Source organism: Eublepharis macularius, chromosome 2 (assembly GCF_028583425.1).
Source record: "Eublepharis macularius isolate TG4126 chromosome 2, MPM_Emac_v1.0, whole genome shotgun sequence".
Taxonomy (NCBI): domain Eukaryota; kingdom Metazoa; phylum Chordata; class Lepidosauria; order Squamata; family Eublepharidae; genus Eublepharis; species Eublepharis macularius.
Genome location: NC_072791.1, coordinates 169,942,045 through 170,086,223, shown reverse-complemented (window position 1 = coordinate 170,086,223; position 144,179 = coordinate 169,942,045). Strand labels below are relative to the sequence as shown.

Sequence of the window (144,179 nt, the reverse complement as noted above, 5' to 3'; positions counted from 1 at the left end):
ACTGCCATCTTTCAGAATGTGTCAGCAATCAGAGATAGTGGGAAAGGCCAGAGGAAGTGTTTTGAAACAGTTTTCTGTCTGAATTTAAACAGAATCAGAGAGACAGAGAGTTTTGGAGCTAGCAGCTGGCAAAATGAGGCATCTGATGTGAGAATGGTGGGGAGGGTCTGCAAATCTGATGCAAGTTTGGCAGATTTTGTAGGAGTGTAAGCTGGCATCCAATATGCTGTGCCTATGCCTTTGCAAATGAAGTGAATGTTACAAAGGCACCATAAGTCTCCAATACTCTCTCATTCAAGTGAAACTAAACTCTGTTTGCTTCCACACATCCTTAATTAGATGGCCTGCCAATGGAACTTTGGTGGGTTATCTCACTCACTAAGGTCATCGTTTCCCATGTGCGGGTCATGATGATTCTGGTTTTTAAGTGTTTTTTGTGAGACCAGTTTTATTCTGTTTTCATTTTTGATGCCGCTTTTTCCACATGATTATTCCTGTATCAATGCATGTGGAGGCTTTTTTGCGCTTTTGAAGTGCCCTCCCACAAATCTCCAACCCTTCCTCTCACCATTACCCCTCCCATACATGCATCTGGCTTGCATGCACATTCGTATAATCCCACCCCTTTTTAACTTTTTTTAATGGCCCTTACGATATCTAGGTATACAAAGGGAATCATACTGCAGTGCTTGCTACATTGGCTCACTCAGCAATCAGAGTATCAGTCTCGTATCAACACTGAGAACAGAATTTGATTTTATTTCAAACTATCGATAAGGCCCATTGTTTGGGCAAATACAATGGGCCCTAGCAGCGGTTTCCCCCGCCTCTCCCCGTGGCATCAGTCAAGGGGTGGGATCGGGAAGAGAGCAAGGGCTCCCACCTCCTTCAACCCCCCAGCCACTGCTTGGCTTGTGCATGGCCCTCCCAAGGCCCCGCGGAGGAAGTGGGGATCCCCACTCCCGCTGCTGTGGGACCTTGGGAGGGCTTCACTGCCATGACTTGCTTCTTTTCCCTGCGTACTGCACCTCTCTGGGGATAAGGAGTGGTGGGGAACACAGTTTGCCTTTTATATTGTAGGATATGGAATCCTACAATTGTGCTAGTCTACTGTTCGCATATTTATTAAACACTTTTGCATTTAAAACTTTGAGCGGGAAATCAACAGTCGAGAAGATGTGCTATGCATGCCCAGTTTCTAGAGAAGCTGAAAGACAGGACAAGACTATAGCGCAATCCCGCATGCGATCAATAAAAAAAAGGAAAGTTGGGTGGGAATACACCAACATCATTTGTGATGAGACACAAATAAAGAACATATTTTCTGTTTTGGGACCTTTTTTCCCCACGACAAACACCCACAAAACACAATGCATGTAGAAGGTGAGTTCCCAAAGCAGATCAGGAAGACACGGCTTTGGGACAGGGAAAACCCCCCAAAATTGGAGCGTGTAGAAGCGACCTCTGTAGCCCTGTCCCTGAAACTATTCAACAAAAGCCCTTTTCAGATGTTGTATTCATGTATACTAGGAAGCCAAAAACCATACATACCTGAGATACTTGTAATCCTATCGATACAGTTGGTGACTGTTGGGAGAAACTTTTATTACCTCTGATAAAAAGAGGCTCTGGCCCCCAGATAGGTCAAGATGGAGATGACCATGTGACAGATGACTATGTGTTTTCCCCAGTCTCTGAGATAGAGCTACTTGGGGTAAATGGTGGTAGTACTACCACCTCTGTTTTCTGAAGCGTTCTGTTAGGATTGGGACTTTAACCTCAATTCTACTGGTTCTCCTGGACAAGTGGTTTAATTTTCTTTATAATCACTGTTTTGGGAATCCTGAGGGGGCAGCCTTGCCAAGGCACTGCTGAGTAGAGACAGGCACGAACAGCAATACGAACTAAAAAAACCCCATGAACAGCCCAATCAGCTGTTTGTGAACAAGCTGTTCGTGAGGCCCCATTCTAAATGAACAGGTGGTCATTGCAAGTGTTGGTCGTTGCTGTTTGTCGCGGTTTGTCAAGCCAGACAGTCTGGCACCTGCGATCAATTCCCATGGCAACTCAGTCAGGGATTGTCTGAACTCTCTCTGAACTCCTGCTGTTGCCCTGGAAACCCCAATCTAAGCCCAATTTAGCCTGATAGGCAAGTCTTCCTTCCAAATGTGGAGCTCCAAATTTGTTACAAGGACGCAAAGAGCAGGGGGGAGGGGGGACTCCCAGCTCTGGTTTTGCAGACAGTGAGAGAGAGAGACAGTTGCTGCTAGCATTTTGAGAGAGAGACAGGGAGAGTGCATTGGAGCTTCATTTTTCTTTGTGTGTAGTGGGATAGAGATCTACCTCTTCAAGTTCCAGGACTGCTGCCAGGCTTTGGGCCAAGCTATTATTTATTACTGGTACCTTTCCTGCTACCTGCTCAGGTAAGGTTTCTGGGAGTGATGTGGTAGGGATCTACCCCTTCAGGTTCCAGGGCTGCTGCCAGGCTCTGGGACCAAGCTATTATTCATTATTGGTACATTTCCTGCTGCCTGCTCAGGTAGGGGTTCTGGGAGTGGTGTGGTAGGGATCTTGATGGTTGGAGGAGAGCCTGCTGGCCCCCATGAACAATGAACAACAAACATGTTCGTGAACAGGTCATGTTCATCAATGTTCCTTGTTCGTGGATGGCAAGGAACAACGAACACCATGCTTGTTTTTTTCTGTTCGTGCCCATATCTACTGCTGAGTCAGGCAACTAGAACAAAGCCACACCCAGATTTCCCTAGCAGCAGACTCAGAGACTTACAGGCCCAGCACATATCTCAGAAAGATTCAGGCACAGATGGCACCTAGGAACAGGACAGATGAAGAGGCCAGAAGCAGCTTGGGCAGGCAGGTGGAGCACCCTCTCAAAACCTCTGAGGAGGGTGGGCAGGAGAAGGGAGGGCCCAGCCAGGGAAGCCATTAGCCCAGATTCCCTTTACTGACCTTGGGCCTGCCTCTAAAGAGAGGACATTAGAGGAGTCCAAGGTCAGCCTAACAGACAATACTTTATTAGGCTAGCTAAAGAGGGGCAAGAAGGAAGAGCCAGTTCATTCCCAAGGGTCTTTGGGAGTGGCAGCTGGCAAAGGGGACTGGGAGCAGGAGGAGTAATCTCTACTTCCAGATTCTGAGGTTCATCCATGGCTGGACTAAGAAAAGGAGATGCTGGAGACTTCCACAGCCCCAGACTCCAGTGTGCCTGGCTACTTGCCTATGCATAAATCAAAACTTCTTGGTAGGGCTAAAGTCAGTTAGCAGAGAGAGGAAGAGGGGCTGCGCAGCAACTCACCTGTGTATATATATAGTCTCTATGTGTACCTCAAACCAAGGATAGTGAAGGAAAGGGTAGAGTTTGAATGGTGGCAGCTACCCAAATATTACAGGGGCAATTACTGCTTCTTGGGTACTCTTAGGCAAGGAGAGCAGGGAGGGGGGAGAGGATCATCCTGTGTGAATAGGGCATGTACATATAGCTTTGGTACACATGAATTAAAACCCTTAAAAATAAGGTTTGAGGGTAGTAGCTACTGAACCTGAATATACAGACAACACAACAACCAAGCATATTGGAAAGATTTATGTGAAATAATGGCCTTCAGGTTCTTGTGGATTTAAAAGGGCTATAATGGGAACAGCTTTACCCTGGTGATCTGAGAGATATTGTTTCTTTGTGGAGAAACTGGACTGAAACTGAGAAACTAAGTCAAGCTAAAGCAAATAGTAGCAGTACTGTCTAGAGGTATGTGCAAGGAACTTAAACAAGGGAGTTTATGGATTAGGGTTCCCAATCCCCCAGTGGGAGCAGGGGAGCCCCCACTTCCAGCTTCTATCCCCCACCACCTCTCACCTGGCTGGTGGGATAAAAAGGCACAGGAACAGGGTTGGAAACTCTGGAGCATGCAGGATGCTCCAAAGTCACACTGGGAATGATGTCAGTCCCAAACACTAAATTTTGGGAAGTTTTTACTGAATCAGCACTGATGCAACTCATCGCTTCTGCATCACACTTGAAATAAGATCATTCCCAGCATAATGTGGGAGCATTCAGGAGAGTGCACATGCATGAAGTAAGGCCCTGCTGGCACACCCACCCCCCAATATGTTAGCAGACAGCCCCCCTCTTCATACTAAGAGGGCTTATTGATAGAATGTCATAAAACCTTTCCTCATATGCCATAAGTCCAAGGCACTGTCTGGCCCAGAGTGGATACCAGCTGAGCAGGAGCTTGGAAAAGTGCTAGAACATGAGTCAGAGGTGGTTGACTGACTGACAGCTCTCTACACCCCAGAGAAACACAGAGATAATGAGGTTTCCTAAGACCTGTCTAATATCATCAATGCCTTCCTTTACCTCCCCTCACCCATTTACCCTAATCAAAGCTATTCAGCAAACCTGAGAGCTTTTCCTATCTGGTGCTCACCAGGTCATCAAGCAATATTTTCACCTATCAACCATCTCAGATAGTCTCTTAAGGACTCTCCCAACTTACTGTTCTACCTCCAGTCAAACCATTAAGTTATTGTTTTGGGAAGCAAGACATCAGCTTGCCCCAGGGAATGTCTTGCCCTATAATTGGGCTTTCCAAGCCATGTGCTTTGTGTGTGTGTTCTGGATCTGTCCACATCCTCCCAAATCCATTTGAGCCTCTTCTCTTCATTGGAACATGCTGGTTGTTTTGCTGCTGCCTCTGTGGACCCCTCTGCTCTTCGAGACTGGTAACTATCGCCCTCTCTGAAACTGTTTTCTCCCATTTTCCTTCCTACTTTTCTTAGTTAGCCTTGCATGCGTGCTGTGTGTGATTTCTGTACATTTGCCCTTTTATTTCTCTTTAATTAAAAAAAACCTTTCCGGTTGAACATCTGCTTGATTTATTTGAGAGTTCTCTAAGAGAATAATCACCGTAAAACATAGATGGAGAATCCCAGTTACTCCCTCTCACTTGCCTCCTTAAAGTAAATTCCTCCGACTAATTAAGGATACCTCCTATTTGAGTAACAAATAAGTCCCCATCCCCTGCTTTTAGCCCTGGGGGACCTGGCAACCCTAGTATGGAGGCACTGCATTATGGAAAGACAGCAAAGTTTGATCTGCATCCTTGACAAAGGGTCAAGGATTACTTAAAACATCCGTGGAATTAAGACCAGAGTAACACTGCATAGGACTGGACTGTCAGCTGTAGAGTACCAAATGGGAGGTGACTGATGAAACCACAAAGGGAATGAGCAGCTGACAGGCTTGGACTGTGTAGTATTGCAGTCAGTCACTGACAATCAAAAAGCTTTGTCTACCCAGAGACCTGTTCAGTAGTAATGAGAGTAAAAAGGAGCTGGAAGAAGAAGAAAATTGGTGGGAAGTAATAGTAGAGGAGGAAAAATCACGTGGATCACTTATTTCAGCAAAAGGATTGCACGTTTAACCCTCTTACTGAAATCTATGAGACTTAAGGTGCTTGGCCTGCATCGACTTTTCATGTCATTTACTACATGATTATAAATGCAACTTGATTGAAACTGGAAGATGGAATATACTATATGCATTCTATAGGTGGTATAATCCCATGAGAGCATTACCATGTACCTCCTATCCCATTTTAATTAGCACAAAAAAAAATGACTTCCCCAACATAAGGTACACTTCGAGCAAAAGTGCATTACTGTGACAGAGTCAAGTTGAGTTGCACTTCTAAAGTAGCCTCCTCAAGGCTCAGAGGATGTTTAGTAGTTCAAGAAACATCATTGTTAGAAGTGCTGCAAGCTATATAAGTCTTTAAAAGAGAAATACCTGCCAGGACAAGATGCTGCTCTGACCCTGAGGAGCCCAATAACAGTTTTCCTCTCTGACAGCTGAAGACAATCTGGGAGGAGGTGTGTGTTTGTGCTGAGGTGACTTCTTGGGTGGTTCAGAGGAACTAAGGCTCAAGTGCCTTGCTGGCTTTTAGCCAAAAGCTGGAACTTTGTCTGTTGACCCCCATTGTAAACCTTTCTGGTCCCTTACTATTTTCCACTGAAATTACAACACCAATAAATGCACTTGGGACAGAAAAAGAAGTATGTTTAAATTATCTCAGAGCAATGTGAATCATGTCTAGGGCACCATAAGTTTGTTGCAACATGACAGTAAATAGGTATTTATATGAATCATGTAGTTCTGCAAGTTGTCCTACTTATGTATTTACTTCTCATATTTCAGCAACTTCTTTTCACAAACCCCAATAAAGAAAAATGCCCACTAAAGCAATTAAAAAAAAAGGATTTTAAACAAAAATACAATTTCATATTCCTACCTTAATCCCAGCTTCTTACCTTAATACATGTGAGGGCACACCTACGCAACAAATTTACATTAGTTTAGAACCCATTCCCTTTTCCAGAGAGCTCTGAAACCTGTTATTCTATGAGAGAATTTAAGGCTCTCACCTGGCAATTGGTGGGCAGAAAGGCAAACCGCTGGGAATTTGCCCACCACCTTGGGAATCCTACTGGAATTCCAAGTGGGAAATTAAGAAGACTGAATAAGGGTTCAAGAGGATAGAATCCAAACATGGATTGTTAACTGAGAGCCAAGCTACAAGTGACGCCTGACACAAGTTGGACACTTGTCAGTTTCCCTCAAGTTTTGATGGGAAATGTAGGCGTCCTGGTCTTACAGCTTGGTAATTTAATTAAAGTTTACAGAACACCCCCCCACACACACACACACAGCAAAGGGGAAAGGGGGCGCCTGGCAAGAGCCCGACGCCTGCACTCCCCTCCCGACCACATGTTCTCCCTCCCATAGACTGCCGCTCTGTAAACTTCTGAAAGCTGCATAACCAGGATGCCTACATTTCCCATCAAAACTTGAGGGAAGCTGACAAGTGTTCAACCTGTGTCAGGCGTCACTTGTAGCTTGGCTCTGAGGTAAAACTGACAGGCACAAGACAAAGAAGATGGTTTGCTTTTGAAAGGGAACAAAACAAAGTTTATTTCAGAATAAATACACAACTTGAGGTAAATATTAACAGTTAAGCAGAGTTATGGGATGTTACGTTTACACAATACATGCCTCAGGAAAACACTGTGGCAAGTTTATAATGTATCACCACAGCACTCTGCTGCAACTAAGTTACACACAATGGCCAGCAAAACCCAGCTGGCCTACTTTAATACTTCAGTACACTCAGTTCCCTCTACAAGAAAACTTAACCAAAGATCTGATATCCTGTCAGATCTTTACTTCACACTCCTGTGAGACTATCCTAACTCCTGACTGTCAGTCTTCAAAACCTAACTTCTTCTAAGAACCTCCAGTCAATTCTTAAACTTTTTCCAGTACAACTCCTACGGGCTCATTCAGAACATTACCCTTATTGGCTCCTGTGTCTCTGGGGTACCTTTTCATACTCTACATGTCACAGTTGAGTTACCCATTGTCTGTCTTACCTGTAATACAAGTCTCAGATATTGTAACACAATATAAGCCATTTCCTGAGAGATGTGGAAAAGCTTAACAGACTCTAGTGCCTTCTGTTCTGAGATAAAAGATCATGCCTCCTCAACACATGAAGACAGGACTCCAGTAAGAAAGCTATTAACAGACTGAGATGATCCCAAGACAAAAACAATGTTCAACTCCATCCTAGCTAGAAGTTATCCAAAGTAGGAGACAAATTAAAATATCTTGGCTTCCTTTACTTTGTGATTGGTTTGGTACTGTTGCTGGGAGGAAGGTCCAGAGAGTTGGTGATCCTACTACTTCAGAAGTCATGACTATGGGTGTTTGACTAGTAAGTGTGGTATTCTTAGATACAGTAGTGGCTATAAACAACTGAGCACACTGCCTGCTGGAATATGTAGCACATGAGGACAGGTAACAGGAGGTAGAATGGGGTTGAATGAAAAGTTATTTGTCACATGTATACTTCCTATGGCATTCTGCGCCTCTCTTCTTAAATGTCATGTATTATCTTTCAAAAATGTCCCTCAGTCTCTGACCAATATGTTGAAAACACTGTCTTGAAAGACAAATCTTTAAACTAGGGCCATTAGCCAAGCTAAGGAGGCTCTCTTCATGCAGCACATTTCTGGAATACTGTTTAAAGGGCAGCAAAATGGGTTACTGTTAGAGTCATGCAATTTTTGAGGCCTGTAGTTTCAAAACTATATAAGTGTTAAATCATTGGTAGGGAACAATTTAATACATAAGTACAATAATAGCTTTTAATAAGCACTTTGATGACTCACTACATTTTACTTTAGTTAAATGAAGATAAATACTGCTTGGCCAATAATTTATAAATATGATTTTACTATGATTTATTTTCTTTCTCTTCTGTCTCCTTACATACATATTTGATAATTTTATATTGTATTTGGTTGTTGTTTTTCTGAAACATGCGTATGATTTCTGGAAAAGCCTTGGCTGTATTTTAGGGATTGTTAGTCTGATTTTTTAAACAGGTAGTTTTATTGATGGTTTAACTTTTAGGGTTGCCATCTCCAGGTTGGGAAGTACCTGAAGATTTTGGGGTGGAGTCTGGAGACAGCAGGGTTTGGGGAGGGGGCTGAAGCTCAGCAAGTTATAATGTCATAGTGTCCATGCTCCAAAGCAGCTATTTTTTCTGGGGAAGCTGATCTTTGTCATCGGGAGATCAATTGTAATTCTGGGAGAGCTCCAGGCCCTAGCTGGAGGTTGGCAACCATGCTTAGCTTTAGTTTGAATTTTAAATATATATGTATATACCCTGTTTAAATATATAGAACCTGTGTAATCACAGTTGTTTCTACAACTGTGGTAACTAAAAAAAGGGCTATTATAAATGTGTGGATCACTGTGTTTGCCAGCAAGCATCCATTATTTGGCCTCTTGCCATCTTTTTAAAAATCACACATCCTGTCAGGAACTATGGCACAGACTAGACCATTAGTGTATTCACATTTTTTCAGCCTCTATTTATGTATATACCTGGCTTTTCCATCTTGATGCTGAGACACATGAAAGAAACCCCAAAAGCTAGATTTGGGCCATCTCCAAGGCTAATGCTGAGGCTAGTAGAAAAAGGACAGGATCTGATCCACCTAGTCTCCTCAAACTCTTTAGGAAACAAAGGCAAATCCAGAGAGAAACCGACACCTTCCCTCTGCCTGTCCTCAGATGGTGAATCAGAATTTCTCAGAAGTAATTCATCCTAAATGTATGGACCATTCCCTCCCTCCTCTACATTTTCAGTAGAGGAAACATTGTAGATTTGCCAACTCTAGCTTGGAAAATTCCTCAAGATTTGGGGTTGGAGCCTGGGAAGGACAGAGTTTGGGGAAGGAGCTTAGTTGGGGTGTGATTCCATAAAAACTGCCCTACAAAACTCCCATTTCCTCCAGAGGAACTGATCTCTGTAATCTGGAGATCAGTTGTAATTCCAGAAGAATTCCAGAACCTGGAGCAGGGGTCCCAATGTGGTGACTGTAGGCACCATTGCACCTACCAACACCTTTCCTGGTGCCCAGCAAGTGTTTTTTGAAAGTGGGTTTGGCCGGGTGGGTCTTTTGCCAAGCATGACTTCTGACTGGAGAATTGGTTGGCTGTGCAGATTTTTAAAAACAGTGGGCAGTTAAACTTCTCCAACCAAACATGCTTGATTCAGATCCTAATAGTACTCCCCCCTTCCCAGCTGCTTTTTAGAACCTAATAAAACTTCTTGATTGCTAATCGCAAAAATCCAAAATCCTGCATACTGTTACCCAAAATGACCCATAGAATTAGGGAAGTCAGACATGGAAGCACAATGAGAGGTATATACATAAATAGAGGCTGAAAAATGTGAATACACTAATGGTCTAGTCTGTGCCACAGTTTCTGACAGGATGTGTGATTTTTAAAAAGAAAAAAAAGGCATTGTGTAGCCCACCTAGGGTCTAGCTTTTATTATATCATTATAAAAAGCTTTTGTAGATATATACTATAAATTAGCAAAAGTAGCACAAAGTGTTGGAACAAAGAATGGTAATTCTTTCATTAAGAGGTTTGATCATTAGTACAGGCAATGCACTCTAGGAAAGCCTTTTACCCCCAAAGCAGGGATGCCAGACCCTGGGTGGGGGCGGGGGATCCCCTGCCCACGCTCCCCACACCCCGCCTCCACTTACCTAACCAGCGGGGGGGCGCACCTTCTGTGCGCTCTCCCTTGCAGCACTGCACGCTCCTGTGCGCAGCAGCTTCCGGGATCGGGCCCGTTTTGGCCCAGATTTGGGCTGCTGAGGAGTGTGGGAGTGCACCTGCGTTCCGCAGCACCTCAAATGGACCCATTTTGGCCATAATCAGGCTCGTTTGGGGCCTGTTTTGCCATGGATTGGGCCTGTTTTGAGGTGCTGCGGAGCTCAGGAGTGCTCCTGCGCTCTGCAGTGCCTCAAAACGGGCCCTATCTGCAGCAAAACAGGCCCATTTTCAGACACTGAGGAGCACAGGTGTGCTCCTGTGCTCCACAGCGCCTCAAAACAGGCCCAATCCGTGGCAAGATAGGCCCATTTTCAGGCGCTGCGAAGCACAGGAGTACTCCTGCACTCCACAGCGCCTCAAAATGGGCCCGATCTGCGGCAAAAAAGGCCTGTTTTGGGGCGCTGCGGAGAGCGCAGGAGCATCCTGTGCTCTGCAGCACCTCAAAACTGGCCCATTTTGGCATGGATCGGGCCCCTTTTGAGCCCTTGTGGAGCCTGGGTGCGCTCCAAGGGGGCGCACTATGAGATCATTCCCGAAGTGACATTGCGCTTGTGGGGGGGGCACATGTGCGCTTTGCGTGCACGCGCACCCCCCTCTCCCCCAAGGTAAATGCCAGGCTCCTATCCCCCACTGGGAGGTTGAGGGGGCCTGGCAACCCTACCCCAAAGACTATTATAATATTAAAAACTATGTACCTACCAAAGCTGTAAATTATGAGTGGGCTGCTGATTTTGCAGATTTTCATTAATCCATTCATTATTCAATTGACTCAAACTGCAGCACAGTTTGCAAAGGTTCCACTGGAATGTCATCCAAAAACACCCCTGAAAATATTCAGCATTTCAAAGTCCTTTGCAAGGATACTATTCATATAAAATAAGATTTGCGTATAAATTGCATGTGTAACCTCATTACATTTAAAATGCCAAGTTAGTAATCATTGTAGAGTTCTCAGGTATTTGCTGAACTCTCGTTCACAAACTCCAGAAAGGTCTAGGGAGCCACTTTTCTTCACAACAGCAGTAGAAGACCCATAAACACTGTGAATCAAAGGCCTACACCAGAAGATGACTTTTCTTCTGCCTAAATTTGCCAGTTGTCTGGTCATAGTAGGCAATCTCCCAACCTCATACTTCTATCCCCAGCACTCACTTAATGGTGCAGCAAGCGAAAAATGAGGGAGAACAACAGTGCAGCCAACTGTAATGTCACTTCCAGTCAAGCACCCAGAGGTGATATCATGGCGTCTGCACCATTGTCCCCCCCCCAAGCTGTATCCTCCAAGTGTTCTCAGGGGTTGGCAGCAGAGGGTTGGCAGCAACCCTACTTCTACCAGCAGTCCTTGCTGCTCCACAGGCTTTTCCTCTCTGGAACTTCTTCCATAGAAATTCTCCACTCCCCCCCCCCCAAAAAAACCTCAGGTTCTTTCCTCTTGAAAACTCCCTCACTGGACCTGTCACCATGCAGCCTCTAGAAGTCACCTCCTTCTAGGGACAAGGGCCTACTAGGAGACAGGTAATACAATTTTAATAATAAATAAATATTTTTACAAAGCTTAAATATATAACATCTGCTTGGATGAATGCCTGCCTTAGTGGCTGTCATAGATCAGAAGAATTTTGTGTCAAAGCTGAGATTCTAGCTCCATAGACTCCTGCTGGAACATGCCTTCAAAGTCACATGTCGTGATGTATAGTTGACAACAACACCAGGAGGCCTTTCTGCAGTGCTACACGCATGTTGATAGGAGAATAGGACAGATCCAATTATTTCTTTTAATAGAATATCATTAAAGAGTACAGTGCTGAGAGAGTACAGTGCGGACCACAAAAGGCAGAGATTCAGGCTGGGCAATGGTATGTTGTTCAGTATGTGTTTTGATTCTTTTTAGTTTTTAACTTTTTAAATTCTTCATCATGCCATTATTATACCTGTTCAGATTCATTATTATATTTAGTTTCTATTGCTTTCCATGGGAAACATATTTCTACCTGTATTCCCCCCCCCACACCCCCATACAATCAGGATGAAATTCCTCTGATACAAGGATACAAGGATACAAGATGTGAAAACATTGGCATATGAGCAAGTTTTCCTTGCTTTCTCAGGACTCTCGAGTGGAAGTTTCGAGTGTGTGTATTATATATGTGTGCATGTGTGCACACCTAGGAAAGCTAAAGCCTACCCTGTCCAGAACTTTATTTTGGTGGCTGAAGCATTTTTCTCCCGGTCTGCTCCAATACCAGATGTGAACTTGAATGGAAAAAAATACTTCAATTATTGAAGTAAGTCACAGGAGAGGATTGGTTTTACTTCCATCAGCCAATGATCTCCAGCTTTGTTTTAGGCTATCTGCTTTTGTATGAAATTAAAGACACGCTATGCAATGCTAAGCAGAATTACACACTTCTAAGCCCATCAACTTCAATGTACTTAGAAAGGTGTAATTGGTTAGGACTGCATTGGAAGATATTTAATCCTCACTGATGTCTCAAACGAAGAGATCTCAGATCTTTGTTCTTCATTATTCTCTCCTGTCTCCTCTACTTTGGTCTTGCCTTTCTTTGGGAGGTATTATTTGCCTCTATGTCCTTTCTGGTCTGCTCTTTGGCAGCCAAAATACCTTCTAAAGAATACAAACAAAAACTTCGCTTCCCTTTCTTGCATTAAGCTGCCTATTGCACGGTGGAGAGGATGTAGTTTAGCGGGACATCTCTTTCTATTCTTGTCCCAACAGCAGAGATCATGGCCGTCGTCACATGGCCATAAATTTTGCGCCAAACTAGCGACATCTCCCGCTGAATGCCCACCTTATTCCATTCCAGTTACGAGATTGTCATTCTCCTTCCCAAATGGGTCGTTATTCATTTTCTCGATATCATCTGCTTCCATGTGAATGCTCAGGATTGTCTCTGAACACTTCGCAACGCCAAAGTGATCACTTCCCCGCTCATCCTTCCTACGTTTTCAATTGATTTTCCCACCCCTCACTCCCAGAAGCCCTTTTCATGATCGGCAATTGTGCACCTAATTAATTTTTTAAAAAATAAGCCTTATTGCCCTACTGCGATCTTCTGTAATGCTAGAATAAATGCCCGAAGGCACTTTTCCCATCCTAATTCAAAATGCAAAGTAAACATATATTCTCTTTTTGTATGAAACAGACGTGTAGAGTTCAACTTGTGTTTCCTTACAGAGCGGCAGGGAGGGAAGTGCAGGCGTGGGGCGCCTTTCCTCCCGCTCTCTAGGTGCATCGCTGTATTTCCCCTTCCCCCGCTCATGCAGCAAGAGCTACATAGCCCACTTGCATGGAGCATCGCCGCACACACCCCCTCGCCCAGCCCCCGCAGAGCGATGCTAGGCTATGCAGCTCTGGGCTGCGTGGCTTCGGGCAGGGGCCAGGCAAGCGAGGGGGGGAGATGCAGCGATGTTCTGGGCACCTTTCCTCCCACTCTCCTGGTGCAGCCTAGCATCGCTCTGTGGGGCCAGGCCGGGTGAGGGGGGGGAGATGAAACAATGCTCTATGTGAGCAGGCTATGTAGTTCCAGGCCACACGAGTGGGGGAAGGGGAAAACCCGGCTGCCTATCACGCTCGAGTTTGGGGTTGGACTAGCACAATCTTGCTATTGCAAAATTGCGACATAGCGAAAATATATGGATTTTTTTAAAGGGGGGGATTCCCCCCCCCCATGTCCGGAGACACTTCGAATTGACATCAGAGAGCGCTTCTGCCTGAACAACTGGAGACGCAAGCATACGTGATGTGATGGGTGAATCCGTTCTGATGCCGATAGCAATGAAGACGTTATTTGGTGCAAAACTGATGGGATAAATGGCCGTGTGACGATGGCCTAGTTCTGCTGGAGAAACTGCTGCTTTGGAGGGTGGACTCTGTGGCATTATACTATACTCCCCCATCCCTAAACCCCCACTGTCTCCCAGCTGCTCCTCCAAATTTCAAAGAATTTCCCAACCCTGAACAGGCAACCTTAGTAGGAGTGAACCCATTATTTTTAGTAATCATAATTTGGTATTAAGTAATAGAATGGATTTGGTTTATATTTCTAAGTGCATATCCCCAGTAGCAGGAATTAAAAATGAAGAACTGTTGAATACAGAATGCTGCATTCAGCTATGAGTGCTGGACTTTCTTTTGGTTTCATTTTGGGGCTTTAGTGCTTAATGGTAAGTGTGGAAAGCATATGCATTATAGATTATAGTTGTATTAAATGGGTGTTTTCAACCTAATCTTTAACAACTTTGCCTTGGTTTCAGGACTTTCAATTGATCCTGTAAAAACAGAAATTTATCCAATACAGGTCAATTTTTCCACTTGTGAATCTATATCAGAATTATTCCCTTACAAATGGTTAGACAAGCCATGGAAATATCTGGGCATTTTTATCCCAGAAAACCTAGATGATCTCTATAAACATAACTATGTGTCATGTGCTACCAAAATCAGAGTGCTTCTTAAGGCCTGGTCCAAACAACATTTTTCATGGACAGAAAAAATGGACCTTATCAAAGCTATAATATTGCCCCAATTTCTCTTTCTTTTTCAGAATCTACCTACCTATGTTCCAAAGCAAACTCTCAGATTATGGCAATCAACCTTGAATATGTTCATTTGGGACTACAAGAAACCCAGAATTAGCTTTCCTATACTGACCAGCCCATCTCAATCAGGTGGATATGGTCTTTCCTACCTCACATCATATTACGAGGCAGCACAATTGAAAAATATTATAATCTATCTTAAATCTAAACACCTTCAGGATTGGACTGCCATTGAACAGCATGAAATTGGCCCCATACGAATTGAGGACTTGATTTGGATATCTCCTAAAAATAGACCAAAATCAATTGAAACATTTTTATTTTTACACCCAGCGCTAACAACTTGGGATTCACATAGAGCAATATTGGCACCTAAAATATCCCGTCTCCTCTTTTCTTAACCAAGAATGGTTCACCCCAGGTAATTCCCCCAATGCTTTTCCTATATGGAGACATCTTAAGCTTACTAGACTGTGATATCACAACTAAAGGCTCTTTAATTCCCAAATCTAAACTAGAAGCAAATGCCACCTACAAATTACCATGGTTTGAATATATGCTATTGAATCATCTAGTGAATAGTCCACTACTACAGACTCTCATAAAAAGAAAATACACTGATTTCAAGAGACTTTTAGTCTTGCAAACTAATACAGAAAAGGGACTTATCTCTTTTCTTTATAAATTTTTATGCTCCTGGTTTTGGACAAATAAATCTAGATACCAGACTACATGGCAACTAGAATGTGCTTCTGCAATTTCTGATTCACAATGGGCCAAGATCTGGTCCTCCAAAATCTGCACAACCAAAGCAATTAATATTCAAACCTCATTCCGCAAAATTCTATACAGATGGTATTTCACTCCCCTTAAATTGCATCATATTAATTCATCGTATGATCCCCATTGTTGGCGAGGCTGTAATCAGATAGGTTCCTACTTCCACTGTTGGTGGACATGCCCTATAATATCCCAATTTTGGTTGAAAATACTAATGATGATATATAAAATCACGAACTATAATGTTCCTCAATGCCCCAAAATTGTCCTCCTCAATTTATGGGAAGTTCCCAGTATCCCAAAGAACTCATTGCAATCATGCTTGTTGCAGCTAAAGCAATCTTTACAAAATCTTGGAAGTCAAAAACCTTACCATCTATCCAATCCTGGTTTAATAAACTATGGGACTATCTAACAATGGATAAGATAACAGAACACATTTCTCTGATAGAAAGTCCCGATTTCAGTTCAGATTTTTTTCAAAAATGGCAACCTTTCCTAGTATTTATGCAACAAAAAATATAAAATACTACAGTCACTGCCTGATAACCTTAAAGTCATAGCAATTTATTAGTAACCATTTATTACAGTACAATTGTTGTAGAAATTGTTTTAGCTTTTGTACAATTCACACAGTAAATGTCTTAAACTTCCTGCAATTGTTATAGTCGTTGTGTTATATTTGTTGTTTGTTAACTGTTGAAAAAACTCAAAAATATATATTTTTTAAAAAAATGGGTTTTCAAGAATCATAATAAATTCTGTGCATACATGCCCGAAGTATGGTAGCATTTTTTTTATCAGCATTGAGTATTATGCCCTCATTGCCACTGGAGAGTACTCAGAATAGATCAGTAAATCTCTAATGCTTCTGATCCCACTATTTTCTATAGCTTTTGTTGACAGCTGCTGGTTACCTGTAAATTATATATTCCTTTTTCTACAATTATCAAAATTAGATATTTTATACAATCATAATGAAATATTTGTGTCTAGAGATAGCTGACTTTCAAAAAAGCTGAAAAATAAGAATACCCAAAAACCACAGTTTATGTAATGATGATTCTAGAAATGTCAAAAAATTCCATACAAGCAAAATGAAATTAAGACTAAATATGCTGATCTTGTCCAGCGTATTAGAAAAAACCCTGGTGTGTGTGTGTGTGGAATCTCTGCTACAGAGAAATGAAAGGGAGAATCCTTACAGCAGTGGGGTTTCTGTTTCCTTTATCTCTTGTTACATTCTAAGCTGCTGTTTAAACTTCCCAGACATTAAAACGCAGCTTGTGCAGCTGATGTTCAATAAAAGGAAATAACAGTCCATTGCATGCGCACATCCCTTGTGTGCATATCAAAGGGCTCAAGTGGATTGGGATGTCTATTGATTTTCATATTTGCTGTCTGAAAAAAGTCTGCCTATACCTTGTTAGTGTCAAAAAGTTCCCTCCCTCTTATAAATTCCTACATTTTAAACAGTGTCTGGAATGCAAATCAGCAATGCACATCCCTAAATATCATTACACATTTATCTCTGAGTTACAAAAGTCTTCGCACATCAACATGTAGATGTCTGATAACCTTATATCTGAATTTCAAACATCTTTAAATATGTTGTTACCCCATTAGTTTAGTGGTGACTGACCGCTCTATGTTACTGCCTTATATAATTTCTAAGATTAATTGTTGAACATGGCTGTGGAACAGAAAGTATCTTTCTGGAAAGATCTAAGTGACAGGCCCATGAATTCTAATTCAGGAGGAGTAGAGATTTCATCAATTGCTCTTGATTTGGTTCTTTATTTATTAACTAGGTCTCTTCATATGAACTAAAAGAACCTTCAGGCTGCGTAAGCAAAGTAAGACAAGGAGACATTGCAGATGTCAAAAATATGATTTGCAAATCAAGGGCCATCCTTGGAATGTATACTCACACCTCCTTTCCTGAAATGAATTTTCCCTCACTTTCCTTAATTATAGTTTAACATTGCATTTATACTAATACAAACTGTGGTTACCACTAACGAAGACTGTCCTGTAACCATGGTTTGAAATGGATTGTCATTTTCATGAGAGTAAGCTCCATTGACTAGACCTGAATAGGAGCAGAACTGCTTAGTATGGCACTGATAATTACTCACATTTTCTCTACATCAACAGTGGCCCTGCATTTTCACTGGCCCTGTACATTCCATATATAAATTGTGTCTTCTGCTATAATGCCACATATACTCTCCTATATAGACATCTGTATATACTCTCCGAACTTAGGTATCTATTTTTTTAATCTGCAGTTATGATGACTCAATATAGTCCTAAAAACATACTTTAAAAATTTCTCTATGCTAATTCTACTTTGTTAAAATACAAAATTTTGTAATGACAGAAGGGAGAATCCTATTTGATACTTTACAAACCTGCCCTTATCTCTCAAAGTACTACTCAACTTTGGAGTTATCAGAACTTGAGTTTCATATGTGGCATTACTTTCAGACAGTCTCTCTACATGTTGAGAATTACCTGGGGATGCTCAAGTGCAGAATTTTATGTGTGGTCCTCAATTCACATGCAGGCTATTCTTGCATGGTGCACGCGCAGCGCATGCTGCTTTCACAAGGGCTCCCTTTGTGTGATTGCATCTTAGAGTGTAGAGTGCAAATTCAGCTCTGTTTTTGCTTTGAGAAACAGTACTGTGGGCTCCTTTGATTTGCCAATTTGCATTTCTTTAAGGTGTGAGAAACTGTCAAGATCTGCATTTCAATGACTGAATGTTGGGAGGTGGGGGAAACTGAGATACTTTTAGCAGTTGAGGAGGAACAGATATTTAAGGTGAATGCACTCATCAGGAGCAAATTGAAGTGTGACTGTGGAGCGAGTGCATGGGAAGTTGGAAGGGGCACACATGAAATGAGGTTCACTTGAGTGTCCTTATGTACTTTGTAATGTGTAGAGAGACTGAGAGATTCCCAGTGTTCAGATGCATCTACCTGGGAGAAAATGTTTAAATGTCAAGGTTAAGAAGTCTATGACATAAAGATGATTGGATAGCTTGGACAGCTTTGAACATGTCTAGTCTGAAGCAAGGTTTTCTATTAAGGTACTCTGAGCCCTAAATTTGAGACATTTGGACAACAGCTCAATAACTATTTGTGAAAACCCTACTGTTAGTAATGATTGCTGAATATTATATAAGCAATTAAGAATGAATCAGTGGAACAGAAATGAGACATAAAATGTGTCTGAACAGCTTGTCTCTGACACCTAACAAATGCTCCAATTTCTAAGAGAAAAAGCCCCTGTTAGTAATGTTTGAATAGTTATTTAAACTTCTGGCACATGGCATCAAGGATGCTTGCTGAGTCTCCAGCTGTATGTTTACATATAGGTATTTGCAACCCCCCCCCCCCGCCAAAATCCAAACCCTACATAAAAAGACTTAACAAATTTTACAAGGTCTCTTCCAAGTAATAGTTTCCTAGATCAAAGATGACCAACTGGATGCAAGCTTATCTTGTCTCTGACAGCTCTGCCCATTTTTTCAACAAGGCATGATTTAAAAGATTGCCCACATTTTCCCCACTTGGTTATTACACACGGTACAGTTTCATATTTCTTTTGACTGTTTGTAGATAACATGCCATAGATGTAATTTGTAAGCCTATTTAACAGTAAGTTGTCAGGGCTTGTCACTGCCACCACTGGGTGGGGCGCTGGCTGGGCCAGCCCTGACATCAGAGGGGCACCAGGGATGTTGCAGGACCCTGTTCTGTGGAAGGAGGGGCAGTATACATCACCCTGACTCCCTCTCAATCCACTCACTGGCCTGCTCAACCTGGCCTACTCACCCCTTGCATCCTCCATCATCTCCTCCTCCCAGAACTCTCCTCCAAACCTCCACTCTTGCACTGCTCTGCTCTCACTCCACACCATCACTCCCTACTCACACCCACCACCTCAGAGCTCTTCCCAGCCACCCTTTATAGGGTTTCCTTTCTCCACCCCGCCCTCCTTCCAGGCTTGTTCCCTCTCCTGACTTGGCCCAGCTGTGCCTTCCATCAGGTGTTTCCCTCCTATCACTAATCCCTTCTAGGCTTCCTTGCCTAGCTGGCAGGGTGGGGTTGAGTGTGAGCCATCCCCAGCTGAGGTCTCCTCGGCCTTGCTCACAAGGAGCTGCCCCAGCCAGCTTCTGTGCTGCTGAGCATGCCTGGCCTTGCTCGCGAGGAATTGCCCTGGCCAGCTTCTGGGCTGCCTGCTCATTGATGCTGGGCGGGGCTATCCATCTCCTCCCCCAGAATGCTTGTGGCAGCTCCACCTGGAGGGGTTTGGCTCCTAGCAACTCCTGAGCCAGGCTGCTGTCCTCTAGCCGGGGTGTGGCTCTGGGCTGTAGTGGTTGCTTCTCCTCCTTGGCTGGTAAGGGCTCTGTTTGGGCTGCTGCTGGGTCCCTATTCCCCCTGCCTTGGCCCTTTTCCTCTGGCCTGCTTAGCCCCCTCTCTTCCCCCTGGAGGGTGGGACTGGCTGGTCTCTCCCTGCTCCCTCCAGCCATCTGAGGCTTTGGCCTTTCGCCCCTTCCCTCTGGAGTGTACAGGTTCTGGACCTGGTTGCTGGCTGGGGTGGTAGGGCTGCTGCCTCCCGGTTGCCTCCCACTGCTCCCTCCTGGCAAGTCTGGGGGCTGGGACTCAGACCCCGGACATAAGTAACATTATGCCTGAGTGCACATGCACGTGCTCTGTATCTATGGACCTTCCAAGTGCTAGATGAATCTAAAGGACCACCCATGAGGGAGGGAGTCTGTCAGGCAAAATACATTTCCATCTCCTGAGCCACAGTCTAGTGAATTCAGCAGTGTAAGAATACAGAAATTAATCATTCCTATTCCAGAGACATAAAAAGGGCACTGTGAACAGACTGGAATTCTTTTCTTGCTGGAGTTACCAGTCCCCCGGTGGTAGTGAGGGATTTCCCATTTTCACCCTTCACCCTCCGCCACCACTTAACTGGTTGGGGGGCAGGCATGGGAGCAGGCCTCCCAGGCACACTCCTGGGACATCATGATGTCACTTCCCAGGAGTGATATCATCACACACCCCTGAGAGTGCTCCCACACTTCACAGTTGGAATTGGACTGCTGTGAATTGTGCATGCTCTCCTGCACCTGCGCTATGATGTCACTCAGATATGTCATCACTAGAAGTGACATCATCATGCAGGTGCAGGGTGGCACGTGTGGGAGAGGCATGATAGGAACACCAAGAAGGTAAGCCCTGGTTCCCCCCTCCCTCTGGGAGGATAGGGGGACCTGGTAACCTTATTTCTCACTATAGCATTATCATGGCTGCTCAATCACATCTTCTTTCTGTCTGAAATACATTACAACTAGGCATTACAAATCCTAAAAGCCAAACAGCTGGATGAGAAAGGGAATATACAATACCCTGATGAGAGCCTGCAAGAGCTGGCAGAGTATATGAGTGGGTGAATGGATGTAAAGCCAAACTCCTGGCATTCAAGAGACTAAAAATGGATCTCTTGCTTTAACATGAATGAGAAGCACAATGCATTCAAATTAAGGCTGTCCTCTTTGAATGTTACAGGGTTTCTTCACAAATAATAGAACAATGTTTAAAAAGAACAACAGAAGAGGCAGAAATTTAGCCAGTGAAACTGTTCCCACCAAGCATCTCCACATAAGGAAGTGCTGCACCTGTTACATTTCTGGCTGCAAAGTGCAGCTATTTGGCAGGATAAAGTATGGCAACCTCAGGTATTCAGTAATTATTGCCTTTGGATTTATTTAAGGAACAATTATTGCTCTCCATAGCAGGCCCAAATTCTCCCTTAGCCTTTAGCCAGGGGGCAGCTCTTAATGATAAGTAGTCCATGGTGTGAAGCAGCCAGAGAAGAAGAAAGAGGTGAATGAGGTGGGCAGCAATGAGTTTTTTTTATCGTGGATCTCTCGCTTTCATCACAGCTTGCATATCCATGTAAGAGAGCTCTCAAAGACCCTTCTGTCTTCTAACACACAGATGCACACATTGTGCTGTAATACTCTCAAGAAGCAGTTTAAGTGCTCTTCAAGCTACCTTTGAAAATGTTAGAAGACAGATTGTTGATCCGATTCCTTGTAGCAAAATATTCCCAAGATCCTGGTCATCAGACAAGAAAGGAATACAGTTTGTTTATATGTGCACAAACGTTAGATTGCGTTACTGAACAGTCTGCAAAATCTGTTGCCTCTTAGGGACCAAGAGACTAAAGTTGAACTTGGATCCGATCTGATTCCAACTTCCCATAATTATGTAATACAACCCCCCTTCCAACTGGATTTAATAATCTATTTGTTATCACTTGAACCAGGTCAGCAGAATGAGAAGGAATACAGACTGGGGAGGGGAGTTTTGCAGGTGTTTTTGATGAGTGGTCTCAGGACTAGGCATTGTAGATGGGTCAATTACTTCAAGCCATCAAGGTTTTACAGATGAGCTCACAAAACCCTCCAAAAATAGAGTCTCTGTGCTGTAAGGCAAGCAAGGTTAAATTAGTTGACATCCTCCTGTGTTCCTTGGGGAAAGGATGCTTCAGCAAACTGTCAAGATTTAGAATCACAAATTGTGACAAGTGGTGCTTGAAATGTCTCTCCAAGCCAGATAGAATGAAAAGCGCATGAAGGATTTGCACCTCCAATTAGCAACTTCTTACCTTCAGTGACAACTTGAAATGCATTCTCAAGGTTATTCTTACAAAGTTGTCATCTGGCAAGGCTTTTTATTCATCCAAGTAGTCCCAAAGTTTTCTTCAATTTTGCCAAGAGGAAACAATTCCAGTTGTTTTAAGTCATTGGCAAAAATCCAATCATACCCAAACTTTTAAACATTAATTTTTTTACATCATTTTAAGTGCATTCTGTAAAGCAAAAATCAGAAGGAGGGGGGTAAATGTGTTTGCATTTCTTTGAAACAAAGAGGAAAGGGTTTTTGCCTTGCATGCTAAAAACAGTACTTAACAGCACAGATAGGACATTATAGAAGGTCCATTTGAGATCATAAACTATTCATATTTCCAAGCAGCAGCAACTGTTGTTGGTTTGCAACTGCCAAAGCATTTCAGATAGGATAATTGTACTCTTTGCACCATCTACTGTCCAAAAAGTGTGTGAAATGCATTTGCTAGTAGATAGCTAGGAGTATGTCTTTTGAAGCACAGGAATGACATTTGATAGAAAGGTCACAATGCCCACTACTGAAACAAAAGAGTTACTTGGAAATTCAGCTCTCTGCCCAAATGAAAAGAAGCTGTCCAACTTGCATCCCAAAAAAACACAACTAAAACTTCTACATTGACAGTCCTAAATGAAACTGGAAGGTCTCATTATAAAACTTCTATCATCAAAGGAAGATAATGAAACAAAAGGCACTCTATCAGAATACTGCACTGGGGTCCCTCCCATCCAAGGCTAGGGAGTTTTGCAGTTATGGGCAAATAAAGACTAGTAGTTTTTAATGCCATATATTACTAATGTTACAAATGTTACAAATGTTACTAACCTAGATGTTTCTTGACAAGTATGACAATCACCATTTATGTGTAGTTGTTGAAATTGATGCAGAACATGGTGTCATGTTTAGCACTTTCTCTGTTTCCATGCCATTTCACTGCCTTCCCCAGTTGGGGGCAGTGGCAGTGTGGAAACACAGTGAGGTATTATCTCCATATTGCAGATACAGAGAGGGGGGTGAAGAGAGGAGGGAGCAGTTTGCCTGAGGTTACCATTAGCAAGCTGTTAGCTGAGCAGGACTTCTGATTTCATGCTTTGAATTCATGGCTGGCCTGACAATATAGGTGAATAAGGAGTGGTGCCAAATTAAACAGGGGTGAACTTAATTCCTCTGTTTAAAATATGTATTAGTACATTATCTCTAACATCCATGCACTAGCATGGATCCTGAACAAACACACCCTTGTACATTGGTTTCCAATCTTTCCAGTGCTTACATAAACTAGTACATAGTAGCACTTAGTAGTGAAATCTATGTGTAAGCAGTCGGTCCGGCCTCCACCATCTTTAATAGCCATTTTGACATGGCTGCATGTGATATTAAATGGAACCAGGCCTCTGGATTTAAAATGGCAGCTTGTATTGCAGCCAGAGGACCTCCAGCTAACAGTTGCTGAGTCCCACCCAGGAGACTCAGGCATGAATGGAATGCTGCATAGGAATGTGGAGTGATCAGTGGTGATTGGACTTGCAGGCTCCCCAGCCCCTAAGGAATCCAGCACAACAAAGGTCTCGCAGAGTCATCCCCACTTAATATATTCCTTTCCCTCCTTCCGTGATGAGATCTCCTGTCCTTGATTGAGGAGCTAATCAAATGACATTCATAAGTATTTACAGTTTGTTCCTGGGAAGGTACATTCCCCAACTAAATTAATCAACTTAGCTCCAGTGAACCTCACTAACAAACTGCCCTTTTGTCCAGCGCTAGAACAAATTTTGCATTCTCTTTCACACACCCCAGCAGCTACCAATCAAGGTAATCAAGCCTTTTGTTAACCCCAGGAACTGACTGTTGGAGTCTTTGTTCTAACAGCTAGGTGGGCTCTCCCACCTCAGGGCATGGTTTACTCTATAAGAGCAGTGCCTTGGCCCGTTCAAATTGTGCACACTTCCTGGGTGCTTCCTTAGGGTCACTTCCCTAAGCCCTCCCCCTCTCTGAACACTTGTACTGGATCCTAAACGCTGTTCCCTTGAGGTTACCCCAAGCATCTTGCTCTCCTGGCTGAGAATGCTGGCATTTGAAGCTATTCTCCCGTGGACGGGATTACTGTTCAGGATAGGTAGATATACTTGTTCCCCTCTATCCCAACTTCTGGCTGGCTTCCTAGGACTCTGTGTGTGAGATCATTTATTCTCCAAATTTCTGTGTGTATGTGCATGCATTTTTCCTTCTGATAAAAAATTATTTGAACTTAAGCATCAGCCTCGTTTGCTATTTCAGAAGGGACCTCGTAGACATTGGTTACAAGATCCCATAGTTACCAGCCTTTTGCATAGCCGTCCACCTTGCTTGCTAATTCCCCACAAATTCTCTTACTCACAAGGAGACCAATTCTGGTAACATATGGTCCCTATATCTTTGGCGAAGCATCTCCTTGATACCACCTCCTTACAGTACAGCCCTCCCATCTGAGTAAAAAAGCCCTCTTGAATCATTCAATTTTGCCTCATTTGCAGAAAGCCAGGAGAGTGGCTGCTCTCCTGACCTCCTCAGGCATGCCATTCCATAGGGTGGGTGCTGCCACAGAAAATGCATGTATATGGGCAGCTGTTGATTTTGCCCATCTGCAGAATGGCACCTGTAGGAGATCCTGTTCAGATGAGCAAAGCTGCCATGGTGGGACATAGGGAGCAAGGCAGTCCTGTAAATATATGGACCAAGGCCATGAAGAGCTTTGTATGTGATAGACAATGTCTTGAATTAAGCCCAGTTACTGATAGGTAGCCAATGGAATGGGACTAATATTCATGCTCCAGCTCACTCCCAATAACAATCAAGCTGCAGTGTTTTGCACTTAGACTTAAGTGGGAGATCTATGCACAGTGTATTACAATAGTCAAGTCTTCTGGTTACCAGGTGATCCAGGTGGCCAGATCAGCCGTGTTGAGGTAGGAAGTCATATGCCAGGCTAGAGAGAAGTTGTAGAAAGCAATTTTTTTGCAGCTGCCTTCACTTGTTTTTCTAGCAGTAGTGCTGGTTCCAGTACAACCCCTAGATTCTTAACTGAGTCTGCAAGGGTCAGATGAATTCCATCAAAAGTAGGGACTGCAATATCTTTCAAGATCTCTGCTTTCTCAACAAGCATGACTTCCATGTTCCCCTGTGAAATGCATCACATTAAAGGAACATTACATTACACACAAGTTTTTGGGATACAAATATCAGTTCTTATGTCAAGAACATCAAGACTGCTTTGAGAGTCATAAACAACAAAACAAAATCAGTAATGTTGAGCATAATTATGGCAGTCTTTAATGACACTTGATGAGACTTTTCCTGATTAGATGTTTCACTCTGTGTTTGTTTTTCAGAGACCACCTAAGTTTTGTCCCTCTGTTGGTATTCTGAGACATCTATGGTACACATGGGAGGTGCTAATAGCTTCAAAGAGGTCTGAACAAACCATTTCCTGTTCCTAGGATTTTATCATGCCATTTGAAGTTAGCTCTTCAGAGGATGCAAACTTGTTCATCAAAGGAAAAGGCTACTTTGATTTCATGAACAATGTGTTAAACATGCTGAACTACATTCATTTTGAGGACCTGGAGCAAAACTCGCTGTCAAGAGCAAATATGTTGGGTCCAGTGCACCAATCCAGACTAACCATTGTGCAGCTTGATTTTGAGCATGTTACTACAGACAAAAAGCCAATGTGATATACTAATAAAGTGTCAGACTATGATCTTGTGATACCTGGGTTGAAATTCCCACTCCGCTGTGAAGCTCAACGGGTGATGTTAGGACAGTCACTTATTCTCAGTCTACCCTAACTCATAGTGTTGCTTGCAAGGAAGGAATAATCATGTACGCCACTCTGAACTCCCTGGGGTAAATGCAGAATAAAAATACACTAGAGAGACAGAATATTATTCATCCATACACAGAATTTCAGTCTTAAAACATCACCAGTCCTGAACTTTACACCCTTTTATATCCTCACACACACAAAACCCGTATAGCACCACTCTCATAACTCTATTTATAAGCCTTGGCCTGGACAGCCTAGGCTAGTCCAATCTGGTTAGATCTTAGAAGCTAAGTAGGGTCGGCCCTTGTTAGTGCTTGGATGGGAGTCCTCCAGGGGAGTGTTGGGGTGCTACGTAGAGGTGGCCAATGGCAAGCTGCCTCTGAAGGTATCTTGCCTTGAAAACCCTACAGAATTGCTGCAACATGATGAAAAAAGCACAAATGCTGGGACTGGATGAGGGGAAAACAGTTTCTAGAACCAACTTCTTTTTAAAATTCTTAATGCTAGAACTAAGTTTTGAAGTCAGCAACTGAGTTGCATCCAAATTCTGTTAAAAGTAGGGAAATTCACCAGCAAAACTGTATTTATCTTCTCTCTAACATTAATGCAAATTAATAGCATGCCTATGCAGATAAGAGACAAGTGCAGAAGGCACTTAAGGGCTAGCAGCATCTGTCTCAAGCCAGAGAAGTAATTTGGCCCAGATCCTGCCACGATTTATTCATCTCTCTTGGCCCTTCCTCAGCAGGGGGAGGACTCAGGCCACCGGGAACACTCTTGTGCTCCACGAGGGGGCCAAATTGGCCTGGAATGGGCTGCTGTAGAGTGTGGGTGCTCCTGTGCTCTGCAGCGGCCCGATCTGGCCCGAATCAGGCCCACTGGAGCGCACCATGCCCCCCCCCCCGGGGAGGCCCATGCCTCTCCTGCCAGCCAGGTAAGTAGGGGCAGGGGTGGAAGGTGGGAACGGGAGATCCCTCCTCCCAGGGAGGGAATGGCAACCCTAGGCAGCAGGCAGATCTTCGCTGGGTCCGGGCCCAGCTGGTCAGGGCCCAGCTGGCTAAGAGTGCAATGACGGTGCTGGCTCAGGATCCCTTTGGGAGGGCCCTGAGGAACCTGCCTCACAGGAGGGGTCTGCCAAGGTGGGGCTTAGGGCCAGATTATCCTACTCCTCTGATGAGGACTCATCTTTCCATGAAATGCCAGGACAGTATGCTTCACCCATTCTTGCTACTTGAACAGTAAATCACATCAGAGCATTGGCTTATGAAGGCCATAATAATTTGATAGGGAGAGTACTGAATTGTTGAATGTCTGCTGATGTTATAAGCGAACACAACATATGGAACCTTTAAATCCAAAATTCTTCTGATCTTTGCTCACCAGGACTCGCATGGAATCAGTTGCATAGTTCACCCTTTCATCTACCCCCATTACTAGCAAGGTGGGCAACACTTGTCTTTATCTCGGTTATCGGTAGGTGTTTGCACAGTTTATGAAGTAACTGTGGTTCAGGTGATCACTGCAAATACAGTTTGGTGTGCCAATCTGCAACACAATTTGCTTCAGGAGCTCATCTGTCACGGTCTCAGTTCTTTTAATTTTAAGTGGTTGTGCCGCCACTTTGATACTTTGAAAAAGTATTTTACATTAGCAGCAAATGCTGATTCCCCAATTGGTGTTTTCTGGTAGTGGGCCTTTCAGGTTACCTTGAATGAATTCCAGTGTTTTTGCAAGTTGTGGAATGTTCCTTAATGGGGTTGTCACTTGTCTTGGTGGTGCTTTCTTTTGTTGACAGATGAGGTAAGACTTCACCTATTCTACAACATCCTTTGCTGGATCAGTAAAAAAAAAAACTCTCTGAAACCCGATGAAGTGTCTTTTTATACCACAAGTGGCCTGCTGTTTCATTATCATGTAAGCATTCTAGTACTATTCTCTGTAAGGATGGTGGTATAACATCCTTATGACCCTCATAAACAAGTAAGTTTGAAACAGTATCACTGGATAATTTTTCCTGAATTGGTTCAAATCTTTACATTCTATGTTTCTTTCGATATATGGGATGTACAAAACTTCGTTCAGGGTCCTCACACTGCTCTTAAACACTGTCCTCCCAATATCAGGTGGAATCTATTTTCACTGCTGCTGCTCATATGTAGCTTTGAGCAGTGCTCTCCAACTATCTGATGTGGTGTGCCACCCATTTTTTCCCAGTATGCCAAGCCCTAATACCATATTTGTGCCATATTTTTATTGGATTTGCATAGAAATGTAGCACATCAAATCAGAAAAATGAATCTTCTTCGCTGTAATAATAATTGAAATAGAAGTATGCATTCCAAGTGTAGCATAGCCACAGAGATGTTTTCATTGAAGATTGACCGAAAGGCTGTGCGTCTGTGCAGGTAGTATGAAATGACTATTTTTTAATGATCCAAGAAAGTATAATTTCAATTATTTTATACCACAATGAATAAAGATGGCAACAAAAATATTTAATTGATAACATTATTGGTTCTCTGATATGTGGGTTTGAATGGAGTCCCAAATGCATATAGATTTGTAAAAGTGAGTTTGTACACTATGGAGACAGTTGTCCCACAAAATGTTGCACACTGTGCAACATTGTCTCCACAGCTGTTTCCACATTTGTCCCAGTCCCCCTTCCCTGTTATTGTTTCCCCTCCCAGGCAAAAATTGCTGTTTCTCTTGTTACTGCCAAAAGACTCTTACCCTTTACGCCCTCCCTTACAAAGACATTTACCCTTCACCCCCCCTCAAAGACCATTGACCTTTATTCTTGCCATCCCAGATGTCCTCTTTTCTATCCTTAACCTCCCTTCCTCTGAAATACCCATCCCCTTACATTTTCCCAAAGTGGTCCTATTGTGTCTTGCACTCACTGCAGTATGGTGAGCCCCCCCCCCCGGGCCTCACTGCAGTATGGTGAGGGAATTCCTGGGTGAATCTTGGCACTCATAGAAAGGGAACTTAAGCTCCCCCCTCGTCTTCCCATTGGTTCCAATGGTGGCTACAGAATTACCTAAACAAGGCAGCTGCTTGGGGCCATTTTAGCTTGGGAGGGAAAGGGGGGGGGGAGATTTAAGTCCCGTCTCATCATGATATGCCATAATGCCACATCGCTGAAAAGAACCAAGTTCCTGCATACCTGGACCAAGGAACAGACCTGAGAATAATGTCACACAAGACATGAAGAGACAGAGAAGCACCCCTCCTTTATACAATTTAACTCCAGTTCTGCGACCTGCTACATCAGTGGGGATCGAGATATCCTGTGACAGTCCCATGACTGTTATGGTAATCTGAATGCCCTGTTCAGCAGGCCATATTGCAAACCAAATGCCCTGGTGAGGTCAACACCAGGGTGACCTCAATTAGCCCAGGGAGGAAGAGCAGGGGGCAGGATGGTAAGCAGTGCACCAAGAGAATCCCTAATCTAGCATGTATCCCCAATGCCAGGGGCATCCCTTCAAAACTGGCACCCTGACTGAGGCAACATCAGAGGAAGGCAATGGAAGCCTGACGGATGATCATGATGACACCCTCCTCCCAGGCCCAGACTGCTGCTACACCAAGGACTCTGCTGGAAGAGATCAGCTCCTCCCTGATCATCTCACCAGATCTCTGTGAGACATGGCAGGTCTAAGGCAGAACGAATGGACAGTAGCACAACAGCACCTTCGGGCTCAAGGGCATACCAAAGTGGGTCATGATGGATGAGAAAAGGGTCAACATGTGGAAGAGGCTTCAAAGTTTAGACCTCTCCTTCCCCATCTGGCCCGGCCTTCTACCACTACCATCTGTCATTCAAACAATAGCTCCCCTAGTCCCTCCCCTTCTATTCAAGTACATATAATTTATTTTTATTTTCTTTACTTATAGTCTGCCTTTCTCACTGAGATTCAAGGGGGATTACACAATGTAAGCCAATACAATGAAACGTCTAATAAACAGTGTAATAGGGGTAAGATTACAGAAATTTGAAACATCAGTTGATTGTGTCTCAGTATATTTATGAGAAATTTCATTGTTACAAAAGAATTATTGATGCTATTTATATATTACCTTTAATTTAAAAATTAATGGAAAATGTATCTAATGGAACCTCGCAGTACAATGGTTCAAATGTCAGGAACACAGTAGAAATGGTCTCCAAGCACCAATTGTCTTTTCAGGAGTAGATGGTATTAATTCTGGCTTGGGTGTCACCCTTGCTGGTTCCTGATAGCACACAGATCTTCAAATAGCTCCTGAATAGATGGGGGAAAGACTGTCCTTTTAGGGCCAAGCTACAAGAGACAAATGACACTTGAACGGGAAGTGGATTGAGTGGAGAGCAAGTGGAGGGCAAGTGAACAGGGAAGAATACACTTGTCATTCAAGTGTCATTTGTCACTTGTAGTTTGGCCCTTAGACACTTGGTAGTTCCTCCAGGAGCTGGTCACATGAACTCCCTATCCTGAGCTTCTTCTCCTGTAGGAGTGCTATGGGCCTTTAAGGTGCTGCTGGACTCAAACCTTGCTCATCTACGGCAGACCAACACAGCGACCCTCGTGAAACTGTCTCTGAGTTACCTAGGCTAGCAGATGGACCTCTCCTCGATTATTTTTTCTAACCACCTTTTAAAGCAATCTGTGCCTGCAGTAATCACTATAACCTCTAGCACTGAATTCTCAGTTTAATCACTCATTGAGTAAAGGACAATTCCTTTGTCTGTAATGAATCTACTGCCCATGAACTTCATTGGTTGCCCCCAACTTCTAGTACTATGGTAGAGAGAAAACAACCTGTCTCTCTCAGATCCTAGTCCAGCAGTCTAAACACTCCACCACACTGGGTCTAGTATGGGATTATAGAGTGAACTAGCTTGATACCCATGCTTTGCTACGGTATTTAACTACTTTAAATCCAGTTATAATACTTATGGGTATGTAACATTTATTGAAGAGGTTTTAAAAGTAAAAGATTGTAGTACAATAAATAAGGTAAAAAATATGTACAACTGGGTTTTTTTTCTACTGAAGGACCTCTTTGTAGACCACATTGGTGGTTTTCCCCTCAGGTGCTAGGATCACCAGGCTGCTGGGTGAGCTCACTCTGGAGCAGGCCACATGTGAGAAGCAGTCCTCCCTCAAGTCAATTCCTGTCACCTTCAGTGTCTGACCCTGGGACTTGATGATCGTCATAGTAAAGCAGACCTTGAGAGGGAACTGCAGTCCCTTGAACTCACAGAGGTTCTCTGATGGTGAGTGGTATGAACACCAACTCCCCCCAAGCACTACTGGTGAACAATGTGGCCTTGATGACGTTCCTGTGGACGGCCTTCACTCGCAGTCTGGTGCCATTGCAGAGTTTGGGTGGGCTGAGGTTCCGGAGCAGCATCATTGGAGCCCCCACTTTAAGGAGCAACTGTGGGCTGGGAAGCCAGGAAGATTGAGTGCGTTGAGGAACTTCACGGGGTAGTGGACTGCTTCATCCATTTGCACCACCAAGTCCAAAGATCTGTACTTCGTTTGTGCCCCTTCGAGGCAGTTAAGTAGTGTTTCATTAATGATGGCAGCCTTGCACAATGTCTGCGAGGAGGCTTCTTAGAGCCAGTAAGAGGTGATGGCTGTGAGAGGTGTGAGGTGGAGTTGGACTAAGGGAGGGGTGGTGTGGTGGGCACTTTGGCAGGTTCATGTGATAGGCTCGCATCGAAATGGCTCCTAGAAAGGTTGTGCACCATCTCCCCATGAACATTTAAAAATTCAGCTGCCATACTGACTTTTATACAAAATCCTTATTCAGGAGTCTTGTACCATCTTTCTTCAACTGTCTGCAGTTTGCATTAACTGATTTTTAACTCAGAACACAGAGTTCCACAGCTGACCAATCAGAGAGAGGAGGGTGCAAGCAGGCAGGAACCAGCCAGCCACACAGAAAAGACAGGCTCCACAGGGAGATTGGCAACCCAAGTGAACTTTTAGGGGAAGACTGGGAGGTGCATTTTACCTGAGGACACAGTCAACAACTCCCAATAGCAACTGCATACTGTTTAGAATGTGGGGAGGGTGAGGATCTATCAGGCCACATATGCAAATAACCTCTGTGTTCCAACGGTCTTGGGGGAGATGAGGTGTGGAATGTTGTGAGTCCCAATCAGCCCGCATATGCAAATAACCTTGAAAGGCTGGGCCAGTCACGGAAGAGTGGCCAAGCTGGAGGTGGGCAGGTGTGCAAGCAGGCAGCAGCCTGCCAGACACGCAGGGAAGCTGTATCCCTTTGGGAAAACACATTTTACCCCTTTTTACCCCTGTAGGGGGCGAATTTCTTAAAATCTATTCTTAGTGGACGTTTACATCATGAAAGGAATATTCTCCCCAAATTTCATATTTCTAGGTCCAGGGGCTTGGGCTGGGCATTGATGAGTCTGTCAGGACACTTGTCTTTATATAGATAGATGGGCAAGCATGCTTTCTATTATTCCCTATGGGCAATCAGTGTCCTTAGTTTTAGTATGTCACTTGAACTACTGTGTCTTTAATGCTTCCCACTCTTTTTTGTGGTATTAGCATTTAGTTATTACCCCTTCCAGTCCATGGCGTTCTGGGAGCATTTTGGCAGGGAAAGGGTTAATGAAAGCCTGATATTCCCAATTTTTCATTTATAGAATATTGTTCTTTTGTGTCTTTAATGCTTCCCACTGATTTTCTGGTAATAACATTTCTTCTGTGCCTGTTCCAGCATGTTTTGTTCTGTTCCAGGAATATTTTGGTAGGGAAAGGGGTTGATAAAATAGTATTTCCATGTTTTCATTTCTAAAATCATATTCTGCAGCGTCTTTAATAGTTCCCACTGTTCTTTCTAGTACCACTCTTTGTTTAATGCCTGTTCTGCCTGTTACGGCTTTCACCCCATCCATGATTTTTACCCACTCCTGCCTTACCTGTACGCTTGGCTCTCCATTACAGCTGCAAGACCAGGAAGCCTACATTTCCCCTCAAAACTTGAGGGACGCTGACAAGTGTCCAACCTGAGTCAGGCGTCACTTGTAGCTTGGCTCTACTTACAACAAAGTGTGGTGCTAGCAGAGGGGTGTAATGTTTATGCTAAAATAACCCTTCTGGTTATTTTTTTTAAGCTAAAAATAACCCTTCTGGTTATTTTTACAGCCACATACAAAGATGACGACTTTGCTGGAATTATTGCCGAGGGCGGTCTGAATCCTAGGGTACCGAGTCCTACGCCACGACTCTAAACCGCGCACCACATTGCCTCCCTGTATGTCTGTGTGGGAGAACCTGGAGTCACGTAAGCCAGCATTCCTCTTCCCACACCCCTTTTCCTTTCGCTGAGGGAGAAGGGCGAGATACGGAAGAGCCGCTTCCTCCAGGCCGGCCGGACGTCGAAGCAAAAACAGCCGTTTCCTCCCAGCCTCTAGAGGCCGCTGCAAGGGAGCCGTCGCTCGCTAGCGGAGGAGATGAAGAGGCGAACGAGAGCTGGAAGTTGTACTGGAAAGACCGCTTCCGTTTCCGCTCGGTCTGCCTCCGGCCCTGCAGTCTTGCTTCTTTTGCGCACGTGTGATTGTCTGGTTGTGTTGGGTTCTTGCTAGGAAAAGGGAGATGGCGGCGAGCGGCGGGAATCTTCCGATGCGGTTGCTGCGCAAGAAGATCCACAAGCGCAACCTCAAGCTACGTAGGCGCAATTTGGCTCTGCAAGCAGCGGCCGGTGTAGAGGCCGCCGAGGAAACCGGTACGGTGGCGGGGAGGGGTTCCCGGGCTGGGCTGGCAGCCGGTGTAGTGAAGCGGATGCTGGGGCTCGAGGCTCCCTCAGTCGCGGTCCGCGTTGCTGTTGGAAAGTGGGCAACAGCAGAAAATGCCCTTGAGTATGTACCGATGTCAGCCTTGAGCTGTAAAAGCTCTTCGCCAACATAACACAGATTCAAGGAAGGGGCATCCCGGTCAGAAGATGTACTGCCGCTCCATACGGTCGGCAGAACGTGCAGTGTTGTTAGAACAGATCGGAATTAAAACCCCACACTTTGTGTGCGGAGATAACAGCCGGCAATGAGCTGCAGCCCCCTGGAAACATTCCTGGTGGTAGATGCCTATTCCTCTTCGTACTTTTAAAGGATTCTTTCAGCCTTGACTTGTCACGGTCGTTCATTCCTTTTCTAATTCCTCGTCCTTGTTCTGTGGTACATGGTATACCTTATGGAAGAAAGGAAGAAAATGCCAATACGAAGCCAAAATTCTGTGGCAAAGAAATAGCTTTGGAAGTGGTTCCTTTTTGCTTGTATTCTATTTTCACTTATAGAAGAGCAGGCACACATTATGAAAACTATGACATTTGAAAGTAGATGCGTTAAGTTGTAGAAACTTGGGGGAGGATTAAGAAAACTCTTAAGAGGTTAGAGTGGGGTGAGCTAAATGTACTGAACGAGCGATTATTGAAAGGTGGCTTGGCATTGATGAAAAGGAGGCAGTGGGACTGAGCCTGAGTAAGTAGAAAGGGGTTGTTCCCAGGAGGCAGTGCTTTGTTGATCCCAAAGGTATGTCACACTGGCAGTCGCTTTAGACACAATAAAGGTTCCATGAAAAGGCAGTGTAAGAGAATACAGGTGCTATGTTATATGTATTGAACAGTGTTCCGTTTGTATATTCAGCTTGAAGGTGATCTTGTATGCTTGGCTGGCACACCTTGTGCCTTAGGAGTGAGTGTGTAGTGGTTAGAGTGCTGGACTTGGATCTGGGAGACCCAGGTTCAGATCCTTGCTCTGCCATGGAAACCTTCTTGGACACCTTGGGCCAGTCATATTCTCTCAGCCTACCCTACTTAACGGTTGTTGTGAGGATAAAATGGAGTAGAGGAGAATGATGTAAGCTGCTTTGGGTCCCCATTGGGGAGAAATATGGGGTATAAATTAAATAAGTAACTAAATAGTGCATATATAGTTTAATGTGGGTAGCTATGTTGGTCTGTAGTAGAAGAACAGGATTTGGATCCAGTAGCACTTTAAATACAAACTAGATTTCCAGCTCTTACTTGGAAACAGGGTGGATAAAAATCAATGATTTTTTTAAAAAAATCAAAAAATTCGGATTTTTTTGATTTAAATCGGATTTTTTTAAATAAAATGCTTTTTGAGGAAAATATATTACCATCCAAAGGTTATTCCATCATGAAATAAAGATTAGTTTTTAATTATGTAGAATAAGGCTGTATATGTTTAATTTTTTTGGTAAATAAATTCCATTAATCCATTCACAATGGCATGCTCTTCCAGAGGTTTTTGTAAGATTATTGGGCAGTTTCTCTGCCTACAAGATATTATCACAGATGCTTGGTTTTGCAGTTCTCAAAACTGAATTTGTGTCAGCTCAGCAGAGATCACATGCTTCTTCACAGCAAAAATGTTATAACATGCACAGAGTTGAGAAAAAGACCTTAATCCTATTCTTCTACAAACCTATGAAGACAGAATCAACCCCTCCAGTGCTAAGTTTCAAGAAGTTCAGTGAATAGAAACAATCTTTTTCTGATTGTTTGGAGTGGAATAGATCTGCACAAGAAGAAACTAAGTGTGAGGAGGGAGGGGCAAGCAGTACAAAATGAAAGTGAAACTTTTTGAGCACAATACTGCACAAGTCTTTGGATCTTTTGTGTGTATGACCTGAGGTTTATCACATTCTTTCCTTGGAGGAAAAAACCTATAATAGCAGCAGGCCGTAAAAGAGACCCAGTTTGAGAATGCTTTAATGAAGTTCCTTTACCTATCGGTAAGGCAGGCATCTACTTGCATATTAAAGTTATACCAGCAAGAATTAGTCTTTATGTAGAAAACTATGATTTAAATCAAGCCTTAATGACTAGTGATTTAAATCGTGATTTAAATCAGTTTGATTTAAATCAAATCCACCCTGCTTGGAAATCTAGTTGGTCTTTAAGGTGCTACTGAAACCAAATCTTGCTCTAGTGCATAAATGGAAAAGTGTGTATGTGATCTCACCCTTCAAGTCTGTGATTTTTCTTCTTCATGTATTTATTATTCCCTCATTCCAGAGCCAGCAGTGAAAGCATGTAAAATGAAGGATGTAGAGCAGGCTGATGTAATACTCAATGCTGAAGAAACTGAAGACACAAAACCTTCTGGATTGAAGAAGAAGAAAAAGAAAAGGAAAATTGTGAATGATACAGAAAATGGTAATGTGCATTTTGCCAGGATTTGAATGGGTAACTTATTGCCTTGATCTAATTTGTTTAACGTCTCATGATCCTGCTTTTGCAGTGATATTGCTTGAAGAGATTATGGTATCTCTGGTAGGATGCTTGAGTTTGATCAACATCTGGATGTGTAATAAAACAACCCTGCAGTACTATAGAATATCCTGATCTGGATGTTCCAGGCTAGCCCACTATCATCAGTTCTTGGAAGCTAAGCAGGGTCAGTCCTGGTTAGTACTTGGATGGGAGACCACCACGGAAATCCAAGGTTGCTATGCAGAGACACCTTTGTTTGTCTCTTGCCTTTAAAAAAATTGTCATAAGTTGGCTGTGACTTGATGGCACCCACAATAGTATAAATAGAATAGATGAACATTTGATCCAATTTCAGCAAAACAATGTGTAGTCTATAACTGAAAGTCCTGCCATCATCCCAGGCCTCGGTTATGACTATTTTTTCCTTAGTTCCCTTACAGTTAGCTATGCAGAACTGGCTTGTTCCTCCCACTGCTTGGATGCAGAAGCTTTTGGTTACATGGGACTTTAGTTATCTACAGGTTTAAAATATTTACAGATTGGGAACCTGGTTTAAGATAGTGTTTCATTTGCATCTAGCAACAATGATGGCTAATATGCTTGCAGGTGGTTAATATGCTGATGATCTAGTGGTATGAATGGCTTTCATTGTGTATTGTATATGTAGAATCTAAAAAAGCAAAAATGGAGGAGGATGCCAAAGTAGAAGATGGGGCCTTCAGTGGTGAGCCCAAAGAAGAAAATATGGAAAGTCCAGATGAGAAGGAAGTGGCTGAGGATACTGATGGACCTGCCCTACCTCTCGGGCTAACAGGCAAACTTTTTCATATAACTTATTTTTTCCTCTTGGAACAGTTTTTTTTTTTAAAGCATGCATCTGAGTAAATACCACTGAACTTGGTGGGGATTTCATTCCAAGTAAACATGTACATGATTGAGCTGTAAGACTCACATTTCAAATTTTTAACTTGGCTTACCTTGGAGATCAACTACCTTTTGTTTATTTTGAAATTAGAAATATGTACAGGATGGTTTATAGCACAGTTTTTAACAATGATTTGATTTCTGTGATTTAGTGATCAGCGGTAGGTGCAGGATCTGTAATCCTCTGTTTTTATAGAGAATACATTTGGGGTCTAGAAAATGAAGTGGTGGACCACATAATGGAATTACGGTCAACGCATTTTTAAAGCTGGTTGAATGGCCCCTCCTGGCCACTTAGGATACATTTATCTATGACTAGGTACCATTTACCTATGAGAATGTTCAAAAAACCCGATTGGTCCAATAAGTAGAGGTATTTAAATGGTGAGCATTTGCGAGAGTGCAGATAAGTGAAAACCTTTTTAAAATGTGACATCAGCCATATGTAATGTATGTTTGCAAGTAGGAGCTTTTAAGTGTTGCTGTATGAGGCAACTGTATTTTTAAAATATATATTAATGTCTTTAGATTGGATCCTAAGCCTTGCTTTCTTTCCTGTTGCTGAGGCAGTCTTCCATAGCACATTCCTCTGACATTAGGAGCTTCTGTTCATGTAAGATCAGGTTTTTTTCAGTGAGCCAAAAAGCACCTCAGGCAAAGCCGTGCACAGTGGAGGACCACCTCCATCGTGGACAAAGGGGATTAAAAACAGCAGGAATGCAGGCTCAGGATCCAAGCCCTTGTTTAGTGGCCACATGGTGTCTCAGAGAGAGAGATGGGAAACCGAACAATGGTAAAAATGTATTGGATAAAACTCTTGTTCATATCTGATCTTAACTTTGATAATTTGTGGCACACATTGGTTGAGGTGGCTCTTCCTTTATGTGGCTGGACTAGGGAGACTTGTTCTTAAGGGATCAGAATGTCTCAATTCAAACATTTAAATTCCATTCTAATAAAGTCAAATCAGTTGAGCTATGTAGCCCCTGAATTTGTTAGATCTCTTTGGAAGGAAGCCCACTGTGATGGTTTCTCTCTTCAGGGGCTTTTGAGGACACATCATTTGCTTCTCTTGCTGGGCTTGTCAGTGAGAACACTTTGAAAGGAATAGCAGACATGGCCTTCACACACATGACAGAAATTCAACATAAAAGTATAAAACCGCTTTTGGAAGGCAGGTAAGAAATTATTTGTTTAACTTTATTTTTATCCCACCTTTCTTCCCAATGGGGACCCCCCCCCCCAAAGTGGCTTACATCATTCTCCCTTCTTCCATTTATCCTCACATCAACCCTGTAAGGTAGGTTAGGCAGAGAGTGTGCGACTCCCAAGGTCACCCAGTGAGCTTCCGTTACAGAGCAGGGAATTGAACCTGGATTGCCTAGATCCTAGCCTGACCCTCCCAACTACTACACCGCTGACCTTTCAAACAATCTGTGTCGTTTAAGCTCCTATTTTTCCTAGGACAAACTTGCTGTATGCATTTATGGTCATTATACTACATAATGGGTATCTTTTTAAAAAACATTTTGTTGCATAACATAACTAGATTGTTCTAATTCTTTTAGTATTTGTGTACACATGCATTTTTTCATTAAAATAAGGCAAAACGTATTTTCTGTGATCCCATCCTAAATGTATTTGCCACAGTCCAGCACTAGAATTAGTTAAGTCCACTGAAACTGGTGTAATAGAGTGCTATGCATACTGACTGGGAGTAAGTCCCAATGAATTCAGTGGTTCTTAGTTCTAAGTAAAAGCACATAAAATAATCTTAACTTGTGCCTTTTTAGGGGAGGCGGAATCTCATTTCTGTAACAGGGGGAAGTGTTCGTTTTATTTCCCACTAGTTGCACTATTTACAGTGAAATCCTAAGAAGATTTACTCAAGTCTAAGCCCATAGAAGTCAATGGGCTTAGACTGGAGTAACTCTTCTTAGGATTGCACTGTTAATGTATCAAGCCTATTCACAGTATTTAATATATTCTGAAGCATGAAAGAGAGGCAGCATCAAATAGGTAGTCCTGTCACATCTAGCCTATTAATGGACTTTTCTGTAACCTGGGAGTTCCTTCCTGGAGCCAGTCAGAATTGAGGGTGCAGTTTCAAAGGTTCTCTATCCACCTCCAGTTGACAGCCAGCCTCCTCTTGGCTGCCAGCTGTCGTTGCTGAGTCCCTCAGAGGGAGGAGCTCAGATACCTGCTACGCATCTCCTGCTAGGGGAGAATTTTGAGTGCTATGGGACACTTTTGGTTACTAAGTGGGATCAGTATATTCACAAAGCTGTTCTTTCTTCCTTGTAAACTGTTCCAGCTACCCTCTTCCACTCTAATTCCATTTTCCAATTACAGAGATATTCTGGCAGCTGCCAAAACTGGCAGTGGAAAAACCCTTGCATTTCTTATTCCAGCAATAGAGCTCATCTACAAGTTAAAATTCATGCCCAGAAATGGTAAGGGTTTCTTGACTTTTTGCTTGAAAGTTTGAAAAGAGGACAAAGTAATTGCTTGGTTTTGCTTTTAACGTGTATCTTTCTTCCCCTCGCCCCTCTCAGGAACGGGAGTCCTCATCCTTTCACCTACCCGTGAGCTTGCCATGCAGACCTATGGTGTTCTCAAAGAACTGATGACTTACCACGTTCATACCTATGGCTTGGTAATGGGAGGCAGTAACAGGTCAGCCGAAGCACAGAAACTTGCAAATGGTATAAACATCATTGTGGCAACTCCGGGCAGACTTCTGGACCACATGCAGGTAGGAGGAATAATACTGAGTGAAACATGTAACTTTATTTTGGGTGTTTTAGTAACTAGCAGCACTTTTCTGTGTTCCATGTCTTGCAGAATACTCCCGGGTTTATGTATAAGAACTTGCAGTGTCTGGTAATCGATGAAGCTGATAGAATTTTAGAGGTTGGGTTTGAGGAAGAAATGAAACAGATCATAAAACTTCTGCCAAGTAAGTAATCCTTTTATATTTTTATTTGATCGTACTTGAAGTGAAGATGGGAGCCAGCAGGCCCAGGGCTTTTCAGCCCTTTTAACTCTTACTCACAGTTTTCTTTAGGCGTCGTTTATGTGAAGCGCTGGATAGAACATACGTGGGTATACATTCTCAAAATGAACTGTTTTATATACAAAAAAAGACTTTACTTTGAGATGGATATGTACAGTACATGTGATTTTTTAAAAGTCCTGCCAGGATACACTGTAATCTGAAATTATTTGGCTGTTAATTACAAAAATGGAGTGTTGGACTTTTTATTTGTTTTATTTGCTTGTTTAAATATTTATATACCACTGTTGTCTCTGAAGAGACCCAAAAATATACTGAGGTACTGCACAGCTGGCAAGCTCAGCAGCCCCCCTTCCCTGCTGTAGAGCCTCCATCCATGCCTAGTCCTGCAGGCATATCATACTTCTAAAAACAGTAGTTTGTGATCTCTTGGTTTGATCCAGTGACTCAATTCCGTTAATGGTGGCATGCTCCCTTCTGTCAGTGTAAGTGCCTGTTGAGCCGGTGGAAGGTTCTTTGTTCTGGAGAAATGAACTGCTGCTTGCAGAACAAATTGTACGGTCCTGCCCCAGTTCTTGCAGTTCTCAGGTGTTCCAAAAGAATGTGTTAGCTTTTTCATACTTGTAAGCTGACACCCGTTCAGTTGAGGTTGCTTATGACTTCTTCTTCTCTCAGAACGAAGGCAGACTATGCTGTTCTCTGCTACGCAAACTCGGAAGGTTGAAGACCTGGCAAAAATTTCTCTTAAGAAGGAGCCATTGTATGTTGGAGTTGATGATAATAAAGAGATGGCCACTGTAGATGGTCTTGAGCAGGTAAATGTTGAGCAGAATGGCATCCATGTCTTGGATCTTTAGGTTCCATTTCCCTCCTCCCTCTTTTCTCACCTTTACAAGTATGCATTTTTCATTATGCTCATCTTTTTGTGACGCTGCCATTACCTTTTTGGTTTGAAGTTGTTTTCAATATTCATGAATCTTTCCCCAAAAATAACTGTAGTGGTGACTCTGACCTGATTCCACATGAAAATGTGTTGGCTAGGTCATGGCTAAAAATTGCTTTACTGTGGCAAAGGCTTAAAGTTTCTGTGTAGATGCATGAGTTGTTTAGTACCTTCTTTCACCTCCCCACACGGACTGTTCCTATGCTGGATGCAAGAACTTTTTCATGTCAAAATTACAGATTTCCATTTTAATTTAAACCACGCAAATGCTTTAAATAATCCTAGTTTGTAATGTACTGCATAGTGTACAAAATTTTAGGGACTTTGGAATAACTTAAACTGCAAATTCCAGCATTCACTAAATTCTCGTTTGACATGCCCTGAATGGAGCTGTAATGTAATGTCTTATCTGTAGGCATTTGTCTCCACTTTAAAAAAATATATTGATACCATTTTTCTTTAAATGACTTGATTAATTCAGAACCGTTTTAAAGCTCCGAATCGAATTTGTGCTATAGCCTGTATAGCCCAGGTGAGCCTGATCTCGTCAAATCCCAGAAGCTAAGCAGGGTTGGCCTTGGTTAGTAATTGGATGGGAAACTGCCATCGGAGACAAGGATTGTAGAGAAAGACAATGGAAAACCACCTCTGTTCATCTCTTGCCATGAAAAAGCTTCCAGGGGTTGCCATAAATCAACTGTGACTTGAGGGTACTCTCCACCACCAATCAAAATTGTACAGTGTTCCAAATGAAAAAGAAACTTTCATCAGCCAGTTCTTTTTCTAAATTTACTTAAGTGGTTTAGTTGACATCTAGAAATAAAAATACACAGATTTATGTAAATAACTCTTTTTAACAATGCTTAGGGTTACGTAGTGTGTCCTTCAGAAAAGAGGTTTCTCCTGCTGTTCACATTTCTCAAGAGGAATCGGAAGAAGAAGCTGATGGTTTTCTTTTCTTCATGTATGTCTGTGAAGTACCACTATGAACTTCTCAACTACATCGATCTGCCAGTCCTGGCCATCCATGTAAGTGTGTGGTTTGTGATAGCCTGCTTGAACATTGGCAAATCCAGATCCAGTTAGTTTAGCTGTGACTGTTAGCCCATTCTTGATTCAGTGAGTTTGCATATGTAGGTTCATCACCTAATGGTTGCAACATTGGTTGCATTTTGCGTAAGAACAAACATAACAGGCTTTCTGTATCACAAGACGTCACTGTTTTCAGAAAAGGCCGTTCATGTGTTTACATGACAGTCACTCGAGTAGTCGACTGAATACACATGTGAATTGGCTCAAATTAATTGCCAGGAAATGTTTGATCTTGGTCAAGAAATGCATATCATAAGCTGGGACACATTTAGGTTTTCATTGATTCCTGATTGGCAAGAAATGCACTGTGCCTAGGTCCTTCACCCATCCTAAAAATCCTAAAAAAAAAAATCTGAAGCAAGTCAATTAATTGTTTTAGTAATTATTTGAAAGTGCCTATTTATATGTTTAACATGATATTAGGTAGTAACTTGCATATTTTACTGTCGTGTGTTGCCATGATTTAGCATAGGCAGTACACTTAGGCTGTCATTCTTCAGAGTTCAGTATTTATGAGTGCAGGAATGGATGGATGTGTGTAGTACATGCCCTGGTATACTGTTGACTCATACTTTTCTTGCCATATTGAACCTGTGATTATGAGGGCAAGAACATTCATGTGGCCGTTGTACAGGTACATGTGAATCTCTGAATAATTCAAATGTAAACCTATTCTGAGGAGAAATCATTCTGTAGTCTTGTTTTTCTATCTGATGTCAAGCTTACCATTCACAGTGTGCCTCATCACTGTGTCGTAGTCCATTTAACCAGTCCATTTAGTAATTATATTTGGGTTAGCCAAATATCCAGACTTAGTTGAGGGCTAATGTCCAGCTTCTGGAATCCCAAAGCCAGTGTTAAACCCATGTGCAGAGCCCCTCTTGTTACCAAATCGTGTACGGTAGAATGACGCTCAGGAGACCAAATTTTGAAAATACAGCTGGGTCTCGAGTTGACTTTGAGGCTTGAATTATGCATACTACTTTGAAGTATATTGCAAATTGCAGGTGTCCCTTTATGGAGGTGCTGGGGGTGCATAACAAGAATGTCAGCATCTCAGCAAGATTTCAGCTGTGGAGTCATAAATTAACCTTTAAATGCCATCAGGGAAACCTTTCCCTTAAATCTTTCTTTAAAATGCTTATCTGAAGAACAGGATTCTGTCAGCAAGGTTGTTGTTAAAATGATGTTTGCTGTCAGTTAACCATTTTAACAGGATCCGGGTTGGCGCACTAAAGTTGTTTTTCCAATTTTCATGATAAACAAAAGATGGAGTATTTTTGCTTTTGCATGTATGAAACATGAAAAGCGCTATTGCTCAAAATTTGTAAGCAGACTAAAAGGAGGGGGAAACACTTCACATATTGCAAATATGGGACTTTTATTTATATTGTCTCCTGGGATTTGAACTCTCAGTAAAAGCCCGTATCCTGAATACTGTTTTGTGCACATAGCTTTACAAATACAAACCTTAGGACTGGTTCTACCAGTATCCTGGCCTTGAATCTCCTGGAACACATTATTGTAACAGTGTTTTATGGTAGCCACTTTTGGCAGGCATATTTGTAGAAACATCTGGAAAAAGGGTATTTGTAGGGTGTTAGGGTTTTGTTCTACATCTGGCAGTTTTCAGTGTTAATTGTCACAGGTGGTGTGAATAGATGCACAAGGATGAATTCCCTATGGATCCTTTGTCTGCCAGTCACTTTATGAGGAGAAGAAAATGCAAAATTAGGGCGTGATTATCGTGTGTAAGCAAACATGACAATATTGCCGGGTCATCTTTTAATTCAAATAAAATGGCCATATATAACAGAATTTGTGAGTCATGATCTGCTACCACTTGTGTTTCCTCACAAAATGTGTTGGCTTCTGGCTTCCTACTTCTAGTCTGCTAACTTGTGAAGATTACATTTGAACGTTTCTGTAGTTCCTGGAAAAAAATGAGCCAGAAAATTTCTGATCGAACTCTTGATTTAGCCATGAACCTCACCAAGAGTAATCCTAAACTGCTCTAGTCAAGTCTATTTGGGAGCTTAAACCTAGAAAGGCATTTGGAAATAATGTAGTGTATAGCCAGGTAGCATAGTAGAGATATTGGTCTCACTTGCTTTCACATACATACATCAGTTTTGTTTTGATACTGTCCTGTAAGCCATAAGCTGTGCAGATAGTTAAAATTGCACGTTATTTTGGACATTTTTGTTAGTTGTCTATTGTGTGGAAGAGGAAGTAGCTCACTGGCTGAGCGCATTTTATGCATAACAGGCCCCAGATTCAGTCCCTGGCTTCTCCAGTTGAAGGATCTTGGGTAGCAGATTCTAGGAAAGACCATTCTTTGCCCTGAAGCCCCAGAGAGTTTTTGTCAGTCAGAGCAGACAGTACTTACCTAGGTGGATTATAATGTACAACTTTGTTAGAAAGGCTGCCTCATATGATCACATATGAGGCTCCTTTAGCTTTGGAATTCGATGAACAGAATCCAGTTGTTATAACTGACCTAATCTTGAATATTTGTTTTTTCCCAGGGCAAGCAGAAACAAACCAAACGCACAACCACTTTTTTCCAGTTCTGCAATGCAGACTCTGGGATCCTGTTGTGTACAGACGTAGCTGCTCGTGGGCTGGATATACCTGAGGTTGACTGGATAGTTCAGTATGACCCACCGGATGACCCAAAGGTAGTGTTTCTAGAATACTGTGACTGTCTGTCATGGTTTTAAAGGTTTAGTTGCTGCCAAACATGATTTCACCATTAGTGTTTGATTTGTGTCCCGTCTTTTGTTCAGATAGTTCAAAGTGTTGTCCATGAGCCTTCCAGACACTGACAAGTCCCACATCTGTTTCTTTTCAGCAGAGCTCCTGCATTATGTGCATTCAGACTACACATGTATTATTTGGAGAATTTTTTATCTTCAAGTCCACAGGTTTTTATTTTCATTTATACACACAGACACTAGCACCTTTTTTTTTTTTAGAAAAACAAACACAGAGTGGGGATTTGAACTTGGATGTCCCAGATCCCAGTCTGGCAGTCTAATCGCTAAACCACACTGGCTCTCTCATATGGATCTGCATGCTTGCAGAATGGCTGCTAATAGCATAGCACCATCAGGACAAATGGAGCATGGCTGTCTTTGAAGCTACCTGACACTTGGAACTTGCATTACAGCTGGTTACCACCCACACACCATCCCATTTCAAGTACATGGCATTACATCTCTATGATGGGCTCTGTGGTGGCCGGAAGGTTTTCAGAGTGCTATGTAAGCTATAGGGAATAGAACAGTCCTTGGGTTTTGGAAGCCTTTGTGCTGCTCAGGTTTGTTTTTTCTTAACATTTTGGGTTGCCAAAGGTTAAATTCATTTTTTTCATGCAACAATTCAATTTGGGGACTAGGAGGCTTTAAATGAGTTTTTATGCATGTACATTTGTGATATATACATATTTCTTTGCTGTGCTAGCATTTTCTCTTTAAAAATAGCAGCTTTCATAGATATGTTAATTGCTCCAATTGTTTATTTTTCAAAGGAATACATTCATCGTGTTGGTAGAACTGCCCGTGGAATCAATGGGAGAGGACACGCTCTGCTTATTTTACGGCCTGAAGAACTGGGTTTTCTGCGTTACCTGAAGCAAGCTAGGGTATGCTGATGTGGAGTGCTCCAGCTAAGTTGCCAGTAGCTGTAATGATTAATCAGCTGTTTCAGTGTTCCACTTCTCTACTTGCCCTGAGAATATTTAATGAAACCAACTTAGTAGAAATGCAAAGCAGCTGGCATAAATGAAACTGTATAATTGGAATATACTTTCAACCACTTGAACGCAAGGCCTCAAGAAATGTAGTGAATGAACGCAACCTGCGCTGGTAGAAAACTTGGTGTTAATTTTGATATGCAAGTTTGAGATCCCCCATATTTATGACAGTTCTAGAACTATTCACTTCTTGCTCCCACAGTATAGGCAATATCCATAAACTATTTCTTTGTGTGTCTGTAGTTGGTAGGAAATAAAAATGGTAATAGCGAAGTGGAGATCTTTAGCTGTTCTTCTGCACATATTGAGAGGGGGGGGGTTATACAAACCATTTCCTGTCCTAACATGACTCCTGGGTCAATTGTTTATGAGAATGGTGCAAAGATGGAAAGTTCCATGACGCATTTGGAGAGAAATCCATCAAAGTAATTGTCCCATGGCAGGCTTAAAATGCAAAACGTTCTTCCATTTATGACGGTGCTTCAAAAAGCAATTGCAAAACAGTAGCCATGTTGTGTGTCAGTTTTTGCCATGCCAATCTCCCCAATGGGGGCTCAAAGCAGCTTCTCCGCCATTTTATCCTCACAACAACCCTGTGAGGGAGTGTGACTGACCCAAGGCCATGCTGTGAGCTTCGGTGGCAGTGTGGGAATCGAGGGTCTCCCGGGTCCTAGTCTGACATGCTAACCGCACCACCCTGGCTGGTAACTGTATGAAACATGGAATTCATTTAGAAGCTTTTGCTTCAGAGAAGACATGAGGCTGGGCATAGGTGTGATACTGCTCATAACTGCTTTTTTGTTTCTTTCCAACAGTACCCAAATCTCATTTAGACAAAAGACAATTACATTTTCCCAACTTTTCCTCACATTAATAATTTCCTGTAAGTAGAAAACTAGCCACTGCATGAGGAAGCTAGTTTAGAATCTCTCTCTCCCAGCAAATTAAAACAAAAAAATCAGCCTATCAGGAAGTTTTTTAGATGGGGATATTTAAAATGTGAAACAGCCCCCACCCCCCTTGCACTTGCAGCCCATTCTGCTTCATGTGTAGAGAAGACCGTAGATGGCTTTAGAGGGAAATTAGGTAAATTCATGGAGGGGAGGTTCATCAACAGCTGTTAGCCATGATGGCTAAACAAATGATCACTTTCAGAATCAGACTAGCTCTGAAAACGAGTTGATAAGGAAGCAGTGGACAGGCCCTGCTTGTGGACTTCCTGGAGGCATCTGCTGGACCGCTGTGGGAAATGGCATGTTGGGTTATGGAGGTGATTGGTCTGATGCAGTGTGTTCTGGAATTATTTTAAACAATTACTGCCTGCATATAAAGTAATACTTTCTTTCTCTTTTAAAATCAATTCTTTTAGGTACCATTAAATGAATTTGAATTTTCTTGGTCCAAAATTTCGGACATCCAGTTTCAGGTAAGAGTAGATTTCTTGCTGCTGCCATTCTTAACTGATTTTTATATGATGGTCACAACCACTTATAATCCCCTAAGACCTGGTCTCGAAGGTTTCACCATCTTCCAAAAGAGCTTTTCAGGATGCCCCCATCAGAACGAGAGTAGAAAAGCCTTCAAGACAAAATAGGAGCAGCAATGTGCTACTGTGCATCTAATCTGTGGTCTCCTACCCTATGCCCTCCACCTCAGCTTGGCTTCAGCTCCAGTGGCTTGGAAGACCTTTTTTGAAAGAAAGAGACAGAAATTATCCTTGTAAAGGAGCTTTCATATAAAGAAGTATATGAAAACTCGGCATAGAATGTCAGATCGGTGTATATCCTTCCATCCACTCCTGCCTTCTCATTAGCATCGCATAACTGCTGCCCCTATTATGTACATTCATTTTTTTTTGCATATTTTAATATAATTTCAGTGTTGGTAGAGGTGACTTCAAGTTGCCACTCTTAAGTGACTTCAAGTTGATACTCTTAAGTGATTGTAGCACCCTCTGTTCTTTATGCTGAAGCTAAACTGAGTGCTTAGCACTGTGTCTCACATGCAGCATAATTCCTTCAGTTTTACACCCAACGTGGGAGAGTCAAAGGAAGTTTACATGATCAGAACTGCCTGCAAAATGTTCAGGTCTGAGGGACAAGGAGAGGTTGGATTTGAAAAGAGATCATTTGCAGCCTATCTAGTGAATTCTCTAGAGAACTGGGAGGTAGTCATGTGCTATGTCTCAACAGAGTTTTTTTATGGCATCAGTAAGATATTTTTGCTGTCCAAAGCTAGGGGAGATGGTAGTTTTGTACATTATTGCACTAATGAAAAAGTGCCCAATAATCCATTCTTGTGTTCTTTGAACCTTTTAAAAATAAGAATAAATACATACCTTATCAAAAATATATTTTTGATATATATTAAGCGGCCATGCATTTACAGCTGAATTGCTTGATTCTTGCAAATGAATCGGTGTCAGTTAAAGTGTCCTGCCATGTCATAGCTGACTCATGGTGGCCCCACATCCTGGGGTTTTCAAGGCAAGAGTAGAGCAGAGGTGGTTTGCTGTTTCCTGTCTCTGCTTAGCAACCCTGGTCTTTCTTGGCGGTCTCCCAAGAACTGACCATGGCCAACCCTGCGTAACTTCTGAGCGTTACGATTTTAGGCTAGTTTAGACTATTTAGGCTGCTTAATGTAAGTTGCCTAAAGAAAAGATTTTGTTTATTCATTGAGTATCTTTCAGCGTGTCTCATGATTTTTTACTTTGCAGCTGGAGAAACTGATAGAGAAAAACTACTTTCTTCACAAGTCTGCTCAAGAAGCATACAAAGCCTATATCAGAGCATATGATTCCCACTCACTGAAGCAGATCTATAATGTCAATAACTTGGATTTGAACAAGGCTGCCCTATCTTTTGGCTTCAAAGTCCCACCATTTGTAGATCTCAGTATCCTTATATTGCATAGTATTAACAGCTGTCCTCTTGTGCTTGTTAATTGGTAAACTATGTGGGGGGACGGGTAGGGGCGAAGAAATACCATCTTCAAAACTCTCTGTGTACTTAAATGGAATGGTTATACTGGCCTTTTGAAGCAGCATCAGTTATGAATCAGACATACTAATGGATATACTGTGGTACCTAAATTTAACACTATAGGAAAACTAATTGATCAGAACAGTGATGACCACTAGGTAAATATCTATAGAAGTTTCTTCCATCCTTGCCAAAGTTACAGGTTTGTTCGGAGAAGTGTTTTGCATGTTGTAATTTTTTTTAGTAAGCCAGCAAACATTTACGAATCTGCATTCCTTGACACACAATTTTCAGATGTCAACAGTAGCCATGGGAGAAGACTGCAAAAAAGAGGTGGTGGTGGAGGGTTCGGCTATCAGAAGTCCAAAAATGTTCAGAAATGCAGAATCTTTAAGCAGATTAACAAGAAAAAAACAGACAGCAGACAATTCAGTCGCTGATGTGCAAACCCAGTCTTCTTCAATACGGCTTTTAGAAGAGAAACAACTTCATGAAAAATATTTAATTCAGTACAGAATTAAGTTGTGCTATCCTTCCTAAAGAGGAGGGGGGAGCATAATCTTTGTATTCGAATTGTGGTTTCACCTAAGAACTCTTAAGTAAGTGAGCTAAGATTTTTGCAGCACCTTTGGAAATTTGAGCATACTCAGTTGTATAACCATTGTACAAGATGCTGTAATTCTTTTTTAATAGAAGCTCTTGTACAAGACTCTTCTTTATGTTTTCTTTTATATTCTTGTCCTATTGCGTGTGTCTCAGAGCTTTTTTTTTTTTTTACTTTTTGAAGAATACAGGGTGTTTGAAGTAGAGAGGATCTTTGTCTAAGGTAATACCTGGAAGACTTTAAAGGATTTGAAAGGTATTGTCTTTTATGTGAAATGAGCTAAGCGGTTCAAACTCAAAATCAAAAGATCATGTTATGCTATGATAGGAGCGAGTTCCTTTACAGCAGTCATCCTCCAACATGGTGCCTGCAAATGCCACGGTACCTGCTGATGTGTTTCCTTGTGTTCATTTCTTCTCTGAAGCAAAGAACAAATCCTGGCTTCTCTCCATTTCACTTGATTCAGAAGTGCTTTGGAATAGTCCTGGGATCGCCTTTGCAAATATGTCCATCATAGGGGATGCTTGGATTGGAACCTCCTAATGTTCTGTGGAAATTTCCAAAATTCTGTGATTGGTCCCACCACTCTGGCAACTATTTTGTTGTGAATGTCGCTGCTTGTTTTCAAAATTCCCATAGTGCCCACAGGTTCAACAGAGCTTTGGAGCTGTGGCTGGTGCACTACTTCTTAATTTCCTCTGTCCTCCTCTGAGGAGCTTCAGAATCTACTGTAATTGCAGTCACTGTAGGTATGGATCGTTTGCAGCCTACATGAATTTTACTTTTGCCATTGCAGTAGCCAACCCCAAAAGCATTGGCACCAGGTGGTTGTGCTGTAGAATTTCTGCTAATGAGATACACTAATGCAAATACATGGGAACAAGCAAGGTGAGCTTGTCCCGATTGCATATTCTGTTCTCTTAATTGGCATATCATTTTGCACAAGGTCAGATAAGGGAAGGAGAAAAGGGCATGTGTCCATACAATTCTATTAGGAGGAAGGCAATTGTTTCTTTGAAGTAAATAATGCATATATAGCCAAAGGCTTGTAATTCGTAAACACTGAAGCAATTTATACATGTGCTTGCTGGATTGTTCTGTTTCAGGTTGGAGAAACAATCACAGATGTGGCTACTTTACATTTGGAACTAACCAATGCAGAGTATCTGGTAGAAAATGGAAAGCTGGGTAGAGGGCAAGTGTGAAAAATGTATTGCAGATCCTAAGGATAGGAAGAATGCTATAAATGTTACAGGCCAAGATCCAAAGAACTGCTTGGGCTCTCACAGGGCATTATGGTTAATCCAGTATGCATAACTTGGGTACATACAGACAGGAGCTTCCCTAGCAAAATGAGTATTTTTCTACCTCTTGTTTTTGCTGCAACCTACCAGGTCCTCTGACAAGCTGTTCCTGAGAGGGTGGAAACTCCACAGATCTAAGAGGATGTAGTATGAGGCAGCTGCAGTAGGAAGGAGTTGATGACAAAAATGCCCCCTTATGAGGCTGTGTGTGGAACCAATTATTTCCCCTCCTCTTATAGAACTAGTCTTAGTTTTCTTTGAATACTGCCTCCTGACACTTAGTATTAGGATAACCTTTTTATTTCAAATTAATAAGCAGATAACCATTGTTAGTCATGAATTAAAATGAGAGTAATACACGCTGAGGAGGTTGTATTGCAAGCAGAATTTCGAACTGTTCATATGGAGGCCTGAGGTGCTTTTAAGTCAAGGGAAATTAACAAGAAAAAGCAAGAGTGAATTGTGAAGTGAAAGTACAGTTTTCAAAGGACAAGATCATAGCATGAATTAGTGACTTAATGAAACAATAGAAACAAAAGCTCCTTGTATCAGTCAGTCTCTTAACCTAATATCCCTCACATGGTTGTGGTTATGAGGAAAAAATGGAGGAGGAATTATTTTGAAAGATACAATTATTTTGAATGGTCTCCTACTGGGGGGAAAAGCAAGGTATAAATTTCTTAAAAAAAATTTTTTTTTGCAGGTCTGAGAAACCAAGGATAGACTAGTGTGCTGGTGAGCTCTAAACTGTCACCTGGTAGGAGGTTTCATTTTTCAGTCCAGAAGTACAAAATATAATTCCTTATGTTGATTTCAAATGGCAGAGGAGGAAAGTAGCACAAATACCTTTTTCAAAAGAAATCCGACCCAGATGCAAATACGGGTTTGCCATCAAGTATAGTGGGTTTTTTTTAGCAGAACAGACATAGGTGAGGCCAATACTGGTGTCTTTATGACCTGGGATTGTGTATGATCAACTATTAAAAAATAAAACGTTGGTCTTAAGAGAAATTATGTTCATTGCACAGAATTCAGTTCTTCTAAATCATTAGCTCTAAGCAGCTGGAACTGGATGGAGATTTTTTGTTTGTAATTTTTGTAATTATACGTAGGTTGTTGAACTAGTGCAAGCTTGTAAATTACCTATGGTGAATGGAAATATTCTTCAGTTAAGGAAAGCTTACATACATGCAAATGTGTGCAACAACAAGGGTCTTAATAAATAAAAATGGCACGCTAGCAAGTTGGTTATCCCTATTTCAAAGCAGAAGTTGTGTAAATAACTTGCAGTATGGTATAGTCATAGTTGGGCCTCCCAGATACTAGGCCAAGTTTGAATTCCCATTCTGCTATGGAAGCTTGCTGGGTGATCTGAGGCCAGCCATACCTACTTAGCCTAAGCTACCTCACAGGGTTGTGATAAGTGGAGGAGAGGACAACAAAGTAAGCTGCGTTGGGCCCTCACAGAGGAGAAAGTCAGGGTATACCTGAAAGAAATCCATGGTGTGTTCCTTCCTGATTATAAAACAGACTCTGAAGGATTAGTGACACAAAGATTGCTGCTGCTTTGTGGAGCTGCAAAAGACAGTGCAATCTTATGCACAGTCAAGGACTGCACTGTTAACCTTTTAGTCAGGACATAAAAAACTTCGAAATTAGTTCCACGAGCACAAGGAGGGTTTAGATATTTCCACCCCACCCTTGAAAAGTATGTCTTCTAGGTTTCATCCCAAAGTGAACCTGAAACAGGAGTTGGCAAAGCAGTTTCTTTTGTCCTAGGCCTCAGTGTCTGAACAAATTACTTTGGGAGTCCAGCTATTATATACAGTAGCTTACAACTGGTATTGTGGCTTAGTCTTCCTGGCTCCTGTATTACAGGAAGCTGTAAAAATGAACTGGAAACCTAAGGTTTCCTGAGCACTTTTCCTGTGATCAATCTTTCAGATATTTAATAGACCTCAGCCATCAGACACTCCAGGCTTGTCTCATAAAGATGACTGATGGTTTAGGAACTAATACTGTATTTCTTGAGAAATTGCCTCCCACTCAGAGAACCTTGACGAGGAAATTGAACTTTGTAAACCGGTTAAAGAGAGGTGATCAAAATGATCGTGTGGGGAGATGTTAAAAAACAATCCTGATATAGACCCATAAAAGAGAACAGAGTTGCTCTGCTGCCACTCCTAACAGTTACGATGAATAAAGTGGGTGCGATCCAGTCATGTCTTTGAAGAACGTTACATTATGGCAGTAATGCAAGCTGTGTCATTCTGCTTTGTGCAAGATGAAGTAAAACAGCAAAATGCTCCTAAAAGCATTCATGATAAGGTGGTATAGCAGATAGGAAGCAGGGAAATGACTGACCGCGCAATTAAGAGGATAGATAGGCCTTCCTCTGCATTTTCATCGTAAGAACTGGGAAGATGGAGAGGGTGTGGACACCAGTTAGGATTAGCCTCGTTTCCGCACAGTAGGAATGGTGGTTTCCCAATTGACCAGAGCTCACAAAGCAGTGTCTTCATGGTGAAGGTCACACAAACCAGCTGGAACAATTTGCAAAATATGTGTAATGCTTAGCACTCTTCCACTGTCCTCTTGCTGAAAATCTAAGTTTGTTTTTGGCACAACCTGTTACTGAGAATTGTGGGAGGTGGCACTATTTTCACTATGTAATCTGTCACTTTTGCAGTACTTGCATCTTTTTTATATACTTGGATCTTATTAAAGATTAATCCTTTCTCACCTGTTGTTCCACCCATCTATTTCTTTATTAGGAACTTTTCTCTCTCTTCCTTCTAGATTTGCCCCAGGGGACTGCCATCCTTTAGCATAGATATCTTTTAATGTCTTCTAGTAGATGCTGCTTCACAATTCTAGAACTTAGCTACCTGATGATCTAGTTTCAAGATTTTCTAAGAGTGCTTCCTTTCTACCCCCCCCCCCCCCACACAACTCGGAAAATTACATCTTCCATTTTATATCTGCACAGAAAAGGCTTTCAGAAGCAAATCAGCAAGAGATGTTTATCAGGACACTTTCAATGTAATTTGTTGCACTAATTTTCACCATAGCACCAAACATCCATTCTGGAATCTCTCCTGTCCAATTGGTGGAACTGGGTATTATTTTCGGTGCACAATTTTTTTGTGTGTATATGTCATAGGTGCCACTTTCTTGGCTAGAGCTCTAGAACTTTCCAGAATTGCTTCTGTCATAGCACAGAACCCACGAGTGGAAGACTACAAATAATAATGTAGATTGCTTTGAACATCTTTAAAGCGCTGACCTGGAAATTTTTAAGTGATGGGTGGGAGGTACTGAATCTTCCCCTCCATTCCCTTGCCCCATACCCCTTCTTCTAGAACTTGCTTTTCAAAATCCAACCACAGAGGGGAAAAAAGAGATACTCTCATCCCATCTGCTGCTGCTTTGGAAGTCATTCTACCCTCACCTGTTGCATTACCCCTGTTCGGCATTGCATCACTGCCATAATGTATGCCTCAGTCCTTGTTTATTGTATATGCTGTTGTGACCATAAAATGTATTTTAAGTTGGACACTGTATTAATTCAAATCATGCAACATTTAAATTTGTCCAATAGATTCCCCATGCTTGGTGCAGAATTCTCAGACTGTATTGCACTGCTGGTTTAGATCCCAATATGGTGGCGATTGTGTTTGTAAAATTTGCTATCCTGAGAAGCAAACAAAGCTCTATATTCATTTTGATGGAAATTACATGAGTTTTTTTTTAAAAGGTACCTGGGGGAAATTTCAAGGAACTCTGTATCCGGCTTCTATGACAGTATTAACAACTTACTTAATTGTATTACAGTTGCAGCTTTAAATTGCTCTGTCCATGCAAGTTCCATTAAAATGAACATGCACCAAGAGAGAGCTTCAGCTATGGCTTCATTCTTTCAGTACAAGTGAAAGCTGTCACTATTTTGCATTGGGCTAAGTGACACAATTACCATCAGCAGGCCTTGAGGAATTCTTTCCTTCATTGCAGAACAGCAAAATAAATGCAAATAAATGGGAAAACTTGACACTTTCCATACTATGTGCTTGAGTTCATAGGCCAGCACAGATGTTACCACTTTGTAAATGGTTCTTTGTGTTTGTCAAATGAGTCAACAAGATTCCTCCTGGATTCAATGACAATCAAACGGAATTTGTTCTCATTCCTTAGCCCTCGTAGCCAGATGCTGGGAGCCTCATGTTTACAGCTAAATGGAAAACACTTGTAATCCTTAAACACGGCTACTGTTTCAATAGTCCCTGGTTCCATACAAACCTGAAACAGGCACAGCAGTTTGGTATGTGGGTGCATTAAGCAACATCACTACATAAGAAATGAGTAACACTGTAAAAATGATGGAGAAACAAGAACCAGAAGGAACAAGTTAAAGATTCTGAGAATGAATTCAAAAGAGCAGATAATTGAGAGAGCAAGATCTGAAGAGATAAGAAAGCTTTTCCAGTTACTCCTTTTTATTTCTATTTTTGTAGAAGAAAAGTTCATAGGAGGAAGTCACTTTCTTGCTCTCTCCAAGTTTGCACATTTCTTACATTTCCAGCATATTACAGTTCTGGATCAATAAGGTTAAATAACTTGTGAGTTATTTCCAAGTGTTTAACAAGTCAGTCCAGATTAAATTGGCAATTTACACAGATCCTCCTCAGCAGACCCCCTGCCCCTGGTATTCTGTTCCTTGGGGTCCTGTCTCCCTGGAGCAGCATTTTGTAGTGAATAGTGGGCCACAGTGGGAGGGGAGGACCCATATATTTTTTCTACAATGGAATCTATTATTGCATTATTATAACATTTTCTCCATTGTCTGTGTTATAGGTGCAGCCTCAAATCCAAGAAATACAACTTTCCTTAAATGATTACTTTGACCTTAAATACAGTTGCTTTATTAACATTTATTTATTTATTTATTTAATTACACTTCTAGACCGCCCTCCCCGTCAGACAGGATCAGGGCAAACACAACTGCTGCTATAGCTGGACTCAAAATGAACCTTTTTTCCTGAAATCACACCCACAGCAATTATTAAATCATTCCTCTGACTACTTGAGGCCACCTTTTAATTTTCAGTAAGATGTATCCCAGATTTCTTTCTGCATGTCAACATCATCCTCACAGTTCTGCCTGAGAGGAAGAATAGGAAAATACTGTATTGAAGGATAATACTACTTTTTAGCTTGGCATAGTAATTGTATGAAGGATTTTGTTCCTCTCTTCTTTCTTACTGGGCTCTGTGGCCTCTTGTGGGAAGTCAAGTTGCTCACAGAGAAGGGTGCACGCCCATAAAAATCTATGGGTTCTATGTGGCCTGTGTCTTCCCAAGGCACCTACTCAGGTCTAGTCACAAGGATGTTTGATATGTATCCTGATTTAACCTGGAACAAGTAATTTCAGGAATCGCAAAATCAGTGCAGAGCTATTCTACTTTCCGAACCTGAGAAGAATCAGGCCTTTTCTCAACCTGGAGTTGTCTGAAAGCAATAAAGACTATGGGTTAGTCTATGTCCTTCTCTGTAAACACATGCAAGTTGCAGCAAATGAAACACGTGTCCACTGAACAGAAATGAAAAAAAACAAGCTGGGAACATGCGTATGAATTCATTAGACATTATAACAACAGTTGATTTATATACCACCCTTCAGGATGACAACACCCACTCAGAGCGGTTTACAAAGTATGTTATTATCCCCACAACAACAAACACTCTGTGAGGTGGGTAGGGCTGAGAGATTGACCCAAGGTAACCCAGCTGGCCTCAAGTGGAGGAGTGGGGAATCATACCTGGTTCTCCAGATTAGAGTCCCGTGCTTTTAACCACTACACCAAACTGGTGTAGATATATATCACTATGGCATAATTGTTCTTTAAAACATTATTTGTTCATAGATTGTTATCCTAGCTAAACCATAATCAAAGAAGACATTAACTCGGAGAACTGTGAATTATTGCTAAACAGAGTATTGAGAATTGCAAAGGTGTCCGCATAGAGAAGACGGAGATTATTAAAGCAGAAATGTAGAGGCATATATTGGGGTTGACAAACCGTATGCTTTTATCATAGCATGACTTGAGATACTTTCCCAGAAGTCTCATCTTATTTCACTAATTGATATGTGAGATGTTTTGCTTTTACACAAAAAGGAGAGAGAGCAAAGAAAGAATGAGAGCCAGTTTGGTGTAGTGGTTAAGAGGGTGGGGCTCTATTCTGGAGAGCCAGGTTTGATTCCCCACTCCTCCACTTAAAGCCAGCTGGGTGACCTTGGGCTAGTCACAGCTCGCTGGAGCTCTCTCAGCCCCACCCACCTCACAGGGTGTTTGTTGTGGGGATAATGACATACTTTGTAAACCGCTCTGAGTGGACATTAAGTTGTCCTGAAGGGTGGTATATAAATCAAATGTTATTAATATCTCATTTGCAAACTAGGTGGTAAATGCCAATATTTCAGACTACTCTCTCCACACCAATATGACCTATAATCAATTCAGATAATGGCAACACCTTGTGATTTTGAACCTCAGTCTTTCCAATAGAGTACGTGCTTTTATTTTCTAATCTCATTTTCCTTGCCTTGGCTCTTCCCCCATGCATTTTCTGCTACAAACTGAAAGAAGAGTTCTCTCAAGAAGACTCCCTTTTTGTGTCCTTGATGCTATCTGTGTCACGCCTTTTCTCTTTCTCTCAGGAAACATGGGTTCCACAGAAGGCATGCTTACGCTGCTTTGCATTTGCTCATCATCCCTGCATTTCTTGCCTCACAACAAAAGAAATGATAAAAGGTAATGAAAAAGTTGATGATATCAGTTGTCAAGGCACTGGGCTTCTTGGGACAGACAGGAAATTGAAGTGAGGCTATACCATAGAGATTATGGCTTCAGCAGCCATGAAGAAAAAGTAAATTCAAGCAGTAATTCTACCATAACTAATAAATACAGTACTTTCTGTGGTGGTAATTGCCAATGTAATGATAGAGGATGCCTTTTTAAAAACACACCCTAACAATTGTGTAGAAGCAAGGTCTACCTCTTTGTGTTTTCCCTCTATTTCCATTTAGTAGAGCAATTGCTTTTCCATTCCTTATAATTTATGAAAATCTGGAGATCCTTTACCTTCTTCATCTAAATCTCTTCTTCAGAATTTCAGCCTTGCTTTAGAGGTGCTGTAATGGGTTTCCATAGCAACTTGTGGAATGATTATCAAAGACGATGAAGGTTAACTTTCTCAAAAACATTGAACAAATACTTGGTTGCAGAGGGGAAAATAATAACAATATAAGGTGAGTTGGCCTCTCACAGAGAAAACCAGTTAGGAAGGGAGGGAGAGAGAAAAAGAGCAAGCACGGTGACCCCTGCTACAAATGCAATTACTTCATCCCACTCATATACAGCCCGTAAAATCCAATGTGCTAACATGCTCTAGATTCCAGTAGGGCCATCTCCTACCTCTTTCATACTTTACCTCTGATGCACCAGTGGCACTACAGTTGTATCCCATCTTAAAGACATCCCTTGTAAATACCCTTTTTATTAAAAGAAAAAAACTGGAAATTAGTATGTAATATAAACATCTAGTTTAGATAAAAATATATAAAATAAAATACATAACATATTCCTCCAAAGCACAAAACAAATTTTACCCAACACTGGAGATCCTGGGTTCTCCAGAAGAATCTGGTAATAACACCGGGACATCTTCTATGATAGTTTGTCACTTTTTTCATGAACAGAACCCAAGGCAAAGGGAATGGTTTCCTTTAAGTACTGTCAAAACCAACAAAGAAGACATTTTTATTTAATCTGATTTTGATTTGAGGATCTGATATAGGAGTAAGAGAATATAAGAAGGGTGTTCATTTCATAATTCACATTTTCATGCACAGGGGTGGTTTGCTTTGCTAACAGGTTCATTCTTTGGCGCTTTAAGTGAAAGACTCTGAGATGACAGGTGTTGGGGGAAACCCTTTATCTGCCTGAAACTTTGGAGGCCTGCTGACCGGCCTTCTGAAGAGGGCAAATGTTTTGCTTACAACATGCTGGTAAAGAGACAAGTAGTATGGGGAGGGGGTAGGTAAATATAACTCTACTTTAGCAATAGGCTGCATCTCCTGTGCTGTTTTACTGTGTATAGTGCTAAGATTAGGATTAATTTCGATCTTAGTTTAAAATTATTAAGGATATGGTGGTGGAAGGTCAGAGGTCAGTATGAATTGTATGTCAGCAGTTAAATGGATGTGGTAAAACATGCTCTCACCTCAAAATGAAAAACAACCAGGGTCTCTGTTTCCAACCTAGCCCCTCAAAGTAAGGGGACATCGCTTAGGGCTGCAACATCCTCAACTTCACACTGCTGGATTTTTTAAAATTAGAAACTGTGCCAAAATAAAGATGGCAGCACAAATTTCTGTTCAGTGATTAATTCTGACACCAGTTAGCGCTATCATGTTTCAGTTACAATAAGGAGCACACAAAATATTTTAACAATGTATAAAGAAAGAAGAGAAAGTCAGAAATGAGAGGTACAATAGAATGATGTTGAACAAAATGGGACTAAGGTGAAGTGTAGTATCCTTTTAGCTAAGATCAAGTGTTGTATCTGTTCTTATCACTTCAATAGGGCAGCATGTCCCTCAATGGCTGATGGGTAGGTCTCACATACGATCTTGTATTCACTGCTACTGTCTTGCTGAGATGAAGCAATACAAATATTCTCTAACAAGTTATCTGTTCTTATCAGTTCAGTAGGGTGACATGTCCCCCACTGGCTGGTGCTCAGGTCTCATATGTGATCTTATATTCACTGCTACTCTCCTGTGCCGAGATGTAGCGATGCAAACATTCTCTACTAAAGTCGATCTATTATCAGTTCAATAGGGTGGTATGTCCCCCATTGGCAGCTGAACAGATCTATGATCTCATTTATTCACTGCTCCACTCCATTGGTGAAGTGATGTGAAAGATTCTCTAGTTTTTATCCCACACTTCTCTCAAGGAACTCAGGGTAGCATAATTACTTTTACCTGCCCCCATTTTGTCTTCACAACAACCCTGTGAAGTAGGTTAGGCTGAAAGGTCACCCTACAAAGTTAATGGCCGAATCGGGATTTGATTTCTTGTTTTTCAAATCCTACAATGCAATCCTAAACAGAGTTCCACTGACTTCAATGGTTTTAGAAGGTCGTTTAGAATTGCACTCCTACACCACACACTGATATTTTGTTTTGTTTCAAAAAGATGTTTACAGCTAGCTAAAAGCTCAACGGGAGGTTTTTAATAGAGATTTAGAATGTAACATTCTGGGGTTGTACACTGGCAGCAGATTCAGGGTGAAAAAAGATTCATTCGTTTGATTTGAGCCTAAGAAGACATCCACCTGACGCAGTTTTCCTCCCGCCGCACCTCAGTGCCTGCACAAGTTGCCGCTTTGACACCCGGGCCCGCCACCTCAAGAACGACTAGCTGGTCCAGGAACACACGTGAAGCAGCACCAACTCCTGGTTGAGGCCTGCAGCGCTTGGGCCTTTCTCCGGGAAAGCCGCGAGCCTTGTACAAGTGGCAATGCGGGCGAGGAAACAAGGGGGGACTGAGTCCGCACAGCCACTGGGCCGGCCAGCCCTTTCGAACAGATCATTCTGTTGCTTAAAAAAAATCTGTTTAATTCTGCTACTTTTTTCAAACATCTCGGGCGACGTGCCCGGCAAGGCGACAGAGGCACACTGGAGCCGAGTGAGCAAACGCCGCAGACGGCCCGGCCCCAAAGCGGCCGCGCAGCTGCACGTGGCAACAGGGGGCGGCTTTTCAAGGCGAGAAAGCGAGCGCCTGAAGACTCTTGGCCGGCCGGGGGTTCGCAGACCCCCCGGACCGCTTCTTGCGCTGGACCCGCCCCGAGGCAGGGCGTGGAGGCGAGGCATTGCCCGTCGCTGCCACCTCCTCCTGGGCTTGACCGCGGCCCGCCGGAGCTTCGAGCGTGCCCGGAGCGGCCGAGCGCTCTTCCCGCCATGTCTCTGAATGGCTCCTCGGCCCCGGCGGCGGGGAACCGCACCTCCTCGTCGGGCGAGCCCTTCTCCCTGCTGAGCCTACTGGCGCTGAGCTTGCTGGCGCTGCTGACGGCGGCCACGCTGGTGTGGAACCTCCTGGTGCTGGTGACCATCCTGCGGGTGAAGGCTTTCCACCGGGTGCCGCACAACTTGGTGGCCTCCACGGCCGTGGCCGACGCGCTGGTGGCAGCGCTGGTGATGCCGCTGAGCCTAGCCAAGGAGCTGTCCGCCGGGCGGCGCTGGCGTCTGGGCCGCCGGCTGTGCCGCGTGTGGGTGGCCTGCGACGTGCTCTGCTGCACGGCCAGCATCTGGAGCGTGGCCGCCATCGCCCTGGACCGCTACTGGTCCATCACGCGGCACCTGGACTACACGCTGCGCGCCCGCCGCCGCGCGTCCAACCTCATGATCGGCCTGGCCTGGGCGCTCTCGGCCCTCATCTCGCTGGCGCCGCTGCTGGGCTGGGGCGAGACCTACTACAGCGCCGAGCAGGAGCGCTGCCAGGTCAGCCAGGAGCCTTCCTACACCGTCTTCTCCACGTGCGGCGCCTTCTACCTGCCCCTCTGCGTGGTGCTTTTCGTCTACTGGAAGATCTACAAGGCGGCCAAGTTGCGCATCGGGGGCCGCGGCAGGAGGAATGCCGTCTTGCCGCTTCCGGAGCTTGGCCAGGTAAACGGGGGAAAGGTTTCCATTGTGGTGAGTGGGAAGGGGGACGCTACGGTAGCTACTATCACCCTTTCCTGACTGGATCTTAGCCTGATCCAGTTTGAATTAGAAAGTTTTCCAGCGCGCGCTGAAGGCGCATCCAGAAGGTTGCCAGGAAGACGGTTATCTGTTAGGGGAAGCTGGACGAAGTTTGGTTGGAATCGGGATTAGCTCAATGCGCGCTTTAACCAGGCAGAACACGCTAAAAAACCTTTGCCTGGGACTCCGGAGAACTGCTGCCCGTTAGTGCTGACCTCGTCAGACTGGTGGTCCATCTCAGTAGAAGGCAGCTTTATGTGGCGCTTGTGTTTGTCCACACGTTTGTCCAGACTTGAATTGACCCAGCACGTAGGCCATGCTCCTGAGTGCTCTTTAGCATACGCAGAGGACATTTTCCTCTCCTCTTGGGTTACCCCAAGCAGCTCATGAGTTGTATGCAAAGCTTCCCGGCAGCATTATAGACAGGTATCTCTCCGTTTTGAAACTCAGTACTGAAGACTGAGAATGGCAGGCACAAGAACTGGGAGGAAGCCCGAGTAATTGGCCAGGCAGGAGTACTTCTTAATTTATAAACCAGGAAGCTCAGAACTGCTTAGAAGTTGCTCTTTTTGAATCGGGGAGCCCTTACCTCTAATCTCAGAGAGATACATTAGCTGAATGAAATGTCTGGGTGATGGTCTTCATTGAGTCACATATTCTGGGACTGACTCTGTGATCCTACAACTTGTAACTTCCAGGTTCTGTTAGAAGCTGAAAGAATGCAGGTCTGAAAATCTGGATCTTAAATAAGGACAGAAAGTTTCAGATGGAATCAGTCAAAGTACAGGCTGATTAGATAGCTGCAGGATGGAGACAGGTGAGAGGGAGGCAGGCTTAAACAGGGTGAACAGAAATGCAGACATTGGGACAGTTGGTGTGATAGAGTGAATGCAAAGGTCAAAAAAAGTTGGATGCCGGTTTTATTTTTTATGTCAATAGATTGCCTTTTTTCTGTGCTTTTTGTTTTGGAAGCTCTTTAAACTGATACCAAGTGACATAATTATATTATAGAGCCTACATTTTGCCCTGTGTATTTGGGAGGCAAAACTCTACAAGTTAAATTTTATTTTGTATGTGTAATCTTTTTTAAAACCTTAAGTCTAGTGTTCTCCTTTTCTCTTTTTGCTAATCTTTTTATTGTAAACTGCTTTGGGAATCTTGCCCCATTTTCTGGCTGCGTTTCAACATTAAATGATACGTATAGCAATAGTATTCACAAGTATTTCTAGCATTTGTACACCTTTCCCCCTCCAGCATTTTTTGTGTGGCATGTTTTGACCTTGAGTTGAATTAATTTGTATAATGCAGATATTTGTGTGACTGGGTCTGGAAAAATGGTCCCTTGCTTTGGGTAAAGAGAAGTGCCCTTCCAGCAGCATGTCAGATCTGTAATTTGACTGATTCGCCAGCAGATATAATCTCCTAAGGAATAATGATATATTAGCATGCAGGAATGATTTGATATGTCACCTTAAACATGACAAGATTAAATGAACTTTTAATCTAGTGCATTTTATTTAGTACCTTTTTTTCAACAGTGGCTGTTAGATGCCTCCAGCAAGCCTACCAGCAGAGCATAAGTCTCTTTGTATGTCTTCAGCATTAGTATTCAGCATGTAGAACTGGGAAGTACTATTAATCATGGCTAACAGCTGTTGATGATAATAATAATAGTTACTGCATTTATATACTGCTCTTCCAGACAGATTGGTGCTTCACTCAGAGCGGTGAACTCAGTCAGTGTTGTTATTATCCCCACAGTGCAGCTGGGGCTGAGAGGAGTGGCTTACCTAAGGCCACCTACTAAGGTCACGGCAGTAGTGGGATCCAAATCAGCAGAGTGCTGATTCACAACTCAGCCGCTTAACCACTATGCTACAGCTGCTCTCCTCTATGAATCTGTGCCACTCTTTCTTATACTGGCGACAATCTCTGTGATGAACAGTGTAATCCTCCTAAAGACACTTGTGTTTGGAAGTAAGCCCCATTGATAGACTTGATTATGATTCTGAGTAGACCTACTTAGGATGGCATGAGAAAGTGTCATTAATTTTAATTGATCTCTATTGCCTATTATCTCAGTAAACAATCACTGTTTATTCCAGTGGAGCAACTTTATACAGAGATGCATTACTTGGGAATGTGTTCCTTTTGAATGTGTATGGCACATTCCAAGTTTAAATCATTCATGAAGTTTCTGTGCACCTGCCTCTTATTTCTCAACGTCACTAGTTTCCTACCACATTGTCTCACAGTGTTCTCTGCCTCCTGCTCTGCACCTTAAATTCCTGGAAGTTTAATTCTCAGAGCATCTCTGTACCATTCCATCTGTTTTCTGACAAGCTGATGTAGCCTCAGCCTTCTTGTATTATCTAAAGCAGAATGTGACTCCCCTCGTGTTCCTGACTCTGTCTGATTCCAGTGGATACAGGCAGAATTCCCTTAAGCCTGCATTCTGCAATAATGTAGAGAATTGATGTAATGAAGTTATATAGATAATAAGAACAGGCTTGCAAAAGGTTCAGAACTGTCTCCTGTAGGTGAAATGCTTTTGCTGTCCTCAAAGAGAGTTAAATTGTAAAGCTGAAATTCTCTCATTGCAATCAATGCATTGCAACTGATTTGATTTCAGTGAGAGAACAAAGAATCAAAGACATTGACTGAGTGCAACGTCCTAGAGACCATGCATCAGCAACAAAGTGAAGGAACTAATTGCCGACTGGCATCTCACAAAAGGTGCCTATAAGATCAGAACTCAAGATCATGGCCCGAGGATTCTGCTTTCCACTTTTTTAAATTTTGTTATATCAAGCATGATAAAGAGTTCTGGTGAGCTTGAAAGGTTGCACAGTGTTTTGTGCTAATTCAGTTGGGCCAATGCAAGATATTATATGGATTTTGAACCAGTTGTACGTATCTGTTTGATCTCTTGGTAACAGCTACACACCACAGCTTTTTAAAATTGTTTTAACATTTCCTGTTTCTCCTTGTGTTATTAACATCATAAGTTTAAGGTTTAAAATTGCTATTTTATTATAGGTGGGAAAAAGGCATGATATTGTATGAATACAAATTTCTTAGTGACACTGAATGCAAAAACCCTCATAACAGTGCATCTGGAACTAAGATATAAACTTGTTCGTTAAAAAGTCTGAGTTACTAAGGTCTTGTTATCAAATTATATTCATATTTATTGAATTAAAATTTCTCTCTGCTTTTCCATTATGAAACTTATAAAATAACTGGCATTGCATTCACATTAAAGTTTTCAGACCCGTGGTCATTATTTCCAATAGAAACAGAATGAAACACAGCAACAGCTGAGAGGGTAGCAGGTGTTTCACACGGCTGATGATAAGGAAAGTGTATTTGATTTTTAAAAAACCTCTTCATCAAATGTAACAATATAAAGAGGAAAAACAAAATGCAAAGAACAGTGTTTTACCAAAAAGTGAACTGCACAAAGGGGAACGTACACTTTAAAACAGGGATGGAATAATTTCATTGACCATCAAATTTATTATTGTGCCTTGGAATTGGATATATTGAGCTCTGTGCCAGCTTGCACAGTTGTGCAGCCCTGAGTTAATTTTTTTTTACCCCTTGTGCAAAATAGGTAGCAGTTTAATGGCGTCTGACAATGTGGGCTTTGACTCAGGATAGTTTATGTAAAAGCACGTTTCTTAGTCTTTAGGATGCCATGAGTTTCTTTTTGCTGCGCCAGACAGCTGCTCTGATAGAGCTTAACTAAAATCTCTTTTGTAAACACTACTAATATACTCCCCTTATGTTGCTGACGAGTAAGCTAAACATTTTCAGATAAACTATAGCATCCATTTAAAAACAATTATTTTGCTGTAATGTAATTTGCTTCATGAGTTTATTTTCTTAAAATCAGGCAGACTTGCCAAATGAATTTTAAAACAAAACACCAGGCTAGTTTTAGCTTCAGCAAACATGTTCCCAGTACAATAGGTAAGCTGCTTGTAGAACAGATGTTCATGTGTGGCATGTGCAAGTGGTCAATAAGTTGGAAAAATTAGCTGCATCCACTCATTAAGGTTCCATGTGGTGCTTGTCCCATTCAGAAATCTCCGTGCATATCACCCCCATAAGATGCTTAGCATCCTTTGTTGATCTTGCTGCTCCTGTTTGGCTAGGAGACTGGGGGTCTTATTTAGTCAATGCTGTTCTTCTAGTTCTGTGTATTAGGTTTACAGACAGAGTTATTTTTCAAAGAATATAAACATCAGCCTGTCTAACATACTTCTTTGAATTTTTCCCAAGGATGAGATGGTTATCCCTTCTGCTTTACATGTTTGATAAAACAAGTGTGTCTTTGTGAAGTCTCTTTACCTAATTTTTATACAGAAGGCAGCAAGTCCAGTTTTCACTTTATGAATGGTCACTTTTACATTTACAAAGGATACTGCTTAAATGTATAGGTTTTCTTTTCTTTTATTATTATTGTTATTGCTGTTGTTGATGATGATGATTGATGATGAATAATTTCTTTTTGGAAGAAGTAATATATGAGAAAGAAGCCTTCAGACAAACAGGAATTTCTTTATTTCCCCCAGTTATAAATGTATTTTATGTCTTTGAAACATGTTTCCCCATTTCCTCACTTCCTTTTCACAGAATCTGCTTATTAATGAAAAAAGACATTAGTGGATATGGCTTATAATACCAAGACCCAATAAGGGGCCTAATAGCTGTACTGGGCATGCTCAACCACTTGTATCTACCCCTTTCCACTGAAGGTGGATGACAAGGGAGTTGTAGTATCCAGTCTTCTTGAGTGATTTGCTTTTATGTGCCCTATACCATTAGGTCACAATGTGCAAAGGGACAATATAGACTGTTGCTCAACCCTAGCACAATATATGCATAAAAGAAAAGGCACGATCACCATCAAGAAAATGAGTAATTCAGTTGTGTTTGTTAGAGATGCATGTTGTGGAGTCCCCGATTATGTGGTAATAATTTACATTTATGAGGGTAATAGTTGATGTGTGTGGTTATAATTGAGTGTAATGTCTGAACTAAATAACCAGGTTATATTGTGCTGGAAATAGACAGCAGAAGGGACTAAGGAATAGCCTAACTTCTGGCCAGTAAGCTTGTGCTATATTTATCTATCATGATAATTAGGACTTGAGAAGATTAATTAATTAATTGATTTGATTTTTACCCACCTTCCCCACAAGCGGGCTCAGGGCTGGTTACAACAATATAGTAAAAATAAAACAATCTAAAATACAATACATCAAAGTAAAAACAGTCACATTATCAAGTTAAAACCAGGTTATCCAAGATGGCTAGCAGTGTTCACAACTCAACACATCACTCAAGATGTCATGGGGTAGGGCAAGCAGATGATATATGTCTGTAACAGATGTACCTCAAATCACAGCAGGTGGTGGGCAGTTGGACAGTTCGCCCAAGCCTTAGTCTCAACCATTAGCCTGGCGGAGCATCTCTACCTTACAGGCCCTGCAGAACTGTAACAAGTCCCGCAAGACCCTTGTTTAGATGTAAAGGGAGTTCCACCAAGCTGGTGCCAGGGCCAAAAAGGTTGGCCCTGACTCTGGTTGAGGCTAGGAGAATGTCCCTGGGGCCAGGGACCACAAGAAGATGTTTGTCAGCAGAATGAAGTGTCCTCTGGGGAACATACGGTGAGAGACAGTCCCGCAGGTATGTTAGTCACTGTCCGCTAAGGACTTTAAATGTCATAACCAGTACCTTGAACTTGACTCGGAACTCGACTGGGAGCCAGAGCAGCTGACACAGAATAGGTCTTATATGCATCCTAACCGGAGTTCTGGTGAGAGTCTGTGCCACTGCATTCTGGACCAGTTGCAACTTCTAGATCAGTCTCAAGGACAGCCCTGCGTAGAGTGTAGATTGTACTCATCTGTAGATGCATTTCATTTCATTTATAGCTTAGTTTTCTCACTGAGAATCAAGGCAGATGTGATGGACTCAGCTTCATATGCTGAGATTGCCAGACAGTAATATGATTGACATGTCCGTCTGTCCCCTGCATGTGGCTAGCCTGAAATGGCAGTTGAGGATGGAATGTTGAGGGGGTTGACTTCCCAGCCCAGTATACAGCTTCATAGGCTTAGAGAGAAGTTTTACCTCCGGGTAGGAGAAGGTCAGCCCAAGCCTGAGTTGGACGTGAGTTTGTGACAGATTTCAAAATATAGAAGAATATTCAAAGAGCAAGGAACAGCATAAGGCTGGATTAGGGTAAACAAGCTAAAACTGGATCCTGGCAAGGGTCGCTGGGTTAGGAGGAAGACAGACCAGGAACTTGAGATCTCTCCTGTCTTGAATGGGGATATAATTCTCTTGAAAAGTCAAGTTTGCAGCTTGGGAGTGCTGCTCCTCACAGTAGTCACCTTAGGAAACTAGGTGGCTGCAGTGATTTGGAATGTTTTTGCTCACAATTAGACTCTCTGGGGCTGCTGCCCTCCTTTCATACTGAAGAGGCTCATTTGCCATTATGAAGTTTTCACAAATATAAATGAACATGCAACTTAAAGAGGGATCCAAAGGATAGGCTAAGTAGCATTAAATACCCATTGAAGTCCCAGTTGAGTGGGAGATTGAATAGTTCTCTTTAGTCTATTTATTCATAATCTAATTATTGAAGTGGTCTAAAGGTTTTTTTCTGGCTAGAACAGTCACACAATGGAGTATTCTGTACAGTAAACCCTTACAGGACAGGCTGACCCTGTAGTCCCCAAACAGCCTCTCTACTTACTAACAGCACCTCGGTCTTGTACGGATTGAGTTTCAGTTTACTGGCTCTCATCCATCTTATTACCTTCTCCAGGTACTTTTCAGGACTTCCACAGACATATCTGGCTTAGTTGTTAAGGTGAAATAAAGCTATCATCTGCATTTTGATAGTATCTCACTCCAAATCCCCAGATGACTTCTCCCATTGGTTTCATTTTAAATTGCAGGGGTGACTAGAAGGAGCCCTACAGGACCCTATAGCATAAATGCTATAGGCTAAGTAGCAGCCCCTCAGCACCACTTTCTGGAATTGGTTGGTCAAGTAAGAGCAGAACCACCAAAACATGATGCCCCCTACTCCCAGCCCAGCCAGTTTCTCCAGGAGACCATAGCTGATGGTATCAAAAGCCACTGAGAAGTCCAGGGGAATCAACAGGGACATGCTCCTCCTGTCAGTCTCTCAGCTAAGGTCAATAGTTTGTGTGACCAAGGTTGTAACCATCCTAAATCCAGGCCTGAATTCAGATTTAAATGGTTTAGACTAGAGATGAGCATGAACCAGAAAAAAACCGAACCATGTGGTTCGTCATGTTTCATGAACCACGAACTTTTATGAACCTGTCCCGGTTTGCTAGCCAGTTTGTTTGGTTAATGAAAACGTCACGTCTGGGCCAGCAAATCACCACTTCCTGGTAAGCAGGTCTGCAGAAAGGCCATCCCCCATTACCTAGGAAACTAATTGATCAGTGCCAAGCTGTCTGCAGTGACGGAACTGAAAAATGAACCAAATGAACCGCCCTAAAGTTCATGGCAGTTCATCAGAAATGGGCTCTGATGAACCGTTGGTTCACGCCGAACTTTGGTTCATATTTCAGTTCATGCCCATCTCTAGTTTAGACCATCCATCTCCCACAACAGCACCTAAAGCTGTATAGCCACCACCCACTTGAACACCTAGCCCAAGAATGGAATATTAGCCAGTTGTTAGTGGTAGTTGTTTAGGTCATTTATATTCAGAATGCCCTCTTCAGGAGGGGTCTATCCACTCCCTCTTTCAAATTAATTGGAGCTACATCCTTACACAGAGAGACATTTATAGTGGCCAGAATGTTAGACAATAACATTGATATATGGTACACTTCTTGTGTTGAATAATTACATTCTTTATTACTTGGCACATGGAGAAATGAGAAGGCAAAAATAGTTTGGGGCTAGAGAACATTGACCAATCTTTCAAGGAGAAAAAGCAGAAGCAGCATGGATTTTAGGGTTGGGGTACATGGCAAGGTGGCTTCTGAAATTTACAAAGGTATCATAAACAGGTGTCTTGTGGCACCTTAAAGACAAACATCATTTTAGTGTAGTATAATCTTCCAAGAACTAGAGCCCACTTTATCATACTTGTCTGTTCACAAATGCTTAATGCTAGAATAAAATGCTCTTCTTTAAAGTGCCACAAGACTGATTCGGCTTTCCTGAAACAAGCTAACATGGCTACTCCTCTGGAAGTATTCCCCCTTTTAAAGCTCGAAACCTTCATATCATCATGTAAATCTACATTAATAAAGTAAATGAAGTAGCTACTTACATTAGATTCCACTGACTTAAATAAAAAGACTGTACCTCTATATACATGATTGTGTGTTGTATTACTTAGATTATTCCATTGTGATCTAGGGAAGCTGCAGTGATTCTCTGTTGGGGGAAGCACACTTCGTTCAGGGGATTGGATGAACCCCGTTTTCCCTTTTTCTAACTTTTTGCCCAGTTTGATCAGAGTCTGTAATGAAAATCACATTGTTTGGATGCAGCGTCCTTTCCATGTACTTAAAACTTGTGCATGCAGGGAGATGCTTTGGAGGAGACATACTCTGCAAATTTTTCCTTGTTCTTTAACTTGGCCTTATACCAAGTGCTGTTTTGGAAAGTTCAAGAGAAAAGAGGATACCATGAAGGGAGTATAGTTGAGGAAAGGCTGAAGAGCAGTAGCGTGGAAAGAGGAGCACATAGCTTTTGGACTCCTCCTATCTGTATGTGGTGGTAATAATAATAATAACAACAACAACAACAACAAAAACATTCAATTTATATATTGCCCTTCAGGACAACTTAACACCCACTCAGAGCAGTTTACAAAGTATATCATTATTAACAGTGATTATCTTGTGAGGTGGGTGGGGCTGAGAGCTCCTAGAAGCTGTGACTGACCCAAGGTCACCCAGCTGGCTTCAAGTGGAAGAGTGAGGAATCAAATCCGGTTCTCCAGATTAGAGTCCTGCGCTGTTAACCACTATACCAAACTGTGTGAGTAGTATTGCTTGTGTCAGTTGTTTCCAGTGTATAAGATCAGCTGTGACAGTTTCTCTATCCTTATTTAACTTCCTAACTCTCCCCAGAAAAGTCTTTTTAGGTTCAAAGTGTAGAATTTAAGTTCATCCACTGAATTTGTTTTTTTTTAAAAATCCTTAAACTAAACAATACAATTCCTGTTTGCTTTTGTGTTGGAGGTGAAAGAAGTTTCTCATCAGCCCCAGATGGTGTTTACAGCTCGTCACGCGACTGTCACTTTCCAGACAGATGGAGAAACATGGAGAGAACAGAAAGAGAAGAAAGCAGCTATGATGGTTGGCATTTTAATTGGCGTGTTTGTACTTTGTTGGATTCCCTTCTTTGTCACAGAACTAATAAGCCCCCTCTGTTCCTGCACCATTGCACCTGTCTGGAAAAGCATCTTCCTCTGGCTTGGGTACTCGAATTCTTTCTTCAATCCTCTTATTTATACTGCATTTAACAAAAATTACAACAATGCATTCAAGAACCTTTTTGCGAGACCAAGATAGAAGATGGTCAGAAAGGAAGACCTTCACATTTTGTATTGTATTGCCCTGATTTAGGACAGGTATTTTGTATCAGTGAAATGCACACGAGAGTATTACCCACTTGTTGGAATTCAGCAGCCATAAAGAAGACTGTGGAGGTAGCACATAAACAGAATAGCTAATTAGAATCTTCCATTGCCATGCAGAGGCAGAAGTCTGGAAGTTGGCATCTGGCTCCATGGTTTGCAACAGTGTTATGTAAAGTTGAGAAGCAGAGAATTTAAAAAACATTTAAAAGCTTTTAAAACGGCATGTTAAACAGTTTTGCCATTTGTGGCAAATGATTAATTGGTGGTAGTAGGAATCTTGTTTTCAATACATTGTAAGTACTGCAAAACACCAGAAATCCTGATGTAAGTAAAAAGACCATATACAAATAAAAGTATTTTTTTAAATAAAAAAATCAGATTTCTTGCTTCATGCTGGCAAATTATTGTTCAGATAAAAGTATTCTCTATAAACAGTATGGGTTCACAGGTGTTCAGCTATATAAATGAATGTTCAGGTTTGTTTGCTCCCTGTTCACATGTTACGGTGCTACATCTGTTTAAAAGAAAACAGCCAACACATGTTCAATTTACAAATGAAACCAAGGATCAGTAGCTGGATAAATGTAGAGTTTAATTCACACATTCAGCTATACATACACTGAATGTAACATGAGAATTATTCCATGCACATATTAAAAAATAAGTGTACACTGTACACAGACTCTGTTTACAAGTTATAGTGAACATAGTTCACTATATGGCCACTGAACCAACTTTTCTAACATCCACTGATATCCCATCATTTTTAGTCCATATACAATTTGCACAACATCCAATGCAAAAACTTGGATACCTTGTCTGACAGCTCATTACTAGGTTCCTCATGTTCTTTTTAAACAGGTTGTAAAGCGCAGCTTAAACTTTTTTCTGTGATTTAGATATGGAACAGACGTCCCCATCCTCTTCCTGAGTCGGAAGCTGCAGCCCGCAGAGAAGCGCTATGCAACAGTGGAGCGGGAGGCCCTAGCGGTCAAGTGGGCAGTGGGGGCCCTGCAATACTACCTGGCCAATAATCCCTTTGTCCTACTAACAGACCATGCGCCCCTGCAGTGGCTCCACCGCATGAAGGCGCACAACCCCCGGGTGCTGCGGTGGTACCTCTCCCTCCTACCCTTCCAATTCACTATCAAATACCGCCAGGGGGCGCGCCATGTGGACGCGGACTTCATGTCCTGCATATTCGAGGCTGACTCTGACCCCCACAACTCAAAGCTAAGCGGGGGGCTGTGTCCAGGGTCTGCGTCCCAGCCCCCGAACTTGCCAGGAGGGAGCAGTGGGAGGCAACTGGCAGTGGCCCTACCACACCAGCCAGCAACCAGGTCCAGAACCTGCCCACTCCAGGGGGAAGGAGCGAAAGGCCAAAGCCTCAGAGGGCTGGAGGGAGCAGGGAGAGACCAGCCAGTCCCACCCTCCAGGGGGAAGAGAGGGGACTAAGCAGGCCAGAGAAAAAGGGCCGAGGCAGGGGAAATAGGGACCCAGCAGCAGCCCAAACAGAGCCCTTACCAGCCAAGGAGGAGAAGCAGCCACTACAGCCCAGAGCCACACCCCGGCTAGAGGACAGCAGCCTGGCTCAGGAGTTGCTAGGAGCCAAACCCCTCCAGGTGGAGCTGCCACAGGCATTCTGGGGGAGGAGATGGATAGCCCTGCCCAGTATCAATGAGCAGGCAGCCCAGAAGCTGGCCGGGGCAGCTCCTCGTGAGCAAGGCCAGGCAAGCTCAGCAGCACAGAAGCTGGCTGGGGCTGCTCCTTGTGAGCAAGACCAAGGAGACCTCAGCTGGGGATGGCTCACACTCAACCCCACCCTGCCAGCAAGGCAAAGAAGCCTAGAAGGGATTAGTGATAGGAGGGAAACACCTGAGGGAAGGCACAGCTGGGCCAAGTCAGGAGAGGGAACAAGCCTGGAAGGAGGGCAGGGTGGAGAAAGGAAACACTATAAAAGCTGGCTGGGAAGAGCTCTGGGGTGGTGGGTGTGAGTGAGGAGTGATGGTGTGGAGTGAGAGCAGAGCAGTGCAGTGCAAGAGTGGAGGTTTGGAGGAGAGTTCTGGGAGGAGGAGATGATGGAGGACGCAGAGGGTAAGCAGACCAGGTTAAGCAGGCCAGCGAGTGGATTGAGAGGGAATCAGGGTGATGTATACCGCCCCTCCTTCCACAGAACAGGGTCCTGCAGCATCCCTGGTGCCCCTCTGATGTCAGGGCCGGCCCAGCCGGCACCCCACCCAGTGGCAGCAGCGACAAGCCCTGACAACAGGTTGAACTGTAGTTTAATGGTAGCCTTAACTGTTTGTAAGTGTGCTCACATATTTCAGATTACTTTAACACTGCAGTCCCCCCATGGGCAGAGATAGTTGGGGGAAAAAAATCAGATTTACCCAAGCATGAGGTAAATGGCTACACAGGCGTGAATCCAAAGGACCACACCTACAATAGTGCTTTTCTATCCTCACCCCATTGCATTGACTTGGAAAAACACTTCTAATGTTGGATGCCATGTGATGTGGCATGTATGGCTATAGCTTGCATGGGGAAAGGGGGGAAATAACACCTCTTTTCTCCAGGAAGGCACTGCATTATTTGGCAGCCAATGGAATATGAACATTTGCTTTCCTTAACATATGAACATTTGCTTTCCAATGAATTAGTGGGCAAAAACTGATTATTGCTGCTTATACACAGTAATTCCTATGGTGAGGGAGTATGAAGTTAGCCGAGGCATTTACATTTCTTGAATTTATCATTGCAGATGCCTGGAGGGCAAGAACTTAAAATTTCCTTCCAGGCCCAAGCTCACAAATGAGTTATTTCCAAAGCAAATGCAGAAGTAATTTACATTTTGAAGAAATACCTGATCATGCAGTTTGTGCTCTAGTAGTTTGTATGCAGATTTACAGGCTCCTGACCTATAAAACTGTACTGGGAATTCAGCAAACCTTCATTCCTGTTCTAATCAGAGTTAAGACACCTGGTTCAGATTTTTGTTGTCTGAAATGTTTTCAGTACAGTATAAGAAAATGATCAATATGCTTTGCTTCTTATGAAACAGAAAAAAAGCATTCTTCATCAAGTTAACAGTCAAATAAGTTCAGTACTCTTTGTTTACTGCATGTCTATTTATTCTTCCTTGTTTAAAAGAGGATGCACATTTTATAATGTATGTAGATATTTCTTGAAATGTTGACTAGAGCAAAGGTAGATCAAAATATGAAAGAATGTCATTCTTAAGTCATCGTAAACCTTTCTACACAAGAAACAAATAAGGTAATATTTCCTTTTAGCCATATTGTATTACATCATTATAGCTTAAAAGTATAATTTTTGTCATTGGATAGGACAAAATGAAAACATACAAAACACTCATTATCCAAATCAGTCACTGGCTGAAGTTCTTCAAGACAATTTGGCTTTCAACTTTGACAAAAGCATTTCGTTTCTACGGCATTCCTGTTGATATAAACAGATGGGGGTTTAGTCATTAAAGAGATGTCTACAGCAAACACTAATATGAGAATCAGCTGCCTCTCTCTCTCACAAACTGGAGCATGTCAAAACAAGAAAATAAAGCAAAAGGAAATGATTGATAGGCTATTTATTTTGCTCAGTTTAGTAGGGCATATGTTGGAAAGTAAGTGGAATTAAACCTCACCGTAGTATCTTAAAAGGAGCCCTATCTGTTTCCTCTTTGACTGTTTAGCCTCCAATTACAACAGTCCAGTCTGTTACATTTCAATAATACATATCAAAATTCCACCATTCAATCAGTCCAGTGCAGGAATTGTTAACATATCACTGTGCTTGACAAATCACTATAGTAATTTATACAGCAACCCTGTAAAGGACACCAGTATTATCATCCACATATTGCAGATTGGGGGGCTTGTTTGAAACCTACCAAGTCTGTGGCCGGGCTGAACCAGCACCTTGCCAAATTAGAGCTCACTTTCTTAGCCATGTTACTACGCCAGCTCGTATTTTCTATATAAGATCTACCACTGTTACAACTATAATCTCTTTTACCTCTTTAAATTCTTTCACTGTTTTGAAGTAAAGCCTCTGTTTCTCTAGTAACTCCAGGTATTCATCGTTTAACTGGTCTCTTCTCATTTTATTTTCTTGTTTCTTCTTCTCCATCTGTTGGTAATGATGGTAAAGGAATAAAGTACATGTAATGCACAACATCTGAACACCTAACAGAATCTTCCAGCAGACACAAACTAAATCTCTAGTAAAAGGACAGTCTCACTTTGCCCCAGATCCATACTTCAGGTAGGAGAAATATGGTGGTACCTATATGCTAGGACAGCCAACAAAAATAAACAAGGGTGGCACCACCTACCATTTCAGGGGATAGACATTTAGCTGTGCGTCAAGCTAGCTTGTTTTACAAGTTTTAACTCCTCATCCCCAATGATTCTTTTGTCCAGGATATGCCAGGCTGACTTAACTTTCAAAGTAAACATATACTAAATATTCTTAAGGGCTCTAAAGATAGCAAGAATAGATCTGTAGGAATATTAACAAACACTTAAACGTAGCAAGCTTCTCTCATACTTCTTTCCTTTTAGAATTAAGCCAACGGAGGAAACCATTAATTTAAGCCCAAGATTCACCTCAAGCAAGAGGTAATCTATGTTTGGAAATAAGATGCTCTGGCCAGAGCAAAACCAATCATCCATCCAGACAAAGGTTATTATTGCCAAACAACTGTTTAATTTGGAATAGACTTCATGGAGAATCCAGATGTCACTGCCAACCCACCACAGTTTATTCCTACTGTTCTCTCATGTTTCCAAGCTAGATTTGTGATTACTTGTTTTTAAAATTTTAAACATAATTGTCAAGCCTATCCCATTGTACTGCTGAGGTATTCTCAAGGCTACTGCCCCTTTAAATTTTGTTACTGTTCTCACTTTCCTGCTTAAAAGCTTTAGTCTACTCATCGTAGTTGCGGCATTCCTGAACCAATCTTTAACTATTGGGGGGGGGGGGTAAGGGGAAGATACTTTAATTGTTTCTTCTTTCTCCTCAGCCAAACCATTTTCTCATTAATGTTTTCTTTTGCTATCTCACTGGAAGAATTACAAAGTTACAATTGATAAAGTAAAAATTAATGAGAAATCTCTTTTGCTGCAAAGAGAATACGATAAAGTGCCCCTCCCCAATGAGAACCAGAATGGTCCAAACATTAAATGGTCCAAACATTAAAAATAAGCAACCTATTAAACATTAATGGTCCAAACATTAAAAATAAGCAACCTATTAAACAGATAAGTGAAAGAGAGTAAAACAGGAGCGGTATTTAAGAAGACAGCTGCAAGCATTAGAATCCTTGCTGAAAGGGATCTACTTTAATGTAAACATGGTAGGTTTTGTGCATGAAGATAGGAATGCACATTTTAATGAGAAATATGAAGTGGCGTGTGGAATCCATTTTAATTCTGCTTGCAGCCAACTGCGGAAAGAGCTCAAACCAGTGAAGTGTGGAAGTAACCCAGTACTGTCTGCCTGAAATGGTCACCTCTTAGTGCTATCAAACATCTCTCAGCTATAAAATACTAGATCATGCATTCACCACTATTTAACTATGACTTTTCCTGACCTCTTTGAGAGAAGCCTCTCTGTGAATAGATGAAGAACAGGTAGTAGAAAGATGTGAAGGAATAATGCACAGAATTTTTATGTTGTTTATAGTCCACCTTTCTCTCTGAGACTCAAGGCAGATTACACTATATATGTCAACAGCTGAGACATTTTATAATCACAGAAACACAGAGTTGGAAGGGGCCATACAGACCTTCTAGTCCAACCCGCTGCCCAATGCAAGATGAGCCTAAAGCATCCTTGACAAATATTCATCCAGCCTTTTCTTGAAAACTGCCAGTGAAGGGGAGCTCACCATCTCCCTGAGCAGCTGATTCCACCTTTGAACTACTCTGACGGTGAAAAAAGCTTTTCCTAATATCCAGTTGGTACTTTTCTGCATGTAATTTAGACTGGTTGCTTCAAGTCCTATCCTCTGCTGCCAACTGGAACAGCTCCTTGCCCTCTTCCAAATGACAGCCTTTCAAATATTTAAAGAGAGCAATAATGTCCCCCCCCCCTCGATCTCCTCCAAACTAAACATTCCCAAGGCCCTCAGCCTTTCCTCGTAGGGCTCAGTCTCCAGACCCCTGATCATCCTCATCGCTCTCTTCTGCAATAGGGTATGCAAACACAATTGAAAAGAAGCAGAAATCCTACAGAGAGCTGAAATAAACAATGCCTCTAGATAAGCAATTTGGAACATATTTACCACAGGTGAAGGCACAGTGTAATGCCAATAGCTTGAACATTTGTTCTCAGGAGGACCCAAAACATGTTTAAAATGTATTCACCCTAATAATCTTGTTCTATTCACATTACTAGAGATTTGTAGAATGTTCGTATGTGGAGAGGAAAGAGGATGTTGTTACAACACAGAATGAAAATACATACTTGTTGCTCAATTTGCACCTTGATGCAGACTACTCTCCCAAAACATCAAGTTTCAATGAAAGAAAATCTAACCTTCATTCGATTTTGCTTAATTCCTTCTACAATCTGTTCCATCTGCCGCAAAAACTGCTCTCGAGCACCTGAAGAAGCCATGGCTCTGAAAGACAAAAGGACAGCAATGGGAGAGGAGTTAGGCTAAAGAATAAACTGCACACTCCATGCTTTAACATGCATGGATGACTTTCAAAATGCACCATGCAATCAAAGTTGGACCTTTCAAACAACAGCACAAGAAGCAGTTTATGTTAACAGATTATAAAGAAAAGTAATTAAAAGCACTGTGGATTATTGACGAGCAGAACGTATAATTGGCAGTATGAGATGTCTGCTGTATGTTAAGCATAAAAGTCAATCTTAGCTTTCAGGAGTCTTTAAAGATATGCCACTATTCCTCAGTCATGGTTCATCATCATGTTGACACCAAGCAATCATGTTGGGCTACAGAGATTTAAGCAAGCTTTTTCTAGGAGAAAAAGGACTACTTACTGTTGAAAATTGTCATGAATTGAATTCAGCAAGTTAACCTGGTGAAGACAAAACAATGTTATGCAAAGCTTTCATGTCAAAAGTTTCTGTAATGTCTAATCTAGGAAACACATGTAATAGAACTGGATTAGCAGTTGCTATATACTCTTACATGACTGTATACATTTCTCATCACTCGATTGTTCAGCACTTGATAACCTGTTGCTAAATGTGAGAAGTGAATTCCTTCAAAAATTCTGCATTTTCCATATTAGGTAAAGTAAAACCTCCTTTTGTGGTATTAGATTTCTTGATGGCTTATTCACACCCAAGCATTCTTTCTTGATGTCATTCTCAGTTAGCAAGTGATGATTATATGTGTATAAGCACTGCTACTCAACAGTGCTAGTATATTCATAGCATTATGCAAAATGTGTTGGCAAGAAATTTGGAACTCTACACATAAGAAATCAGACATTTGAAATGTCTTTTTGGAATTGACAAGAGAAAGTACTGAATAGCACAACTTGTGAATCACTGGCTGAGTTTATAAGTAAATTGTATACATACAAATCAGTTATGTACTCAGACTTTTTTTTAACCACTGCCACAACACACTGACATCATATGTGATGTTGATGCATTGTAAGGCATCATGTTCACCCCTTTCCTTACCTGCAAAGCTCTATGGGGTGCCATATAAGTAGGGGCAACCCTACTTATATGAGGACATATTACTGTAGAATTAGCATACACCGTTAATTCAAGTAGTAAAGGGTGACAGGTTTTCCAAGTTCTTGAGGAACCCGAAGGGAGGGGACAAGAAAAACACACTTTTGGGGGTCAAGAGCCCTTGTTTCCCAGGGTGATAAACTGCCACCAAAGAATACTTTCTTTATAAAAGAGATGCAGACCTGTAAATAGTTGCCAGCAATAAAGAAGAGATACTAAGTAGCACCAGAATTTAACGCTGAAGTCATTGCTTTGCATTGTGCATTGGCTTGGTACACTTGGGCAAGCAGTGAGTGTCCCAAGGATCAGCACAGTTCCCACACCAATTCAGATAGAAGCAATGCTTTCTATGTGGAAGTATTAGTTTAAACTAAACTATGTGGAAGTATGATGTCTTTGATGAGAGGGTTAATTTTAATAATCTCTTTGGACCTAAAGTCTACCTACACAGCAATTACATTTTCTAGAACTATTCCTTATATAAAAATAAAATAAAAATAAATAACAAGCATAATCCAAATACATTGAAGAAACAAAAACATTTTCACTATCAATTCTGTTTCTCTGCCAAAGCATCACGTCCTTGTACTAAATTATATCATTAACATTTTGAGGCCTTTTTATTGTGGCACAACACAGAGAACCAGAATTAGGTCTCCAAGAACAAATCTAGCAGCAGCCATTGTCTAAGCTGTAGCAAGACACATTCCTTACTTCACATTGGGGGTGTGCACCGGGGAAATATTCGGTTTTGACCGAAGCTTGAGATGCTGAGATTTCCAGTCAGTGAGCGTGTTTCCTTCCCCCCCCCCCGCCCCCAATGTGGTTAGCCTGAAATGGCAGTTGGAGATGGAATGTTGGGGGACGCTGTCAGTTGGTGTTGGAGAGTAAACAAGAGAGAGTTGGAGCATGGCTTTAGACCAGAGAGGGTCAGCCAGAGAATCCTCTGTGAGAGGAAATAATGTTTGTGAAACACTTTTAGTCCTAGGACTAAAGTGGGGAAAACCAGCACTAACTCCTACTTAGACTCAAGAGATCTGGGAATTATAGAGGGCCGAGGAAGTGGGTAGAGAGGAGTCTCCCCTTCAGTGCCAGGAACAGGGTTATAGCTCATAACTATAACACCTGCCCAGTATCTAGGAAGGGTTTGTCTCAGTGGAGCACCCTAAGGTCTGGAGAGGAGGGAAAGTTGTGTTGTGTTTGAGTATATAAAGTGTAACATCTGTGAAGCAGTGTCAACCTTTGAACGAAGCCAGCAACCTAGTGTTATTCCAAGTGTTTTGTGCCTCACACCACTGAAGTTCCTGTACAAAATCCTTTCTGTTTCTTCAGTTCAAACACCTGCCTACCTGCCTTTTGACTTTACCTACTGTAAATAAACCTTCTGTTTAAACACCTGCCTACCTGCCTTTTGACTTTACCTACTGTAAATAAACCTTCTGTTACCTTTTGAACCTCCCCAAGCCTTGTGTGCCAGTTTTTGCTAAACGGAAGCACAAACCCCTGATCTGTTCCCTACTAAGACTTGGCTGGGTAACCATTTTAAATAATCCTTAAGGGTGGGACAAGAAGGAAAGTTGAAGCTTAACATCAACCATGCTAACAGAGGCTTCCCAGCCCAGTATACAGCTCATGGGATTAAAAAGGAGAAGTTTTACCTCAGGGTAGGGGAAGGTCAGCCTAAGCCTGAGTTGGATGTGGGTTTGTGGCATATTAATTGGTGGCAGCTGCGTGATCCGAATAGCGCACCCACAACAATTGTTCCCACTGCTAAACAACATCTTACTCTACAGTAATATTTTGTGAAGTAATTCTGAAAAAGTCCTGTCAGAAATGGCTACTAGACGGAAGAATAAAGAGGCACAGGGAGATACTCAGGCACCAGAAGTGGCTAAGGAAGAGAATCGTAGTCAGGAGTTGGAAATAATAAGAATGAAAGTTGAACTGGCAAGAATAAAGGCAGAGAAAGAAAAAGCCCGAGTAGAGGCAGAAAAAGAAAAAGGCAGAGTAGAGGCAGAAAAAGAACAACAGTTAGCCAAAATTCAGGCAGAAGAGAGAATGGGTGAGAGATGGAGAGTGGCTGAAATGGCACAGAGAGAGGCTGACAGAGAACATGAGAAAGATATGTTTGCTTTAAGGATGCAAGAGTTACAGATGCGTGCAGAACTACCCATTCCACATAGAAGTGAGGGAATCTCCTCAGTAGAGCAAAAGAAATTTCCCCGTTATTGGAAGGGCGATGACGTGGAAGCATTTTTATTTAGTTTTGAAAGAACATGCAAAGATTTACAAATTCCTGATGAAGCTAGAATGCTGTATTTACACCCACAGATCTATGGAGGGCTAAGTGAAATCTATGAAGAGATGAGGGATGAGGAAACCTCAGATTACCAGCTGTTTAAAGAAAGGGTCAGAATTCGTTTTGGCCTGACAGCAGAACAAAACAGAAAGGCTTTTAGAGAGATCAGGAGGAAACCAGGAGAGACTTATTCCCAACTGGGATGTCGGTTAGACAGAGCTCTCCATAGATGGATTGAGGGGAGCAAAGTGAACACTTTCCAGGAACTGAAGAAATTGATGGGGCTAGAGCAGTTTTACAGGCAAGTCCCCAATTAAGATGGTTCCTGAGAGATAAGAAGCTGTAGACAGTGGAAGAGGCTGCCACTGTGCTAGATGAAATTCAAGGGGACATGGGAGGAGACTTACTACAACCCCCCTTAAAAAGAATAAAGTCTGGGCCCCTCAAGGAAAAGTTGAGCCACCAAAAACCAACCCAGCAAGGTGGGACACTCCATCCACATTCAGGAGGGGAGTGATTACTTATTATCACTGTCAGGAAGAAGGTCACACAGAATCCACGTGTCCTCAGCTAGACAAAGGAAAAACCTACCACAGCCAAACTAAAACTGTTAACATCCTTAAGAGGGCAGAGGAGATGGCTGAAAAGCTTTCAGAGCCACATCTAGAGACTGCCCCAACAGAACAGCCTGTAAGGGTAATGCAAGTATGGAAAACCCAAAATGATTTAAATAAGGATTGTTTGGAAGCTGTGGAAGTAAATGAGGAGAAGATAATAGGCTTGAAAGATGTGGGCGCTTCAATCACATTAATTAAACCAGAACTGGTGAAGCAGGAACAGTATTTGCCTGGGCAGACATGCAGCATCAAGGGGATAGGAGGCCCAGAATTCAAAGTAGCCTTAGCAGAAATCCCAATCAAATACCAGGATTTCCAAGAGAACTGGGTTATGGGAGTATGGAAAGACTTAGACATACCTATTCTTTTGGGTAACGACCTGGCAGCACAAGTGAGAAATGTAAACAGAATTACCAGAAGTAGGCCTCAAGCTCCAGAGCAACAGACATTACCAGAAGAGCAGCAGGCAGTGCCAGTTGAGCACCATGCTAGTGACATCGATACATTGTTACAGGGACCTCAAGCTGAAGAATTCACAGCTGAGCAAAGAGCAGATGAGATGCTGAGACACTTGTGGGATAAAGCAGAAGCAAGCAACCAGGAACTAAGCCCAGAACCCCCTAATGTGTTCAGGGTCCTAGAACAGAGACTATGCAGACTGACAATGAGGCGGAAATGTGCTATCGTCTGGAAAAAGAGAAAACAATTAGTGGTTCCCAGACGGTACCGGCTGCAAGTATTACAGCTGGCCCATGAAACATCCAGGGCCAGACATTTAGGCATCAACAAGACCATCATACTGGCCCCAATTCGGAAATACCGAATCTTTACGAATTGGGCCCGGTTCTGTTTCTTTTTCGGAACTGGGAACCTGAAGTGCACACCCCTACTTCACATAAATTCTGACATGGCATACAGCCCAGTGAATCACAGCAATGTACTATATACTTAGGTAGACCCAAATAAAGACACCAGAGATGTGCTGCCACTCACAGCAGATAGTACAGACCAATGGTCTGATCAGTAAAAAGAAACTGACATCTATCTCTATTTAGAAAAATGGTCAAGCAGTTGTACTTTGACATGAAGACTGTATTTAGAATCTATTGTTTTGCTCTAGCATTAAAATCCAGCAACACACATTGTGTCTCCACCTCACTCCTCTAATTCACACCACACAGTGTATATTCTACCCATTTACCTCACTGTTCTTCTAACATGCAGTACTACTTGGAATTGTCCTCTGAGGGGACCACAAGTTCAAAAGATTCTAAAACTGCAAACCTCTTTTAGGCTGAAGTGGGAGGAGGAAAGCTAGAAATTCATGCTCTATGAGTGGAAATCCTTATGACCACAAAATCACTCCAGTGGATCCAAGCCAAGGAGCATTTCTACTCATGCAATCACCCATTTTCCCTTGCCTGCAGCTTCCTTTGCTACCTCACAGCTACTCTGTGAGCCCTTTCTGAGGGGCTTTTGGGAAATATGGCCAAAGTGGAGATAAGAGCTGTGGAGCAGACCAAGATTTTTGGATTGCTTACTATATAGGGCTGAACTCTTTCCTGTGTGATTAGAATTAGAAATCAGCCAGTTTCTAGAATGAAAACTCAGTTCTTTGTATAATTAGGCAATCCATCCATGTTAGCAGTCGAACTTGCCCTCACATTAATAGGGAAGCTTATAAATATGGCTGTATCATAAGCCCCTCTCCTCATGTGCTTTAAATACTGAAACGCTGCCTGGCAAGACAGGAAATGGCTGCCAACGCCTGGCTGGGAGTTGGAAAATTACTGGCAAGTGAGTCATGAGAAGAAACTAGCTTTCACCCCCAAAGATGAGCAAAGATCCTAATAGGGTCTTCCAGGGGTTCCTGAATTTATCACCTCCATGCCGTGCCGATCTTCCCTTATCCACTCTCCCATTCTGGGCTATTCAGGGACCTGATAAGCCCCACTTATCCCAGCCATTGTGGGTCATCAAGCACCTTTTCTATCCTTAAATTCAACCTTCTATTCAGGAAGGTTTAATCAAACCTTTCCTAGTTTTATTGTCTCACTACAGAGACACCCGTTAAGTTACTGTTTCTGGGCAGAAGATGCAATCCTGCCCCAGGATACATTCCACAGTATAATTGGGCTATCCTCCTCCATAGTTGTATATGTGGATCCCACCCTCAGACGTGTTTCTGAGTCTCTCAGAATGAGTCTCTAATTTTCTGCCACAAAGCAATGGTTGCTCAAAAGTACTCTCTCACGGACACTCCTTCTCTTCTGGACTGGTAATTATAACCCAACCTTGCAATCCTCTCCACTTTTCCTTCCTGATTTCTAGTTAGCTCGGAGTGCATGTACTGTGTGTATTTTGTGCAATTGATGTTTATTATTTTATAAATAAAAACTTTTTTGGTTGAACATCCACTTGTTTATTAAAGAGTTATCTAGAGGAACGATCCTTGTATACACAAGTGGAAAATGTTTCTCAGTTACGCCCCTCTTACTGCCTCTCCTTGCATGCTAATTCTCCCAACTCGCAAGGAGACCATCCATTTGGGTAACATCCACTGTAGCCCCCCTACCCTTGGCTGAATTCACCAATTAATTCTGTAAGAATTATTTTCAAATAGATATCTTCACAGTGATGTCATATCTTCTCAAGGGGGAAAAAGTCATGCATATTCAACTGTACTACAATTACAGAAATAATAGTTCCCTCATATTAAAGAGCACTCTTAACATTTACATCTGACTTTCCTCTCATCTCATGTACCATGAGAGATAATTACACCTGCAAAACTCATGGGTAGAAAGAAAGATATGAATATAATTGTTATAATTGTTCTGTAACTAAGTTACGGCATATGGCTCTAAAGAGTTTTGTTCTTAAAAGAGACCAAAAAGATTTTCAGAGCATAAGCTTTCAAGAGTTAGAGTTCCTTCTTCAGATATTAAGAAGGGATCTCCCACTCTCAAAAGCTTACACTCTGAAAATCTTTCTGTTCTCTAAGTTGCCACTGGACTCAGTGGCAACTTTCTGGTCTCTAAGTGGCCACTGTTCTACTGCAGACCAACATGTCTACCTAACTTGTTCTTCAAAGACACTGCAAAATGATGCCAACATAACATTTTAAACAAAGTTTAGTTTTCCCCAATGTGAGCCACTGTTCTTTAAATACCCAAAAGCTCATGCATATTTAGCTTAAATATTTTATTTTGTGTGTTTTGCATTTACTGTTTGCTACTGCTCAGCATGTATGGACCACCAAGAGTGTACCAGACTTTCTACAGAACAGAAATAACACTGCCCTTTGGTCTTCTAGAAATCTCCTGCGTTCCACCATCACTATAACCTTACAATACTGGCTCCCAAGGTTTCAGCAAAAATAGAAAATACATTTCAAACCTATCCTCAAAGGTTTGGGTTCTTGTTCCTTTCAGTCCACTTTTGTGGTGGTCACCCACATATCCCTCTTGCACTAGACTTTTCTGCTCATACCAAGATCAACATCTTTCAATAAGCTGAAAATGTAAGAGAAATATGCTCCACAATGAAGGAGCCCAAATGGAAAGAAGGTATAGGATCCACATAATAGTCATAAAAGCAAAAAATCCTATTTAAAAAACAGAGCTGTGCTTACCGTAACTGCTGTTCATTGACATCTTCTGTGCAGGCACACATGGGGCCTGCGCATGCGCAGGCCTGCCGACCAGAAATTTTTTCTAGCTAAAAGTCCACCAGGGGGCGCTTGCTTGCCGAGTGCACATGCGCAGCATTTCCCACTGAACATGACATCCGGCTGCGGCGCCCCCTCACCCTCAGTTTCTCCTATACCGCCGAACCCCCTGCAATAACACCAGAAGGAACATAGCGGGGTAGGAGGGAGGGTTTATGTGCCTGCACAGAAGACATCAATGAACAGCAGTTACGGTAAGCGCAACTCTGTTTTCATTGTCCGTCTTCTGTGCAGTCTCACATGGGAGACTCACAAGCCACTTACCTTGGAGATGGGCGTGTTCCTCAAAGAAAAAGCGATTGGAGAACAGCCTGACCAACTGCTGCCTCTTTCCGCTCCAAAGTATCCAGGGCGTAATGTCTGGCAAACATCTCCGAGGAGGACCAGGTGGCTGCCCTGCAGATGTCACAAAGTGGAATCCCTCTCAGGAACGCCGCAGATGAGGCTTGTCGAATGAGCTTTGACCTCCAAAGGGCAAGGTAGGTTAGCCTGTAAATAACAAGTCTTAACAGCCATACTGACTCACCTAGATATTGATTGAGGGGTGGCCGCTTTCCCTTTCCTAGGACCAACATAACACACAAATAACTGTTGTGCCCTCCTGAACTGACTAGTCCTCTGGAGATAAAAACAGAATCGCCCTACGAACATCTAACTAGTGCAGAGCCCTTTCTGCGTTATCTACAGGAGAGGGAAAAAAACAGGTAGAATAATGTCCTGAGAAGTGTGAAACTGTGAAGAAACCTTGGGTCAAAACCGAAGGTCTGGTCTAAGGACAATTTTATTCTGATGAACCTTGAGAAAAGGAGGGTCGTGCCGAAGGGCTGCCAGTTCACTAACCCTACGGGCTGAGGTAATCGCTACTAAAAACGATACCTTGAAAGAGAGAAACTTTAACTCACAAGAAGCTAAAGGCTCAAACAGGGCCTTCATTAGCTCTGCTAACACTAATCTAAGGGACCACTGAGATACAATTTCTCTAACAGGAGGAAACATATTCTGTAACACCTTAAGAAAAGTCTTAGACAAACTATGATAAAAAACAATCTTTCCTGGGATGAAATGCTGATATGGCTGCCAAATAAACCTTTACTGTGGAATTGGACAGCCCCTCATCCTTCAGAGTTAATAAGAAATCAAAAATGGTGCCAAGTTGGCAAGTCCAAACATCCAACCCTTTAGTAGAGGCCCAATTTTCAAAATGCTTCCACTTGGCAGCATAAGACTTGCGGGTATTATCCCTTCTAGCATTAGTCAAAATTTCTGTCACTCTTTCAGACAGTCCTATCAACCCGGAGTAAGCCAAGCTGTTAGCTTCAGTCTGGGTAGATCGTGATATAGGATCCCTCAGTTCAGTTTATTGTTATTACGATCTAGGATCAGAATTTGCGTCAGGTAGGATCCGTCTGTCGGACAGGAGATCTGGATCCTGTCTGAACTGATAAGAGGATCCTCGTGATAGTTGCATCACCAGATGGAACCAGGGCTGACGAGGCCAAAAAGGAGTAACCAAAATCATGTGAGTCCCATCCCGTTGAATCTTGCTGAGTATCCTGGCGATCAATGGGAACGGAGGGAATGCGTAAAAGAGGTGCCCTGTCCAGATGATCTGGAAGGCGTCTCCCAGAGAATGGCGTCCGAGACCTCCCCTGGAACAAAACTGTGGAGCTTTCTTGTTGATTTCTGAGGAGAACAGGTCCACCTTGGGAAAACCCCAAGTCAAGAACAGCTTGCGTAAATGGGAATCTGCGATTGTCCACTCATAATTGTCGGAGGCCAGATGGCTCAGCTTGTCTGTGATCATGTTCGACTTGCCTGGGATATGAACAGCCTGTATGACAATGTCCCTGTCCATGGCCCACTCCCAAATCTGCATTGCTTCGTCACAGAGAGCCTGAGAAGTGGTGCCCCCCTGCTTGTTCAAATAAAACATGGCTGTACAATTGTCTGTTAGGATTTGAACCATCTTGTGCTGCAGGGTATCTGCAAATGCGGTAAGGGAAAAACGTACAGCCTTTAATTCTAACAGGTTTATGTGGAGTTCCCTATCCTGGTGAGTCCAGGTGCCATGTGCCCTAAGGGGGCCACACTGAGCATCCCACCCTGTAGTACTTGCATCAGTGGAAATGGTAGCCTGACACTGAACAGTACCAAAAGCAACCCCTTTGCATAAATTGCCATCATGGAGCCACCAACCCAGGGAATGAATTATGCGCCCCCCCCCCCCGCCCCCGGGGAATAGAGTATTTCTTGTTCTGACCTCCTAGCTGGAAATCATGCACTGACAGGAATCAAAGTTGGAGTGACCGCATATGCAGTCTAGCCATAGGGGTTACAGCTGTGGCCGAAGCCATAAGGCCCAATAACGTCTGTATAGCTACTGCGGACTGAAAACGACATCTAGAGAAGAACCCTATTAAGCGTTTAATATGCAAAGCTCGTTCAGGTGGTAAAAAAAACTTGTTTTACACTCCATCCAGTATCATGCCTATAAAGCAGGCTTTCTGTGAAGGAATGAGGACTGACTTTTGAAAGTTCACTAACAATCCCAGACGTGAGCACGTGTGCACCACAAATCCTATCTGCCCCAGGAGTAATTCAGCAGAAGAGGCTAAGAAGCCAGTAATCTAAATAAGGATAGACTGAACAGCCCTGCCTTCTAAGAAAAGCCACCACCGCGGCCATGCACTTGGTGAAAACCCTGGGAGCAGTGGACAATCCGAAGGGCAGGACCTGGTATTGGAAGATCCTTCCATTGCAAATAAAACTGGGTGTATGGAAATATGAAAGTACGCATCCTTAAGGTCCAGGACAGCGAACCACATATTTTCGGGCAGCAACTGAAGGACTGTAGCAAGGGTAAGCATCTGAAACTTTTTAACACGTACAAATCTATTCAGACATCTCAAGTCCCGAATAGGATGTGTTCCACCATCTTTCTTGTCAACTACAAACATTTTAGAATAAAAACCCAGAGGGGATTCACCCTGTGGAACCTCCAGGACAGCTCCCTTCTGTTGTAAGGCCAACACAGCAGTGTGGAGTTTCTGCGAGGGGGTACAGAGAGAAAAATTAGGTAGAAACAACTCTGGATAAACTTCAAATTCAATTTTATATCCAAACTTTATAACATTTAACACTCAACTATCAACTTGAATATCAACCCAGTATCGAGCAAACTCAGCTAATCTGTCACCAAACACGACAGATTGATCAGCGGCTAGTCAAAATTGTTTGGACTGGTTAGCAGGCTCTTTATTAACCAGGCTCTGTCGATTCTGACAAGTGCGATGCTTGGGCCTCCGTCGCTGATAAGAGCCCGACTGGTGCTGAGGTTGTCTGTAAGAACCATAGGGAGGATACAGCTGGTATCTCTGGTGCCTGCCTCAGTAGTATTGGGAACAGCGATACGGAGGACGGTTGTAGGGGGGTGGTTTAGAATAAAGAACCCCATACGAGCGCGCTGTCAGGCGATCCTTGCGCTTTTGTGACAAATATTCATCTGTTTTGCTTGAAAATAGGGTTTTCCCTTCAAAAGGTAAATCCTCCACCTTATTCCTTGTCTCAGGTGGTAAAGCAGTTGTGCAGAGCCAGGCATGCCTCCAGAGCACAATAGAGGAAGCCAGTGCTCTGACAGAGGTCTCCAAGGTGCTGCGACCCGCGCTTATCTGCTGTCTGGATATCCGCAGTGCTTCTTCCATAATCACCTTGGCAAGGACCCGTTGGTCATCAGGAAGCTTGTCAAGAAAGATAGCAATTCAGTTCCACAGAAAGATCTGATAGGCTCCCATGATAGAGGAATAGTTTGCTATCTTGAGTGCCAGGGCAGAAGAAGAGTAGATCTTCTTCCCCAAGGAATCTAATTTTCTGCTTTCTTTGTCAGCAGGTACAGCCTGGGAACCTTGTCTCTGACGGGCTTGCATTTCCTCAGTCACAAGAGAGGATGGAGGATGATGGGAGAAAAGGTAGGTGCACACATCATCCCTGGTCTTGTAGAGAGCTTCCAACTGCGGGAAGTAGGGTGGATGGAAGCAGGTTTCTCGCACACAGAGCTGATAACCTCCTCCAAGCCTTCTATGATTGGGAAGGCAATAGTGGCTGGATTGCCGGAGTAAATACATTGTAAAATCTTATCTTTAGGTCTGGGGTTGACTGCCGAAACCTCAATTTCCAACGAACGGGCCATTCTCAACATCTGTTCGGCGTACAGACGAAAGTCTTCATTAGGAGATATCCTGCCAGAGCCAATAATGATCTCATCCGGAGAAGGATCTAATGAAGGAGTAGGGCTCTGATCACGACCTGCCTCTGAGTAATGGTAAGAAGTCTTGTGAGCTGGAGATCCATAGCAGGAGTAATCACTAATGGGTAACTCCCAATCCTCCCGAAAAGAGGCCGACGCATAGGTCTGGCGGGGTCTCGAGTATTCAGAACCATATCTGCTTGAACCTCAATGGTAAGAGAAGTGAGAGGGTAGATCCTCATCAGAAAAATGGTTCCGCCCAGTATGCATAGGGGAGCCCGACCACGGGACCTCATGGAGCTCCCCTTCATCTATGGAAGAGTGACAAGAGGGAGATCTGATTCGAGGTGATGGAGTCTTGGGTCTGTCCCAACTCTGATCAGTCTGGACAGCAGTCGAGTGCTTATGTTTCGACTTCTTTTTGGCTTTCTTGACCGGTGGTTCCACCTGCTCCACTCCTCCTTCACGCTTCCGAGCCTTCGGATCCACAGTCTTCGGATCCAAGGGCAAGGTCTTCGGATTTGAACTCTTCAGATCCAAGTGAGTAGACTCCGATGAGGCACGTGCGGCACGCCCTGACTCCGAGAATTTCAGATCCGAAGTCCTCAGATCCCCTTCCTTCGGATCCGACTTGGAAGGCATAGGTGGATCTGAGGTGCCCTTCTGGCTCGAGGTCAGAGTTGACGGAGACTTGGGGTGAGGAGTGCGGATCCTAGTCGAATCCGAAAGCCCTGGAATCGGCAGGCCCCAATTTCCGCTCGATGTTTTCTCCATCATGCTCGGATCCGAGGGAGTGGTTTCCCGGGCCTGTACGGGGGAAGCGGATCTAGCGGTGGATGACGTGCTCCGCCGATTTCCCGCTCACCAAGGGTGGCTTAGATGGGGCTTCAGAACTGTTAGTCGCCCACATGGCCCTCTTCCACAGCATAGACTGGAGTCTAGCGGCCCATTCGGCCCTGGCCTTTGGTGTAAATTTCTGTCAATGTTCGCACTTGGTCATCTTCATTGAGCATGTAGAGTAGCGCTAGAACAGTGCTTTGTCAGACATAGTGCCTGATTATATCTCACCACAATGAAAGACAAACTCCTTCTACTCTCTCTCTTGCAGCGGACGAGCTAGATCTTCACCGGTCAGCGGCAAAGAAGAAACTGAGGGTGAGGGGGCGCCGTGGCCAGATGTCGTGTTCAGTGGGAAATGCCGCGCATGTGCACTTCAAAACAATGGCACTTCCCGTACTATAACAGTGAACCTAAAGAGAACCCTCACGGGAAGAAAAAACAATTACAACCAATAAACAACCCAATAAACAACTCTATTATAAGTGCCCGAAGGGCCATACGTATTTCTTATGTAAATGTACCAATCAATAGGATGACCAATTACAAATTATACTATACAATAATTCCTCCATGAACTGGAAATCACTTATATCCAAGTAGTAGTCCAGGAAAATACCAAAGTCCAAAAGAAATGTGTCCTGTGTCTTCTTTATGTAAAATAGCATTCATGCACAGCTATATCCACACATGGTAAGGAAACCCATGGCTGCACGCCTGATCTGGGGCCGGCTGAAAAGCTCAGATTTCATGCAGATTCTTCCTCAGGGGCGTGGCCAAGCCAATGCCGTAGGTTTCCTTACCATGTTCACTGCAGTGAACCTTCCTTAGGTTCACTGCACATGTGCACTTGGCAGGCGAGCACCCCCTGGTGGACTTTTAGCTAGAAAAAATTTCCAGTCGGCAGGCCTGCACGTGCGCAGTCCCCATGTGGGACTGCACAGAAGACGGACAATGAACAAAAAGGTTTTGTTAAAAGCATGTTAAAAAAATAATATTCTTCCCCTGTACTAAAAACATACTGACTCTCAAATTACTGTGCTTTTACAAACCAGGATATCATAACCTTGGTAAGGGACAGGGACTGTACACTAGATTATTGAGTACTCTCTGCTGATGTAGATACATTCCTACAGAGTAGTTTAATGTTGCTAAACATGTCATATTAACAACTTATGCTTTAATTCAGAAAGGTTTCATGTATGTGTTTTGGCTTTATGCTACTTTTCAAATTTGTGGCTACCAAAGCCTATCGTATTCAGTTTTTTAAATTGAATCCCCTACCTGCTGATCATACTGTATTTTTGCTGCAAATGTCCTAGTTATTGATTATATTGTATTCACATGCAATATATATAATCCTCCTTGGATCTCAGTGAGAAAGGCGTACAATAAATAAATAATAAAGAAGTATGAGAAAGATACACATTTTGGTCAGACAAAAACATGTGATCTGCAGCTTACCTCTTTTTCTAAATACACCTTCTTATCATCTAGCGTGTTATAGAGAGTAAAGAACTGCTTGGTTTCTTTGTGAGTTGCTGATACTGCAAACAAATAAAAAGTCTAATAAAACTATAGCAGAACAAATCAAGATAAAGAGGGCCTAAAATATCCCCTCAAATAAGCATACTTTTGACACTATTAATACAAGCCTCTCTACTATACTTAACAGTGAGTGGTTGAATAAAACTGACTTTGTCAGAAATCTATATAAAATTGAAGTATTGGGGACTATATAAGGGGAAGGGTTAAGTTCCATGCCCTACTGCTACTCTGTCACTCAAATTCACAGCCAGCTATCATATCTGCTTTAAGTATAAATAAAAGTTCTGTGATGTTCCTGAGCCACTTTTGATCCCTAGATAGCGTAAGAATAAGTTTTAACAAGATTCTGTAAACTGTCTATGCAGTTATAAGGCAGGGGGAGGGAGGAGAGAAAAGATAACACATGAAAGTATGAAGCTACCTTATATTAACAATCCATTTTGCTTAATATTATCTACTCTGACTGACAGCAGATCTCCAGAACTTCAGGCAGAAATGGTCTTTCCAAGCACCTTCAATCCAGAGATGCCTAGGAACTAAATTTAAAATCATTTGCTTGCAAAGCATGTGCTCTGCCAGTGAGCTGCTGCTCCTTCCCAAACATGCTCCAAGTACTCTCAATCAGCCTACAGGAGCCTGGCAATATATCTTTAACAAAAGATCAACATTCTGTGAATTGTGGTTCACATAAATTTACTGGAAGTGACAGAATCTTCACTTGTAAAGCTAAAGGGGTTATTCTAAATGATTTGCAATGCTCGTTTAGCATACATCTGGTAAAAGAAAAGGTAAAAATCTCCTAAATCATCTGACCATTATATTACAGTCACAATCTAACAGGAGCGAATGCAGTTTTTGATACACAACTCTCTTTATTACCATTAAGAATACTGAGCAGTCTAAACAATCTGAGCAGTCTAAACCATCTATTTGCTTTGGTTGCTAATAACACCAAAGAAAATGTAAAGTAATCTTGTAAATGGAAAAAAATGACATGGTTTTCATCACAAAATGAAAAAACATGATTACTTCTATTAGTAATAACTCAGATTAGGTATAGCAGCAGTAATGGAAGCAAGCTGTTCAAAACAAAGGAATTGCCCCCCCCCCAAAACCCCCTCCCCCTCCCAAGGATCTGACTGAGAGCTTGGGATCAGCTCAACAGTGCAATGGGAGCCACCATGAGAGCTGCAAATGGCCCACCCATGGATCATAATGCAAAATGGAAAATGAAAGTGGGTAGGAACTACACAGGGAAGTCGGGGCTTAACAGTGCCATCCTAAATAGAATTACACCCTTCTGCTGCAGAGAAGGGGGCAATGCTGTAAGAAGTCTAGAGAGGCAAGCGTGGAATCTCCAGCCCCAAGGGAATCTTTAGAGGTGTTTTGTAAAATCTTGCCAACAGAAGCACACAATGTGAATACATCAGCATTAGCTGTTATGCTCCAAGTATTTACAATGTGATGATTACTTGTTTCCACTGCTGAGCCATGAGGAATAGACTTCCATTTTATATACATACCCTGACTGTAAAGTTCAATAAATCTCTTCTGGTACTGGGTTAACTCAGCTCTGCTGGGGACCTCATCAATTTTGCGTTGTAAAATGGCTATTTCTCTATTTCGTCGGGCCTGAGGGAAGTTTTTAAAAAAGAAAGCCAGATTACTTTTAAAAGACTGACATTCAGAAACAACCTGATAGCAGAATCAAAATCAGTAATGCTTCCTCGCCACCTTCCAGCAAAAATCCTCAGTTTCCTAATGCAGAATGTAACATTTTCATATGATTACTTGGAAAATGACATTTATACTTCAAATAGTTCATCATAGAGATATTCATATTTGCATATCAGACAGGTATGCACAAGACAGGTATGTATTTAGAACATACATTTCCAAACACTTGTGTATGCAAAACTCACCAAAAGAAGTCTGATCTTTTGCAGCTTCTCTCTCTCTGCTTTGTACTGCTGATCTATCATTTTAGTAGGTTCCTAATAAATGAAAGAAAAAAATTAATGTTTCTCAAACAAAATCAATTATTATGATAATCAGAAGACAAATTTTGATCAACGCGTAAACTATATTTATTATCTAGTTCAATTTTTTTAGCTACAGGGGCGGAACACAAATGTAATTAGAACAACAGCCTATTAGGCTAAAACAATATAACCATATAAATATCATGCAATAAAACATACTGATATCAATATCAGAGGCCAACACAGATACATATGTTAAGCCATGAGAGAACACCCCAGTGTTCCCTTGGGGCCTAAATGAGGACAGCAGAATGGAGGGTTCCATAACTAAGAAACTATTATGTAAAGATACTCTCTCTGTACTAACTGCCCACAATCTCTGAAGGCACAGGCACATTGAAGAGGGCATCAGTGGATTATTTTAACAGAAAGCAAGCTCATACTGGGAGCAACCTTAAGATACCTTGGTTCCAGGCCATCCAGGGCTTTGATATTCAGAAACAAACTAGGAAACAGTTAAGGTTCTTCACAATTGAGGAAATATATCCCCAACATCTAAGCCTACTGCTGTTGCCATGTTGTAGCATCTGAACAGTCTTTAAAGGCAGCTTCTTATATACTGTGTGGTGGAGAGTGCCCTCAAGTCATAGCTGACTTATGACGACCCCTGGCAGGGTTTTCATGGCAAAAGACTAACAGAGGTGGTTTGCCATTGCCTGCCTCTGCAACCTTGGTCTCCATTGGAGGTCTCCCATCCAATTACTAACTAAGGCCAGCCCTGCTTAGCTTTTGAGATCTGACGAGATCAGACTCTCCTGGTCTATCCAGGTCAGGGTTTCTCTTATACACTGTACTGGCACGATATGGGATGGAGGAAGACAGAACATGGACAACAGGGGCAACGGAATTTATGTCCCCAAAGTGGTGCAGCAGCCCAAGCTAGTAAAAATCATGTTTACTGCCTACGTCATCTTCATCTTCCAAAGAATTTTCTCTTGCCATGTAGTGCTATAACTACATTGTTTTGCCTCAGCAAAAAAAGACTTGGTTTCCATGTGGCTGTTTTAAGGAAATGCTCCTCACAAATGCGTCTGTTGACCAACTCAAGTTTATACATGCACTCTAATACTTGCAACCTCTGTACAGGAATGTCTTCCATACAAGGACAACTGTGTTCAACGAAGTAATGAGAAAATTGTCCTAAGAGCTCTGCTTTCTGGACAGGATGTAGTCCTTTTCTCCATGGTGGACAGAGGCAACCTGACTTTTGTGATGTTCATGCACAAGTGATGTTCATGCACTTTTGTGATGTTTATGCACAAGTGTAGGACATGGGGGATAAGGTCCCCCATGACATTCTGATGGGCAAACTGGAAGACTGTGGAGTGGACTACAGGACAGTTCGGTGGATAGGGAACTGGTTAGAGGACCGCACTCAAAAAGTGGTGGTCAACGGCATTTCATCAGATTGGAGGGAGGTGTCCAGTGGGGTGACGCAGGGCTCGGTTTTGGGCCCGGTATTTTTCAATATTTTTATCAATGATCTGGATGAAGGAGTGGAAGGGCTGCTCATTAAATTTGCTGATGATACCAAATTGGGAGGAGTAGCAAACACCCAAGAAGATAGAATTAAAATTCAACAAAACCTGAATACTCTGGAGAAGTGGGCAGCTGTGAATAGGATGCAATTCAACAAAGACAAGTGCACAGTATTACATCTGGGCCACAAAAATGGGAAGCACAAATACTGGATGGGGGATACACTTCTGGGCAGTAGTATATGTGAAAGGGATCTTGGGGTAAGACTGGACTGTAAACTAAATATGAGCAGTCAGTGTGATGCGGTGGCAAAAAAGGCTAATTCAATCTTAGGTTGTATCAAAGGGGCCATAGCGTCGAAATCACAGGAGGTCATAGCCCCTCTCTATACTGCCTTGGTCAGGCCACACCTGGAGTATTGTGTGCAGTTCTGGAGGCCTCACTTCAAGAAGGATGTGGCCAAAATCGAGAGGGTGCAGAGGAGAGCGACGAGAATGATCAGGGGTCTGGAGACTGAGCCCTATGAGGTAAGGCTGAGGGCCTTGGGAATGTATAGTTTGGAGAAGAGGAGGTTGAGGGGGGACATGATTGCTCTCTTTAAATATCTGAAAGGCTGTCATTTGGAGGAGGGCAAGGAGCTGCTCCAGTTGGCAGCAGAGGGTAGGACCCGAAGCAATGGGCTTAAATTACATGCACAAAGGTACCGGCTGGATATTAGGAAAAACTTTTTCACGGTCAGAGTAGTTCAAAAGTGAAATCAGCTGCCTAGGGAGGTGGTAAGCTCCCCCTCGCTGGCAGTTTTCAAGAAGAGGCTGAATGAATACTTGTCAGAGATGCTTTAGGCTGATCCTGCACTGGGCAGGGGGTTGGACTAGATGGTCTGTATGGCCCCTTCCAACTCTATGATTCTATGATTCTAGGACACGGAACCCCTCTTTAATGAATGTTCCAGACTCGTGCTCCCTTCCATAAAAGGCAGTTCCTCATGCATTAGATTCATTATGAATACTGTAGCATAAAATACAGATACGCCACATCAATTGTGAAAGCCACATCATGTGTGATTTGATGCTTGCCTCCTTAAAATAAGTAGAACTGCCTACCAAAAAAGGCTTCAGGTATTTTACAAACAAATGCACTGTAAACAAGACATGCCTTGTTCAGAATGGACGTGGCATGCAGGCAGTTTGGACCCATGTCAATATCCAAATATTGATCCTTGTGTGAGACGCTGCCTTCAGTGAGACCACACACAAAATACAGTTCAACTGGAGTGTGCATTTGGAAGATAGTTCAGACACAGGCTCTTCAGATATTTTTCAGCCAGCAGGGTAGCAGGAAGGAAAGGCCCCAAAAAGAAAAGATGTGAAATTCGAAGGACTAGGAGCAATGGGACCATGCCTATTTTCTAACAAACTAGTAAGGGAAGAAAGATTTCACAATACTACTTAATAAGAGTGCTCGAATATCAGCTGTGTACCTTCTCCTCTCCGTTTTCAGCTGCTTCTGCTTTCAGACTTTCAATGTTTTGCTGGAGGCGTGCCATCTCTTCCTTTAAAGAACAATTTTTTTTTGTTAAAGTTGCTTTTCATGAGCAAGCCCTGTTGTACTTTATGGAAACACAAGCCAGAGCTTTATCTCTTTCATACATTATGCATTAAAAAGAAGTCTGAGACACTAGCAAGGGAAAAACCCAATAACAAATTGTGGCATTCTGTGCTTAGGGCACCAGAGGCGAAGAAGGTTCTTCATTATGTAAAGCAGCATGCCCATATTGTCAATGGGCTCATTGACAATACAGGGGAAATGGGAGGAGGGGAGAGGAAGACAGTCTATTTCTTATGCAAATGAATGTGGAAACGAGGCTGAGGGAAGAGCATAAAGTTCTGAAATGCTGGAATACCACCACTGACTGAAACACGCAAGCACTGCCATAACTATGGCAGCCAAAAGCCAAAGGACACTCCTGCACAAGTTCCTTTCATTCCATAAGGTGTTCTGGAGGAAGTAATGCTTGAGTTCATTGCTCCCAAAATTTAGAATGAAAGCTAGTTCCCACCAATACACAGTAGCCACCCCCAGCCCCCAAATCTTAATTACAGGGGCTGAATGTTCAACGTGTATTTTTGTCTCATTTCACAGTATGACATTTCATGTCTCCCTTTCAAAAGAAGATAATTATCATATCTGATATTTATTGCGTTTTCAAGGTGCCTAGCATGCCATCTGCACAAAAGGAACCCACTAATTAAGATTTAAGCCTCCTGCATGCGTTACCATGGCAACATAGGGTTATGGCATCATGCTGCACTGGTAACAGAGAAACCTGTCAATCCCTGCCTGGTTAGCCTCCTACATCACTGTTCTACCTGAGGCCACTGCTATGGGAACTAACCCTGTGATTCAGGTGACCCATGCAGCTTTTAATATCATATGCCAATTTATGACCACCATGCTCTCAAAGCAGCTTGTATTTTCTGCTGCATCGCAGTCATGTGAAAACATTATTTTTTTCTACAGCTATCCTGCTACTGTGACCATTTATGTATTTATGTATGTATTGTTTATACTCACTGACGGTAGCTCATCAGGCTTTCAGCTAAAAGGTCTGTCACATCATTAGTGCCTGATCCTTTTAACTGGAGGTACCAGGGATTGCACCTAGAGCCTTTTGCATGGAAAGCAGATGCCTTACTTACTAGGTCTCCACATTCCTGGTTCAATACTCTAAGCACATTTGCACAATATGGGTTGCATCCTGTCTAAATTCCCTGAATGGAAGGACAACTTCCCTGCCTCACTTATCCTTGAACAGCCCCTGAAATGCTGCTCCGTGGAGACAGGAGACCTCTGGGAGCAACATGAAAGGAGAACTTGAGGAGAAGGGAACTGTGCCCTCGTTTGCTCGTGCAGATCTTTCTGATAGGATACAATTCAATAGCCTACCAACATATTTTAGGAGCAATATACATGTGAGATTCTGCACTGTATCATGGTAAGCACAGGAGTCTGTCCGGATACCTGGGGGAAGCCCTATGCACGGACACCACTTGGAATAACTTTTGAAAACTTACCCTACAATGTGACCGGAATTCTTGTTCTTGGCTTTTGAGATTCTCATTCATTGCCACCAATGCTCGAAGCTTCTGTAGTACACTAATAAAGGTATTATTTATTCTCAGCGACTTAGACACTCTTATTCTAAGAGGAAAACTCAGCTTTTGGGAAACTAGCATTTATTTTAAACGAACTACCCAGAAGCTAAACACAAAACATAAGATGACAACTCACATGAATAAAATACAAATTTAGAAGAGCTTTGCTTGGCTAGACGTGTCTAGTGTATTTTTCTTAAAAGGACGGCCACAAAGGCATACACATGAATACCCTTGATATCAGGAAGTCCCTGGCCCAAATCCCATTCCAGCCACTAAATCACTGGTTGGACTCAGGCAAGACTTTATTACCTATTCCTTTTAATTTGCATTCATCTTTAAGGACCAGGATGCTGCTCAATTAGGAGTGGCACAATATTATTTGCAATGCTGAAGTTCAATAATTCTTAAAGAGAGCCATAGTGAAATCCTACAGGTTTGAACTCATTGGGTTTAGACTGGGGTAACTCTGCATTAAAGCTGCAGGCAGTCAGTTAGATTTTTATTTACATCGTTTATATTTCACCTTTTCCACCAAGACTTAAGACGCATTATGCAAGGTAAGGCAACAGATTAGTAATATATCTCCACATTTCAAACGAGGAACTGAGAAGCAATAAAATTGTATAATTGTACCATGTCAAAAATAAATGTGAAATGTGAAAAAGTAGTGCAACATAAAAGGTTCGTACTGTCTTTTTGCGCAAGAATTTAGTTTTTTCTGTAACACTCTGTCATCTTATAAGCACAATACACAAGAACATGTTTAAACTAAAGATGATTATCAAAAGCTTTGCTGAAAAAACAGTTCATACAAAGAGGGAAATGTATTTGGAGGCAGAGGGGAGGGAGAGACAGAATACATACTTTGAGTCTGCTTGGGACTCCACTGTTTCCAAGGCTGCCACCTCCTTGCACAATTTTTCACTATAATTCTTAACCTAAAAGATGGGAATTAACAACACTGTAAAGACACTGAATAGGTTTTGTTACTTTCTCAATAAAGATGATAGAACAAACTGAAAATAAGACCCTTCAGATTTCTCAGGCTCATATTTCTTGGATAAAACCCTTCTGCGAGTGGGACAATTTTGAGAAAGGAATCTTTGCTTTCTTCCTGAGCCTGTGCAGCAGGATGCGTGCATGTGGGGGGGGGGGGCGGATTCCCCTTTCTTGCCGCATAATAAAAGCCTACCCAGTCTTATTATATACTCTGATATTCTCAAAACAGACTACTTGATGCAAACAATACCGGAAACAGTTTGTTAAAAATGATGCGCCACATGCTGAAATACTGAAATTATGAGATTCCTATTCCTTCAAAAACAGTATTTCTTTCTTGTACCTTAGATGCAGCATTGGCTGAAAATTTTAAAATATCTAATTCCAAAAAGAAACACATTTTAACAATGCAATCTTTCACAGTTACTCTAGTCTAAGACCACTGAAATCAGTCAGCCCAGACCCTAGCAACTCAGCATAGGCCTGCACCACACATTATTTGAATTTGGTGGGTCTTCAGAATAAACATGGTTAGGACAGATCGTTCTGTAAAATGTAATGACAGGCAAGAGAAAAAGAGAAAAAAGATCTGTGACCTGAACCAACTGTACATTAGGATTACAAAATCAACTTTTTGAATGGAAAATTTGTCAAATTTGGGATTCTTCATTAGATGTTATATTGGCCACAACAGTCATATACGGAATAACTTGCAATGAGAGGCATTGCAAAATGAGAAGCCATAGGGAGAAATAAAGAAGCTGTTGAGATACTAGAAGCTTACAGAACTCTCAGAAGAACAATCATGTCTTTTGGGTTGATCTTAATAAAAAGTATTAAACAACTTTTGTTTTGAGATCATAAGAATTGTATGTGTACAAGCTGGACAAAGTTACTTTCAGTGGTCATGTAGGAGCAGACATGGTCACATCATTTTAGAACTGGCCCCATTTATTTTTCCAAGTGACAAAGAGTAGCTTATGGAGAAGAAGAGAGATTACCTCATTCAATGTCTTCTTTGCCTCATTACAACTAGCTTGTAGGTCCATACATTTAGCCTGCAACTGTTGACAAAGAAGAGAAAAACCAAGTCCAATAATTACATATTCAGTTAAGCTTGGTGAGACTCCAGCTTCGTATGTTTTCTCTCTAATATTTATTTACTTTATTTATACCCAAAGCTGCTTCCCTCCATTTTATCCTCATAACAACCCCATGAGAATGTGACTGGTCGAAGGTCACCCAATGAGCTTCCAGGGCAGAGTGGAGATCTGAACCTAGGTCTCCCAGATCCTAATCTGACACTCTAGCCACTACACCACACTGGCTGTTTTCTAATGACTCTTTGCAGGTAGCATTAATTTGATCTATAACAATTGGTCACCTCCCATATTATTTCTAAAAGACACACATGTTTGTGGAAATCACACCTACATGCTAAGATGACGTGAACACATAATACCAGATGAGCAATACACCAATAGTTTAATCTTACAGAGGATTTTAATGGATGGAGGGAAGGGGTGACTTTTGTTAATTCCATCATTCTGCTACAGACTTTTAATGCCCTTCTGCTTACCCCGAAGCAGCACTTCAGGTGCATTTTGGGCTACAGCAGGAGGAGGAAGCAGAGCTGTACTCCTTGGATGGAAACCTCTTCTGCCCACAGAAATCCTCCACAGGAACTATTTCATGAGAAGACATAAGTATGCCATGTTTTCTCTCCTAGCCTGTTTCTGGGTATAGGGTATATTTGTGGCTGTTTAAGCTGTTAGTATGTGGCTTCTCCTTGTACCAACATCTAAACTACCACCCCCAATCTGTTAGCACCAGAAAGGGGGGAAAGGGACATATAGAGGTTAGCTCTAGAACGAGAGGGGACACCAGCAGCCATCAGAAAGGGAGGGGACATGGCTTTAACTGGTGAAACTGCGTGGCAGGGAAAGGATCAAAATTCTGCTCCCTATAGCACACATATAATTCAGGATCCTGCCTGGTTTGGCCACAATTGCAAGCAATTCTGTATCTTTCTGCAAGAAAGACATGTTCTATCATTGACCTGTAGCTTCTCTCTAGATGGAAGAGTGTTATTTATTTTTATATTGCAGGATGTTACAGTATATTGCATTGTTCCTGCTTACCAAAGAACAGAAACAAGCATATAAGCATCACCTTTTTTTAAGGAAGTATACATTTTGTGAGTTTCGATGCTTAATTTACTTTATTTATATCACTTTTCTCCCTGATGGAGACCCAAAGTGACTTACATCATTCTCTCCTTCTCCATTTTATCTTCACAACCCTATGAAGTATGCTAGGTGGAGTGTGTGAGACTGGTCTCAGGTCACCCAGCAAATTTCCATGGCAGAGTCGAGATCCAAACTTGGATCCTAGTCTGACATTCTAACCACTACTCCACACACTGGCTTAGACGCCAGCAGTCTAGGGGATATCAAATTATCAATGAGAAAAGCACTTGGATGCCTTTTAAGCACAGTCTGTAAATAAAGTTAATAAATCCCCATGATTTTCAGCGTCGAGTGGTCCCGGCTCCTCCAGCAGCACTTTAGGAAAGGGGTGAAGGCAATATATTCCATATAGATTAATGGTTTAGAAGAAGAGGTAGATTTGTCTGTTTGTACAGAAGCCCACACGCCTGCTCATTCCTTTCTGCTCATGCATTATATGTGCATGGTTCACTGTATTGCTTATTTAGGTATGGATTCATTTAAGAATACTAGAATAGGTGGAGGCAGGCAGAAAGCCAGTAGATGTCAGCTTCCCCCAGCAATATTTTTGCCTTTTGAAAGCTTCCATCAAGAAACTTCAGCACAATTCAGATTTACATATTGTTTTCTTGCTTTAAGGTTACTGCTCTGTTGACACCATGTGGACATCCAAGAAAATGAGAGAGTAGCTGTGTAACTGACTAGTACTAGAGTTATTAAGCTATTGCTACATTCCCTGCAAGGACTGGAGGATAATAGGTAATTGGCATTAGTTTACCACACTGTTATCTGCTGATGTATCACCGTGTTGCCAAACAAAGCACAAGCATTGCCATAATTCCAAAAAGTTTTTAGAACACCAGCAACGTAAGTTACTAAGAACAATTTTTCTCACTTTGCTAGTAGCTTTTTGAAATTTTCCATCCATGAATGCAAAACAACCTGGTATAGTATCTTGCCAAGTGCTAAATAAACCAGAACTAACTGAACTGTAAACTGAAACTAAAGCACTATTCAAAATTAACACCCAAGAGCTCCAAGGAAAATATCCCAAAGAGGTAACAACATCTTGAAGACAGTGTTAAGAGCATCTACTCCAGGCCTGTGACTTCACCAAGCTACAAAGTAGGCTACCAGCAAACCTGCCAAGAGTTTGACAATCTTCCTCCCCGAGGTCAGGGCAGGCAGCAAAAAATGCCAAGTTTCTAGTAGGCTACTCTCACAGCTGTCTCTCTGCTTTGTGGATCTTCGCAGGTAACACCAACATGATCTTATTAAGCTAGCCAGACAGCAAGGTTTATTAGATCTTTATCCAGTATAAAATGGACTGCTTAAGAAAATATAATTTCCTCTAGAAACCATTTTGCTTGCTTTTCCTGATCACTCTTCTTAGAGGAAGCCCACCCAAGTCTGAATTACTTTCACAACTGCATGGGCCCTGTTCAACTCAGACAGGTAAGGGACAGAGGAAATGTGACTACCTGTATATACAATTCAAACTACTGGCAGTGCTGGTGTGGAATTTCAACAGGAATTAAAACTGGACAAAGCCTTCTTATTCATACACATACACAGAGCCATACACACAACCATAACATTGTCTTCAAATAAAATGCACAAAAAGCACAAAAAGCCTTTTAGTGCTTCTTACCAGCCACATCTTGCCCAATATCCTTTGATTCTTTTGGATGGATTTTGAAATTATCCACTAAACTTTTCCTGAAGCCCAGAGTGGAAAATTGGTTAACATACATTTAAATAAGAAAGAGACTATGTTTAAAGGCATACCTCTTCCAGTTGTTTCGTCTTCTGCAAGATCTGCTTGTTTAATGACGTCACCTTCCTTCTGTGCTGTTGGGAAGCTCCAAGTCTTTCTGGACGTTCCTCTGCAGAAAGCCCTGATTGCTGGGGGGGGGGGGGAGTACACAAGAAATGGATAATTGTTCAAAACCTTATTTGATTCATAGAGGTATATGCTAGTCTAATAATTGCATAGGGCCATCTTCAAAATCAGCAGATAAGAATGAACTATGGGTTGGGCCCAATAACCCCATGCCAACAAGTGAGAGGCCTTCCTCCTCCAGGAAATGGAAGAGAATCAGTGCCTCTAATCCAAATGAACGACAACACAGATTAAACAGTTGTACATGTTGTATCAACTTCTGTAATGACAGAAAGCTAAGTCTCCAAGCAGAAGAGCTCTTCTACAGGCAAGCAGAAAGTGGAACTCCACTCTGATCCTCAAGAGTGATTGAGATCAGTCCTGTTACCTCCTCCAAGTCATGAGAGATGCTGCTGATTAGGACACAGAGCACCTGACAGCTTGAGGCTCACACATATTCACACAACGCCCTCCCCCCCACCCCAAATCTTTTTAATCAGGTCATTCTAACTTGTAATATATTCCTATGAAAAGTTTGTTCACAGTATTCCTTTTGAATGGCAGCATCAACTTGGATGTTTACCAGTTACTGACACAAGGCCACACACACTTGCCTTGAGTGTCCGCCCCACACACAGTGGGACTTCCTACTTGAGTAATCACACATGGGATGAGACTCCACGGATGCAATCTTCTGCATGTTTACTTAGGAGTTAAGCTTTCTTGAAATCAGAAACTGGGCAGGATTGTACTGATCTTATTCCCACTTGCCTACAATTTATAAAGTTAATGTTAGTAGTTACTAGCCCAAACCAGGCCCCACCTTCAGGTCAAAATGCAGCGGAGATGTTTCAGGCAGCAATTAATATTGCTGTATTTAATTGGTAAAATTTAAGGGGTAGCTCCAAAACACTGCTAGTGGAGTAAAGCTGGCAGAGAGGGACTTCCCTGTTCCCCCTGCTTCTGAAGTTCAGATTCCCCCACCATAAAGCACAAAGTCTTTGAATTAACAAATGTATTTGTGCTACTTGTGCTGAAACTGAACCCAGACAAGACCATCTAAGTGTTGCTTGTTAGGAAAGCAGAGATCTTGAAAGACATTGTACTCCCCATTTTCGATGGAGTTTGTCTGACCCTCACAGACTCGGTTAAGAGCCTAGGGGTTATACTGGATCCAGAACTACTACTAGAAAAACAAGTTAAGGCAGCCACAAAAAATGCTTACTACAATCTCACTCTAGCTGGAAGATGGCTTCTTACCTCGACATGGCTGACCTGGCCATCTGGATCCAAGCTATGGTAACATCAAAACTTGACTGTTGTAAGGCACTATACATTGGTCTCCCATCTAAGTTAACTAGGAGGTTCCAACTGGTGGAAAATGCTGCAGTTCAACTGTTAGCAGGAGCGAGCAGGAGCATGAACATCACTCCCATCCTACAGTCACTCCATTGGCTACCTATCAGTTACCGTGCTCAAATCAAGGTATTGGTTATTATATACAAAACTCTTCATGGCCTTGGCCCAGCATACCTACGAGATCACCTCACTCCTTATGTCCCTCCACGGCAGCTTTGCTCATCTGAACAGGGTCTCTTGCAGGTGCCGGCCTGCATATGGGCAAAATCAACAGCAGCCTACACATGGGCTTTCTCTGTGGTGGACCCCACCCTATGGAATGGTCTACCTGAGTAGGTCAGGAGAGCCCCCACTCTCCTGGCTTTCCGCAAACGATGCAAAACCAAATTATTCAAACAGGCTTTTTACTCAGATCGGAGGGAAGTATTATAAGGAGGGGTCTCAAATGCTTTGCTAATGAGTTAGGGACCACAGACTTCACCGCTATGTTTCCTTGCATATTATCTGTTGCTCGAATATGTACTCTTATAGTACCTGTACTTCATGTTTATCTAATGTCAGTCCTACAACTGATTATGCTCTATTTCAGCAATTCTTCAACTCTGTATTGGATCCTTGCTAATGCTACGTCTTTGTAAAATCCTATGATATTGTTGTGGAAATGTCCTTAACACTGTATGGAAATGTCCTTGATACCGTACGGAAATGTTCCCGATACTGATTGTACCAATCTCACGCTATATAATCCGCCTTGAGTCTCAGTGAGAAAGGCGAACTATAAATGACACAAATAAATAAAAATAAATACTTAACCAAAACACCAGTGGAGGTTAACAGGAATCCAGACAGACAGAGGGTACAACAGGCATCCAATGATACAGAAAACATATGCCGTGTTCAATATTAAAACGAGCTCTAATTAAGCAGCAACTGTACACAAACACAGCTTGTTGCCAGGCTTGATCTTCTCACACAGAGTATAATTAAGGATTCCCAGATAGAAATAAATTCGGATTCCCCATGATATACAAATGTGGACCAGAGTTATGTATTCCCCACAAATTCGGACTCTATACCATGGGCGGTCAATCCCCGTTTGCAAGAAATCACCCAGAGAATACCATTTGGTGGGGAGAAACCCAGGTGCCTATATTTGCATATCAAGGGAAACCAGAAATCCTTAAACCAGAAATCCTTAATAGCATTCCAAGCAAGAGAGAATGTGTGAAGTATGCCTGTGAGCATGGCAACACGCCCTATTTGTGCACTTATTTATTTAAAATATTTATAAGCCCACCTTTCTCTTGAGCTTCTTCAGATTTTTCCCCAGAACTAGAGCTTTTTGTGACATCTGAACGTAGCCACAAAGTTCAATGTAAGAAACATATCCTCACTGTTACTTCAAATCAGAATTCTAAGATTTATATGCAGTCATGTTTTTTTTTAAATCTTATCAAATTGGGAGTGGCTTCAAGCAAAAGTGAAGGTATTCAATCCCCACCCAAGGCTCCAGTTATTTAAACAAAAACAAGAGCTTTGCATTCCCTCTCTCACACATGTATGAAGAAACACCATGCATCAATAGATGGAAAAACCCAGAGATGATTATTCCACTAAACTCCCATTGTAGATTGCAGCTTTGCTCTGAAACTGATAATTAAGTCACTGGAGTTGCCATACCACCCACGTCAAATTCACCTTAAGTTGCTGTTTATTTGTAGACTGAGCTGAAAAGCACCAGATCAATTAACTAGCAGAAAATATCTCTACCTCAGAAAAAGCAAGTAAATTCTACAGCACATATTGTTCCAGAAATTCTAACTTTAGTGGCTCATTTAGCTTTTCCCCCACTCCAAGCAGATTCTCATTTTGAAAAAGAGGCTAAGGGCTCTCCTCATTTAAAGGTTTTTAAGCAGAAGTTAGATGGCCATCTGTCAGCACTGCTGATTCTGTGAGACAGTATAAATTTAGGCAGATCGTGAGAGGTAGGGCAGGAAGGTATGAGCCAGTGCGAGGCTCTCATGGCCTAGGGTAATGCTGATCGCCTCTTTGGCTTCAGAAAGGAATTTTCCTCCAGGCCAGGGATCCTGGAGGTTTTTTGCCTTCCTCTGGGCATTAAACAGGGTTAACTAGGGATGTGCACCAGGGGTAACTGTGAATTTCCTGCACTATGCAGAGATTTCAGCCCTTGGGATCCTTTCCAGCTCTATTATTCTATGAACTAAGAATGATAACAACTCTGAAGCACAGAACTTGGGAGTTCAACCACTGCAGTCTACTTCTTTGACTGATAGCTGTACATGTGTCAGCCATGAAACAGGTTGCCATCACTGAGGAAACAACCTGCGTGCTGTTTCTAGACTCATTGAAGAGGTTGGGGAGAAAGCTCAGTGGTGGATGTTTGCATATATACACAAAGGCATCTTTAAGAACACTGGTGCAAAGGCAGGAGAGCTTCCTTCTTGATTCTAATGACCAAAAAGCCTCACAGTGAACTCATCAACATAGCTTGGCAATTTCCAGTATTAATCCTGAAGATGCCTGCAATGTTGGCAGACATTTATAGACAAGTTTTTCCCAATCACATTGGAGGTGAGGTAGATGGCAATCTAAAGTATAAAAGGAGTCTGCGGGCAAGATGCCTGTTAAATCCTTGTCCCTCTCACTGTTTTTTTTACCTTGCAACTGTATCTCCATTTTCTTTTTCTTCCCAAGCTAGCCTGACTTCTAGTATCAGAATCCAGCTAGAATAAAACACTTAAGAGATAGAATGGCAGGGGGCCTTAGGAGTAGGAAAAACGGAGGTCTCCCTTGTCTCCTGTTATGCTTATCACCGCCCGTACAACTTCTCACATTAATGGAGCATGCATGTGTTTAAAGGCATCTGTCTCCCACCACTAGGTGTAGTTCTATCATCACACACATGCTTCACTAGTCATACTATCCCCACCCCCACCCCCACCCCCACCCTTCTCATGGAACACTTGAATGAGTAACCTAACCAAGTGATGGCTGAGTCTGTGTATTTGTTTACTGTGATCTCTTTGAACAAGCCAGGAATTCAATACCGTTTTCTATGATGTCAAGTACAGCTTTTATGTACCAGCTTAACATTACAAACAGGAACAAATCCAACCAACTTCAAGTGCTAAGAGCACCCTCATGAAGATGCTTGTGAGACCACATTTATAACACCATTCCTGCAGAAAGCAGGTGTTTTTTAAAATAGAAAGAAGAAAGTTACAGCTCCTAAAGATGGAAAAAGAGTTGATAGCCAAAGGCTTAAGTATCATTACAGCAGGTTACCTTACCTTTTCAGCATATTCTGACACAATCTGCTTGATCTCATCAGACTGAAGACCAACTATCTGGCCTACGGTGTTTGCAGTCAGTCGGCTCTGCAAGAACAGCACACATTTCATGGAGGTTATAAGCATGTAACTTCTGAAAACCCAGGTGTTATCTGGAATTTTTTAAGGTGCAATCCTTAAGGAAAGTAACAGCCTTTTCAGCCTACTGAATTCAATTGATCTGAAAGGGTGTAACTCTGCTTAGAGTTTTCACTGCTGGTTAAAGAAGGGCCTACATGCACAAGTACCCCTTACTACCACAAGGAGACCATCAGTGGTCTCTCAAGTCCAACATCCTGTTTTACACAGAAGCCAACCAGTTATTATGGGGGGCCAAGGAGGTACAGAGGCCAAAGCCTTCAACTTATGTTGCCTGCTAGCACAGCGTCTTAGATGGCAAGCATTTTTAAATGAGCAGTATTAGGCCTTTTTGGAGGGTAAGTGAGAGTTCTAACCTTATAGAGCTGTCACAAAAGAACTGTGACCTTACAAAGTTTTGCAGTGTTTTTGCTTGTGTTACTTCACACTATTGTCTAAGGCTCGAACACTTCATCCCTGTTAACCTCATTTCAGCAGTGACAGCTTTCAAGTCAATTTGCAGTTTCCACGTGCTGATTTAATAAATAAAGGCTTGGATCTAGACAAATGTTCCTGTGAGCACAAGGACTTCTGCCTGCAGAGCATGATTTTCAGTCCTCCTCTTCCACAGCAGCCGCAAATGCTCCCTAAAATCCTATTCCTGGGGTGGGAAAAAAATCCTGCTTCATGGACAGAAGTCCCTATGCTCACAGGAACATGTCTAGCTCCAACCCACTGAGAGCAACTGCCCTGTAACTTTTGAGTAATATGTCAGAGATAATCCCAATACTTAGCCCTCTCGAAGAGGAACCTTCTTGACATAAGAAGTTTTCATGAGTCATGCCACCCTTCAAAAGCACCATGCAATTTGGTGTATTGTATTAAAAATTTAAAAGAGAACTATGACTAACGAATCCAGGCCTGCAGGCAGTACCTCTTCTGTTCCCATTGCAGCCATTTCGTTCATCAATGTTTTAATACGAAGCTGATAAAAAACAAAAAGTGACAAGCTTAGAAAAATTAGCCATTAAATATGTAGCCCATGTTTGTTAGATTGGAATGCATATTAGACAGTCTTCCCAGAATCATATATGCAGGCTAGCGAAACAAAAACAGACTAGGTACATTTACATCAGATTTCAAATCCAAACCAAAACAGAAATCATGCATTAAACTGAATTCAAATTCAGATTGTCCAAGCAATATTAACTAGGCATAACAGTAAAGAGTCCAGTAGCACCTTTAAGACTAGCCAACTTTATTGTAGCATAAGCTTTTGAGAGCCACAGCTCTTTTCGTCAGATGCCTGATGCATCTGATGAAGAGAGTTGTGGCTCTCGAAAGTTTTTACTATTTACTCTTTACTATTTTGCTACTACAGACTAACACGGCTAACTTCTCTGGAACTAGGCGTAATATTTGTACTTATTTATTTAACTTCATTCATACCCTGCCTCTCTTCCTAATGGAGACCCAAAGTGGCTTACATCATTCTCCTCTCCTTCACTTTATCCTCACAGCAACCCTATAAGGTAGGTTTGGCTAAGGATGTGACTGGCCCCCCAGCCAGCTTCCTTGGCAAAGTGGGGATTCAAACCTGGATCTCTCAGACCCTAGTATGACACTCCAACCACTACAGCATGCTAGATAACGTATCATTTGCGCACTCACACAGGACCCGTGAAATGGAACTGCTGCTGCATGGCTCCTTCCTGGGCAACTTTTGTAATGAGTGAACTCCTGGGAGGCACGTACACTGCAGTTTATTCCCATGTTTGCTTGGCCATTCCCAGAAAGGGAAAGCTAGTGGTGTTTGAAAGAGCTGCAATAAGGGCTCCTTCTCTGTATGACACAGGTCTGTTTCTATTACTCAAGCAGGAAAGAGCCACGCATGCACACACACAGCGTCAGAGGATGGCATTCTCAAGCAGCTATGACCCAAGGAAGGCCCCACGCTGCCACCCAATGAGCTGCCTCTGACTATCTTCTTCTTTGGGGAAAAAGGCAAAAATCCACATCCTTGCCACCACGCTGCATGTTCGCTTTCCTTCCATTGAGGATGGGAAGGTAGCCTGAGCTAACGCCAGCTGCTGCTTCTTGCCAGTCCCTCCTGAGCAAATGAGCAAAATACCACACAAGCCATGACCCAGAGGAAAAGCAAGTAATGGCTGCTCCCTACAGGGAGGAAATAGCCTTGGGGTTAACCAACCACCAAATTATTACAGTTCAATGTACCTCTTCGGCAGCTTGAAGATCATCTTCACTGTAGGCATCATTCTTCTCTGTCAATGCAAGTCCTGCAGGCAGTACGATTTTCTTGTCTTCAGCCTATTGAACACGCCCCACCCCACCAACATTTTATCAGATTAAGAAGGAAAGTAGAAGAAAAGCATTGGTCTGGACCATCAACTCACTGTTCTTCGAGTTTCACCCAGTTCTCTCCTGAGAATAACAAATCTACCAAATCAACTGAGCAGGCATGTTTCTCACATATAGCAGCAGTGAAATTCCTTTTTGTCACCATTTATCATCTTGGAGTTGTCTATGTACACCCCGTCTTTCCTCTTGGTTCAAGGCAGTTTTTTTGCTGGACTGAACAGTGCTTCATTTGACCTGCCTTTCTGACTCTAACACTCCTGATGTTTGTGCCGTTTTGGTGCAAACCCAAAAAGCAGCACCTCGCTAGTGAAATATCCTTTATAGGAACCATTAAAAATAAATACTGCAAATTTTCAATGTCTAATAACCACCAAAAAAAAGCTTTAGATATTAAGGAGAATATGTTAGGCCAGGCCGCAACATTTGTTTATGGGTCCATTGAGTATATATGGACCTTAGTATGCTGCAGAGGAATGGACAATGGTTATAGGTAAGCATAAGACATTTCTGAAGGGTTAAACACAGTGACAGTGCAAGACAGGAGTCCACTGTCAACAGGATATGACCGTATTTTAAAGGTGTATTCAAAGGAAGTTTGGTATTGTTTAAAACGATACTTTTGTAGCATGGCACTGGAGTTCTTTTCACAAATATAAAACCAGTACATTCCATATATGTTGTCTACAAAAGATAATGACAATTGTATCTTCAGCTGGGCAGGGTAAGATGCAAGAATAAAGACCACTCAGAAATGTATCAGTTTTAGGTACAGTACTCTTTATTCTTGGATACTAACTTAGCTGACACTTTCAGTTCATTTCTTCAAACAGAACAGGTCAAAGCATAAAGGAGAAAATGTCTTAACATCCATTTACCATTCCAGCAATTCATAAACTATATTCTGCATGTGATTTCTATTCCTGTGAATGATTCCTAAGGCCAGAGCAAAAATAAGGTAAGAAAATGCCAAAGGTCCTTTGCAGAAAAAAACAATAATACATTAAAAATTCAAATACTAAATTGGTTCTAAATTGAGGGCATTTTGACTGGCCAAGAAATCTCCTAAATGTTACAAAGTGTGTGCGAGTATAGCAATGCTTCTCCTTTCCACAGCCCATCCAATCCAGAAGCATGAGAACAAGGAAGGAATTCAGGAAAGGTCTCCTTTGTGGCGACTGTAACACCAAAAATTGTAGTGATCCACAAAAAAAGAAGAAGAACCTATAATAGCAACCAGTAGACTTATGATGCTTAAGAACACCTAGATTACGTTTTCCCCCCAACTGCCTTACTGAAATAATTTATTCTCCCACAAAAGATATTGTTTCCACTTGACTGTTTTTGGACCAAAGAACCTCACCTTCTCAATTTTTCCTTGCCTGCTGAATCCATACCTCCTATAAAGGGAAGAAAAAACATAACAAAATTGTGCTGATTTCACTTCATCTTCATAAACGTTTATTTATTTAGTACATGCAAAAGTCACAGCAATTGTTAGAATAAAACAAAAGAATAAGAAACAGTCACAGGTTAGCCAAAGGCTTAAAATAAACTCGTAGTTATCTGAAACAACTTGATTTCATTATCTATGGCATGCCTCTTAACACCACCTTCTCATGGTGGTTTCCAAACCTTTGTTGTGCAGTGAGGCATCAAGAAACAAGCAATGAGTTAGTGATTCTTTATTGCAAAACAGTTAAGATCAAGCAAATCCTGAACTTGGTCCGCTAACAGTGCAATCCTGGGGGAGGGGGAAGGGCTCAGGGAGCCGACTAGGAGTTATGTTGGTGTATCCCAAACTTACACTGGCATAACTCCCTCCCCCTCCATGCCAGTGCAGCAGCCCAGTGCCACTCTGCTAGCACCTGGCTACAGTGGCCAAGCACAACCACAACATACTTCCCTGCACTGGCATGCTGGGGAAGGGTATGAGTTAGTCAGCTCCCTAAGCCATTTCAGGCACAAGAATGGCCCTAGCAGCGGCGGAAAGTTACGCCATGAAAAATGATGGTATAGCCCATAGACGCCCATTGTATGGGAAAAGTTGATGTCCCCCTGTGCCCGACCCTGTCCAAGCAGTCTGGTGAAGCATACGATGCCAATTACCACAGGGACCAATCCGCTTGTGCCCCCGGGGTGGCCAAACCTCCTCCCCCACACCTAATCAGCTTCTCGGGCACCCTACACTACCTCCAGCCAGGGTGCCCATGTCTCTACAGTAAGTAAGGATGGTCGGAGGCTCTGTTCAAGAGCCCCCTGCCATGCGGGCTTAGACTGCAAGATGGGAGAGGGTGCTCATGGTGGCAGGGAAAGAGTAGGCAGGGGGGGACTTAGCCTGTGTCTCACACTCACATATGGGAGGAGAACAAAGTCGAGAATGATGACTAACTACCACACAAGTTTCCTTTCAGGTTACCCATCTCCTGAGTCCTGGTTCAGAGAGGGGTGAGGCATACCAACAGGTAAGAAGGAGCTGAAGAGGTGGCTGCCCGAGCTTGCTCGTTCACACCAGCCTCTCCTCTCTCCTTACCAGTGCTCCCCCACACACTGGCCTCTGCAGTTGAGGCCCACCACAGGGGGAGGCCCCTGCCCAAGAGCCAGCACAGCTTGTGTCTGCCAAAGAGGCAGTCCCCCAGGGAGCTGAGCTCAACACAACTGTTTCAAGGGAAGGGCTTCTAGCAGCTCATGCTGGGGCTCCATTCAGACTTCCTCAGCTGGGCTCCCCCCTTGGGCAGAGGAGGGAGCACAGCTGTGGATCGGGATGACTATGTGCTTGCTCTCCTAACTCCCCTGTGATGGCAGATGCACAACTCCGTGACTGTCTCCCTCACAGGATCAGAGCTCCAAGCAGCGACAAGAGCAGGACAGCCAGAGGCAGATGAGGAGTGCTTTCCCACCAGAAGAGCATTCCTTATCTGGTTGCCAGCAGTACCTGTGACAACCGAGCCGCCACCACCACCACCAGCCCCACCCATGGACACCATCTCTTGATGTGTCAGATCATGCTATGGTCTGCATGAGACCCAGCCCCCACCACATATGTCTGTTTCCCTTTCAGGCAGGTAGTGACCCATCAGAGAGGCCAGGGAGCATGGCTGTTCCAGCCCCAGTGATCTTTCCTGGCTGCCATCCTAGCCCTGCTAACGGAGCTGTTCCCTGACCAGCCCACACTCAACCTTGCTCCTGAGACAGCAGCATGAGTAACAGCCCTCATGGCGCCAACCACCATGCAAACAGGCGCATCTCTCATCTTAGCTGAGGGAAGCTGGCAACAGGTGGCCGGGCATCCTCTTCACTTTTGGCAGTTCAATGAAGTCTATGCCAAACAACAACTCCTTCTCTGTTTGTTTGTTTGTTTGCCTGAGCATGACAGTAGCACCCTCCCTTCATTTCATCACAGGGCTGCCCTTTCATACACACACGCAAAAATATATATATTAAACCACAAGGGATACTCCAGAAACAAACGACCAAACAATGCAAACATGCACTTCCCGGAGTATAAAGTTAACAACAGTCAGTTGTTAACTGACTGTCCCGGAGTACAAAGTTAACAACAGTCAATCAATTTAAATATTTTTAAAGTGATCAAGTGTAAATAGTGTTCACCAATAATAAATACATCAATCTACATATAAACAGTCAATTATCTACCAATTCAATAAATACATCAATACATTACATACATACTTCGCAGGCAATTTTGCAGCTATATATTGAAGGTTTCCAGCCCCTTGAGGCTTTTGATACTTACAAAGAAATATACAGGAGAATTTACATTGGAATATTGTCTATAAGACTTTTGGGTCTTGTATGAACTAAGAACATTTATGCTGTTCTCCACGTTCAAGAGTGACTATATTCTCCACTGGTTGGACTGTTTTGTAATAACTTTGTGAATAATTACTGTGGTATTTATTGGGATATTTACTGAATTATTTATTAATGTATTTATTGAACAGATAGATAATTGACTGTTTATAAATAGATTGATGTATTTATTATTGGTGAACACTATTTGCACCTTATCACTTTAAAATTATTTAAATTGATTGACTGACTGTTGTTAACTTTGTACTCTGGGAAGTGTAGGTTTGCAGTGTTTGGTCTTTCACACACCCCAGCAAGGAAATAGAGAAAGTCAAGAAGAAAGTCTTCTTATAGCAAAAATCCAACAATTATTATTACATTGTATAAAGAATAGTTGAATTTGATTTAATTCTGATTCATTGTACCTTTAAGAGTCTCTTTAGTAAGTAAGTCATGACGTCACTCTTTCTGTTTAGGCTTCCATACACCCCAGCAAATGGCTCTGGGCTGGAACAGATTGGGGGGCCCTGAAGAGGGTCCAGGTGGCTCCAAGCCTATGTGGCTCTGCTGCCAAAAGGAGCAGGTGTCCAGTGGCACCATGTAGGCTCCAGGCCTGCCCACTTCCCTTCCCCCCTCAAATTCACTGCAGGCAGAGGGGTGGGGGTGGGATTGTTGCCTGTGTGTATTCTAGCGGGGGTATGTGGAAGATTCTCATTCTCTGACAGCACTGCTGGCATCCAGGATTCTGTGCTCCTTCCAGGTTTCCTATTATAAAAATCTAATTTATTGCTCTATTTAATGTTGTCTCTAACCCATCATAAAAATACAAAATCGTATTTGCAAAAAAAAAAACCCTATGAAAGAAAACATGGAAATCTAATAGAATGGCAAAAATGAAAAATTATAGTTATAAAATAAGTTCACGGATGTTCTCAACAACAGAGGCACAGCTGACATGTAACAAGATTTTTTAAAAAAATATTGCAATAGATTTAGGGATAATGTTTGCATTTCCACTAAGGCATGAAAGTTTCAGATTTACAATTGTATGGAAAGAAGGGCAAATAAACTAGATGAACTATTTATAGCTGAGGTCAATAATTAGCTTTATAAATCATGTTACTATTTCCAATCATACTAATATTGCAGAATATAATCTGCTTGTCAATTCTGTCTTAAGTCTTATATTTAACCATGATTCTCAAACTAAGGGGTGAGGGTCTCCCCCTTACAAGCTACTAGTCATCAAATGAATACATGTTTTCCAAGAGGATCAGGGAACCACAAACAGAGCAGAGCTCACAGAATGGATCTTCCTTCCTTCCTCTTCTTCTAGTCCCTAGCCTCCCCCAAAATTGCTTTAGAAAGTTGGATGACCCACCAAAATGGTATGGGATACCATCCCATTTCCTCTTGAGCTCTTAAGCCTCATTATTTGAGCCTCTTGAACCTCATCATTTGCTCAGAGATGGGGTTTAAGAAGGGAAAGGACAGAAAGGGACGGTCATAAAGATCCTTTTTGCAAGCTTCACTTCACATACGGTTCTCTGGATCCTAGCCTTAGGTTCTTAAAACTGGTGGACTTCTGGTGGGTTGAATAGTTTCTGACAGAGACCCTTCAAATGACTCACACTGACTCTCCACGACCCTTTTCAACCTAACCTTATTTGGAGTAGCTCTGAATAACTGCTTTCTTCAAACAACTGTGTGATTCTAGGAGGTGACTGGATGTCCCATCCTATTCCACTTCTATTTCCAATCTTAGATTATAAACCACATCCTCTGTAGTGGCATCTGCACCTCATTCACCTATGGAATATGGTGATCAGCAGAGGACAAAAGGCAATGGGATGGGTGGGGGAGTTCAACAAGCCAGAGAAACACTGGTGTAGCAATAATGGTTAACATCAGCTGAAGAAGACTGCTATAGAAAGCAAAAGCAGCACAGCTGCGCAGATGCATGTTTGGATCCGAGCATGGATATGTACTTCAATGGCTGCATTCTGATGTATATATAGCTAGGATATAGCTAGGAGCTTCAGACTAAGGGCAATGCAGCTTCATTTGCTCTTATTGCCCAGTATTTTTGTATGCTGTAAGCAATTTTTATGTATGCTGTAAGCAATCACAATTCTCTTTTGTAACTCTTATTAAAAATAAATAAATGTGTCACGGTCACATTTGACGTGATGCATGTCTGGTTGCCATTGGTGTAAGGAAATCCCTCTTTACAAATATGGCACCCAAGAAGCAGTTTGGAGAAACAATAGCTGTGAACAGATACAATAAAGCTCTGAAAGAATGTAGGCAGTTTTTATGAACCTCTTGTCCACACTCACATCAGCTTTTGCACTGAAAATGTCAAACATCATGAAAATTCTGCACAGCACTATTAAATACCAAACATGAAGGTTAGCAACAAAGATTCAAACGCAAGTGTGAGGTCAAATCAAAATTAAAACCATACACGTGCACACACAAAAATACTCACAATAAACTGTCAGTGAAACTAAGAGGGGAGATAACCAACACAAGATGAACAGAATGAAAATATGCTTAAGAGGTTACTAGGGAAAGCTGTTAAAATAAAACACAGTATTTCTCAAGGAAAGACTGGAGAGAAATGGCCTTTGACATGCTACTTAGATGTCCTCTAACCAGCACAAAGATTAAATTTACCAGTACTCAGCACAAAAGTACTACAATTGATAGTTTGCCTTTTATCTTAGATAAACTCTAAAGCATCCATCCATATCTACTGCCGAGTATCCTAAAGTGCCACATACATCTAGTATTCTGAACAAAGATACTATCATCACTGCACACGATGCCACTGTACAGTGCCTGACTGAGCAGAGCCAAAATGGGAGCATAAACATCTTTTCATCATATGTGGCAGTGGCAGGCATCCTCTCATAAACTAGGCTTAGGGGGGCACGATTATGTAATTGCATAGATGTACATGCTGCCAGTGTCACATGGTAAACCCACATTCCTGACTAGTCACCAGAAATGAACAGCTTCTGACTACCCATCTCAGTTCTGGTATGAATTGGGGGCAAGGCCCAACAACTAGGGCCACACTGCATTGCCTACACTACTGTCTGAAGTGATGCAAAGATATGAGAGAGGGACAAGAGAAGGCAGACAGCAGCACTAAAGAAGAAGGGGTGAAGTGAGAGTGGAAAAGCCACTTGGGAATGAGAAGGGAGATTTAAATGGATGGAACCAAGTCATGGGACAAGCTGAAAGAACACACAGAGTAGCCAACCTATGCAGCCTTCCCTGGGGCCTAAAGCAGAAGACCTTTGTGCAAAGGGGGAACATGTGAGGCTGACTAGGATGCTTGAGTGAGTGAGCGGGCAGAGTTAGCCATGCCACCTTGAGTGTATTGGTGAAGCTGATTAGAAGAATGTATCTGCACACAGATTATCCACTCATTTTTGGCTAACAGTGGACAGATTTAGTATGTTGCTACCTACTGACTTCGCAACAATGTAAGCTGGCCCATCTTATAATCGTCAAAATGGTACCTGACGGTTAAAACTGAATGGTCAGGAATCTATATATTACTCTCTACATGGAATTTTACTGCATGGAATTTGCACTGCAACCGAGAACAAGACTTTAGTTTCTTTTTGTTCTAGGTTCTGGAAAGATGGAAATTTGGGAGAGCAGACTCCAAGATTGATGCTGTTTACATATGTAGCCTTAACAGAATCTCTCAACAAGAAATGGGAAGGAATTCTATTCTCAAACAGAACTGGCTAGTCATACCTTACTTTCTTACTTGCTTGCACCTCTGCATTTTTTCTGTTTCACTATAAAATTTCTTTTCATTTAAATATTTACAGTGAAGTGCATGCTGTCTCTTTCTCATTCAATGCACTCTACCTGGGGTTTTGCAGAAGACAAGGTATTTTAATTTGCTGATAGATCCAGAGGAGTTAGCCGTGTTAGTCTGTAGTAGCAAAATCAAAAAGAGTCCAGTAGCACCTTTAAGACTAACCAACTTTATTGTAGCATAAGCTTTCGAGAATCACAGTTCTCTTTGGCAGATGGTTAGTCTTAAAGGTGATACCGGACTCTTTTTTATTTAATCTGCTGAGGCAAACTCCCAGTTCTTTTGCATCCTAAAGTAGCTGTGAGATGAACTTTAGCGGGCCTACCCTACTCAAAAAGCAGTAGTAAGTGCTTACGGTTCCCAAGAACTCTGCTCTTTTTACTTGGATTATGTAAGCTTCTTAGTTAAGAACGTGGTTGTTAAGAAAGCTTCCATTTTAATGCAGAAGATAAGATTGAACAATCTGTGGGATCCAAACAGTTCTTCAATAATATAGCTGAAAAGTTCTGCAATGCTTATAATATAAAGGAAGGCATACTAAATTGCTTAATTTATAACAGTTAATGTTCCAGCACAGAGATTTTTTTTAAGAACAGGGAACTCTTCCCATACTAGTTTGTCTGCTGAGGTTATTCTATCTGCTATACAAGTCATGAGAATTGTAGAAGATCCCAGGACCATGTTCTGTAATACACTGCTTTAGCTTTTTGGATTATCCATCGCCCCACATGAAATGAATGTATGACATAGAACATATCCAACACTCTCCAGGTGCTGCACCGGATGAATGAAGCAAGGGAGGGAAGAAGCAAGAAGACTTTCAGACAAGCATCTTAATCTTCTCACTGAAGGCCAAAATACATCATAGATGTGACACGTTGGGGACGCAAGTGCCCAACCCAATTTTTCACAGGTAGGATTGGTGTTAACTCATTTGAAAGCATTGTGTTGTTCCACATGGAGTCTGAGGAAGTACAAACAGCCTCTCCACCACCCCTGCTGTGGCTGTTTCCAACTGTAGCAGCACAACGCTTTCAAAGTGAGTTACACTGAACCTATGTGTGACAACGAAGGAGATCAGGCACCTGTGCCCCAACTCATGTCACATGTATTGTGTATTTTGTCCCAGAGGATTCTTCAATCAGATCTCATGAGTCATATATCCACAGACACATCTTGAAAGCTCTTGCTCTGATAGAACTTGTTTACCTGCCATATTCCAGAAGTGTAGCATGAACTTTGGACTCCTCGTCTAGTAACTTTTCTGCAACTGATTGTCGTTTATATTTCCTCTGGGGCTTGTACACCTCCTGCAAGAAAACAGCAGTGTTTTACATCTGAAAGTGTTAATAAAAATACTGACATAAACACAATCCAGTCATGGTTTCCTCCATTCAAATTTCGTTACCTTTGAAAATTCTCAGGTATTTGAGGGCTCATATAAGTGTCCCTAAGGCTTCCCCAGAAAAAAAGTCTTATGTGAAAAAAACTGTCATGCTGACAATAAAGACACTGAAGAAACTGAACTGCAATACATTAGGGAGTTCAGGGTGCCAGTTAACTCTAATCCAACAGAGTTGTCTGGCCACTGACCTCGACTATTTTACAGGTTCATTTTCCAATTTAAGACACAGCTGCCTGGAAATGCACAATTTCTTCTCAAACATATCTAGAAGACATCCAAATACAATGAGGAAAATAATGTTGATAATTGTTAATGCCCCCTCCACATAATTAAGTAGATAAGATGTAATTTCAAGTCACTGAAGTCAAGAGTTCATTAATTCTATTCTAAGTTTTTATTAAATCATTAGGCTTAATTACAATTCACTTAATTATGAATGCTTTAGCCAGCCATGTAAAATAAAGGAAGGAAAATGAATTTCATCATAATTAGGGGAAGGGGTGGGAAAAGCATTTCTAGCATATTTTTAGCTATCAGAAACAATGGATATGCCGGAGTGCTTAGATTTAAGGCAAAGAAGCTACACTGGAGACACCATCAGGATCATACAAATCCTCTTAAGCTACAGAAGCACAATATATAGCTTATACCATCTTAAGTAAAGTGACTTCCTATTGACATAAAGGGACAAGATCATCTGGGATCTCCCCAGAAAAAAGACCTGCTCATACAACCTTAGGCCATCTCTTGCAAGAATCAGGAAATAAAATATGCTCATAACACCAATTAAATGCAACAATGAAAATCTCGGTTGCCATGGGTTTGCCATTGCCATTCTTCCACGTACTTCCGAAGGTGTAGGGTGGGGAGAAAGAGCTCTGCGCTGCTGGCCCCATCAGGACTGGGCCCTCATGACATTTTAAAATCACTTTAAAATGGTGACAGCGATCCTGTGGAGGCCACATGTTCCCCATCATATTTAGTTTGGTCCTAACAGACAAAGGAAAGGAGGGAAGACCTCTCTGCCTGGTTCCTCGGAAGCTAAGAAAAACCTCTGCACCATCCTGTAAAGTCAGGTGGAAGAAAAAGATTAAAAAACTGCCCGTATCTGACCCCAAGAACCAATATGCAGGTTTGGTTCCCAATAACTTGAAATTGGCATGCATCTCGCAAGGGATACCATCTGCCTGGACTCTGGCACAGTCCCCTTTTAAACCTACATTCTTCCAACAACTTAAAAAAAATGTCTTAATCAGACGAACATCTTCCCAGATGTATCATCTGTTTCTTTTCAATGCAAGAAAGGCTAATTTCAATTAAAAAAACCCAAGATTCATAATTAATTTGAAGCAAGAGATGTGTACAATAAAGCAGGTGAGAAAAATGGTGTGGGAAGGCTATTACAAAAAAACTGCAACAGTACATTTAGATGAGTTTTTTAAATACTAGTTTTCCAGTACTACATAAGGACAAACGCTCACAATCCAGAAGTTTTTTGTAAGAATTTACATGAACATCAGCACCTGAACTTCTTCCAATGACATTCCACCCTCTTTTCCAGACACAAAGACAAAGGTAGTTTACTCTCTCAAAGATACAATGACAAAGTAGATCATTGTTTCTACAACTTGGCTTCTCTATACCATTTATTCTGCCAGAGGAAGATACGTCAAGAGCTTTTAAACAGTGTTTTGATCAATGTTGGCAGCATCGCAAGTGGGAGATCTTTGTAAAAGTACAGCAGATCAGTAGAGAGGCAACAGAATCTATTCAAATTTGATGCCTCTGCAAACACAGCAGCATAATGTTCTATTTTATGTGGTGTTTTAAACTGACATTGCTTCATACAAAGAGACAACAGAAAGAATTCATACAGTTAGTACTTAAAAAAAATGTAACAGGATCTCAATCCAGAGATGAGCCAGCTAGAATACTGTGAATGCAGCAACCCTATTTGGAGTTCTAAAGCTCTTAAACTCTACCACAGTAAGCCCTTAAGACTACAAAGAGAAACACTTGTCAAGGAATAAGTCAGAATAAACTTAGCAGCCCTTTTTTGAGTAATATGCTTAGAGTCCCAGAAAGCGCAAGCAGGGCATTAGACAGAAGCAAGACACACTTCAAACAAAGATAGACGATAACATCCAATCTATTGTAATAAGAAGTTTGGGTATATCTGGCTTCTCCCTTAATAAACTGGAACTTAGAATAAAATAAGGTATGGGCTCAAGGACATTCAAGACAGAAAGAACCCTGTATTGCCTTGGGTGGCAAAGGTGGTTCAGACATCTCTGTTTCTTGTTGACAACCGCAGCAAGAGAATGCACTATCACAGACTGAACACTGTAAATGTTCAGTGACTGTAATCTGGGACAGCACTATTACACAACCAGAGAGTAGCAGAAGTTCCCATACCAGTTGCTGATTCTATGCCTACAGGAGAGTCCAAGGAAAAAAACTGGCTGAAAAAGGAAGCTATACTTATGGCTCCTCTGCTAAATAGCTTCCAATCAGCACATCCTTCAAGTATGCTTTTTAAAAAATTGTACCCTAGTAAAGAATTTATGAAGCCATTTATGCTGCCATTACAACATCTTGCAGTAGAACAGTCAAGAGATTTCAGAAGTGTGCTTACTGTGACTCATAACCAGACATTATAAACTTCAGAAAAGAACCCCACAAAAACAGTCCACTCTGCACTAGGTGAAGGGTTCTAAAATCTTGTCAGTCAAGCCACAGACATTTGGTTAGGTTCTGATTCAAAGGCACAAACTGCTTGTTCCTGTATCTGAAGAAGAGAGCTTTGATTCTCAAAAGATTATTCATGGAAAATCTTGTTGGTCTGTAAGATGCCACTGGACTCAAATCCTGCTAATCCACATGCCCATTGCAAGTTCAGATGTTCAGCATGATGGAAGCAACAATGGAAGCAAAGCTGTGCAAAGTTTCCAGGACAGGAGAGAATTGTGTTACGTCTCCTGACTTCTGTCAGACAGAATAAAGCAGAAGGCAACATTTACAGTTTATTATGCATCTGCATGAGAGTAAGAAACTGCAAGAAGGCAGGAACCTGCAGTAATCTCATTGTCTTCATTCATTTAAAAACAGCAATTTTAGATACAATAATCATTTATCATTACAATAATTTCCTTCTATCCTTTATCCTAGTTTGAGTGTCAGACTAGGATCTGGAAGACCCGGGTTCATTCTGCCATGGAATTTTGCTGGGTGCTCTTGAGCCTGTGACTTAGGGCCAAGCTATAAGTGACGAATGACACTTGAACGGCAAGTGGATTGAGTGGAGGGCAAGTGAACAGGGATACACTTGTCGTGCAAGTGTCATTCGTCACTTGTAGCTTGGCCCTTAGTCTAGCCCGCCCCACTGTTTTGTGGTGGTTGTTGCTGTAATATCAATTCATCATGCCTGGACAATGAGGGTGCTCCATATGTGTTATTTTCTTGATTAGCAAGATATATCTCTTTGTACAAGGTGAGGACACCTCCCTGACTCTTCCTTCTCTTCATGTGTCCATCACGAAAGATTCTCTCTTGCCTCATGGTCTTACAAGATGCACTTTTCTAGAGTGATGGAGGCCTAATCCACATGCCTACAGACGAAGTGTGGTGCTAGACTAGCCAAGCTAGCCAAGCCCAATGGGGGAAAGTTCACTTTTAGACTAGGATTCCTTGTTCTCCTACAAGACATCCTGTAATTGGAATCTACCTCAATAAATTGAAAGTTACCTTGTATGTTTAAGAGCCTTCTATCACTAGGAATATATAATATTTCAGACATTTCTTCAAGGATGCAACACATAGTTATCAGACCTCTCTCCACCCCACCCCCACTATCAACCCAGGAGAAGCTGCATTCTCTAGAAGACTGTTGTGATGTAATCTACTTTAAAGAAGGTTTCTTAAGTGCAGCACTCACAGAGATGGAAGGGAAGGAATTAACAATTGCCTAGAAAGAGACCTTGATTGACAAGCAGCTTTCTTCTCTCTGATTGGCCAGTCAGAACCAGCCCTCAGGATGACAGTTGGTGCTGACAGAGGGTTTTTTAAAGTTCAGTTGAGTGTGTGAGAGAGTCTGACAAAGAGGGTCTGAAAGATTCCCCTCTAAAGTGAGAAAAAGGAAGATGTTTGCCCTAACTGTAACAATATTGTCTTAAGGAATACTTTTAGTTAAGGATTCTAATTATAAAAGCCAGCACAAGTTGAAACACAGCCAAGATAGAACTGGGTGTGTGTGTTTTGGCAGACTGAGTGGGCAGTAAGTGGAGATTCCCATTCAAGCAAAGTGGATAGGGTTATGTCTTCTAGATGAAGAAGAATAATTCCTGCCGTGTCAGAGTCTAGAGGGGGGTTTGGCTCTAAGGAAGAACCCAGGTCTGTTGCAAGGGGAAAATAGCATTGAACTAACATCAGGACATCTGAGCTGAAAAGGGAAATCTGTGAAGAAGCATTGTTGCTTTAACCAAAATATCAAACAAAACATCTCTAACTCTTATGGATTGTAAACATTCAAACTAAGCTGCCAGAAAACTATTTTGCTTATTACTTTTAAAGTATTCTATTCTACCAACAAATTTTACCTCAGCAATTTCAACCCATACTCCACCCTTGCCTGTTCAATAAAGTTGCTGTTTCTTTTGAGAGTAGGGCTCCTTCCTTTCCCCTATCAAATTTCTGGGCTGGGCTAAAAAGCCAAAAATATAACTGCTTATCAGGATGGGACAAAAAGAACTTTACAACCGTAAACAGAGACACACTACTTGGGGCTGCTCAGCCATAGCAAGTGAACTTGGATTCTGGTGGGAAAATCTGCCTCAGTGTTGGGGAGTGAAGAGGGGTCCATCATAAATGTACTTCAATTTTGTTTCAAAGGTGATTCAGTTCTCCTACATTCTACAGATTTCCCCCCAAACTCTCAATCAGTTTGTGACACTTACAGATATCTCACCAACTGCTTTGATTGCCTTCTCTTTCCTTTGCATGAAGTCATCATCCTGAAAAGCAATTCACTGTGATGAATTTTTAAAAATTCTGAAAAGATTCAATCAACACTGCTAATAAAGTTGGGTTAACTATCACATCAACTGCCCCTCAACTATTATTCATATGGACAAAGGCCACTTTTGTATTGTGATGTTCAATCTTTATTTACTACAACAGATACTGGGGCTTGTAATGAACATCAGAAGTTATCTGATCCAGCAGGAAAAAAGTTCAGACTACTGTATCATACTATCATCTGAAGGTGTGTAGGCATCAGTGGCAGAGCATCTACAGAAGGTCTGAGATTCAATTCATGACATCTCCATTTGAAAGACCCAAGTAGCAGGTGAGGTGAAAGATCTCTGCCTGAGACCTGAGAGCCATTGCCAGTCAGAGTAGACAATATTGACCTTGACAGACTAACAATCATACGCAATACAAAGCTGCTTCACGTGAATTATTACTAGAGACTATGAGAGTCATCTGTACTCCTTACAATTCAATCCCTCTTTGTGTCTCAAGATTCATTACAAAGATGTTCTATCAAAATCAACCACCTTTGAGCATAACCCCTGGAAAAGGAAGGGGAAATCACCCACTTCCTTCATCAATCCAGCAACACCAGGCAGATAGCCCCCATGCCACTCCTGAGGAGGACACTTCTGTGATCATGATTCTTCTGGTGGATGCAGGCTCTACCCTTCAACTTCCATAAACATTCCCCCTCTCTCTACACTTCAGGGACCCGGAGCCTGCATAGTGGGATGGCAGCAAGATCCTGTCTAGTGAAATATCATCCAATAGGTATTAGTAAACAAAAACGTCATTATCACAACCAGGCAAAATACACCTAGATAACTCTTAATGAAGGATGTGACGTGGACATAAATGAAAAGTTTGATGGAGTATAAGGGAGTTGGGCTCCCTATCCTGACTTAACTAATTCAAGTGAGCTCCAGTATTAAATTTCTAAATATCTGTGAAGTATATATGAAAACTGTGTATCCAAGAAAAAAATCAAAAACATGTTGAGATTTTTAATCAGAAGGCTGGGTACTTTCCATATCCCAGCAACCTCAATCTGGGCATCAGAATACTGTGGTTTATGACTTGCAGTGTTATTGAGAAATGAGTCAGAGAAACGTTAGAGCTCCAAGCTGCACAAATACTTATAGGTGTCATTATACAGGCAATGTAAAGTGCATTAGGTCACTTTCATCCAAGCACTTACTTTAAATTTGAATTTCACTTTTACAATCTGAATTATTGGGTGTATGCACACTACATTCTTGCAAATTATATAGTGAGATAGTTCATCAACATTATAGTGAGATAGTTCATCAACTTTTAACTACGGAGAACAACCATATCCAGGCTTTCCTGACTGTGGTACAGCTGCTTCTGCACCAGAAAACAGTGTGCAAAATATTTTTAAGAATGAGAGATGGCTGGTGTTGGCCTAGCTTCATGTGGGTTTATGTGATGCCAACTGCACAGGCATAAGAAGAGCTTGATAATGCCTGTTGTGAAAAAAGTCTAAATGGTAAGAACATGACTCCCACATAAATGAGCATACTAGATAAGAGCATTGCCTTCAAGTACCTTCAGTAATACTGCCCCAGATCATCCCATGAATCACTTCGACCCACAGCAAGTTCATCCTCCCTTCTGATATACAGACCTGGACATTTAATACTTATGGAGTTGCATTAAGTTACTCCACAATAAATACCACCCCATAAAATTTGATCCGTAATCTTTATGTCCTAAAACCTATGAGCCAAATCAACTTATGCAAACCTGCATCATTGCAATTCTATTTAAGGAGGGTTAAGATGATCCGTCTCATCTGGAGTTACAAAAGATGCAGCTAAACATTTACCTCTGGAAGACTGTGTGTTTTTTGAAACTGTGATATAGAAAATGTGCGAATGTAATCTCCCATTTCTTCCCGTGTCTCTATTGCACGTTTCACCAGCCACTGAGAAGCAAAAAGAGGAGGGAGGGGGAGAGAAGAAATATTAGCATTGAAACCATTATTGGGCTTCAAATACATGCATACAAAAGGAATTAGATGCGACGATGAAAAACACTTTTTCAAACAAGGAAAATAAACAATCTCGATACAAATGCAGTATGAAGAAAGAAGCTGTAACTTTTTCTGGGATATGACTGGCTATCAGTGAATACGTGAATTCCATCACATCAAGGACACTAAGGGGTAGGGCACCTCAAATTGCACCACAGAGCTCAGTGGATTATCTCTGACCAGGGATTCTCAATTTTAACTTGCCTTGCAGTCCTGTGGTAGGAATAAAATAAGGCAGGGGTGGGCAAATTGCGGCCTGCGGGCCACATGCGGCCCGCTACAGAGTTTTTTGTGGCCCACCAAGACAGTAGAAAAGTGTGATAGGGTACATTTGTCTCATTAAACTGATTCTAAAATTAAATGTGCTTGCAGCTATAGATGATATGAAATTAGCACAATAAATACATTGAATAAAACAACCACTACTTTATTTAATTTATATTTATTGATTTTTATGATACAATTTATACGTTTTCTGAAATGCAAAGTTAACTAATGAATGCAATCATTTTAAAAGGTGCGGCCCTCCGCTAACCTCCGCTCCCACAAAGTGGCCCCCAAGCCAAAACAATTGCTCACCCCTGAAATAGGGGAAACCTTTTTATGCAGTCCTGAGTTCTTGGAGGCAGAGCTGGATACAAATCTGCTAAGGATGACTGAGGTGCCACCTTTGTTTCACTAGCCATATTCCTTCCCTTACTGACATTCCCAGAATGGTGTATCTGGACTTTGTCTATATTTCCAGATCCAGTTTCTTTCTCATGTTACTTCCTCCAGTTCCCCTACTTGCTTTCCCTCAGTGCCTTCGCTTGGATTGCTTATATGCAATTGGCTTCTGACCCTTTCTTTACTCTATCAGCATTCAGCAACGTGATTCAGCCTCAAATTCTCATTGGATGAAGAGCAAGAATGCACTCCATCTTGCTGCATGTGCTCCAAGGGACTGAACCCTTCTCCAGACTCTGGCAAAGAGATGCCAGTCCCTGTAAGGCACAAGAATCATACCCATAAGGTTGCTCAGGGCCCATTAGGCCTTACCACATCCAACTTCCAGCTTCCCTGCTGTCTGTAATAGAGCTTGCTTGGCATGCCAGAGAGAAATTCTGATTTGACTGGATTCTCTCTCCATCCCCTCAGTCTCTTGATGTATGACAGATTCTTAGACTATCTAGGGAGAACACTGTTTACTATTCAGTAGATGGTTCATCGCAGGTCTTTTCCTCCTAGAAGCACATTCCTTTGAGAATCAGGCATATAGCTGCCCATGTCATTGGTGTGTATCCTGCCACTCTGTACAGAAGCACAGTTTTCCTGCATTCTACTCTACTCCTGCTGCCCATTCCAACCACCTGAAAGCTATTCCCAAAGTTGAGGGACCCATGCAGAAGAACTGCTGCATAATTTGGAATGAGGAGTGCAATTGCTTCTCCTTCCTCTTTTGCAATCACGTTTCCATGGAGGAAAAGAGTCAATTTCATTCCCTTGTCCTTTTTCACTCTAGCCAATTTATTTATTTATTTATTGCACTTTTAACCCGCCCTTCCCACAAGAGGACTCAGGGCGAGGTATAACATTGATTAAAATACAATATAAAAACAATAATCGCAGCATAAAACCAGCAATCAATAAAACCATTCCAAGACGGGGCAGTCCTGCTCTCCTGCCCGTCAGCATACTAAAAGGAGAGGTAGTAGCGGACAGAAAGATAACTGTACCCCTTTTCAGGGCAGCCAGCAGTGGACCCTCCATAACTCCTCATAGAGGGAGACCAGTAGAAGGCTCGACACTGATGGACTAAAATTAACCTCCACCATATGCCTGGCGGAACATCTCTGTCTTACAGGCCTGCCTAAACGATACAAGATCCTGGCGGGCCCGAGTGTCCTCAGACAGAGAGTTCCACCAGGTCGGGGCCAGGACCGAAAAGGCCCTGGGAGAGGCCAGCCAAGCCTCCCTAGGGCCAGGGACCACCAAAAGATGTTTTCTTGTTGAACAAAGCACTCTCTGGGGCACATATGGGGAGAGACAGTTCCTTACGTACGCTGGTCCCAGTCTGTTTAAGGCTTTATAGATCAGAACCAACACCTTGAACTGGACCTGGAATTCTACTGGGAACCAGTGAAGCTGCTGCAAGATAGGCGTAATGTGTGTCCTATACGAAGCTCCAGTTAGGACATGCGCAGCAGCATTCTGGACCCGTTGAAGTCTCCAGATCAAACCCAAGGGCAGCCCTGCGTAGAGTGAGTTATAGTAGTCCAACCTGGAGGTGACCGTTGCATGGATCACCATCGTTAGGTCCTGGGCCGAGAGGAAGGGCGCCAGTTGCCAGGCCTGCCGAAGGTGGGAAAAGGCCACCCGAGCCACAGTCGCAATCTGGTCCTCCATAGACAAGGAAGAGTCCAGAATCATGCCAAACTCCTAACCGATGGTATGGGCACAAGTGGTGTCCCCTCAAAGGTCAGGAGAAGGACCCCTGCCTCCGACAGACCATGGCCTAAGTACAGGATCTCTGTCTTCACGGGATTCAACTTCAGCCTGCTCTGTTCTACCCACTCAGACACGGCCTCCACAGCTCTCAACAGGGTGTCAGGGGCAGAGTCAGGTTGGCCACCCATCAACAGATACAACTGGGTGTCATCCGAATATTGATGACAACCCAGTCCGAAACTCCGCACCAACTGGGTAAGGGGGCGCATATAAAGACTGAACACAGGGGAGAGAGTATTGCCTCCTGTGGGATGCCACACTCCAAAGGATGGCATGTGGACAGTCTCTCCCCCAGCACCACCCTCTGTCCCCAATTGTGGAGAAAAGAGACAAGCCACTGCAAGGCCGTCCCACAAATCCCCACATTGGTGAGGTGGTGGGCCAACAACTCATAGTCGACCATGTCAAACGCTGCTGAAAGACCTAACAAGATAAGCAGTGCTGACCCGCCCCGATCCAGTTGCCTACGGAGATCATCTGTGAGGACGACCAACACTGGTGTAAATTAGCTGTAAATTAGCGTTGATTGGAATTGGAAAGTTTCTATCTGGAGAGTGTGACTAGGACTATTATGTGCATAGAGGAGGCCAGGATGAAGGGAAACCGAAACGAGCAACTCTAAGCTGGCGGGCTCGTTGCCACCTACCTGGAGATCCAGAAGGATCCTATCAGGCTCTTCTGACATTGCTGTGTTTGAACACTTACCTTATACTGACCATCCTGTTGGCATCACCATATATTTGGAGTGTGAGGACACGAGGAAGAATCATTCCAAGAACTGTCATTACTCCAGCAAATTTGTATAGGAAGTTATAGAATTATCATTGTCTCTTTGCAGCTATTATGGGACATATGTGTGTATTTATGTAATTGTATATGTACACATTGTAAATATCTGACTGATTGTATATCTTTTATTCACATGGTGAGCAAGACATGAATAATAATATTTTGAGTAAATAATTTATTGATTTATTGGGTTCCTAGGGCATCTTGCCCTTGGTGGTAATTGGCTTTGTTGGGACCCTTTTCTTTTTGTGGCTGTTGGTGGAGAGATGAGGGACACCTGTCTTCCTCCCTGCATCTTCTTAATGTGCCAAAACAGCTGGCAAGCGCCACTTCACTTTCACTGCAATTAGAAGAGCAAGGAGATGACACAGCACTCCTCTTCTGGATCAAGAGGCCAGCGGTTGCCCTGCCAAAACCAACTGAGACCACAAGCAGGGGAGGCTTGAAAACACTGCAGAGACAGACAGGTGACATGACCCCTGGTGAGAATGGAGGTGAGGGTAGGCAGTGCTTGCCTGGCTGCTCCCCAGCCAAGCAGGAACAGGCCCAGGAGGCATTTTTACAAGAAGGAACTCCCAACCTTAAAATGGTGGCTGTACTTGTGGCGAACTCAGGGATACTGCATTATCAAGGTTGGCTCCAACTCAGGTGGTAACTTCGTTCTCAGAGTAGATTCTGGAGCTTTCACAATAGGCAGTTTTCTGCCTATTGGTGTAACTTCAGTATGTAGTAATTTTCCAAACAGCTTACTTGTGAAAATGTCTTCCTTAAACTCTTATGCCTTAGAATAAAATCTGCTTCCATAACCCCTTACCCAAATGCAACCACTGACAAAGAAATTATGAATGTGAAAATACGATGTGTAGTCTGAAATCATTCTTAAACCGAAGATCATACCTGCACAACAGGAAATATGTGAATGAAATCCAGTCCCTGTATTTGATGAGGCTCCAAGCGATGAGGGCACTTCATTTTGGGCAAGACTGACACAATTTTCTCGGTTAAGGCACTGGAAAAGGAGAATTGTGAGATACGGGGAAAGGGTTCTCCAACATTCAGCAGCCTACAAGTGCCCTCTAGTGGCTTACATCAAATATTATAATTAGAAAAAGTGAGAGAAGAGAAAATCTTGCCAAGTTAAAGAAAATGCTATAACAAAAACTCACTTGCAGATCTGGACATCTTCCCTCACTTTCTTCAAGCAGGTAACCTGCACAAATGTTTGCAATACTGATGTGCACCCCCACCCCCCAAAAATTCAGTAAATCTGAATTTTTTTTTACCAAATCTGAGGGTGGGGGGGGGGGAATCAGAATTCCCTGAATTCCAAATTGATTCTTATTCGATTTGGGTATTTCTGAAAAATCAGGCCATTGTTTTCTATGGGAAAATCACTCTGGTGAGCTGGAGGGGTTAACCAAACTTCACCAAATTTGGCAGGAGCCTACTCCTGACTGTCCTCTAAAGACATCCCCCCCCCAAAGTTTCATGAAGATTGGACCCCAGTGGTCAATTTTATGGGCTCCATAGAAGGTGCCCCCAGCCACTCCATTGTTTTTATGGGGAAAAAGTCAGAGCCGACTCCTATTGCAGAAACACTATTGCAGGCAAGGCTGCCATGGCCAAGACAAACACCCAAATACAAGCTGAGCTCATTCCAGAGAAAGCCCAATAGAACCAAATTGAAGCACAGAAATGGAATATCTCCCCTAGAACCACAGAGGACCAACACCACATCAGAGAATCACATCCATGCCACCCAAACTAAACTGAAGCAATGGACACTGTTACAACTTAGCCCAACAGAAGCTAACCACAACCTTGTGATTGTATTTGGATATCTGTGGTGTTTCCCCACTGGCTGAACCCAATGTCTGGCTGCCGTGAAAGACACTGATTCGGTTGGGTCCAATCTTCCTGAAATTTGGGGGTCTTTAGAGGACCCTGAAAATTTAATGGAATTTGCATGAAAAATGCCACCCTCAGCCCCCTGATGCAACTCCCATTTTTCCCGATAGGGAATAATGGAGAATGGATGGGGCACCGTCTTTGGGGGTCCATAAAATTGGCCCCTGGGGTCTAATCTTCATGAAACTTGGGGAGGACAGTTAGGAGTACATTGGTGAAGTTTGGTTTAAAATCGGCCAAAATTCGATATTTTAATCTGAATTCCAAACTGAACTACACACCTCTAGTTCGCAATCTCTTCAAAAGGAATGTGTAAAGTCTCATTTTCATCTGATGTGTTGTACTGCATTGTTTTATCCAATTATCCCTGCTTTATCTTTATCTGTTTGCTTCTGCTTTTTATTTTTCTTCCATGTTTTACAGTTCATCTTAATGTTGTTTTATTGCTGTTGTACTATAAGCAGCCTTAGAAATATTTAATGAAAGGCGTTGGATACAAATATTTCAAGCAAATAAAGCGGAATGGACACAGCTGGAAATTACTGGAGCGATTCTTAGAATATGCAGGAACAAAATATGTGTGCATGTTCTTACCAGGTTAGCAAAGATTTAATCTTATTTTAAAGATTACTTTTAAATTTAAGGTGAGAATAGTTTAAAGAGGGTCTGTACTCGGGACAGTAGAGAAGGGCATTTAAAAGACTGACAGTGACTCCTAAACTGAGTTACATGCTAAGTCCTCCAAGGCCAATGGGCTTGGAAGGTACAACTTTACACAGAGCAATATTGTAAGAAGCCTGAGAGGCAGAAAATGAAACTTAATAGATCTTGAAAGAGAATTCTTAAGGCAGGAGGTTTCTAAAAATCAGGGGATCTCGTGTACAAGTTTCACATACAAACATGATTTCTGCTGAATATTTCAATCATTTTAGAGGAGGGGAGACCCATACTGTTTCTCAGTTGCCAACTTACATTTTTTGACCAATGGTTGAGTTTTCCTGGAACAATAAGTCAACATCAATGTCAAAGTTGCATGTTGTGATGCACCATGTCATGCCGCCTACCACCTGAAACAAGGGCCAAGGACATTTCATCACTCCCAGATGCTTCAGGGAAGTATTACGTGATTCACACAACAAGCTTTTAAACCATTCTTTTACAACAGCCCAGATCTTCATTATTGCAGTCTATTACCTGCTGGAATATGACCATTATATTAACATGGTGGGCACACAATACAAATTATGCCTAAAGCTACTTTTACATTTGAATTAATTCAACAGGGTACAGTAACTGGGGAATGCAATTTTTTGTCACTTCTTAACCATTTTAACCCTCACCCAGGTTTCAGATAGTCAGAGAGCTAGCATCATGTTCTAACACGATGTTAGCTGTATACCACGTATAACCATTTTAAAAGGGGGAAGTTATGCCACGCACAATTCTGATCAAGTTCAAAAAACCCACATGGAAGTTGTAAGAGAAATCTGCTGCTTTAAGTTCTGTGTCATAAGAGGAGTACAGACATTGTACTTTCTGATATTTCCCTTGATCATTTTCTCTCCTCCCCCCGAACCTTGCTGTTCTATCCAGTAGTCCTTCCAATGGGCATTCCAGATTATTACTTTTGACAAGGAACCAAAAAACATAAACATCTCTAACCCCATATTCAGTGAGACCAGCAGAAGAAAATGGCATCTAAAGAGCAAGGAAGATTGCTCCCCACCTTACACACACAATACAGCACTATGGAGCGCCATGGAGGAAATAAGCCACAGACACCACTGCAGAAAGAAGTGGGGAAGGCACTCCAGCCACAAATCCCTCCCACTCACTATGCCAATGCTGCAGTGCAAGATTTCATAACAGTGAACCCACAGCGCACAACTCTGTAGTATCACCGCAATGCACTGAACCTTCTCTTCCCCGCCACCTCTTCACTTGAATATTTCTCAAATTATGGCACAAAGAATGAATCTGGCCAACTCAGATAGTTTGTTTGATATAAAATGGGATTTAGATCTATCTGTCATGAAATTGGAACTCTGTTTAACATAAAAGTTCGTATTTCACACTGTATGATCACCCACTCATATTTACAAGGGGTAATCAGCTCTCATAAGTGCCCCAAGAGGAAGCACTGATATTCTCAAGGTGTGAGTTTTTAATACTTCAGAACACAAGTTTCCATGTTCACTGCTGGCATCTCAAAGGAATTTAGATTTATACATATAATGCAAATACATTCCTTTAATACTTTCAGGAAAAACTGGGTATCCTGCCCAACGTGAAAGGTTTTACCCAACCTTTTGTCACCCCATTGGTATTGTTAAAGGTGTCAGATAGAGAACCTTCAAACACCTGTACTGCAGGTATCAGACTTCTTGACGCTACCTTACTGAGGGGTGGTTGTAAATCAAATTCCCCCCACACTCCCTCCATTTTCCCTCTGCATATTAATTACATTACTTTTAATCCACCTCCCCGCAAGCAGGGTCGGGGCAGATTACATCATATAAAAACACATTTATACAATTTATACATCCATAAAAGCAATACAAATTATGAAAAAAATCAGGCTGCACATCATACAGGATAATATCATAACTAATTTCCAAGATGGCAGCGATCAATAGCTGGTAATTAAAAAGCCAGATGGTGGACCACCCTGATGGGGAGGGTTTAGATCTTTCTCTTCTCCTCTTACCAGGCTGACAGAGGCCTGACCCAGCCTCAACCATATGCTTGTCAGAACATCTCTTGTCTTACAGACCTGGTAGGAAAATAGCAAATCCTGTGGGGCCCTGGTCTCCATAGACAGAGAATTCCACCAGGTTGGAGCCAGGACCTTTGGATCAGAAAAAATACATACTAAAGGATTTTACAATATGTAATTCTACACAGGTTATATATATCATCAAGTGCCCTTGTGACAAATGTTAAGTCAGAAAAGCAAGTAGAAACCTAAGAACACCTATTGCTGAACACAGAAGTGATATTAAGTTAAAGAGAATAAATGCCCCATTGGCAAAACATTTTATTGAAAATAATCACAGCCCTTCAGATTTCACCTTTTGGGCTGTACAAAAACCAACCTGGCAGAATGAGAAACTGCTATAGAAGAAAGAGATGGCCTGGATAATTGGTCTTCAAACTTTGGTTCCAAATGGGTTAAATGTGTCCTTGGAGTTACATCGGCTCCTATAAAGCTTCTACCTAGTAGAGACAGCTGCATCATCTTGTGGGGAGATATAAATTAAATGGTTCCTCTCACTAAGTAATTACTACTATTTTTGCATTCTTACTGTAAGAAAATGGAAACGCTCGCAGGTTGGTAATATTTAACAAAAAAAATTGACTCATTTAAAAGTTGTGCCAGAACTTGCCTGACACAGGGTTAGTTATCTTGTCTCTTCCGCTCTGTGATTTTGTTTTTTCTCTCCGTTCCATATACAATTATAAGAATGGAATAAGCTGTAACAGTTTAATTAGTTGCTCCTCTAAATAATTACTTGTTCATTTTTATTAACTGTGTATTTGATTTTTAGCATAATTTTATATGGATAATTTAATAATAATTTTTGTAACATTAAGGGAACTTAAAACTTATACTGATGTATCACATCAGATTTTCTTGAAGAAGCTTTATAGCAAAACATGTAGAGAATTTTTACTTGGATAATAAATATTCTTTTTCACTTGCACCATTGGCTTTTGCCTATTTCTGTTCTCCTGTGATTGGTGCAGCCCTCCCATTTTCTTCTTATCAATCAATTACAATTTAGTTGATAGCTGAAGTTTTAACTAATTACTTAGCTTAAACAAATGTTGGTTTCACTTCTCCTCTTTTGAAGAACCCTTTTGAAAATAATTTACAACTTATTATAAAAATAGCCTTTCAAACTTTGTATGTTATGATTCTTCTAATTTCTAAAGATGTTCAACTTTTGGCACCTGAGACAGAAAATCCAAATGATCCCATGGGAGGTAAATTAAACCGTAATAATTTTGCTGCCCATTAATTGTCTTACATAATTTGCTACCAGAGGCATGCTATGCTGTCAGCCTGTTCAAAGGAGGGGCCAGCCATGCTCATCCTGTAACCCACCAATATTTATTTAAGTATTTATTTATTATTTTACTTCTTTTCCATTCTGACTTTCATCCCAATGGAGACTCAAAGTGGGTTAACATCATTCTCCTCTCCTTTTATCCTCACAACAACCCTGTGTATGACTGGCCCAAGGTCATCCAGCAAGCTTCCTTGGCAGAGCAGGAAATCGAACCTGGGTCTCCAGATCCTAGTCTGTCACTCTAGCCACTACATCAAATTGGCTCTCCATCAGAATACATATAGACTTTTCAAAAAATAAGCCCACCTGGGTAAATTTATAGTTGGCCTCTTTCCTTCTGATGAATTAGCTGATGTTTTAGATGACTCATCTGAAGACAAAAGCCTGAAACCAACTGCACATTAATGATAACAAAGTTAAGATCTTACCTTATCAAAGGGTGACAGCCCTTTAATTCTTGCTCTGAAGTAGCCAGCTGCCACTAATAGCTCCAAAATTTCAGTTAGCTTAATATTTTGTTCTTCATCCTCTCTTGTTTCAACCTACAAAATGTAATACTATTATTCTGTACGTTCCCTACTAAATATGCTGAATAGTAATATGACAGAAATGCTTTTCTCATAGCAGATGCAAGAGAAAAGCATTCCATTCCATCAACACAGTTATTTCTTGTTAATTGCACATATAGCAAAATAGAGAGAGATCAAAGCACACTACCTCAGTATATGAGAATTATTCTAGCATGGCACACTGAGGTCCCTTCCTCGCCACCACTGACCTGATGAAATCCCTTTGCTGACACAGTATTGAACATGAAGAAACAACTTTTTTCTTAACTGAAGGAATAGTACATACAGAAAATTCTTTGTCAATTATTAAAAATATAAAACCTAGTTGCAAAAATATTTTAACACTGCAAAAATGTTCCTACAGCTTAGTTTCACCCTTGCTATTCTAAGATGTATTGTGACAGAAGCAATAACATATCTTTTCATTAGTGTGGGGCTAGCCAACAAGAAATTACTGGGATTTTGTGTTTACAAGAGATATCATGTATTTTTTAAAAAATCTCCAGTATTTCCCCTAAGATTTGTCTCCTGGAACCAGGCCTTTAGCTTGACTCAGACATGGAAACATACAGCTGTAAAGCTATACGCTTCTATTTGGATGTCATACAAAATTATTTCAAAAGTCACATATTTTTCCGTTTTTCATTTAATTTCCCCATTCAACTAATAGCCTGCTTCACACATCAAAAAATGTGTGCGCTCAGCATGAACATCTTAACATGCAAAATACAAACTTGTTTCTTTAAGTCAACCCCCCAAGTTGTAAGTACACTCCACAGGGAGCTCCCATGGAATATACATGCAATGTACACACAGTCAAGGTGTGTCACACTCCAGTGTATAGAGAGCCAATTTTGCACTAACATTTTCAAAAAGAAAATTGAGACCAGTAAGAAGAGTGCTGGCTTCCTGTGAAGAGATGTGTATTCAAGTCCTTGCTTATTTATTTACTTCATTTATACTATGCCTTTCTTCCCAATGGGCAACCAAAGCAGCTTACGCTATTCTCCCTCTTCTATTTTATCCTCACAACAACCCTATAAGGTAAGTTACGCTGAAAGTGTGCAACTGGCCCAAGTCACCTTGCAAGTTTCTGTGGCATACTAGGGATTTGAACCTGGGTCTCACAGATCCTACATGGATGCTCTAACATTGGTTCTGCTTATGTCTCTAAAATAGGAACTACTGTGCTCTGCCACAAAGTGTTAGTATGATTGAAAGCAGTCAAGAACAGTAATTTTATTCCTTGACCAGTAAAAGGTTTGCTAATCAGTTTAAGTATCTTTCATACATGCATATGATACAATCCTAAACAGAGTTACATCCTTCTAAGTTCACTGAAGTTGTGGGTATAACTCTGTTTAAGACTGTCCAAAAATATTCTGCAAGCAGCCATCTTGAAAAGACTGATTAAATATAAAACTGTTGTTGCTAAATTAATTAACAACCAAATTATTTAATGTTGAATAAACACACACAACGTACATTTTAAAGTGATTTTTTTTCTTTAGGTTGAAAAAGAGTACCGTGCAAACCTGGAATGTACTAAAGTTTATATTGTCTTAGAGTTAATTTTGATGTTGCTTATGTGGACTAGCATACCTGGACCACCTAATAAGGATATGTACATTTACAAGGATTAGAAGTCATGCATTGTATCCATGTCTTATAACAATATATATATTCTGGCACAGCATTTGTCTAGGAGCAAAATGCAATTACCTATAGACACATATAAAATAACATAACCTATTAGAGAAGGTGTATCTCCTTGTCTCTCCATTGCCGCCCACAAAAATACAAAAGATTGCCAGAACAGCAAATGGCTCCTCAAGTTAGTGTCCTCGTAATAAAACAGTTTCTGTCTCCAGGATTCCTAGGTATGCTAAAGCATAATAGACTTTAGACGTACATTTGCGGACAGCCTCTATACATTCTTGAACAGTACAAGACTGGAGACTTTTTCGCCCATGAAGCACTTCGAGCATTAAACGAGATACCTGCTTATTTTTATTACCATTACTGGAAACACGGCCGGGAAGAGAGGAGTTATCTACCATTTAAGTAGCATAAGAGTGTAGAGGAAAGGAGCTGTGTTGAAGCTCGCATTCATCCTAGGTTCAGCACAGGCGCCTGTTCTATACTGGAGGCCAGTCCAAGCAAACATGAGGAATGCCCTGAGCGTGTGCAGAGAGCCTTTCACTCAAGAACGAGTAAGCCGTTTAAACGTAACAAAATACTGGCAGGAGGAGTTTCCAAGAAGCCTCCGTAATTCTCCTTTTCGGAAGGCAAAGCTTGGAAGACAAGGTTTCTCACAGCCGCTTTGGGCCAAGACGCTTACCTCCTATAACAACATAATAATCTAAAGTAATTCTTCTCCCTCCCTCAAGCCATATTGCAAGGTTCGGGAACGAAACACGCCTGCACAGGGCCAATGAACGCAACAACATGGAACGCTTCGGTAGCAACGAAGACGAGGCAACACCCACATGCAAAACCGCTGCCCCCTTACCTCCTGGGGAGGCTGCTGCTCGAGTCCCTTCGGGGCGCCCATGCCTACACGCCGGCTCCTCCGACCAATTCGCTCACGTCCGCTCCTACAGCACGCAAAAAAAAAAAAAAAATAGCCCAGGGTAGGAAAGACTCAGCCGAAGCGCTCTCCTTCCGCAAAGCAATTGCCTCTCCCCTTTCCACTCATTGGTTTGTCCTCAGTTTCATCACGCCCAGCCTAGCTTGGGCTGTACCATTCTCTCAAAACGGGATAGGAACGGGATTGCTCATGTGACTGCTTGGAACGGAAGAGTCGAAGAGGGCGGGGTTGGGTTTAGCAGCTGGCGGTGGGACTGGTGCTGAGGGGTGGGGGCTCTTCCCTTTCAAAGTGTGCGTGCGTGTGTGTAAAACGCCCATAGATTCGTTTTTTCCGTACTGAGTGTATTAAAATACGGTTCCTTACGTTTTCGTCCAGAGGAACGCATAGTACAATCGTTTCTACGTTATCCACATGTCCTGTTCAACCATTAGTTGAGGGCCAATTAGAGATCAGTGTAAGCTCAACCCCTCACCTTTGCTCCCCACCCAATATTGTCCCCTACCGACATATTCTTGGAGGGATGTACTAAAACAAATGACAGGATTGCCCATTGGAAATAATGGGAGAGGCTTGAATGCCCATAGGAAATAATGGGAAACTAGAATGCCCATTGCCTTGCATGGGCTCCATTGAAACACATTAGAGCAAAAAAAGAGGTGCAAAGAAAACGTGGAATGGATTTTGAAGGAAAGTGTCTGGGCTCAGATAACCTGTTCTGGGACTGGATTGACAGGCCCCATGCTGGAATGACGGCCCCTGGGTGTGCCAGAAGGGCTCTGGGACTGGAATGACAGGCCCCTGACTGGAATGACGGGCCCTGGGTGTGAGAGAAGGACTCGGGGACTGGAATGACAGGCCCATGACTGGAATGACGGTCCCTGGGTGTGCCAGAAGGGCTCTGGGACTGGAATGACAGGCCCCTGACTGGAATGACGGGCCCTCGGTGTGCCAGAAAGGCTCGGGGACTGGAATGACAGGCCCCTGACTGGAATGACGGGCCCTGGGTGTGCCAGAAGGGCTCTGGGACTGGAATGACAGGGCCCATGCTGGAATGACGACCCCTGGGTGGGCCAGAAGGGCTCTGGGACTGGAATGACAGGCCCCTGACTGGAATGACGGGCCCTGGGTGTGAGAGAAGGACTCGGGGACTGGAATGACAGGCCCATGACTGGAATGACGGTCCCTCGGTGTGCCAGAAGGGCTCTGGGACTGGAATGACAGGCCCCATGCTGGAATGACGGCCCCTAGGTGTGCCAGAAGGGCTCTGGGACTGGAATGACAGGCCCCTGACTGGAATGACGGGCCCTGGGTGTGACAGAAGAGCTCGGGGACTGGAATGACAGGCCCCATGCTAGAATAACGGCCCCTGGGTGTGCCAGAAGGGCTCGGGGACTGGAATGACAGGCCCCTGACTGGAATGACGGGCCCTGGGTGTGAGAGAAGGACTCGGGGACTGGAATGACAGGCCCATGACTGGAATGACGGTCCCTCGGTGTGCCAGAAGGGCTCTGGGACTGGAATGACAGGCCCCATGCTGGAATGACGGCCCCTAGGTGTGCCAGAAGGGCTCTGGGACTGGAATGACAGGCCCCTGACTGGAATGACGGGCCCTGGGTGTGCCAGAAGGGCTCTGGGACTGGAATGACAGGGCCCATGCTGGAATGACAACCCCTGGGTGTGCCAGAAGGGCTCTCGGACTGGAACGACAGGCTCTGTGCCGGAATGACGGCCCCAGGGTGTGACAGAAGGGCTCAGGGACTGGAATGACAGGCCCCTGACAGGAATGACGGGCCCTGGGTGTGCCAGAAGGGCTCGGGGACTGGAAAGACAGGCCCCTGACTGGAATGACGGCCCCTGGGTGGGCCAGAAGGGCTCTGGGACTGGAATGACAGGCCCCTGAATGGAATGACGACCCCTGAGTGTGACAGATGGGCTCTGGGACTGGAATGACAGGCTCTATGCTGGAATGACGGACCCTGGGTGTGACAGAAGGGCTCTGGGACTGGAATGACAGGCCCCTGACTGGAAGGACGGGCCCTGGGTATGACAGAAGGGCTCTGGGACTGGAATGACAGGCCCCATGCTGGAATGATGGCCTCTGGGGGTGCCGGAAGGGCTCTGGGACTGGAATGACAGGCCCCATGCTGGAATGACGGCCTCTGAGGGTGCCAGAAGGGCTCTGGGACTGGAATGACAGGCCCCTGACTGGAATGATGGTCCCTGGGTATGGTAGAAGGGCTTGGGGACTGGATTGACAGGCCCCATGCTGGAATGACGGGCCCTGGGTGTGCCAGAAGGGCTCGGGGACTGGAATGACAGGCCCCTGACTGGAATGACAGGCCCTGGGTGTGCCAGAAGGGCTCAGGGACTGGAATGACAGGCCCCGGACTGGAATAAAGGCCCCTGGGTGTGTGAGAAGGGTGCTGAGACTGGAATGACAGGCCCCTGACTGGAATGACGGGCCCTGGGTGTGACAGAAGGGCTCGGGGACTGGAATGACAGGCCCCTGACTGGAATGATGGTCCCTGGGTGTGACAGAAGGGCTTGGGGACTGGATTGACAGGCCCCATGCTGGAAGGACGGCCCCAGGGTGTGCCAGAAGGGCTCTGGGACTGGAATGACAGGCCCCTGACTGGAATAAAGGCCCCTGGGTGTGCCAGAAGGGCGCTGAGACTGGAATGACAGTCTCCTGACTGGAATGACAGGTCCTGGGTGTGCCAGAAGGGCTCAGGGACTGGAATGACAGGCCCCTGACTGGAATAAAGGCCCCTGGGTGTGTGAGAAGGGCGCTGAGACTGGAATGACAGGCCCCTGACTGGAATGACGGGCCCTGGGTGTGACAGAAGGGCTCGGGGACTGGAATGACAGGCCCCTGACTGGAATGACAGGCCCTGGGTGTGCCAGAAGGGCTCAGGGACTGGAATGACAGGCCCCTGACTGGAATAAAGGCCCCTGGGTGTGTGAGAAGGGCGCTGAGACTGGAATGACAGGCCCCTAACTGGAATGACGGGCCCTGGGTGTGACAGAAGGGCTCGGGGACTAGAATGACAGGCCCCTGACTGGAATAAAGGCCCCTGGGTGTGCCAGAAGGGCTCTGGGACTGGAATGACAGGCCCCATGCTGGAATGACGGCCTCTGGGGGTGCCAGAAGGGCTCTGGGACTGGAATGACAGGCTCCTGACTGGAATGATGGTCCCTAGGTGTGACAGAAGGGCTTGGGGACTGGATTGACAGGCCCCATGCTGGAAGGACGGCCCCTGGGTGTGCCAGAAGGGCTCTGGGACTGGAATGACAGGCCCCTGACTGGAATAAAGGCCCCTGGGTGTGCCAGAAGGGCGCTGAGACTGGAATGACAGGGCCCATGCTGGAATGACAACCCCTGGGTGTGCCAGAAGGGCTCTCGGAATGGAACGACAGGCTCTGTGCCGGAATGACGGGCCCTGGGTGTGCCAGAAGGGCTCGGGGACTGGAAAGACAGGCCCCTGACTGGAATGACGGCCCCTGGGTGGGCCAGAAGGGCTCTGGGAATGGAATGACAGGCCCCTGAATGGAATGACGACCCCTGAGTGTGACAGATGGGCTCTGGGACTGGAATGACAGGCTCTATGCTGGAATAACGGCCCCTGGGTGTGCCAGAAGGGCTCGGGGACTGGAATGACTGGCCCCTGACTGGAATGACGGGCCCTGGGTGTGAGAGAAGGACTCGGGGACTGGAATGACAGGCCCATGACTGGAATGACGGTCCCTCGGTGTGCCAGAAGGGCTCTGGGACTGGAATGACAGGCCCCATGCTGGAATGACGGCCCCAGGGTGTGACAGAAGGGCTCAGGGACTGGAATGACAGGCCCCTGACAGGAATGACGGGCCCTGGGTGTGCCAGAAGGGCTCAGGGACTGGAAAGACAGGCCCCTGACTGGAATGATGGCCCCTGGGTGGGCCAAAAGGGCTCTGGGACTGGAATGACAGGCCCCTGAATGGAATGACGACCCCTGAGTGTGACAGATGGGCTCTGGGACTGGAATGACAGGCTCTCTGCTGGAATGACGGACCCTGGGTGTGACAGAAGGGCTCTGGGACTGGAATGACAGGCCCCTGACTGGAATGACGGGCCCTGGGTATGACAGAAGGGCTCGGGGACTGGAATGACAGGCCCCATGCTGGAATGATGGCCTCTGAGGGTGGCAGAAGGGCTCTGGGACTGGAATGACAGGCCCCTGACTGGA

At 42.6% G+C, this 144,179-nt stretch overlaps 3 protein-coding genes across 3 annotated transcripts; 2 read left to right on the top strand and 1 right to left on the bottom strand.

Annotated features, from left to right (window-relative positions):
- Positions 1-33,615: 33,615 nt before the first annotated feature.
- On the top strand, positions 33,616-54,857 carry DDX18 (DEAD-box helicase 18). Its single transcript, XM_054971622.1, has 14 exons — positions 33,616-33,826; positions 36,137-36,277; positions 37,002-37,148; positions 38,301-38,436; positions 39,611-39,711; positions 39,814-40,013; positions 40,103-40,217; positions 40,950-41,089; positions 42,085-42,246; positions 44,838-44,990; positions 45,842-45,955; positions 47,436-47,492; positions 48,783-48,960; positions 49,342-54,857. The coding sequence occupies exons 1-14, from the start codon at positions 33,697-33,699 to the stop codon at positions 49,485-49,487; spliced, it is 1,920 nt and encodes a 639-aa protein (XP_054827597.1). The 5' UTR covers positions 33,616-33,696; the 3' UTR covers positions 49,488-54,857.
- Positions 54,858-60,982: 6,125 nt separating this feature from the next.
- On the top strand, positions 60,983-71,749 carry LOC129323567 (5-hydroxytryptamine receptor 5B-like). Its single transcript, XM_054970099.1, has 2 exons — positions 60,983-61,687; positions 71,020-71,749. The coding sequence occupies exons 1-2, from the start codon at positions 60,983-60,985 to the stop codon at positions 71,350-71,352; spliced, it is 1,038 nt and encodes a 345-aa protein (XP_054826074.1). The 3' UTR covers positions 71,353-71,749.
- A 246-nt stretch (positions 71,750-71,995) lies between these two features.
- CCDC93 (coiled-coil domain containing 93) lies at positions 71,996-139,971 on the bottom strand. The gene is made up of 23 exons (XM_054972581.1): positions 139,879-139,971; positions 137,226-137,339; positions 133,697-133,791; positions 131,714-131,825; positions 127,334-127,432; positions 125,406-125,462; positions 120,258-120,358; positions 112,755-112,791; positions 111,251-111,343; positions 109,950-110,000; positions 108,899-108,985; positions 104,135-104,251; positions 101,120-101,182; positions 99,984-100,057; positions 99,036-99,117; positions 97,442-97,513; positions 94,363-94,434; positions 93,964-94,072; positions 92,357-92,439; positions 78,456-78,493; positions 77,982-78,066; positions 75,453-75,566; positions 71,996-74,879 (listed from the first exon to the last, which is right to left on the bottom strand). The coding sequence occupies exons 1-23, from the start codon at positions 139,918-139,920 to the stop codon at positions 74,826-74,828; spliced, it is 1,851 nt and encodes a 616-aa protein (XP_054828556.1). The 5' UTR covers positions 139,921-139,971; the 3' UTR covers positions 71,996-74,825.
- Positions 139,972-144,179: the final 4,208 nt, after the last annotated feature.

Bases quoted from the DNA above. Each gene is read 5' to 3' on its own strand.
- DDX18 (XM_054971622.1), top strand. From the start codon at position 33,697: ATGGCGGCGAGCGGCGGGAATCTTCCGATGCGGTTGCTGCGCAAGAAG. The intron at 45,956-47,435 runs GTATGCTGATGT...CAATTCTTTTAG, and splicing joins GTTACCTGAAGCAAGCTAGG to GTACCATTAAATGAATTTGA. The intron at 47,493-48,782 runs GTAAGAGTAGAT...TTTACTTTGCAG, and splicing joins TTTCGGACATCCAGTTTCAG to CTGGAGAAACTGATAGAGAA.
- LOC129323567 (XM_054970099.1), top strand. From the start codon at position 60,983: ATGTCTCTGAATGGCTCCTCGGCCCCGGCGGCGGGGAACCGCACCTCC. The intron at 61,688-71,019 runs GTAAACGGGGGA...TTTGTGTTGGAG, and splicing joins CGCTTCCGGAGCTTGGCCAG to GTGAAAGAAGTTTCTCATCA.
- CCDC93 (XM_054972581.1), bottom strand. From the start codon at position 139,920: ATGGGCGCCCCGAAGGGACTCGAGCAGCAGCCTCCCCAGGAG. The intron at 133,792-137,225 runs GTAAGATCTTAA...CCCTTGTTTCAG, and splicing joins GGCTGTCACCCTTTGATAAG to GTGGTAGGCGGCATGACATG. The intron at 94,435-97,441 runs GTACACAGCTGA...TTCATTTATTAG, and splicing joins CTGAAAACGGAGAGGAGAAG to GAACCTACTAAAATGATAGA.